This window comes from Halichoeres trimaculatus, unplaced genomic scaffold (assembly GCF_033239565.1).
Source record: "Halichoeres trimaculatus isolate MK-OKI-2021-1 unplaced genomic scaffold, fHalTri1.1 fHalTri1_scaffold_5, whole genome shotgun sequence".
NCBI lineage: Eukaryota > Metazoa > Chordata > Actinopteri > Labriformes > Labridae > Halichoeres > Halichoeres trimaculatus.
Genome location: NW_027437183.1, coordinates 5,184,190 through 5,328,368, shown reverse-complemented (window position 1 = coordinate 5,328,368; position 144,179 = coordinate 5,184,190). Strand labels below are relative to the sequence as shown.

At 40.4% G+C, this 144,179-nt stretch overlaps 1 protein-coding gene across 1 annotated transcript; it reads left to right on the top strand.

Annotated features, from left to right (window-relative positions):
• Positions 1-47,916: 47,916 nt before the first annotated feature.
• Positions 47,917-130,803, top strand: rtn4r (reticulon 4 receptor). Its single transcript, XM_074669335.1, has 2 exons — positions 47,917-48,529; positions 128,751-130,803. Exons 1-2 carry the CDS (start codon positions 48,508-48,510, stop codon positions 130,127-130,129), a joined length of 1,401 nt encoding a protein of 466 aa, XP_074525436.1. The 5' UTR covers positions 47,917-48,507; the 3' UTR covers positions 130,130-130,803.
• The last annotated feature ends 13,376 nt before the right edge of the window (positions 130,804-144,179 follow it).

The following is a 144,179-nucleotide window of genomic DNA, read 5'->3' as shown; positions in this document are numbered from 1 at the left end:
CATGAAGGAAACACATTCTGAGAAACCAGCTGACATCTCAGGCTGCTGCTCTTTCATAGTGAAGTATTTCAAAGATTGGCAGAAGAAGAGTGAAATGTTAAAAACATTCTTGGTGTCATCTAATTTAATGATCTTAATATTGATCTGAGAACATCATTTTTTTCTGTCTGAAAATGTTTTGCGCTCGCATGATTGAATAACTCTCCTCTATGGAAAGCCGTTCAAGCATGAAAGTGATATCAGTGATATCAACCATAGTTCACCTCAAACTAGTACTCATATTTAGAGTACATATACTCAATTTTGGTTAACTAGTACACGTGTAGACTTTATAAGTAAAGCAAAATGTGTCACTAGTAGAACTAGTAAAAGCAAAAAGTTTCACTAGTACAACCAGTGAACTGAAAAATGTTCACCGGCAAAACCAGTAGACTTAGGAGACTGTAGACTGTTTTAAGTCTACTATTACTACTAGTAGACTTGAAATTGATCACTGGTACTACTAGTAAGCCTAATTTGCTAATAAGTGGGTGGGAAAAGAACAAATTCAGGCTTCCCATTGGCTTTTGAAAATATGACAACCAATCAGGGTGCTGTATATGTTAATAATCCCTCCTACTTCATTTGCATCAGGTCTACTAGTACTACTAGTAAAGGTTTTTAGGTGCACTAGTGTGCAAGTAGACCTTGCTAGACTAGTAAAGCACAGTCATCTACTAGTAGACAATTTTGTGTTACAAGTATTACTAGTAAAGCTTTTAGTTTTTACTAGTAACGTTTCCTAAGTCTACTAGTACTAGTAGTGACATAAAATCTTCTACTTGGAGATAATTTTGCCTTATTAGTAAGGTCTACTCGCGCACTAGTATGGCAAAAACCCTTACTAGCTAATTAAAATCTTTGTTCACTTTTACCACTAGTCTACCTAAAATTTCTTACTAGTAGTACTAGTAGACTTTTTGTAGTCTACTAGTACTACTAGTAAAGCCAAAAGAGTCACTAGTAGTATAAATAGACCTAATGCAAAAGAAGTAGGAGGGATTATAAACAAATACAGCACCATGATTGGTTGCTGTATTTATAAAAGCCAATGGGAAGCCTGAATTGTTTCCCACCCCTTTATTAGCATGTAAGGCTTACTAGTAGTACTTGTAGACTTAAAACCTTATACAAATACTACTAGGGCACATTTTTTGTTCTACTAGTAGTACAAGTGACACTTTTTGCTTTACTATTAAAGTCTACACCCACTTCTCAGGCCTATGCACGTTTGGTTAACGTGGGCCATTAAGTCTAAAAAGACATTTTGTACTGAAAATAAGACAAAAACACTTGATAAGGTTTCATTTTTCCAGTGTCTTTTCCTAATTTCCTGTAGATACCAAAGTTAGGGCGTCGTGAGTCGTGGTGAAGCCAGCGCGGTGATGGCAGACACGCAGGTTCCCTCATGTGATTACCCTGGCAGTCATTATGATCCTGGCGAGAGTGAGAGTGAAAGCTCGGAGTGCAGGAGCAATGGAGATGAATGGGCTTGTGAATAGGGAAGTGGATTGGGGAGCAGAGGCTCCCTGTGTAGCTTGGTCTGCCATTTTCCCTCTCCATTCCTCAGCTCTCAGAGTTATTTGTCTCACAGTGAAATTAGTAATCGCGCCGCCATCCATCATTGGCTGACCTGCTATTGATCGCCGGTGCACCTTCTCTTTTCAACTAAATTATATTACAAAAAAAAAAAGAATAGCAAATGTCTGTGAGAGCTGTGCACTTTTTCCTGCCTCAGCAAAAGACTCTGGACTTTTCTTGTGTAACACTGCTGAGACATGTCAGGCTGTTCTATTCAAAGAGATTAGAGCTGTTGTTTGAAGGTGACAAGGATTAAACCAACACAGACTTTGAAGCAGGGGAATTTCAGCCGCTCGCCTCGTTATACAACAGTGACACCTCAGTGACAAATGCAGCGCGCCGTTCAATGTCCTGAACAATATACAGGATGCTGATACAAGCACGGGCTTGTAAATGATTCAGAGGTGAGCTACGTGCCCTTTTCAATGGGAAAACTTCGCTTTGTGGAGCTAAATATAAACTTTCAATTCTGTTGAAATGTGCTGCAGTGCACCAAAATCAGGTCAAGAGCAGCTTGTTTTTGTCTAGACTGTGTTTTTTTTTTTCCATTACACAGTCAATAACAAAGACAGGCCCGGCGCTCACGATTAGCCAGCCGCCGATCAATGATGCCCCATGACTACAAGCACACAGTACACAGAGGTCGCTTGTCACCGCAGATTCAGCCGCGTACAATGGCATGACTACAACAGGATTTGCTGCCACGAGTTAGATTATGAGCTTAGAGGCTCGCAGTCGGTTCATGATACAGACATGATAGAGACAGAGCATTCGAGGTTAACATGTGGGAGAGTTAAAGGCTGTCGCCGTGACATGGAGACAGAATCATTACAATACAGCTTTTAATTTCTGCAAGAGGATGAATTATGTGGATTTACTCTTCAATAAATAAGTCAAGGCGGATTAGAGTGGCTGTCAGGGAAACGGACGGAGAGGGTTAAAAGGAAACAGCTCCTGACATGTCGTCTCTATCGATTGGTGTGTGTGTGAAGTGACTACGTGGTGACAAGGTTCATGTTGTAAATCCAGTAGCAGCAGAGATACATGTTCCTCCACTGTCTCACATCTGACCAACAGGCTTCACTCACATTTCCAAATCCCTAATCCCTAACCCCAGAAGTGGGACACTTTAGTGGAATTCTCCACCATATAATCACAGTACAGCAAACTCTAATCCCACAGGCTCCATGTTCTTTCAAGTGTACTGCACATGTTGTGTAAAGCTGATGTTTGTCGCACAGCACAACTCATAAACCCTGATGAAAAGATGGTACACGCTCCCTCTGCCAGTTTTTTCCTCCCACCCTCCCTGACAGTCTGCGCTAGAAGAGACACATGAACTCACCTCCCCTCTCCATCCTTATCTCCATCCTTCCATCCCTCCTCACCTTCTAAACCCGATTTCCCTGCGGATTCTTTCACACACATTAGATAGCCTCTCAGTCATCCAGCGTTGTGTCTTCTTCAAATGTCTTTGCGCTCCGGACTTTGAACTGAGGATGCCCCAGGCACCCTGCAGAGACCTGAGAGGGCCTGCGGTCTGGCCTCCAATCTATCATATCTTGCCTGCAGCCATGACGAGACAGACTCCCTCCATCCAGCGCACCAACACACATCACAAGTATTGACCCCGTCAACAGGCCATTGAAGCCTGTGCTGCTCAGATTGCGCTCAGATTGAGTTTATGTGCGGAAGAGGAGATAATATGACACCACTTCAAACACGTGGGCTTTGGCCACATGGTGAATCTGAGGCAGTATTTATCAATCCTGGAACACAACAAGAGGCAGATGAAACTTCTGAGGAAAGCTTTTGAAGTTTGAAAGGTGAGGTGAGGTTTGCAGGTGGATTCTTTTCAGTTTGAGTAAACTTATTTCAGTAGGAAGCCTTAGTAAAGTTATGAGTTTGCTTGAGTCTGAAAAGCAATTCAGACCTCATTTTTGACTTGAAACAAGACATTTTCTTACTGACCCATTGAATGTGGCTCATATCAAGAATAACAACACAGTTTTTACTTAAAATAGGACAAAAAATACTTGATAACATTTAACTGTTTTTTGCAGTGTTGCACTACAATAACCACCTCTGCCCCTCCCACTCTGACCTGTTACCTGCTCACAGCCTTCCTGTTGCCTTTATGCAATTCTAGGTGTAACGGAAACAAGACTTGGGGCAGGCTTACACCAGACTTCAATCTCCTCTCAGTTTGATTCCATCAGAGTTTCTCTTTTGTGGTCACTTTCGCTGGTCCCAAGCTCAGGTAAAGGAGGAGGGTTGATATTTCAAATTAAAAAAAGAAAACATGGATCAACAGGAGGAAGTTCACTTGTTATAAAGATATAAACAATGTTTTTGACTCACTTTCTGTCGCTCATAAGATGTTAGTCCATGGTGATTACATGCAAATGGTCAATTATGTCTCATACAGCTTCTGGGGTGGCCAGTAGCTGGTTTCCTTTCGTAGGAGTTAGAGACACTACATCTGGCAGAAAAAAAAGTCTGTTCCATGTGTCTCAAAAGAACAACACTTATGTTATAGAACAGAACAGAATAGAATAGAATAGAATAGAATAGAATAGAATAGAATAGAATAGAATAGAATAGAGTTATCTGGTACCGACACATGACACTCTACCTGACATTACATTATTTAAAGGACTTATGGGTCATGAGCTCAGTATACTTTCAACTATATTCAAACATGTTACATGTTAATATGTATGAATGAACTGACCAATTAAAAAAAAAGTAAAAAATAAATAATGCGCAAAAAATCTTCAGTAAAATAAATCTTTATTTTCTGCGATAAGATTTTTTGAAAGACAGTGATATCTCCACTGATGAAGAGGACGCTTTGGTAGGAGAGAGCTCGTGGGTTTGAATTAGAGATATATTTTTATCTTGCTGTGGTGGGACTCAGGGTGGGAGCAAATTCTTAACGCTTTGTCACTGCTGTTGGAAACAAAATACTGCACCAAAGCTGTTTTTACAGAACCTGAAAGTGAAGCCTTTTAAAGTTGAGATTACATCATTTTATCACATCCACATGATTTTTTACTCTTAGTGTGTTGTTTCCTCCTGAAATTCAGAGTGAGAGCAGTGGTGCACTTTTTCCCTTCATTTTTTATCTCGATACTTAGATTTTTTTTATTATTATTTCCTCTCACTTTTCAAAGAACATGACTTTATGAAAAGATAACAGTGTCTCTACCTTCTCATGGACACTCATGAGCTTTAGCCAAGGATTTTTCCAGAGCTGCGTGTTCACTCATCCCTCTCAGCATGAAGTCTTTCCCATCAGAGAAAGAAAAAGGTGAGAAAGGAGAAAGGTGGTTTGGATCTTTTTTTACATTGTGTTACATGCCTCTACTCCTCTGGTTCAGCAATTTCCCTCTTCTCCCCTCACCACATAACTTCCAGAAAAAACTGGGACTTAATAAACCCTGGTTTGCTAATTTATTTTATTTATTTATTTATTTTTACAAATTGTTACTTAATTCCAACTCATTTGTGGGTTTTTTTCTCCTCACAAATTTCCAACTTTAGTCTAACAAATTCACCAACTAATTCTCACATAATTGTGGATATTTTCCTTTAATATATTTTTGACTTTTACTACAAAAAAATGTATCTTTATAATCTCAAAAATTTGCAACCTTAATCTCATAAATGTAAGACTTTTTTTCATACATATAATTTCATTTCTTAATAAATTTGAGTTTTTTCTCACAAATTTGTAATTTGGAAAGTAACGGTCCAAATACAAAAGATGCCTCTCCAGTCCATTTCTGCTCTGTCATGGCACCAGATCAGATACATTTGCATTTAAGACATTGTGTTGACTTAAGCTGGAGCCGCGCCATTGCAGTCCGTCTGCATGGCAGGTCCGACAGATCGCATTTGATACGCAGCCGTCCAATTTTTGAAGGATGCAGGAGCTGTGACGTGTGAATTTACTGTAGGTAAGCTCAAGTGCTACAGGATATAGTGCACCAAAACCACCCAAAAACACCCAGTGACTTTCAAAACAACACAAACTGTGTTGAAATCTGTTCATATTTGGCTTGACCAGTATGATGAAAGGACATAGTGAGCAGAGCCAGACCAGGAGTCAGCCCAACATAAATGATGAGAGACTTATCAATGGAGTAGGAAGCGTGGGAACTCCTCAGTCTGTGACTCCAGCTGTCTGTCAGTCATGCAGCTTGTCAGACTGAACACACAGCTGGTGTAAGGTGACGAATGCAGCCAACACGCAATGGAAGGGAGTTGGACTGAAAGACATATACGGTGTATTTATTTAGTAGAAATTTGTTTCACCAAAACCAAGCCCAAAAACTTAATCTAGGAAGGAAGTTTTAAAAATACACAAAAGCACACAGAACAACAGGCTGAATAGGTGTCTGGTATGTTAATGTGGCACATAGATAGTTATTGCGCTATGCAATAGCATTATACATACCTGATCAAAATCTTAAGACCAGTCGAAAAAATGCTAGAATTTACCTTTTGCACATTTGGATCTTAATGAGGTTTTAAGTAGAGCTACAATATGCAAAAGCAAGAAGGGGGAGAGTGACAAAAAGCACTTTAAACAACAAGTAAAATGAAATAAGCTGTTTATCAGCTGATCAAAAGTTTAAGACCAAACTTTACTAGTAATAACTAAAAAAATTACAAAAAACTCTCAAAACCAGAACAAAAGTTTTTCCCAGTAGGACTCAGTAATGAGTAGCTCCATCCGTTTTTGTTAATCACTTCAAAAACTGTTTTGGGCATGCTTGATGCCAGTCTTTCCAGGAAGCTTTTGGGAACTTTGCTCCAAGTGGTGAAGATGGCTTCATGAAGGGCATCAACTGTCTGGAACTGATGGCCATTTTTATGAACTTCCCTCGCCATCTGGCCCCAAATGTTCTCTATTGGATTTAAATCAGAAAAAAAAAACCAGCTGTTTCCACACAGACCAGGGCCCTCAGTCATGAAGGATGCCCACTGCAACATCTGCATGTAACCAGCCACCGTTTGACCACCCTGCACCACCTGAAGCTCCAGTGTTCACTGAATGAAAAAGCCCCAGATCATGATGGACCCCCCCTCCACTGTGCCGGGTAGAAAACATCTCAGGTGGGATCTCCTCGTCATGCCAGTAACATTGAAGCCATATGGACTGTCATGGTTAAATTTTTTTCTCATCAGAGAATAAAACTTTTTTCCACCTTTTAATGTCCCATGATGCTCCCTGGCAAAGTCTGAATGGGCAGTTTTGTGGCGTTGAAGGAGACAAGGTCTTTGAATTTGTTTTTTGTTTTTGAAACCCTTTTCCCACAGATGATGGTTATTGTGCTGCAGTCAGCACCAGTAAGGGCCTTAACCTGTGTCTTGACGGACAGCCAATCAGATCCTCCGGCTCAGCGCAGGTCTAATTTTTTGGGTCTACCACTTGACTTTTTTGTTCCATAATGCTCAGGAGCTTTCAGAAAATGTAGAATGACTGTCTTACTGCGTCCAACCTCAGCAGCAATGGCACGCTGCGATCCAACCACGTTCAAGAAGGGACAGCTTCTTGGCTTTAGCCATCAGGAGGGCATGACTGTGTGAATGCCTGACAAACAACCTATTTCAGTTTTTTCTTTTAATTACAAGTTCCAAATGTTTTTGGTCACACTCCCCTTTCTTGCTTTTGCACGCTGTAGCTCTACCTAAAACCTCATTAAAGTCCAAATGTGCAAAATGCATATTCTAGCAATTTTTCAACTGGTCTTAAGATTTTGATCAGGTCTTTACCAGTAAGCCTTTTTTACTCCTCACAAATTTTCTGGTTTATTTCCACAAATTGGGACTTAATGCGAATATTACTTTTCAATCCTGGCTCAGTTTTGTCTCTGATGGCCCTTGTATGAAGTTCTAGCTCACCCTGACATATTGTGGAAGTGTTATTAGGAGGCTGGCTGGAATAAAATCCGAGCTAAAGTCAGGGTGGACTGTTTGTGTTGACAAAATGTAGCCCACGTCAAGATCTCCTGGGAGTTTTTGTGAGTTTGGTGCTTACAGCCTGCACACAGCCTTGCTTAGGAAATAACAGACACGATTTTAAAAGGGGCTGATGTTGTTTTAGATAAGCACGATGCTCCTAAATGTTAAAAATCAAGTATAAATGTGTGAAAGAAAAGCCTTCAGGGGATTGAATCACTCCCTTTTTATAAACTTTGCCGTTGGCGTAAACCCAACTCCTCTGAGGGATGCCACGTTCGACCATTTCACTTTGGACTGTATAAAAATCTCCTCTTTCACCGCCTGAATACAAGTCTCCCCTAAACACACTCCATCCTTCCCTTTTTCCAAGAAGACGTCTCATAAATTAGTATCTGCATGTGTGATTTATTGAGCCCGAGGAGACTTCAGCTGAGGTGTAATGTAACAACCGGACAGTGAAGGCTTTATTTAGCTCTGAGATAATGGAAAACTATGCAGAGCAACAGACAGGAAAGCGCTGAAAGCTGGGGATTAAAATGCAAAAGAAGACAACGTTCTGGAGGTGAGAGGAGCCTATTGTGAACTCCAAAATCCAAGATGCTCATTTTTACAAAGCAAGCCAATAACTGATATTTTAGATGAAAGTGTAATTGCTGTTCCGATGATATTTATAGGTGTGAGAGTGTCACCTTGACATTTCACACCCCAATCTATCACTTCCTAATTAACGCGACGAACCAAATTTATGCCTCTGTGAAGGTTGGCCCGTCCTCATCACAAACTCCCACAACTCTGCGCCACTCTTCTCTTCATCCATTCTGCAGGCAGTTCTGGGCGTTTGAACATCAACTGCCCGTAAACCTTCCTGACAGGAGAATGAAGACATATTTCCCTCGTCTCTCCGTGTATCCCCAGTGATTGTCTGGGGGGATGAGAACATCATCAATAACGCAACGTTAGAAAGCCGGTGGCTGTCGCAGAGGCTACACAAACCTCCTGCTGACACCTCCACGGGACGCGGGGAAATTAAATCGAATCAAAAGGAATCACTTTAGCCCTGATGTTGGTGAACACACACACACTCTCACCCACACACACGTATAAATGTTGGATTAGAATATTCACACTTGGCAAGAAAACAGAAGAAAGCTCCTTCCTCTGAAGTATACAAACAGTTAATTTTAGTCTTTTTTAATCTTTATGGTTTTGATCCATGAAAACTGGAACCTTTCAAAACTATTTTATGCTACTGTACATTATCTATTTACATTTTGTTCCATTTTTCCCTATTTAATTGAATTCATGTTGCAATTCAAAACCTGGTATTAAGGTTTTCCTAAGTGTTTAAGTCTTCATTTCACTCTTAACAGTGGACACTGGACAGTTTCCTCAAAGAGTTGATTAAAACTTCTAAAAGTCTTAGATAATAAATAAATAATAAAAAGCGCTTTTCTAAGCACTAAAGGACACTTTACAGTTCACTAATTATAAGATTGCTGATCTAGGTCAACCCCTTATTCACACATTAAGTGTAAGTGTTGCGCCCTTAAAAACCACTCTAGTCAATCGTGCATCCGGATCTTAAATCTCTTCCTTGTTTATCAGAACTACGTCAATGGCACATGGCCAGAAGGCAACAGCAGGTCAGATCCAGTTGAATTCCAACGTTTTGGACAGGGAAGTTCATCTTGGAGGTGAAAAACTTCATAATTTCATACGATACGACACATTCTTTTTATAAGGACACCAACAGAAAGGAGAAGGCATGGACTGAAGGAGCTGAGGATTTGGGAGGACCAGGTGATCTTGACATGCAAGTTAATTACCATTCAAGTACGTTGTCATAGGTGGAATTCCTGCAGGGACATGTGGTTCTCCTGTGATCTTGTGATCTCAGAGCAAGACTAGACACACAGTGGCACAGCTAGCCTTGTGGTCTTGGTTGCACCTCATGAGTTTCATCCTTGAGTGGATGGCCTGGGTTCAAGTCCAACCTGTGGTCTGTTTCCTACATATCATTCCCCACTCTCGCCCTGTTTCCTTTTCTATCCACTATCTTATCTAATCTGATAAAAGGCAGAAAAAGCACCAAAAAATAAACCGCCCAAAAAATTAAATGCATAGTTGGGAAAATACTGTATCCTTGGTGTTGAATGGATGAATGGGCTGATGATCCACTGCAAAGGTTTGCCACCTCAACGAAAACAAATTAAAATGATTCTAAAACCCTGTTGACTCTAAACTGCCAGATTAGACACAAAATCATTTGTTGTCAACTGTTTAAAGCTTGCCACAAACATTGTCTTTGTAAACAAAACATCAGTTCATGAAGGTTTTTTTATTTTAAACAACCCTTCAAAGTTAGCCATACAAGAATAAATCAATCCAGACACACAGAACTGCTGGAATAAATGCACAGCTGGAAAAAAATATATATTATAGATGTTCTATGTCTGATAATCCCCCGCCAACATTTTCAGCTCATTACCTTAAGATAATTAAAAAATAAATAAATTTAAAAAACAAAAACAAAAAAAACCCTCTTCATCTGCTGTTTTTAAACAATTCCCCAAAATTTCAAAGACAGTCTGACAAATGGGTCTGGAGTCTGACCTGTACTCACCTGAATTCATTGCGCAGTGTAAAGTTTGTTGGAGGGGTTATGTTTTGGAGTTGTTTTTCAGTGTATGGGCTTGGCCCCCTTAGTTCCAGTGAAAGAAACTCTTAATGCCTCTGCACTGAGGACATTTTGGACAATTTCATTCTCCCAACTTTGTGGGAACAGTTTAGCATAGCCCCTTTCTTTTCCAAGGTGACTGCAAACCATTGCACAAAGCAAGGTCCATAAAGACATGGAAGAGGAACTTGACTGGTCTGTCCTGAGCTTCCTGACCTTAACCCGATAGAACACCTCCGGGATGAATTAGAGCAAAGACTGCAAGCCAGGCCTTGTGGTGCCTTTCATTCGTACTCAGAAGTTCCAAGTTCCAAAAGGGAATGCCCAACTGGAACACCCCCTGAGGTCGGAATTCCTTGGGAGTCCGAGCATCCACACCACCCCCGAGTTTACAAGCTCCTGTTGTATTCTGTTAATTGTAGAATTTCTGACAACTGTTTCTTGCAATAAATCAGCCGTATACATGGCATTATAGATACTAGACTTGGCAAATAGAATGGCTTTAAGTCGGAGATGACATTATTCCCACTCCAACTTCCCAGTTCCAAGTACAAATAGAACAGAGTATTATCATCCTATATCAGTGCCTGACCTCACAAGTGCATTTCTGGAAGACTAGTCAGAAATTCCCATGAACATACTCCTAACATACTTCCCAGAAGACTTGAAACTAGCATAGCTGCAAAGGGTGGGCCGTCTTTAACCCTATGGATTAAGAGCTGAACGTCATGTGCAGGTGTATTGATACTTTAGTCAAGCTCCTCCTCGCCCCGTCTTCATCATGGAAAAATATGTGCTAGACAAATATCATCATAATTTCCGTCAACACAATTCACATTGGACAGATATCTAGAACTGCCCTCTGATTTCTCAATCTTTTCCTCCATTTGTGTCCGACTGTACATTTACCTTTTTTTGAAGGCATTCGAGTCAATGCCGGCAAATTACGAGGAAAGAGAGAGGCAGCAATTGAAGGCTCAAACCATTAATTTCCCTGGAGAAAGCGTGCACTCTGCTCGGAGGGCCGGAGTGACCTTTTGCTGACAAGACTGGAGGGGGAGAGACAGGCACAGTGGACAAATGAGATATTAGAATACAGCAGGCGGAGAGGCTGGAGGGGCATTCAGACAGCTCGCTGTGGATGTATAACCACTGCAGGAAGGAAGGAAGGAAGGAATTAAAATATGTTGAATAGTTTCTTCGGGGATTTTTAATTCCATCAAGTGTCATTTCTTATTTATGATATGTTGATTTGTGATTGCGTTAGACGTACCTGTGCTGTTTTGCTTCATGTAGAAAGATGAACCTCTGAATAAACATCAGCTCTCCGACAAACTGCTTTTAGAGCTCCTCTGTCACTCAAAACACACCTGATTGAGAACATTGACGTCTCCGTAAAGTATCTTTTACTTAAATCAAAGAACAATTCAAAGTAGATTTTTATTGTTTGGAGTGTTGATGTCAATCACAGAGCCACTGAGCGCGCTCAGACACGTTTCCAGCTTTGAGAAGTACAGTTTAAAATAGATTGAGCAAATGCTTGCATTTTTCTTTTTTTGTTCATGCAGTATTTTTCTGGTGCTGAGAACAAGAGTTTGTGAGAACTCACTTAACATTCAACCCAGCGATGCTGACGGCTTGTCACTCAGCATAATGGAGATGTAGCGGGGGGGTTCAAGTTGTCAGCCTAAGCTGAACTTATCAGCTCTGATGGCGCTGTAATTTCAGATACAGTCTTTGCAGATACTGGAATTCAACTTCCCTGAGCGGAGGGAACAGGTTTCTGTTCATTTCTTAAGGCGACTGTCTCCTGCTCTTTGGGATATCACGATAGTTTTGTCACAGTCCTCATCAACTTTAGTTTAAACTCTTGCTCCTTACCTTCCCCTCACAGTCTGTGAAGGGATGAGCTTTTTAAAAATGCACGAGTGGATTAAGATAAAACAGAAGGAAAGTACAGAAGAGATAAAACAGAACCCAAAGGGGGTTTGAAAACTTCTCACCTCAGAATAAACAAAGACGCAGCAAAAAGAAGAGCATGGTGATAAATAAAGATATGGCTCCATCTGATTGCAAAAGTATTCAAAGTCTTGTATCTAAAACCCAACCCTGGACTTAGATTCATTACTTTGTGCTGTTTAAACGGACATGATCACAGCAGCAGGCTACAGGTCTGTTCCAAGTCTTTCCGTTTGCTCAGATGAAGCTCTCTGGTGAAATTTATGTGTATTGTTTGCTTTGAGACTGTACTTACCTGGCAGGGCTGAAGCCGAGGAAAGTAATAAAAGTAAGAGTCATGGAGGCATTGTGAAAGTTATAACTGACCTGTGAGTGTGCTGGCTCTGGAGCCGGTCTCAGAGCCTCTAAAGCAGAGCTGGAAAAGCACATTTCACTCAGACATTCAGACACAGGCTTCTACGCTTGGACAGGGGACGGAAATTTCATTCTTATTTTTCATTTTTTACCATTGTTTTCTTGTGTTTATGTCTTACATCCTGAGATTCTTGGACGTTATTGTGTCTTTGACGGAAACCTGACTCCAATGGGACGATCTTATCGTATCTTATACTTCTAGGCCCTGAGAGGACTTGATCTTGAAATAATCTCACTGTTATATAATTTGCCTGTTCATAATCCATGATTCAAAATGAGATTATCAGTGCCAACACTGAGTATTTCTTAGAATCTGTGGCTGTGTTAGATTTTCTGAGAGAACGGGAATCCATTTACGGCACATAGGCAGAAAGTGAGAAGCAAGATCCATCTTAGTCCTTTAAGGAAAGGATTTCTTGGATTATTTTCTAATAATGGTGGACACTGACACTAAACAGGAGAGTGATAGAGCATGAGCTAAAACATGGGTTCTGATTTTATCATTCAGTCAGATAGTTTGAGAACGACCCTAAAATTAGAACTCAGTGTGTGCAGGTTGGTGGAACTATGTCAGGTAGACTTAACTGTTCATAGGTGTGCCTCAAGGTTCGGTCCTAGGTCCCTTTGATTTATCATCTATATCAATAATACAGACAAGTGATTATATAATTAGGGCTTGAAGATTCTCCCACTTCTTTGGTCATACTCTTCTCAAGAATCACCTGAAGAGGGGCTATTTCTCAGTTCAGCATTTATTCTGATCACAAGTAAAGTTTACAGTGCTGGTCTCAAAGGAATGAGCCTCAAAATCTGGGAGCAATACAGTTTTAGAACAATCATTGGTACGCCTACCAAGAAGTTGAGTTAAACTAAACATTAGAGAGTAATTGGCCAAAAAACATGACTGACACAGCTGTCTCAACCCACTGTTGGTGTCAGTTTTCAGAGGGATGTGCTATCAAAGTGTACTTCTATCTGCCAGATAAACATACATCAACCCTGAACATAGCATGTGACTAGATTAAAATGCTAAATTATGTCAATTATTACAAAGAATATACAACAGGGTACATTTCATGCCCATGGGATATACTTATCAATTTTACTAAATATTAATTTCAAGCTATAGCCAATTTTTAGGCAGGTCACTTAGGTGATATTTCACTTTCATTTAATACAGAAAGTTAATAGGTTACATCATTTATTTAGCTAAAAATGCAAATCATGTTTTGGAATTTGAAGTTTTTGTGCTGTCTGATTTCTAACACTATAATACATGTTTGTGAATATAATTTTCAGGATTTCTTCAAAATAACCATTTAAACATGACAAAGCTGTTTTAAAAACCATTTTAATAATTTATATGGATAAAATTATTCATTTTGTGAGTCTGAGAAATCAGCATCAATGGTGTTATTCATTGAAAAAAAAAACTATACATCAGCAATGGTTTGCTCCAAAGTCACATGACTTAAATCAGCTGAGGTCCCATCCTTTTTGGTGGGAAACTTGAAGAAAGTGTGTCATGTTTCAGCTCTTCCTCTTCAATATTGCATCAGAATGATTGTCTGTACATGGGGCGCATTAACTGTTCATCAACTGTGTAGCCAGTATTTTCTGCTGTTCTTACTATAGATGTTATAAAGACCAAACTGTGAAGGAAATGAGCAGAGATATGAGCTGATGGAGGTCAAGTGGTTACATGTGATTTTTGTGCTATAGTTCTTTTAAATTTTGTCTAAACTGTAAAAAAAATAATGAGGGACATTTCTAGGGAGCGCAGTCTGACATAGAAATGTTGAATAACTCTAAATTAAGTATAATATGGATTGATGTTGAAAAAAATAGTCACAACTTTGGTCCATTTCATGGCTGACAAAATTATGCTCCAAAAATGTTTTGGTTCATAAATATTTAAAAATTCATTAGCGCTTATGCTTGCTAGCTAAAGAATTGAGGACACTCCAGGTGTATCATTTGCAATCAAAGAGAATATGAAACAAAAAAAGCATAGAAATATTTGGATATTTTTGGTTGAAAATAAAACTTGTGACATTGCAGAAGCTTATCGGAACAGTGCCACAGTGAATGCATGCCATAACCAAAGGTAAAGATGGTCAAATGAAATATTGGAGTGTGACCTTTTTTTTTTTTGGTGGCAACTTTTTTGTTGCCCAGGCAGTGTATTTTTAAGAGCCCTGGTTGCCACTTGTGGTTGACTGTCATCCATCATTGTGTGTCACCTACCCCATCCCCGGTATTTCAGACCACTTAAAAAATCAACAACAGAAATATTCAATACTTTCTGAATGGTCTTGTTTGATTCTGTAGCTTGTAAAGAGGCATCGATATTAATTTCATTCTGCTTTGTCGCTCACTGATATTCCTCTTCCATCGTGTGCGTATGAGTGTGATAAATTGATACTGATGGCCACTTTACACAGCATCAACTGTCATCAATGTGTGAATGTGATGTATAGAAAAAGCTATTTGAGTGACAGTGGACCAAAGAAAGTGCCATATAAGTACCACCCATTTCCCATTGCTCATATATGGAATGAATCAATTATGACTCATCCAAGTAAGATGAGTAAGTCTTGATGTTTTCTACCCTTACGTCATGTTCCCCTGGTGGTAGTAAGATCTCCAGCCTACTGGTATCCAAATGTGGGATTCCTGGAGAAGAAGCAAACCGAGTGAACTCCTCTTTGCTGATGATACACAGACACACCTCAGGGTAGAAACATGAAGCAGAGGATGTTGGCACGAAAGTTGGCTCTCACCTTTGACTCCTTCTCCTCTGCATCAACGCCCTCAACACTGTGTGTGGTCGATACATTCAGACCCAATTTAAGGCTTCTTCCTTTCATTTACTTCTTGGAAGAAGTTCATACAACTTCCATAGATGTTTCATGTAAACGCACCCATGTGAAGGCGTTTGTTCGTATGGTTAAACCACGCTGGGAATCCGAGAACTCAGAAAGAACAAATGTACTCTCCTGGTGCATCACTGCAGTCACAGAGAGGGGAGATTTAGGTTTTCTTCCATTTTTAGTCCAAAATACATTTTAACTTTTAGTTCTAAAAGTTTTCTCTTTAAATGCATTCATACAGCAGTTCAGAGATCAGGATCAAGGTTGTACCAAGTGTTTGAATTTGCAATATTTCACCATGTAACACTCTTTCTTTTGTAATATCTGAGTGTATTAAACTGGCCTGGACTGTCCCTGCTGATCTATAGAGTAGGAAAGGTTATCAAACACTAGTAAAAGGGTTGTTATAGACCAATGATCCTTACTTCAAGTCATGCACAAAAATATATATATATTTTTTTTCATTTTTTGGATACTTTGGCTCTATTTTTAAGCTCTGGCTTCAAACAAAAGTGCTATTGACACTCAGTGGGAAGACTGTGCTGCACTTTTACATACACCTGCAGTGACAGGGGCACATTAGACAGACAGAGGCATTGATTGTATTTTGACAGATCGGACATACAGTAGGGAAAATTATGAGGCTACACATTTTCGTCAAGCTATCCCTTCATGAAAAAACAAAACAAAAACAAAAAAAGTTTTTTCCAAGTTCTTACTCATCAGATTCAGAAAAAGAATCTGATAACCAAAATCACACTTGTAAATCGAATTAACAAACTTACACACCTTCCGGTCAATCTCGAGGAAATAGCCACTTTGAGGACCGCAATAAAGTTTTTGGATGCACAAACTTTGGTTATTTCACTCTGTAAATCCATATTTTTGGTTGTCTGACAGTTGTTAAACGTCTCTGCTGCTCTGATCATCATTATCCTTAAATTAGCATCATAACTCTGCCACAGCTGTCTGTTAACTGACCCTTGTTTTGGGGGCAGCAGTGGCCCAGCCCATAGGGTCTTTAGCCATCAAAGGGTATGGACCAAGATTGGGAATTGGGCTGATAGCTGGGGAGGTGTTGGCGTATATTCCCAAGCACTGTCTGAGGCACGGTAACGCCGAAGGACTGAAAATGTTGTAGTAAGTATGCCAGGCCTGCAGATGGTGCTATAACTGTCTTGTCCAGAGGCCGCTTTTAGGAGTTCTCCACCCGAGTAGAGTTGAGCCGATCATCTGGAGTATTGGGGAATACTAAGAGCAAAAGTGGAGCAACAGATGCACATTTTGTTAAAGACAGTCAGCAGATTCCGCAGATTCAGCAGCACAAACACAACATGGTAGTCTGTGACGATCATAACAATGGAACTGTTGGACTGTGTGACATTAGCGTTTCCACTGAAAACGCCGGCTTACTGTTTACACGGCAACAGTGTCAGCAGCATTTCAGAAAAATCCCACTCTAGAGGCCATTTTCAAAAGTTTGCGTTTTAGGCCTGCTGAAACGCCATTTCTACAACGCAACAAAACTTTTGCGTTTCACCCAAAACTGTTGTTGTGTAAACAGCCCCTGAGATTGCAGCATCATCCCTCTGTCCTCTTTAATCAGTGTATGTTTCTGTGCAAAGTGCTGTTTGTGCATGTGTGTGTGAGTATCATGGTTCTGTGTGTAAAAAGCTTAATTTCCCTCGAGGAGACTAATAAAGTATGTGTTTTGTGTAATCTTAACTTCTGGTCCACTTTTCTTTTGACAATCGCGGTGCCTCTCCATTTCTCATCTCCTGTCCATAGCTCCTGTGATTGACAGATCACCCCAGCCACCGTGATTACAGAAATGTTTATCAAAGTGCCTTTTCTCTGCGTATTAAAGATGCTATGAGGAAGATCTGTTTTAACTGGACTCCCTCGCCACCTTCTGGCCTGGAGTCTCACTTACACCATCGTAAAGATGTGACTTTTAGTGAGGTGTGTGTTTGAAATTAAATGGAGATCAGTTAAAACTATTTTTCTTTGTTCAAGACAACTTTTAACTGGATACAACGTGCCGAGGTAAGGTATTTATCAGTACAGTTACGTAGTGCTATGGTTTGAAATGTGACATCAAGCAAACATTGTAGTAGCCAACTTTATATAGTTTTATTGGCAGCCTGGTGCTCTAAGACATGTCTGTAATGTGTAACGTTAGTGAATCCAATCAGAACCAATGTAACCGCAGCAGAATAACTGCTGACTATGGGTTGGGATGGACATTAGGACAAACAGTTTAGCACTTTTAACCTTTAGCTCGTGCTCTATCACTCTCCTTTTTATCTTTCTTCTGATCTTCTGTCCTTGTTCTGTCTGACAGTTAGGCTCCAGTGTCCACCATCACTACAAAATTAATCACAGAAATTGTTTTTAGCAGACATACTGTCTTATAGTCTTTAGCTATTCTCTTCTGCACATCTAGGCAGGTTGTCTTCTGCTGTCTTTTTCATTTTCATTTTGAAAAGCTTGTTTAATAACTCTGAGTTGTGACCTGGTGAGAAAATCTTTACATTTTGCTGAGATTTCTTTTTAAGCCCTTCATCCAATGAGAACATCCACGCTGGGAAACAGACAATCTTTTACACTGACATCTTTGTCCTGCTCAATTACACACACACATTTACACCTGAGAACAGCCCACGGTAAACACTGTTTAATCTGCAGGCCACTGTGTAGCTCCACTATAGCAGTCAGGGGTCTTACTCAAGTGCACAACAATGATGATGATGATGACTAAATTACAGAAACAAGTGTTACTTGTAGATTACAGGCTCTCAAATATTTAATAGCAAGCAGCACAAATTGCTTTCACTGTCACCACCCAGATGTAGCCTACAGGTGAAAGAAACTGACGACCATCTATTTCAAGCACACACTGCGTAATACCTTCTCATCACTGTCCTGAACTATTCTGTCGCTCATTAGCCACAAATGTGCAAATGTGGGAGAGCTGTAGCCCATACGGAGGATGAAATACGACATTGTCAGATGAAGAATGCATATTTTTTTTAGAGGGTTGCTACTTGGCTGCACCCCTCTGCGTCCTTGAACTGGACACTGAACCGTGAACTGCTCCCAGCACTTGTTTTGGGGAAAACATGCACATGGCTGTGAACAAAAACAAAAAAATAAACTGTCAGACCAAATCAATGTAATGATAAAAACATTATGAGGTAACTGCTAGTGATGCTACTCTTTTGACCAACAGTATAATCCAGCACTCTGGTTATTGCACGGTTATGTTTTTTTTGTTTTAAATTGATTTCTTGATTATATAACCTTAGACTCTCCGGCCTAAGTGCCCTCACAGATATTTTCCAATGTCATATATTTTCAGTACACAGCACAGCAGTGTGCATTAGTGCACCATATCCACTGAACTGAAGTGGCTACTGTGTAATTTAGCCCAAGCAAGTGGGTGTTAGTCATTAGTCACTGCTGGGTTTGCTGTTGATTTTGCCTCTGTGTGGGAAGGGGATGTATATTATGAGATTACTGCGCTGATCCTCACATCCTCACAGTTATAATTAATGCAGGACTGCAGGTTGGCTGGAGGCTGGTTTGTTTTCACTCCATGCAAACTCACTAATGTATCCTTGAATAAGGTGCTTTGTGCAGCTTGTTCTTTGTCTGATGAGCTTTCTCAAGTTCTGTGATTTCATGTCTTGGAGGAAAGAAGTGGAAAGTTGTACACTGACAGAAGACTTATTGGTTATACAACACTGTCTGCATGCAAAGAAGATTTTTGTGTCAGGATTTAGATTCAGACTCATGTGGCGTGCATCACTCAAAATGGGTAGGGATGCATGTGCTAACAGCTTGCATTTAACCCTTTATCACTCAAGTCTTTTACAGGCCATGTGGCCATTTGGTTGTGATCTTTTTTAGGGTACCAATCTCCAGAAGAGCAAAGAAACAACAACACAGATAATTAATCACACTTATATGCTTCAAAAATTGCTTTACAAACTGTTTTCTTAACAACAATTAAACGATGACACATTTTAATATTTATCATTGCAGGGTGCATTTATCAAAAGCATCATTCCAGAGTTTAACTCTAATAATGGAGATACGTCTCCTTTTCATACCTTTTTAGCTTTTTGTACAGTAAATTTACAAACACCTCTGAAATTATATGGACTGTCTTGAATTGAAAAGAACCTTTGTATTGAGTCAGTGAGCATTTTCAATTTTGCTTTGGACGGAACTGATTATTGAATTTATGGTGGTTTTGAAGGTGGATCCCCACAATTCAGCACAGTAAGAGATATAGGGAACAATCAGTGAGTGGTAAATCTAATGCAAAGCCTTGGAATTCAATACATTTCTCAATTTATACATGATTGCAAGTGATTTTGAGATTTTCTCTTAAATGTACTCAAATAGTTGTTTCCATGTTAGCTTTTGGTCAATGACAACCCCAAGGAATTAAGTCTCAGAAACTCTTTAAATGTCAACATTGCAGATTTTTAATTTAGCATTACAATCACTGTCATTTAGACTCCCAGCTCCATTTCTGCACAAGACAAAAGCTGCTTTAAATTCTTACCAGAGCAAAACAAATTGGTATCATCTGCAAATATTACATATCTAAAAAATCTGTTACATTGCAGATGTCATAGATGTAAAGAATAAACAATATTGGACCAATCACTGATCCTTGTGGTACACCACATGTAATCTTTCTAAGTTTCAGGGACCATTTGAATTTTTCTCTTGCCCAAATAGCAGAAGAGTTACAGTAACGGAAACAGCTTGCATCACCTGTGATTAAAGCGCCATTGCACTTGGATTCCTGTGCAGCACCGTAATACCCCGAATATCAGCAAAAGCTTGTCTTCTCTTCTTTAAGACACCGTTTGACTTTTCTCGTTTGCCCAAGTGGTTGTGTAGTTACGGTAATTTGAAGAGCACCTGTAAAATGGAAGTGCTGGTACTTCAATTATCAAGCGTTTTTGTCTTTTTTTAGAAGAAAGTGTCTTTTTAGACCAGTCCAGTAAAGTGTCTTATTTCTAGTTATTCAAAGACAAAAATGAGAAAAAAAATCTGCCAATGGAACAAGAGGGAAATTACATGTACTTAAACATTATTTTTGTAAATTTTCTCGCAAATTTCCTTATTCCATCGGCAATATTTTTTTTGGGGAGCCAGGCTTCTCTTGCCTGTGAACAACTGCCACTGGATGGTTCACAGTTATAGGAAGAAGTACAGCTGAAAAAGTAGGTTCAAAAGAGCCACACAAAGTGCAGCACTCAGTGACAGCAGAGTTTATCAGAGGCTGAACTAAATGAGCTGACCAGCAACATCTGAGCCTCACTGAAAGGAAACCAGGTAATACCTGACATTAAAGGAACACTTTAAATTTGAAGCATTTGTATAAAACATTTTTTTCATTTAACAAAATGTTTAAAAGGATGCCTCATTTTTATTTTCCTAACAAGCAATATGCTCTTATCACCAAATTGCAAAATAATTTGGCACAATCATTTCTGCAATTTCTGCATTTTCTTTCACAGAGGAAAACTCACTGACTATTAACACAGTTTTTAAACATTCACAGAAATACAACCTGTATAATAACTTGGCAACTGCTCACAATTTACCTTAGACATCCCATTAAGTCTTCGATCTGGGTAAATGCTCTCATTCAGAAACTTTCTTTCAAGTAAAAAAGCAAAAATGTTTTCTGTATGAATCATGCAGATGACAACCAACACTCACTGGCCACTTTATTACACCTTGCTAGTACCGGGTTGGACCCCCTTTTGCCTTCAGAGCTGCCTTAATCCTTCGTGGCATAGACTCAACAAGGTACTGGAAACATTCCTCAGAGAGTTTGGTCCATATTGACATGATAGCATCACACAGTTGCTGCAGATTTGTCGTCTGAACATCCATGATGAGAATCTCCCGTTCCACCACATCCCAAAGGTGCTCTATTGGATTGAGATCTGGGGACTGTGGAGGACATTTGAGTACAGGGAACTCATTGTCATGTTGAAGAAAGCAGTCTGAGATGATTCCAGCTTTATGACATGGAGCGTTATCCTGCTGGAAGTAGCCATCAGAAGATGGGTACACTGTGCTCATAAAGGGATGGACATGGTCAGCAACAATACTCAGGTAGGCTGTGGACTTTAAACCATGCTCAGTTGGTACTAAGGGGCCCAAAGTGAGACAAGAAAATATCCCCCACACCATTACACCAGCAGCAGCAGCCTGAACCGTTGATACAAGGCAGGATGGATCCATGCTTTCATGTTGTTGACGCCAAATTCTGACCCTACCATCCGAATGTGGAGCAGAAATCCAGACTCATCAGACCAGGCAACGTTTTTCCAATCTTCTATTGTCCAGTTTTGGTGTTGCTGTGGGAACTGTAGCCTCAGTTTCCTGTTCTTAGCTGACAGGAGGGTCACCCGGTGTGGTCTTCTGCTGCTGTAGCCCATCTGCCTCAAGGTTGGACGTGTTGTGCGTTCAGAGATGTTCTTCTGCAGACCTCGGTTGTAACCAGAGGTTATTTGAGTTACTGTTGCCTTTCTATCAGCTCCAACCAGTCTGTCCATTCTCCTCTGACCTCTGGCATCAACAAGGCATTTTGTCCCACAGAACTGCTGCTCACTGGATATTTTCTCTTTTTGGGACCATTCTCTGTAAACCCTAGAGATGGTTGTGGGTTAAAATCCCAGTAGATCAGCAGTTTCTAAAATACTCAGCCCGTCTGGCACCAACAACCATGCCACGTTCAAAGTCCCTTACATCACCTTTCTTCCCCATTGATCAGAAATTTGCGTTAACGAGCAGTTGGACAGGTGTGCCTAATAAACTGGCCGGTGAGTGACACCTGTGTACAGAAATTCAAAGCGATGTGGACTCACCTGAGAAGAATCTCCGTTTGTTAACACGCCTTTCTCTTTGATGTCATGGAAATGTTGTTTACCGGCCTTATCAACTAACAAATTTTCTCCTCCTTGTGTTCAAAGCAGCCTTTTTGCATAGTATCAAACACCATGAAAAAGAGCGTCTACATTATTGTACATAAAAGGATGTATGCAATTAAGGGCGCTGCTGCATGTCAACTAAAGCAAACCAAAACAGGTCTTGGATTAGAAAAAGACACTGTGACATGCTGTGAGCAGCCAGCGTGTGACTGTTTGTGTGTGTTTTGCACATAAAAGTGCAACGAAAGCAGCAGCGTTGTGTCGTAAACAGACTCACTGTCTACTGTACGGCTCTTTGTTCAGCTGCTGAGAATCAGGCCAGAAATAACCTGTTTCATTATCGCAGTGTAATTGCAGTCGACAACATTGCAAGATTAATCAAAGTGTTTTTTTTTTTTCTTCTAAAAGCAGCTGGAATTGCCTCTGTCTCACTTAGAAGAGCACATCCAATCATGACATCACAGGCACATCACAGCAAATTAGACAGGGCGGCTTCCATCTAATGATATTTATCACTTGATGTGTAGATGTAGGGGCTTAATCACATTTTCCCTAATTGGTGTGAAACTAAGTGTTTATCCTTGAGCCGGGCTAACACATTTGTGTCCGCCGTCGTTGTAAGAGCAGCACGACTGGAAACTTATCTACACAGGACGTTCAATTACATCCTGACAAGAAGGGTGGTTTTACGAAAAACGTTTTTCTGCTGTAAGCCAATTAAGGGCTTTTGACGAAAACACTTCTTTCATTATTCATCATAAAGCGTGTCGGCCTTGTCAAGTAGTGCTGCTCTCACCCTGATCTAAGTGCTGTTAAACACAACACCATGGTGAATGGTGAAATGTGTCAGAAACACAGATACCAGCTCCGGGTGCAGCCACCAGCCCCCCTGCCAAGGATTTAGTCCTGTGAAGATGGCCTGCCAAGCTGACGGTAATTAAACTCCGCGTTTCCATTGATCTACTTCATCTCTTCCCCTCCCTCCCCCCTCTGCTTCCCTCATTCCTATTCTCATCCTAAGGAGGGTTCCTGAATAAATAATGCAGGTTTCCAAGTGCGGGTGTGTTAATTGGCCTGTCTTTATGAGCCCAAAGGGTTGCTGCTGACCTTTTGCAGATAGCCAGTAGCCCGGGGCCAGGCGCCTGCAGAGAGACAAAGTGGGAGTTGTTAGCCATGGGACTGTGTAAAGGCAGCAGCAAGGAGCTTATTCTCTGCTTTAGCCCTGAAGCTTACTGGTCCAGTTTTAATACCACCTACCTGGGATCATACCTTATCACTCAGGCTCAGTTTTTTTACATTTTTTTTTTTAAAGGAGACAGGTTTTAATTTTGTGAAAATGATCAAGGACATAATTGTTAGCAGTAACGGTAACACATGAATGCTGTGGTCAAACAATCTTTCCATCAGATGATCAGTGGTCAGTTTTCTTCAGCGGTACTTGCTCTGTAAACATCGGCAAACTCTGCTTCTGACCACGGAAAATGTTCTCCATTAGGGGGCGATACAGCGGAAATATGTCAGGATGTTTTTATGGCAGGATTGATATCTGAAGAAGCTCTTTCTGAATTCAGTTTGTCTTGTGATGAAGAGCAGTCATCCTCAAGTGGCCTGAGGATGACTGTTACAAAATAAGAAACAAAGACTCATAGGTTTTTTTGTACATATTTTTTATTGTCTGAATTTAAAGTCCATCCTATAAGATTTTTTTTTCTGGATATGTTTGATTACAGTGTTTTTTGTTTATTTATTTATTTATTTATTTTCACTAAACTTCTGGAATCAATTTCCATTTTTTTATTTTTCTTTATAACATCTTCCAAGGAGGTTGTGTTTGTGGGAGAGTTTGTCAGTGAACAACACAACTCAAAAACTAACAAACAGATCTTGATGAAATTTTCAGGAAATGTTCAAAATGGAATAAGGAAGAAGTGATTCAATTTTGGAGTTGATCCGGATCACCATCTGGATCTAGGACTTTTTTTTTAAAGGATTCATTATCATTGTGAGATAGGGCCGTTTTCACCATATGTGTATATAACTCCACCATAAATGGTCGGATTGCTTTGCAAAACAATACAAGACAAGGTCACCATAATTTCTGACAAATGTAAAAGTACGATCCAGATCCTGGTAATATTCTGGATACTAAGATCCAGAATATGAAATATGAAGTGGGTCATCCTAATTTTCAACACTGTCAGGTAACAAATTATTTTACAAACCTGCAACTAACACCAGCAGACAGTCTGCTGTAAGTATAACATTAAAGTAAGACTTTAGTGTCGGTGACAATTGCAATATGGTTGGAAATTAGATTGGAAATAACTCCAGACATTGAAAACTGCAAGTATTACAGAAATAAAATGTGTCAAAGCATTTATTCACAGGATATTTCATGACCTTTTATGGTTAAATAATAAATACATAAATGAAATTAAAATATGACAACAATGAAATGATTTAATTGTGACCTTACAAGGGACTTCAGATGAAAATTAGCTGTAAGCTAACTCTGGTACAATGCATCAAATTGAGACATGTTAAATAATGTACATGGTCCCTTTATAAGTAGATTAAATTAACAATACAATTTTGAGGCTTAGGTATTGAAGAGTTAAAATACCAACAGGGTGAGTCAAATCAAAACATGAAGCCTGGGTTGCAGGACAGTGCTGTGTGCTTTTTCTTGACCACTGCCTTTTCTTTAATTCTGTGCCCTGTTGAAAGATTTCGTAAATTGGAGATGAAAAGTGCTCGATTTATATAATTGTTATGTTCTTGAGTCCAACTGGAAATAGTAGCTTATGTTATTGCCACAGTGTCAACAGGCAGAGGTGGAATACTCCAGGTCTAATTTACTCAATTGAAACTACACTGTGTTGAATAGTCTTGAGATTTTAGATTAAGACCATGAAGGAGGATATCAAATGTTTTGCAGAGCAGAAATTCAACCAGGAAGTTGTGTCATATTCTGTCATTCAACCCCACCTTTGAGTTAAGCAGACCTCATTGCCTCTCTTGGTTCATAGAAGTTAAGAGCCTCTTTTGACTTCTCACACAGACTCTGATCCATAATTTACCCATGGTCAATAGTCGTGTTTTTGATTAATATAATAAATAATCAGATCATCATTTCATGCTGTGATGTGCTTGAAAGCTGCTTTAAATGAAGAGTATCCTCAGGGTTAGGCTGATTTAAATCAGCAAGAATTATGCACATATACTAATTTTCCATTTTGTCAAAACAGTATGAGTCAAAATGCTCCCAGAGATGCCCAACAGAGCCGCAAAACCCTCAATAAAGTATCAACCCAGCCTGGTGTCGGACTCTGCGGCGTTTGGGTTGAAGAGTAAAATCTCAGACTGTAGGACAGGTAAAGGGTGTCACAGGGCGACACGGGAGGCATCAATCAGACGTGAGTTTATCAGAAATCTTTTCAACACAAAGAGGAGGTGATGGACTTGTATCTGACCCTTGAGTCTGTTGTCCATACATCATCGCCCCTTTCACTAAAGTAGCACAATCCATGCCTGCGTCCATACATGCTCTTTCGCTGCCATTTATGAGTAATGTAATAGATTTAGTCCCATTCATTTCTGAGCAAGGCTGCCTTGTGTTCAGATGATAGAATACCGTGTTGACCTTGAGAGACGGTGGTGCCATGAATACAGAGTCATTAGCTCCCTTAAAGTGGATCGCTTCTTGGTCTTCAGCTTGACGTTTACGCCCACAGGAAAGACTGTTGCTCTTGTGAAATGCAAACTAGCGTCACAAAAATCTACTTGTCTTTAAACCAAATATTGGATTTGAAAAACTCAAACAGACCTTGGATTTTCTTTCATTTGGTTTCTCGGATGTCTAAGTCCTCAGGCGATGAACCACTTATGGTTTTCCATCAATTCCAGGCAGATGGGTCCTCCAAGGCTCAGGGCCACCCAGGTTCCTCTTCTGCTTTCTGCTCACGGCAACTTTGAAGACCTCTTGTACACGGCTGTGAGCTTTAAATCAAATAGTCTGCCTCATCTGTGATTCATTCAGAACATGTGAAACGCAGAGAGAAGATTTACAGTCTCTCCTGGTAGTCATTTATATTTATGTGCTCCTTTAAGAGGCTTTTAGAGAAGACTTCTCAAAGGCATGAACACTTGTGTGAACCAGCAGATTACTGATAACACTGGGGAACAATTTGAAACAAACAAAAAAAAAAAACAGTTGAGTTAGATTTTTATGCTGATAAAACTAAAATTGGTGTTCTGATTCCAAAATTGCAGTCAGTTTTTTTCTAGCACTTCAAGTTTTTTCTCCACAGCTTACCGTTCCAGATAAGCAAAATTCCACTGATTCACTGTAGTAAGACCAGAGGAGTCAAGTAAAAAAGTAAAAATACTTTAACTTAAGTAGAAATTTTGTGTATCTGTACTTAACTGAAGCAGTTATTTTATAGCTGGCTTTTTACTTCAATTTTTTACTTTTTCATACAAATATCTGTACTTTGTACTCTCTACATTTTAAAAACAACCTTGTTACTCTTGTTTCATTTTGGCTTGTTTTCATTCCTGCCTGTAATCAAAATTAAAAAAAAGAAAGAAAGAAAGAAAAAAGAACACACAAAAAAATACAAACCTACATTAATTACCAGATAAACTGCCCTATTGGCATTAAGAAGACCCAGTGCTGCGCTCTGCTGGCACAAAACAGGAAACAGCACACACTAAGTAAGGAAAAACATGACGATAATTCAGAGAATTATCCACAGTAACCTTAAGTTGCTTATACTGTGGTCTGGCTCTAAGTGGGAAATAAAATTCATTTTACTTACATGGGGGAAATACTGCAGGTGTTGTGATAGTGTCTAAATAAAGCAAACATTTTGGCTAGCCTGGATTAGTTTAAAATGATCTAGTCTGTGTCTAGTAAGACCCTACTGATCAACACCAGCTTTTACTTTTGTACTTTAAGTAGTTTTGAAACCAGTACTTTTACACTTTTACTTAAGCAATAAAGTAGAGTTGAACCTCTACAAAAGTCTTTTAAAACCCTACTGTCTATACTTCTATTTGAGTAATGAATGCAAATACTTTTGACTTCTCTGAGTAAGACAGGGGATGGGTATCAGGTTCTTTTATTCGTGGCTGATTCTTCAATGAACAGAGTTTTTTCATCCCAAGGTAGATTTTCAAGAAAAAAATGTAAATGTAAAATTGTAATTGTTAGGTTGAAGAAGCAATGAAAAAAGTAACTGCGTCTTGATGATATTTTGATACTTTTTCTATGTGTTGAAAATTTAAATGTGCAGGAATTTCACTGTTTTGGGCTTGTCCCCAATCCAGGTATTTTAACATCCCCTCTATAATAAAGCAATAAAAGCTAAATTCATTTAAATCTTCACTTTACATTTTGTCATTACAACTTTAAAAGACATTTTCAAATTCAAAAGTTTATATTTGTTTAATTTGCAATTAATTCATAGTTGAATTTTGCTGCCCCTTACACTTCAGTCATCACCAACATTTTATAGACTAATAATGTTTTAAAAAGAATTACTAGAATTACTAATACATTGTTGCATGCTAATCAGATGCTACAGAGGGACATCCAAGACATGATGCAGAAGCATGATTTTTTGATGCCCACCAAACAAGCTACTATTTGATTTTTTTTTAACTAATTAGTTGAAAATTTCACTTTATGTACATATATTTTTTGGACGTTGTGTGCTAGCTAGCTTGTTAGCTTAGCCAGTCAAGAACATAACCAACATTTTCTGCACTTAGTGAAATTTTTCATCACTATCACTCAGGTGACAAGCCCAAAACTGTGAAAATCTTGCACATTTGAATTTTCAACACACAGAAAAAGTATTAAGATATCATCACTGAAACACAGTTAATTTTTTCATAACTTCTTCAACCAAACCCTTAAAAATTTGTTTTTTTTTTCCTCTTGGAAATCTTCCCTGGGGACAGAAACACTCCATTAAATGAAGAACTACCCAGGTACCAACTGAGTGTCAATTCCTGCAAAATCAAACCGTACCATGTTTAGGTATCTGAATGCATCCTTGTAACTGTGAGGGAGTGGAAGAGTAGGTGATTTTCCATGCTGGACATGAACGCAACATTGCAAGGTTATATATTGAAGAATAAATATGTTAAACTGAAAAACTTTTTTGATTTTATGATTGAACAAGTAATATTTGTTACCACATAAACACACACAAAAGTACTAAAAATTGGCACCGTTGAGTACCAATAACAATTGCCAGGTACTGAGCATCGGTACCGTTTCAAATTTGTAAGTTCTATTTCATTTTATACTGTTTTTTCAGTTTTCGAAGCTTGTAACTATTCCAATCTCTGTGGGGTTTTTTTTTTTGTTTTTGTTTTTTTTCCTAAGTTTAAATTTAATTTGTTCCAAATCATGTCTTGACTCTGTTTTTAAAACTAAAACCACTCAGACAGCAAGGGTCATTCTGGAAAACCCTGTCACACTTAGAGTTCCAGCTTCACCTGTTTAAGAGAAGGTTGGTCTTTTATACACAAGACCAAATCACACAGATACATTAAATCATCCTAAACAGGTTGTAGGTGAGCCAGATGGAAATGATGCACCAGTGATATGCGCTGTCTCTGTATTTATTTATTTAGTGGTACTGTGCTATACTTGTTTTTTTAATGCTTTTTCACTGTGTTTGAGTCGTGTGAATGTATGTTTTAACTCCTGTTGCAAATAAAATCGCCTCTAGGGGACATTAAAGATTTAAAGATAGTGTTAGAAAAGCATTGCAGTCAGGCCTGTTTCTTTCATATTTTATTGTATGTCAGTATTTGAAGATTTTTATCAAACAAGCACATATCTGTTAAGTATTTATTCATTTTTTTTAAAAGAAAATGGGAACATTTAGTTCAAAAACTTGACGCAATAGAGAAAATTTGAGATCTGTTTTGGATTCTGCGCCCAAATATTAGTGAAAAACAGCTGTCAGACCTGACTTAACAAAAAGTGCATTCTCCAGTGTAAGCTCAGAGCGAGGAAAAACATAGACCAAGCGCAAAATTGAAAAATCTCACAACATCATTATTCCATCCTTAAATTCCAACATGCTATCAGGCCGTATCAACTGACTCTACCCCTGTGTAATACATGTGTACCACACATTACTGATGCCTTGGTGTGATAGCATCTGTACATCAGAGGGAGTGAGAAGATTTCATTATATGATTCCACATCACATCCTCTGTATCTGATCCAAGGATTGCATTTGGATTTTAATAATGGACTTCAATGCTGCATAGATCACAAACTGATAGAATAACTTCATGTAAGGTTAACAGAAAAGGAAAAACTTGGATGGATCTACTCGTGCTGGGATGAATTACTGCATCATTGCACTCCTTGTGGCTCTTTCCTCCCAGACTAATACAATGAGAGAAGAGAAAAACTAGACTAAGCTCATAATCCAATCAGATTCAGGACCACAATGAGATCCACCGTCACTCGGAGTGTGAACAATAGAGGACCTGAAATAGCCTGGAATTTCACAGCAAATCCCAGACTTTCCTCATAATTTGATCAGTGAGACTCAGGCAAACAGCAGGTGTGTTATGCAGGGAGTGTGACATGCAGTTAAAGCAGAAGCAGTGTCTCATTTGGCGTATTTTTTTAAAGGTTTCCAAAGTTTAAAGTAAAGAGAGGCAGTGGCTGCAGTGGAGATCACAGCAGACGAAGTGAAGCAAATTACCTAATTCCATTTAGAGACGGTGTGTAATCTGCTTTATCTACCGTGGAGATAGTATTAGATCCTTAAATAATCTTGAATGAAAAGGACTTAGGAAATGAAGACCCAATAAGGTATCACCTCAGTTATATGCTTGTCAGCTCACCTCGTAGACCTTTTCCTCTGACCTGCATCGACCTGGAATCCTCTTCTTTAATGTAAGACTTCACCGTTCTGGCTTGTTTCTTCGTTCAGAGTTAGTAAGGACAAATTGCTCGGGTGTCTGAATGCTTCAAAGTTACACTAAGCCTACGCAGAAGACTTGTGTTTGATCCTCAGGGTGGCTGAGTAGTTTGTTGTTAAAATGCAGCATCCTTCAATAAGAACCAATGGAGCTTTGTCCTTTATGAATAAATAATGTCGAGATTAAGAAACCCAGGAGTGACAAAGTGCTCAGAGAAAAGCAGAAAGGAAGGAGTGTAAAGGAGAACATTTGCAGAGCTGTTACAAAATGTTGCTTTATTATTACTGAAGGCAAACAGGGGCCCAAAAAGGATTACGGTACACCTACAGCTCCAGACCAAGAGTTCAGGTAAATGCAGATGAATTTAGGATTTCTGAATCACCTTAGAAGAATCTGTGTCTGCATCACCCGAGTTTGACGGCATGGTCACTCTGGCTATCTGTACCGTGCCCAAGCCTGACTGTGAGAGTACGGTACACTTCTTTGCTTTGGCACATTTCAGAGAGATGAGTCTTCCTTACTTATTTCTGAGTCCATAACATGTGTCTTGATACAACTCTAGCGTTCATTACCTGTATCTGAGAGATTAAGTCCCTGTTTCCTGTCTGGTCCCCCTTTCCCGAGTATAATTGTGATTTAAGGCCCTGTCTCTTGTGTAGAAGAGTTGGTTCATCATCATCTTGTATCTGGGTCCAAATCAGGTAGTCATTTCCCAATTTTTAGTCCGAAATTTGAGTCCAGATTATAAATTCTAAGTACCAGTCAAGGACTCTCCAACCAAGTCTTAGCAAAAGTTGAGTACTCATTACTTAATAAAAGTTCACAATACTTGTTTTTAAATCCGAGAGTCATGATTTTATGTGCCCCATTTCAAATCAAGACCTGTTATATGTGCCTGGTTCCAAGTCAAGACCTGATCATATGTGTCTAATTCTGAGTCAAAACCTGAGTCTGAGTCAAATCCCAATCAAACGTTTCTGATTTCAATCAGATCCTGATTACATGTGTCTGATTCTGAGTCATGACCTGATTCCGAGTCAAGACCTGATAATATTTAGTTGATTCTGAGCGTGATCCTGATCATCCATGTCTGATTCCAAGTCAAGACCTAATTCAGAGTCCAATCCTGATTATTTGGATCTTTCTTTAAGTAATGACCTGACTTTTAGTCAGGAGCTGATTATATGGGTCTGATTTTGAGTGAGATTCTGATCATTCATGTCTGATTCCCAGTCATTCTGGAATACAAGTCAAAACCTGATCAAATGTGTCTCAAATCAAGTCAGGACCTGATATAATGTGTCTGATTCCAGTCAGATCCTGATCATTTGGGTCTGATTCTGAGTCAAGACCAAGTCTTATTATCCTGTGTCATATTCAAAGTCAAGACCTGATTCTAAGCCAAGTCTTATTTCTCTTTGTCTGACTCCAAGTCAAGACCTGATGCCAAGCCAAGTCCTAATTTTCTGTCTCTGATTCCAATCAGATACTGATCATATGTGTCTGATTCTGAGTCAAGACCAAGTCCTATTATACTGTGTCTGATTTCAATCAGATCCTGATCTTATGCGTCTGATTCTGAGTCAAGACCTAATTCCGAGTCAAATCCTGATCAAATGTGTCTGATTTCAATCAGATCCTAATTATATGTGTCTGATTCTGAGTTAAATCCTGATTACTTGGGTCTGATCCCAAGTCAAGTCCTCTAATTTTGTGTCTTATTCCAAGTTGAGTCCTGATTATCTGTGTCTAAGGCCCAGGTGAGTCCTTGTTCTTTGAGCACAAGTTGAGTTTTCAGAACCTGAGATCAAGTTAAGTCCCTGTTATTTCTTTCTACATCCAAGTCAGTTTCCAGTTACCTGTGTTTAAGGCCACTCCAAGTCTCTTTTTCCTGAGTCCAAGTCTTTATTGTATCCATGTCCATCGAAGTCAGTACCATTATCAAAAGTCAGGGTCCAAATTGTTTCCCTGTCACCAGAGCCAATGATCTCCTCTTCAAAGCTTCTGTTCTTTAACTTGGCACTCATTAATTCTCTTCATTCTGTCTTAAAATTTTATCACTATTTCACACATCTTGTTCGTTCTCTTGTTACTGTTAGCAGGTCCTCCAATTTTGCCACTTTTCATTAGAGGAGCACAAAATCAGCACCTTAAAAACACAGCAGTTTGCATATCACAGCGTGTGATCAGACCTGTTTCCATCAAGTGTGAACTCTAAAAATACAGCTTATTAAAACCAATCTGGATATAAACTGTTGGGACTGTATCACACATATGACTTCTGTGCAATTTTCCCAGCACAATTATGCCTCCTCAGGAACAGACCAGCACTCATGGGAGCCTCACGGCCTTCGTCTGAAACCTCATATTTCCAACCCCATGGCAAAGTAAGAATAGCTGAATTATCAGTCTGTTGTTCAGCCTTCCAGCACGTTCCCATAAGGTGTAAAGAACCCCTTCAGCCTGCGGGAGCTGCGGGACTTTAACCCCCTTTTCTGATCTCATCAAAATGCCAACAGGTTTTCCCAAGTTGCTGGAAAACTTTGTGAACTTGTTTAAAATTCATTTCAGGAACAGAGATAATGGCTCACCAACCAAAAAGCACGCAGCGACTGTGAATCACTCTCCGGCATGCTGCTGGAGATTTGATTTTCATATTTAACTTGATTTAAATTAGCTGTTCTCTGTTTGAGTTAATGGATTTTTAAAGTTTGGAATTAAGGGTTTGTTTTAGATCCGTGGAAAAAGGAGATTTGAATAAATGTTCCCTCACTTTGATTTTTTTTGTTTTAAAGACTTTTTTATATAGAAGGCAGACAGGCACACTGAGGAGTAAAATCAGGGAGTTGCTGGAGATCATTTCTCAGTTTTTCTAAATTATGTTCGTATTTGTTTAGTCTGGATTTTTGTTTGAAACTCTTTCTTTTAAGTACAGAAAAAAAAAAGAGTCATGGCCGACGTCCGCTTTCTGTGCCCCCCATCACCCAGCAGACAACAACACCACATCAAACCCACATGAGACAGATGCACAAAGCCTGTGTTCATCCAAGCATCACTCTTTCCTCTCTGTCTCTCGATCCGTCTTCCTCTTTTTTCCCCCCCTCTTGAAAGAGATGAGAAAACCAAGGTCAGGCCACAGAGCACGTGAAGTTGCAGGAGAATAAATTTCCACATACTTGTCCTTTCCGACCCGCTGACAGACTCGAGGAATGTAGCCTTGTCAAGCCAGGTAATGCATCCGAGTGAAGACGTATGGCGTGTTTACATGGAGCTTTCAGTTACTGTCCACCTTCCTCTCCTCCTCGCATCCTTCTTCCCCTCTCACATCTGTATCGGAAGCGGCAGCTGCTTAATTCACGAGTCAGAAAGTCCACGATGTCAATGTTTGAGCGGAGGGGAATCTAATTAAACTGGCAAATGGAGGCAGAAGGGAGGGAGAAAGTGAGTGAATCAGCATAATTACAGCTTAATGCAAACAACTCCACATTGTCTTTATTCCAATGAGTTAATGAGGTTACAGAGTGGAAAAAAACAATTCCATCACTGCTATTGTCTTCCACAGGCCACCGAGGAAAATGAGCTGTCACCCGATCTTAATGGCGACAGGGTTTTCACCCAGGCCCGAATTAATATCTGACTCCCCGGCCTAATGAGGAGGAGCTGGGAGAGCAGAGCGGACTTTTTGTCCTGCGAGTAAGGAAGAGAAAGGACAGGAAAGAGGAAGGAATGGATGGTGCAGGAAGTAATGGAAGTTGAGAGGGGAACAATGCGATGATTGGATTCTGCCCCTGAAGGGTGATTTCAACTCAAAGGTTCCTCATCAGTGTGAGGTTGATAAAATTAACAATATTCTCTGTGTTTCATTTTGATAGTCAGATACAAACATAAGGGAAAACTGGGGCTTGAAATTAACACTCTCCAACCTGCTGAATGCAAGACCCCACTCCAGCCTACGTTAAAATTCCCCCGTCACAGGCGCAGCCATTGGCAGCAGTCGTGCAGCCAGAGTCTGCGCAGTAGAGACTGTGAGGGATTCTGGGAGAATCTGAGTAGAGCCGGGTGACAGAAATAATACTTTTCTTTTTTCTTTTGAGAGTCTAATCACTTCGTGACACTACCTCCTGACATATTTTACAATCCCTGAAAAAAAGTACGCAAGAACAACAGCTGTCAATAATCGTTAAACATGATGTAAAGCCTCATTTTTAACCTCTTATGACAAATGAAAACAAAACTTTTCGGAAAAAAAAGAGGGCTTGAATACAAGACAGTCAAATGATATCTTCAAATCACCAAAACAATCTGACGTGAGAAACATCTCTACGAGGTGTATTCATTTTTTAAAGTTTGACCACAACCCATCTGGAATGACTGGAGAGCTGGATTTCTTGACCTATACTGCAGCCAGCCACCAGGGGGAGCAGTTTTTGTGATGACCTCACTTCAAGCCAAGTAGGATGACGTCCATCCTTTTTTTTTACAGTTTATGGTTTCACTACTCTGTTCAGAACTAGTATGTAGTAGAGGTGTCCCAGTCCGATATTGATATCGGATATCGGTACGATATCAGCAAAAAAACAAGTATCGGTATCGTATCGGAATGCATCTAAAATCTCCGATATAGGCACTCTGATATAAGCAGTTTCTGTTACCCATTGGTTAATAATAAATTGGTCAGTTTTTCCTCATACCTACTGTTGCTGACCACTGTTCCTTGTTTGAATAATATCACTTAATCAAGCCTTTTCTAACATGACAGAAATACTACAAAATAAGTAATAAAAGTATACATGTTTAATGCTGAAATCGTATCGGATTAATATCGGCCAATGCTCAATGCTGCAGTATCGGTATCGTATCGGAAGTGAAAATGTAATATCGGGACATCCCTAGTATGTAGCTCTGATCAAAGGAATGCACGACACGAGGAGTACAGTGGAACAGTTGTGGGGAGACGTGTGTTGTTAACATGATCAGCAGAGAAGACAGAGTTACGGCTCATTTATTTATTTATTTATTTATTTATTTTATAAATACAAATCGATACAAAGAAAAAATAAAAGACCCCCAAAACTGAATGAAAAGGAGCAGAAAGAAGAAAACTCTTAATGTATCTGCCCCTGATTTACGGCAAACTAATGCCCAACGTTAAGGACGATACGGATACAGAGGGAGCCTTCTGTCCAGGCTCTTTTGTTCATTTCGTCTGTATTTCTGCATCTCTACATGAAGCTTATGAATATGGACCAAACAGAGCAGTACCACTGGAAACTGCGGGGGCAGCTTTTCTGTTACGACCCGATACAAAACTTTAGTGAAACACGAAGAAGAAATATCAATGAAGGAACTTTTGCGATGTATTTAACTGCCTCACCAACCACTGCCTGCTACAACACTGCCTCCATTTTTGTCATTTTTGCAAGCGGTATATTATTAATACCTCCTCCACAGTCGCTATGCTTGTTTTTGAGTTTCATCGTCATAAACTTTTGACTCTGGGCTGCTATTCTACAAATTAGACAGCAGCGACATTCAGTGGCTTTTAGAGACTTCTGGGACAGCCAATGATGACTTTCCTTACTGAGGAGCTGGCATGTTGAAACTAGCAATGTTTCACTCAGCTTTAATGATGTTTGAAATGGAAAACCGCCTCATTCTTTCAGTTTTTTCATGACTATACATGACACAATTGATTGAAAATAATGTTGATAGTGGATTATTAGGGTATTTGGTGATTTAGGGTGTTAAAAACAACAATGTACCCCAAACCAAACTGGAAATCATGACCACAAAGTGGGGATAAGAACCGAACCGTGGATTATGTTAACCCATCACTAACCTAAATTCGACATCTTACATTTCATCTCCACAACAGCATTGTAACAATGATACACCTTTTGTGCTCACACATTGAACCCCACAACGATGTATTACTGGTATCCCAGGGTGTGATTTCCACATTGGATTACAGCACGTTGTGGAAGTGTAAGAGGCACAGCTTGTGAACTCACGACAGGAGCCCCATGTGTACAAAGACATGACGCACACAGCCCCGGATACGCCTTGCCAGCTCCGACGTGTTGACACAATCTCATTTACATCTGTGACATATCTACTAATGACCTATAGTGTGACAGAATGCCATCTTGATTTGAGTGTGAATATTTACCATTAAAGACATGTCATACATTTATAGAAGATGACAATCTAGATAAGGCACGAGCCATAGTCAACTTTTAAATATAAAATTTTATTTATCAGGCAAAGTGTGACTGGTGAAAAGACAAAGTGGCTAGTAGCCCTGGGTATGACATTTAGTAAGTGTTTAATATTTAAAGATACAGTGAGTGTATTCAAAGGAACAGTATGCAGTATTTTAATGTACGGTGTGCAGTATGTAAAGATACAGGGTGTGATATTTAAAGGTGTAGTATGTGCATTTAAAGGAACATTAACTTTAGTATTTAAAGGTGCAGTGTGTGTGGTATTTCAATGTAAAGTGCATAGTGTTCCAAGATACAGTGTGTAGTGTTTAAAGGTACAGTTTGCTGCACTAAAAGGTTCAAGGTGTGGTATCTAGATGTGTTGTGTGTGGTAAATAAAGGAGAAGGCCAAAGCACTTAATGGTGCAGTTTGTGTTATTTAAAGGGACAGTTCAAAGTGTTTTAACTGATAGTGTGTAAAAAAAAAAGAATGTAGTATGATATATCGGGGTGTTTTGTTTGACAATATTAAAATCATGATTCTTTGTCAATTTTTCCCCCAAAATTCAAATTTTTCATTTCAGTTTTTGTTTATAATCTGGATTGGAAAGAAGTTACCACTTTTCTCCAGCAGAGGGGGAAATATTTCTCTCTAACTCACGTGATGTGCATTTTATGGGAAAATATGGCTCCTGATATAGTCATTAGACATTATCATCATTCAACTTTTTCACATGGTCTGGTGTTAAAAATGTAAACCAAAAATTGTAGATATGGACAAATCACAATTAAAATTGAATCACTATCCCAAAAATCGTGATAGAATCGAATTGCAAGAATAGCATATCGTCCTAGCCTTAATGTGTAGTGTCTAAAGGTACAGTGTGATGCGCTTAAAGCTGGAGAGTGTGGTATTTAAAAGGACGGTTCATATTGTTTAAAGATACAGTGCATGGTATTTAAAGATACTGTGTGCTGAACATAATAATAATAATAATAATAATAATAATAATAATAATAATAATAATAATAATAATTTTTAAAAATAAATGTATAGAGCCCTTAACATCCAAAGTTCTCAAAGTGGTACAGCTTCATAAAAAAAACTACCAAAAAATATAAATAAATAAATAAAAACAAAAAACCACAACCATAAATAAGAAATTAGAAAAGATAAAAGAGGCCAATTAAACATTAAAATAAATAAATAAATAATTTAAAAAAAAAACATTTAAAAACAGTTTTGTGTGACAGACAATCTTGAAAGCATCAGAGGTTGCTTAAAGCTTTGTTAAAAAGAAATGTCTTTAGCCCCTTTTTAAAACAGGAGGAGGAGGAGGTCTGAGTGGGTGGGTATAAGTTCTTTGAGGTAGTAGAGGGCATGTCCATGGATGCATGGGTGTGTGAGGAGGGAAACCTTATAGTCAATCCTGGCGGAAACAGGGAACCAGTGGAGTGATTGAAGCAATATGTGACTAAGAGATGTAGGGTGTGGTATTTAAAGGTGTAGTGTGTGTATTTCAAAGAACATAAGATTGGTTTTTGAAAGCGCATTGTGTAGCAGGCCAAAGCAATTAAAGGTGCCATGTGCAATAGTTAAAGGTTAGGGGTTAAAATGATCAAACTTTAATTTAATTTATATTGCACACTGCACCTTTAAATTCCACACACTAGACCTTTAAACCCGGTGGTTGAATTGCCAGAGCCAGAGGTAAGGGTTAAAGCCTGACCCCTAGCCCTTTTCCTATGACTCATCCCCCACTCTCTGTTCCCTGTCTTTACCCACTGTCCTTCCTCTTAATAAAACCACAGAGACCGTCAAAACCTTCTTAAAAAAGCAAAAGACATTTCCTCTGTTAATATATCCTCTGGTACACTCTGTTATTGCTGAACATTTTCATTAATGGTGGAGAAAAAGATAGAGTCAACATGACAGCATGATTTGGTGCGGCTCCTGATTGATGTTCTTAAATCCTGGATATGAGTTCGGTTAGTCCTCCAGAGTTGATTAAACCCACATCCCTGTTTCTATGGGATACTGCTGTGACCAATCAGAATCAGGTTCTTAACATTTAAATCAATTAAAGGTAATTTCATGTGTTTATTCAGCATTTTTCTACAATGTACTGTAAATTTGGGAGAATCTGTTTTGTTTTATTGCTCAAATAAAAAAAGAGTTCATGTTTCTTTAACAGACCTTTGATTCCCACAGTGATAAAAAGGCTCTGAGGCAGAATTCCTTTTTTATTCTGTACAAAAATATCAATAATTTAACCATGGACTTTATAAATAAAATACCACCCACTGCATTACTTCTCACTACAGCTCCCTGCCAGGGCATTATGGCTTTATTCTAACTGTGTTATACTATACCATTCCTTTTTGGACACAGATGGGTATAAAAACAGGATATTGGACCGCCACAAATATACTTTATAAGTTAACAACACATCAAAATAGATTTTACTCAACCATCCCACCACACTCCTGAGGATCCAAATGTGAGTCTCATCTCTAAACTGTGATGCTGAGCAGCTTACGCAATGTCCAGGATTTTTCAGCCAGCCCGCTTTAGGAAATGATGTGTTGCATCAGTTCGGGGAGAGACCCCTGCTGTGTAACGTGATTAAAAACAATGGATTTCGCATGGGCCCACATCTGTGATTGGTTCTGACAGTGTTTATGATGCTCTTCCTCCTCACAAATCCCTGATAAGTCCGTCCATCCAGCTTCGTACAGCTGTAGAACAGGAATGTGGCATCCCTACAGTCAAACTAAGCCTGAAAATTAGAAGCATCGCAATGTTAGATAACACACTGTACTTTTTTTTTTTTTTTTTTGCTGAATTATTACGTTGGGTAGGAAAAGGAAATTTGAGTTCAACATTTTTTTCAGGTACATGTAATCACATACACTCACCAGCCACTTTATTAGGTAGTACCAGGTCTGACCCCAAGGTGCTGGAAACCTTCCTCAGAGGTTTTGCTTCATTTCGACATGACAGCATCACACAGCTGCTGCAGGTTTGTCAGCTCGACATCTGTGATGAGAATCTCCTGTTCCAACATATCCCAACAGAGCTCTACTGGACTGAGATCTGGTGACTGTGGAGGCCACAGTGGACTCCTTGTCATGTTCAAGAAACCAGTTTGAGATAATTTGAGCTTTGTGCCAAGAAAATATCCCCCACACCATTACACCAGCAACAGCAGCCTGAACCGTTGATACAAGGCAGGATGGATCCATGCTTTCATGTTGTTGAGGCCAAATTCTGACCCTACCATCTGAATGTGGAGCAGAAATCCAGACTCATCAGACCAGGCAACGTTTTTCCAATCTTCTATTGTCCAGTTTTGGTGTTGCTGTGTGAATTGTAGCCTCAGTTTCCTGTTCTTAGCTGACAGGAGGGTCACCCGGTGTGGTCTTCTGCTGCTGTAGCCCATCTGCCTCAAGGTTGGACGTGTTGTGTGTTCAGAGATGCTCTTCTTCTCTGACTTCTGGAATCAACAAGACATCAACAAGACAGAGAGATGCTTGCGGTTGAGAATCCCAGTAGATCAGCAGTTTGTGAAATACTCAGACTGAAAACAATTTCTCACTCATTGACTTGCTACCATGTGATTGGCCAATTAAATATTTGCATTTACACGTAGTTAAAGATTCTATGAGGAGGATCTGTTTTAAGTGGACTGCCTCGCCACCTTCTGGACTGGAATCTCTACTCCACTCCTTTTTACTGTTCTAAGGATGTGACTTTAAACCAGGCGTGTGTTTGTTTTGGAACAAATTTTCTTTGTTCAAGTCAACTTTTTATTGGATATAACGCAACAAGTTAAGGTATTTATCAGTACAGTTACTTAGCACTTTTGTGTGAAACGTGACAACAAGCAAACGTAAGTTTGTACCGTATGTCTGTAGCCGGCTATATGTAGCGCTTATAGCAGCCTAATGTTATGGCGTGTCTGCAGGCTAACGTGACAACAAGCTAACTGTCAGTTCATGCAGTAGTTTAGTAGCTGTCCATTCCAAGCGGCAACCTCTGGTCTAAGAGTTTGAGACAGTGCTAAAATCTGCTGTTTCTTGAGTGTCTGCTTGAGGCTGGCTCCAGAAGTACTGGAAGTCACACCAAGCCATAAAAATCTGTTTTCAAAGAACATCGGATGTCGGAGAGACATGCAGATCAAGTCAGTATTGGGTCAGTTCGTCTAAGACCATATATAGACATCAAAACCACTTGCAAAATGGGTACATATTTCGACATCTAAATCTGAGCCCTGTAATGTCGTTCAGCATTTGGACGTCATTTGCAGACCAAATCTAGACATCGATTAGACGTTCAAAATGGATCCAAACATTCAGACATCATTAGTAGACCTTTTTGAGATATTAATCTGACCTCCATACGATGTATGAAAAAGACGTACTAAAAACTTTAATTCTGCACCTTCAAGAGACCTGATTTGGACGTCAAAAATTACATAAATATACGTCATTTCAACATCCCATTGCACAGTGGGTTACAGCCTCATTCAAAAAAATGTCTCCTGTCCGAGTCGCTAATTTTACTATCGACACACTGTAGGGGGGGGGTTGTAAGATCGCTATCTCGGCCAACCAGAGGCACTGCTCAGGTCATGTGACCGACAGGTGCTCTAGCTGTATGCAAAGCCCTTGCCACTTCCAATATGGCTGTGATAGCCGATCTGCTTCAAAAATCCATTTTAGAAATGGATGGGTGAAGTCGGGGAAACTATGTCCATGTTTTATACAGTCTATGGTCCATACGTAACTGTCAGTTTTTACAGTAGTTTAATAGCTGTTCATATGTAGCTCTGAGAGACGTATCCGTAATGTGCAAGGTTAGTAAATCCTGGTTATGTCCTGCCAGTCATCTACCAATTAGAGCTAACGTAACCTCACTCTTCATTTTATTGATAGACTCTCAAGTTTGAACAGACCACTGCAGAATAACTGCTGACTGTGGGTTGGAATGAACATTAGCACTAACAGTTTAGCCCCTGTGTTAGCCTTTAGCTTGGGCTATTTAGCTTATTTCAGCTTTCCTATCCTTTTTTTTGTCTGACAGTTAGGCTCCTGAAGAAAGAAATTGTTTTTATCAAAGAAAAACACAGATTTCTCTTCTCACTTCTAAACTTCTTTAGCCGGCGTGGTGTTGTCCTAGAGACCTGGATGTGCCATAAATCAATCCAGCCTTGCTTGACTTGATTGGGAAGCTATGATGAAGTTGTAAAGTAGCATTTAGAAATAACCTATATTGGTGCTGGTAATCCCAAACGCATTCCCTGAATGTGTTTGGATGCCTTTGTATCCTCTGCTGCATTTTATTCTCTACCACACTTTTGTGTTTATGTGCTTATGTTGCCCAAAGGAACAAAACACCAACTTCTTTGTTATATTCAGAGCAACAAGAGCAATAAAATTAGAATAAATACATCCAAAGAAAACTCCAGCTGTAAGTGTAAAATAAAAGAAGTATTGCTCTGTACCTCTTATAACCTCCTGAACACACACTGTGAATCTCAGCCAGCAGGGACCCCCCGCTCCAAGGATGAGCCATCTTTCTTTCTTTTATTAAACACTGAGATTTGATTTTTGTGCCTGTTATCAGATTCAAACTTTTTTTTAACCTCGTCACCCCATGCAGGCGGATTAAGGTGCAGGATTTGGAAAAAAAAAAGAAGGGTACAGCCCGGGGTTACAACTGTTCTATTCCAGCTCAGTGATGACCCACCAGTGAAGCAGAGAATGTGTTATGAAGGCAAACGCCTGCGTCTCATGCACCGCTCTGGACTATCTGCATGTATGAAGAGATGAGGAAAGTGAATGAAAACACGGCCACAAAGATTGTCAGCTCCTGCTTTGTTGACCTGTCCAACCTGTGACATACATTAAGACTCTAATCTGGAGTTGGTGAAAGGCTTTTATTCACAAACTGTAATTAACACTCGTCCTTTACTGTAGGTCCTGTGGCAGCGGGACACAACTAACTTTCCCATTACCAAAGAAAGTCATTTACACCCCTGTTCTCTTTTGATCCGTCAGACTTGTGATGAAAAGAATAATGGAGCCTCAGCCCAGGGATGCTCTGCCTTTGAGACTCGACAGCTTGACTCATTTCATTACTGTCATGAATTAAAGATCCCCAATCTCCTTTTTTTTTCTTCTCTCCATTGGCATGGCAATGATCTACCCTTAGTTAATTTACAGTCGCCCGTTGTGCAAGGCCTCCAGCCTCGAATCTCCCATGACAATTTACCTGTGTCCTTTTCACTTGCCGGTGCATATCATTGTGATATACTGTAATGGAATGAGTGGAGGACTCTGGAGTGAGTGGGCATGTTGTATAATGAGCTGAGGGAGGTATAGTAATCAGTAACAGTGCACCCTGTGCTTCCTGGCAAGAGGAGACATCTTCTCCGCTGAGCCAAATGAGAATTTTCCAGCTGGGGATACATTTAGTCGGGGTTATAGTCTGTGAATGTAATATTGTGACCATGCATGTATGCTGTGACTCAATTAAGATCCCTTTTATATGCAACCACAGACTGGAGAGAAGAAATATGCACAGCAACAGCAGTATTAATCCTGGGTTTGTGAACTCCCGTTGAATCTTGTTCATCTGGCTTCTTTGGCACCGTGGGTGACAACATTTGGGTGACAGAATGGATACAAAAGTAAAAACATCATGCTGTAATAAAGCAAGATTTCTTGAGAATATATAGGCTATACTTTGGTTTTGAAATGCACACCAAGTGAGATAACATTGGACATAGTTTTGTTAACAGTGCAGTCGCCCCCTGCTGGCCATTAGAAAGAGTGTAACTTTAAGGTACTCCTCCTTGACCTCATTGTCAGAAACAATGTTGTAACCCCATCGTGTTTCAAAGTGAGGCCGATGCAGAGATGAACAAGAATTGCAGTTCCCAAAGTGTCCACTTGAGGCTGTTTCCAAAAGCCCAGGAAGTTCCTTTAACACCAATGTTAAAGCACTACTTTTTTCTGGGGAATTCAACAGTTTCACATGAAATACAATAATTGGTCATTGAATTATTCCAGCAGACTGCACAGAGGCTGAATTCTCTTATAACTCTTCTGTTTTGATCTAAATTATACAAAACATAAAAACAGTCTCAGTGGAGGCCTCCATATTTGAAAGGCTCAACTCGACCGTACTTGTGTGCTGTTTTCAAAACCATTTACTGCATACTACTTGAGAGTGAAGTAGGTAGTATGTACTATGTACTGCATACTGCTTTTGAAGAAAATTTGTAGTGTGACTGTTCTGTTGGATCTGTTTTGTAGGATGCTAGGCAAGTTTTAAGTTTGAGAAAGTGGGAGGAAAGCTGAGCGCAAAACTGCTCCTGATTCATCAACTTGAGGTTTGAAACTAGTTTTCAAATGGACTTAAATGTTTGCCATCCTCTACAAAAAAGAAGGAAAACAGCATTAGCACTGTGAACTGTGGGAAACAGTATGCAAGGTAGACTTACAGAAGAGGATTAGGGCAATAGACAATTTAAAAAATATATATAATAATACATCCCAGTTTTTTATTTCTATATTTTTCCAAGAAAAAAAAGAGAGAATTCTGACTTTACTCTCAGAATTTTGACTCTTAAAAGTAGTTTAAAAAATAAAAAATTAAAAAACAAATATGATATTTTTTCCCCAGTGGCCCTAATCCTCGTCTGTATAGACTGGTCTATTAGGACTGAGAATTTTTCTGAAAAACCACAAGTAAGTAATCAGAACATACTGCTAGGACGGCAGGTAATATTGAAAACAGACTTTGTCTTTTTGGGTCATAAGAAATTGAACACCTTTAAGTTGTGTACAGCGTGACTGTAAATCATTGAGCTTTTTCAGACCAGGTAATAATTACATTTTTTTTATGTTTCTGCAAATGTTTCTGGATTTTAACATTAGTATTAATGTAGATTTCCAAGCTTTTAAACAAGCCCCTAGTGGACTCTTGAGGAACTGCATTTTTTTCTTTTTTTGCACATCCACATTGGCTTTATAAACATTGCTGCTAGTTTGTAATCATATTAAGGCTAATTTGTTAGCATAACTGGGGTGCAGATGATCTGACTTACTGAGAACTGCATTGTAGCTTCTTGCTGAGAGGCCAAAAGATGGTCCCAGCTCCTTCTTTTCAACTGTGCCCAGGTCATAGGCATTTCCAACTGGTAATAGGAGTTGTTACTGAGACTATGTCCATGTTTTCACAGTCTATCATCAAAATTTTTAAAGGTAAAGTTTTAGATAAGCACTCTATTTTGAAGTTTATCATCAATTTTAGGGATGGGCGAGTACCAGTATCAGGATCAGGTATTGGGCCAATACCAGCCTTATTTCAAGGTATCTGTAAAAAAAACTCTTACATCAAGCAAATCCTCCTTGCCAGTAGTTGGCACTACCTTGCTGCAGTTCGACACAACTGCAAATGAACGTACCGTCCCACTTTTTGTACTTCGGTTTATTTGATATATACATATATACATATATATATATATATATATATATACATATACATATATATATATATATATATATATATATGAATATATATATATATATATAAATATATATATATATATATATATATATATATATATATATATATATATATATATATATATATATATATATATTATATATATATATATATATATATATATTTATATATATATATATATATTCATATATATATATATATATATATATATATTTTTTTTTTTTTTTTTTTTTTTTTCAAATGATCTGTCACTGTTTATTGGAATTTTATGTATCAAAAGTACAAGTGGTCTTGGTATTCAGTACGGGTAAGTACTTGTACTGGTATCGGTCTCAAAAATAGTGGTATCCAACATCCCTAATCAATTGTTTTGCAATAATTAGCACAACAAATAATCAACTGGAGGTTACCTTAGAGTTTTGTGTTTGTCTTAAGAAAAATATGAAAAAAAATCCTTAAAGAAATACCAAACAGTGCATTTCTCTTCTACGACAAAATTGGACCACTTGTAAAGCCTTCTGCTGGCCATCTGAAATACTGCAGGTTTTAGGCTTTGCTTTTAAAAACAGAGAAACTACATCCATCTCTCATCTCTGCCTCTCATGTATGAATCTCATGTCTCAGATGTTTCTCTTTCACGCTGAGTTACCTACAACAAACAGTAAAACTGATTTATCAGGAAGCATGTAAACACGTCTCCAGAAAAATGTTTTGGCTTCAAATACACTCCTGGAAACATATATAATTCTGTACCAGCAGGAAGCATCTGTTACCTCCTTCCCTCCCTCATTAGAAGCGGTGATAACAGTCCATGATTATTATTTTTCTCTTGTGAAAAGCCTTAAACCCAGCTCGAGAAATGCCTCTTCCTCTGTTACACTACACTCCAGGGAGCACAGACACACAGCATACAAATGCCGGACAGGGTTATGCACACCCGCGTGTTTGCCTGCGCCCTCTGATGCATTCAGAAAAAGCAGGAGGCACACAGACGAGTGTGAGAGGTGACAGCATTTCCTGTTCTCTCGGGGTGACCTGGTTCTCAGCGGGTTGCTGTGGCGGCGGCGGCTTTGCGCTGAGTCTCCATCGGCCATCTGGCACCGCCGGTCTCTGCTGTGAGCAAATACCAGGCGAGTGGCTCAATGACATATTCTGATGGTGTGATTCAATATTGGTGGCGGTTGTAAGCTTGGGATTAGCCTGCTGCACATACATCCCTTTCACTAGGCTACACCACCCACCTGGCTGTGGTTTCACCTGCTCCCTGCGGTAATCACTTGGCTCTTTTTCCCTTCACTCGACATACTATAGTGTTAATATCGCAACCATTTGATCACGAGCCAGTGTCCCTGGAAATACACATCACTTATTTATTTTTTTTCCCTGCTACTGCTTTCAAATCAGATCCTGTAAAGCTTCCCGTATTTCGGCACGCATGGAAATATCCCAGATTGCCTTATAGGAAATGTTACACAGCACATTGTGCCAAAGCTTAAATCTGCTCAGTACAATCTGATTCCTTCCTCTCTCTGAGGAAATCTTCTCGCACAGATGAGGCCTCTCTGTCTCTGTCGCTGTCCGTGGTGCTGAACATCTATTTCCATGTTCGCCGGTAGGGGGCGTGTGCTACCTAAAGATAATAGCACTGCTGCTGTGCATACAATCCCCCCCTTTGACTTCCTGCAAACCAAGTAGAGCGGTTGACTAGTCTTCGGTCCCATCACTAGTGTCAGAGTGTGTGCATGCTGCTCAGTGCTCTAATCACTGTGGAAAAGCATCCATTATCACATCAAGTGCGTGGAAACAGCATGTGAAACGGGTGGATCTCTGCAAAGACGTGTGATGCCTGCAGGCACTCTGACATGAAGAGATGCTATGAAGGAGAAAATGTTTCACAATAACATTTATTGTAATAATTTTACTGTATAAAAAAGTGTTATAATAAGAGTTGAATCCTGGTGGATGAAATGCACTTTTTCCATCATCTGTTTTGCACATGTTAAAGGGAAACCTTGCACATGACGTGCCTGCTCTGTGCTAAGTTTGCGGGTTTAAAATGTTCCCCTGTCTGTCCGGTTAACCAAGCAGAACTGAAATCCCTGTCTTTTCCCTCCCAGTTCGGATTCTGACACTCCGCCTACGCCTTTCACAGCACCCTCAGTGTCCTGTCCCCCCCCCTGGGGAGGAGGAGCAGGTCCCACCAGCGGGGCCACGCAGCCTCCTTCGTCTGCCTTTTTTCTTTCTTTTTGGTGGGGGGGTGTTTCGTATGCATGTGCGTGCCTGGTCGTGTCCGATCCAAATAGATTCGCCTCACGTCACCTCGCTACCCACCCACTGGCACCCCTCCAACCCTCCACCCCCTGCACATAAAACATTCATTAGAGCGCAGCCCTGCGCTGCAAGAAATGTCCGTCTCAATAAGTCATTAAGACTCAGACTGACTCCTAAAAAAGTCCACCAGTTATGTAAAATAACCTACTTTCTGTCACATTTGTATGGATGTGTTGGATTTTCTATAAATAACTGAAGTGAAACCGGGCAGAAATACGTCAAATGATATAAAAACATCAAATCCTTTTTTTTATTCTGCTTTGATTTAAGGTGAACATCACACTTTTAAGAGGACTATTTCTTGCAGCGTGATATATACCCATAAAACATTAATCTCTGAAGGCTTTCTCTCCCTCTTGCGCTCTCTGCTCCGCCAAACGCACCTCGCTGCCCCGCCCTCCCGCTCCACCTCCCCGCGGTAAACGCACACTGATGCTCACCCAGCGCGGCCGCCATCCGTGCGCATCCACCACACTTTTCTCCGTCTTACTTGGGAAATACACAGCGGGACAGGTGATCGGACTGGATATGTGCTGCGGTTCCCCAAACATGGATCCAATACTGATTTTTCGCCTGAGTCGCTGATTCTTCTCCACTTGTGCGTTCACACTTTGAGCTCTTCTTTTTGCGCGTCCTATATTTTTTGGGGGGGAGGAGGTGTCGACTGGTGGTGGTGGTGTTGGTGGTGGTGGCGAGGCTGCTGATCCCAGTTTGGATGTTTATTGCTGACTATTTTTTGAATACCCCCTCGTCCAAATGACTGAGCTCGGGTGCAGCCGGAGACGTGGCTCCCCACTCGGGAAGACCTACGGCTAAAGTTTGCAGGGTGCTGGGTTTGCTTTAGGCTGTCCGTCTCTTGCCGTGCACTGGATTTGCAATTAGCCCCAAAATTGCAATAAACAGTGGATATCCTTTCTGTCTGCGCACACGCTGGGATTCATTCCACTTGGATTTAATACAGCGTCTGGATATCACCTCCGTTTAAACCATGAAGACCGTTATTATTGATGGTAAGTACCGATTAGACGATAGGACATGTTTGCAAAGTTTTCACATAGAGCAGACAGGAGGATCCTGCTGGGTCACTGCGCAGCGACTAAACCCACATCGATGGAGAGCAGACACATCCAAAGATAAATCACATGTCCTGATTGGAGTTAACTCTGCTGGCTCCTCTGGGTTTGCTTAAACTGGTGTGTGAGTGTCAGTATGCGCAGGAGCACCTCTAATCTGCACGGTAACACATTCTTATTGTGTTGTCAGAGCGGATCTGACAAGCAGCGTCAGTTTCAGTTATGGATATTGCGGCTGTAAACGACCTTGACTTAGTCGCTCTTAATTGAGTCGTAATTCAGAGCAGATTATGCGCGTGCCCCCCTTTTGTATGCTTGCTCGCGCGCGCGCGCGTGAGACTGTGGAGTGTCTGTGGCGGTCAATACGCTCCGCATGATATCGCAACTTAACCCGGGCATCCGATCAGCTCCGTCTGGACTCGGTGGGATGAGTTTTTGATGAAGTCTGCAGATGGTCCGCTTGGCGGCCCAATAATCCCGCGTTTACTCTCAAGCTCCTTGGCTTATAATTGGTGTTTTTGTAACAGCGTCCCACTCTGCCAAAAAACAGACAGGAAACTGGGCCTTAATGTAGCTCTCAACGCCTCGACTTGGAGCTTTTCTAACGATGACACGGATGCGCCTCCTTTCGTTTTTTTCCTACTTTGGCAGGAGAAATGCATAGGCAGAGTGTGTGTGCTGTGTAAGTGTGTGTCCTGATAGGTGGGAGGAGGAGGGGCTGAGAGGAGGAAGCACCTGGCATGTCAGCGCGCGCGCGCGTGTGTGTGTGTTCCTGCACGCCTGATTGCGCTCGTGCGTGTTTGGTGTAAATATGTTTAGAACGAGTGCTCACAGAACACGGCGCGTGATGTTTGATAAGCAGCAAACCAGCGCGAGATAAGTGCATGTAGCATCCAATTTGTTCCATCAGGAGCTCGTGGAAAAACCCTCATCTCCACCCTGCCCCACCCCTGGAACACACACACACACTTTCACTCTCTCTCTCTCACACACACACACACACACACACACACACACACTGAGTGATTATGCAACATGCTGAACTCTGTCTTCCTCACGTTGTTCATTACTTGGCTAAAACTGCAGGATTAGTGGAAGAAAGCCGCAGATTATTGTGGGCCTACAGAGAAACTTTGCATCTCACGACTAGAAAAATCAAAGAGGCTCGTCTACTCGTGCATTCTCTTTGATATGTCACCGGCTGATGCAAAATCAAGTGCACACCCTTCATTTGCACAGAATGGCTCCAGGTCCCTCAGACCCTTCAGGCAGGTTTTCATCATCCAGCTGCAGGTGTGATTTAGCACCAGAATCCTCTCACACACACACATACCTCTAAGTCTGGCTGCAATTATAATTGGTATCCATCCTTCGGGCTCCTGATGCGGCGGCCTGTCGCGACTTGTGTTTAAGGTGTCACAGTGAGGAGGGACTTTAATTTGCAATCTTTCTCACCCAGCCTGCACATGATCAAATGAATCTGTGGGGAAGCTATTGCTCGGGGAGGGGGTGATGTTGCTCCCTGTCTACTGCCAAGCAAAGCCAATAAAGCCCCAAATGAATGGATAAAACCATTAAAGTGGAACTGAACCACTAGACAATGAGGATGTGTGTGTTTTTTTTTAATTAGTCAACTTTGGTGTTGTTTTGGTGCTGCCATGCCAAAAAAACTCTGCCCTATTTTGGGAAAAAAATAGGCCACAGGATGCAGCATGCGAGGTGCTGAGATGATTGTTAAAGGGAAAGATGGCACATAAAGAATAACAATAGCTCATTTGCATAGCAGCATTAGGTGGGATCAAGCATCGTGCCATAAAGTGATAATGAGACGCGGCATCTCCTGCATCCTGAAAGGGAATGTGAAATTGATCCATCTTTGTGTTTTGTTCGGGAGTATATACGAGCACAGAGGGAGGGCTGTGAGGGATAATGTGTGTGTATGTGTGTGTGTGTGTGTGTTGTTTGAGGAGCAGAAAGAAAGACAGCAAGGAAGAAAGAAAGAACGCATTCCAAACTGAGGAGTGTGAAGGTTATGTAACTCTTCATGCCAAGCGTTTGTGCAACTTTCCGGATAATGTGTCTTTCATCACATGTCAGTGTGTTGACTGCATGGATTCTGCAGCAAAAAAAGGGTGGAGGGGTGGTGGAGTGGTGGGGTAGTATCGCTGCATTCCCCCTCCTCACTGTGACTTTCTCCTCCAGTTTGCTTTTCCTCTTAATTGGCACAAAAAAAGCAATAAAAGCAGCACTCTGTCCTGCAGGTGTTCACAGGGAAGCATGCAGGATTCCTAACTCCAGCTGCACGAAATGACCATAATACATCTGCAGCTGGGAAGGTTGTTGATCAATACGACTGAGTCATTGATTACTCTGCCAGGTGCTGAGATTTCTGGCTTTCATGTCTTGCTTTTTCACACTGACTTCCAAGGCCCTCCCCAGTCTCCCCGGTCTCATTTATTCACCTCCCTTTCCGTGACTTTAACAATTGAGGATGGTGCCGTGAGCAGGACCTTTCAGCTATGAAGACTAATAAGCCTCATTACCTGTGCCGGAGGCCTGAGCAGCTCCAAGAAGAAGAGGAGATAATAAGTTCTGCTAAATGTTGTTGCAGTTCTGTGTGCTCACCATTAGAGGCTGATAGAGAATTCAGAGTAGCTGTTGTTGCTTTGTGATGGAGGTGTGAGGGTCACGAGGACTCAAGAGCTTTTTAGAGTAGTTTATAGTGTGACCTACCTTGTAGCATGTCTTCAGTGAGGCTGCAGGTTCAGACATTGAGTTTCCCTAAATGCTGCACAAATAACCGCATTTCTACCTTTACTGAAACCTTAAAATTCATAAAAATTGCACCAAAGGAAAAAAAAAAGTGCATCTGTTTTTAATTATAGCTCAAACAAGCTGCAAGTGAGCTGAATTTTGTAGTTATCTGACATTGATTTAGCGTCGGCTGCAAAGTTAGCTAGCCAACTTGCTAAGAAAGTAGGCAAGTCGGAGAAAAAAAACTGACCCAGACTATCATCAACATGACTGCCATGAGTTTTGCAAGCCACCAAAAGTCACTGCATTGAAGCTTCAAAGCTATTGAACACAAATTGAATTTAAGCAGAAATTAGAAATACTCCAAAGATTTGCTTGTTTTATTTCAAAAACATTCAGATAAATTCATCAAAATCCTAAAAATAGCCATAATAAAAATGTTCTTTACAAACTGTAATGTAATGGCTGCACACCTCAAATGTTTTCATTTATTGCAAAACAATAATTTCAGGTTGTGTAACCTATTAGCATAATGTGGCCCTTGTGTTTCCTAAGGGTATTTAAAAATTGCGGAAGAGCTGGGATATTTCAAAGTCTGGTCTTAAAGGCATGGTGAGGAGCTTGAAGAGCTTACTAACTCATTCCCTCATAACTGTTAACTGCGTCTATAGAAGTAAATTGTGTTTTTCAGAGTGAATCAAAATCCTGCTCGTGAACTACTGTGGGTGAGAGCGGTCTGCTCTTTGGATGAGAGCTCAGCATGGATATGAGGAGAAGATGTGAGATGACAGAGACATAGCGAGACACTGCAAGTCAGAAAAGTTCAGGCAGCTCACGCTCCAACTGGGGATGTGTCACAGTAGTTCAAAAAGGAAAGAGTGGCGTGATCAAGAGAAAAGACAACAGAGATCATGGAGAGGATCAAAGGATGGAGCGCCCAAGATGAGAGCGATCAAAAAAGTTTGTTTTGTCAGTTTTTTTGGATCAAAAACAGGAAGAGAGTCCACTCTTCTTTGGTCATTTTGGTGTTCACATTGTTGTAGAATGAGTTCAAAAGGTATCAGTTTAAAGCTCCTGCCAGGAATTTTGATTCTGGTGCTCTTGGCGCCCCCTGTGGCGAAAGTAAAGATCACTCTTGATAATCTGTGGTTTATGGGTAATTTCTTTTGTCAATCTCTTCCTTTTTTTTTCCTGGTCGTCTTAAATGTCTAACAAGAAACTTGTGATGGATGGACTCTTCTTTACTACAGCCCGTTTGCTGTTGTAAGTCATGATAAGGCATCAATAGTAAATTCGAGCTGTTTTATTTGACACTCATAGATTCACCACAGGGGCTTCAATTCAGACCAAAACAAAACAGCAGTAATTGGATAGAAATTTGTCCTTTTCTGTTTTTCTTTCCTAATAATGGTTAAAGGATTTTTATTTCCTTGAGCTTCTGACCATAGGCTGTATAAAACATGGACGTAGTCCCCACAACGTCACCTTTCTGTTCCTGAAACCATTAAATGAAGCCAATCCGCAGATGCAGTCACATTGGTTTTGCGTGCGTTTCCTTTGGAACAGCTACAGGGCTCCCTTTAGTCACATGACTTGAGCTGTGTCTCTGATTGGACAATCAAACAATCCTAATTACTTCTAAACTGCTGAGCTTGAAAAAAAATTTACCCACCGTACAGTGTGTGCTGTTAGCGAAATCAACATTTTAGACCCAAGCGATTTTTTGGACCAGGCTGTAAATTTGATTTTAGTGCTGCAAAAGTCAGTTTTTTTTTTTATTGGCTTAATGTGTACATGACTTCCAGTCTTTCTGAAGACAGCCTCAAGTGGATTCTCAACAGCACTTTCACATAGGGTTCATTTCTCTAAACCGGATGCTGCCCCCTTGATTCTGACACCAAAAAAGTGGCCAAAAAAGGTGAAAGCTTCAATTTTATTGTAGGAGCTGTTTCATCCAAAGGGGGCACCAGAATCAACACAGAATGAGGGTTTATTCAGAACACAGAGTTCAATGTGTTGGAACTTAGCTTAAAAAGATAATCTTACATAATACAGCATGTTAAATTTTGTATCTTAGTTTGTTTTTTTAACACACAGTTTAGTCAAACATACTTTTTTAACCTTATTTGGGTTGATGATAATTGTCTCTTTTTTCCATTGGAGGAGGTTTGTATGATTAGTAATGGAGATGTTGATTAAAATTGAAAAACATGAGGTCTTGTTGTGTATAAAGGGCATGTTGTTGTCAAATTCTAAAATGCCAAATGACACAAAACTCTGAGCATGTTTAGACAAACCGCTCTTGACGTGTATCTTTCATGTAGCGCACTATAAGTCGGTGCTCATACATCAAGGGTTAGGGTTAGGAAACTGACTTAGACATACAAATATTTTGGATTCCTCTTACACATGCCATCTTGTGAGCCATTGTATTCATATTCCTTATCGATCGCTCGCCGTCTGAAAGGATGAAGCTGTCAATATTTTGTGCTACCAAGCCTCAGTAGTGTTCACGCCTCAGCTCCAGTGACAGACTGCAGCAGGCGATCTGAGAGTGGATCTGCGATGTTCGCTGCATCCTGATGAGCCCGCTCCTTCAGGGGCTTCTTTTAATTGGCCGCGCCCTTCAAGTAGCTTGGTGTTTGTTTATACAGCACATGCAAGCACACACACACACACACACACACACACACAGATTCCCAGTGATGCACAAACACACACATGGATGCTCTGGTCTGAGATATCCTTGGAACTATCCGCTCTAGGTTATCCCAGCCTAGCAGCTCTTCCCTGCTAATCAGCAGGACAGAGGGACTAAGTGGATAAACGAGCAGAATTCTATTTGTTTATTCAGAGGAAGCTAAGGGGCCAAAATCTACAGAATGCAACAGAAATGGAAGCCACTATTCCCTCAGATTACCAGTCCTTAATCCTCTCTGTGGGTTTTTATTCTTCTGTCAGAATATTTGGAAGGACAGTGATAAGAAAACCAGTGTTCAAGCTGGAGCCTTTTCCTTAAAAACACCAAAAAGAGGAAACACGTGTTGTCTGTTATCTTGAGGAGGGTGTAGGAGAACAGAGGGGACTGGATGAATTAGTGTTACGCAACTGTAGTGTTGTTAGGCGGGTGGAGTCTTAACAGGAGGATTTATTTATGTCTGTTTTTTTTTCCCCACAAAATCCACTCTGACACTGCATGATAATCCCCTAAAGGTGCCTTCATGAAGCGCTGTGTGTGACAGGGCAGATCAAAACCTCCATCGTCCCAAAGCATGCGAGCTGGGTTCACACTATGGAGTCATGGTCCAGGCCTGCCCCCCCCTGTAGCAGCACGTATTCATCTGCTGGTTCCTTTAACACGGCAACAACATTAAACTGCTTCAGCTCCTAGCATGCAAAAACAGAGCAGGCTAATTCAGCGGAGCACGATGTACATCTCACTCCACCGAGACGTGTCATCTTTCAATCTGAGGTTTCACAGTCGCCCTTGGAAGTGGCCCTGGCCACATTTCCATCTGTGCATCCATGAAAGTTGCATGCTTTTTTTTTTTTTTTCTAATTCCCCTCGCAGATGCAAAAGTGTGCACCGAGCTGGCTGAGTGTCTCTGACGCTGATTATACCACAATGGGGAGGCTGACCGATGGCCTAGTAAATTGTTAATTAGACGGAGCAGAAGCCGCTCTTAAATTAGACACATGAATGGAGCCGTTGTCAGCCTTATAAGTCAACCTTGCCCTGCTCCTCGTCTTGTAGGCTGCTGTGCCGCTCAGAAAGATAAAGTGGCTGACTGATTCCAGATGAGAGTACAGTCATTGATCAGGATGTAAGGAGGGTTGGTCCAACTTATCAACATGAAATAACACAGGTAGATCCTGTAGATATGTTTAGCTTTTAAATAAAACTTAAGTTTTCTTTATTCAAACAGTAATGTACGCATTTTTGGTCTAAGAGGTTTTTTTTTTTTTAAGTAGTGGATGAATCTCTTTACTGGAGGTAAAAAAGTGCCTTTTACTTATTTTCAAAATATGCAGTAATGCAAATGTCAAATCATTTCAAACCATTCCAGATAGATGCATGAAAATTTTGAATTAGGTGAGAGATAGTGTATTGGGAGCAGGGGATAATGCCAATTAGAATCCTGACAAGGTGAGTAAGACCCAAACTCATTGTAGAGGGGAATTGTCTTATTTTAGAGAGATTCCAGCTACCAATTTAAGACACAAACAAGTTGATACAAAGTAATGATTTTCAAAATAATATTTTATTTATGTTTTGAACCATGAAATTTTGTGTTTGGGGGCACAGATGGCCCAGTGGTCTAGGTCGCTCCCCATGAGGTTTGCCTACGAGTTGGGCATGGCAGCAGTTTCTACCCAGCTATGGGATATCAATTCTATTTTGACTCATCAGTTTTGATGATCTGAAACTGTGCAATTAAGAGCATTGCTGACTTGTCCGACAGGTGGTCATGCCAAAGGTCCATATATGCGCAACGTTACATACAGATACTAATAGAAACAGAGCCTTCTGTCCGTGCTCTGCGATTATTTTGTCCCTATTACTGCACATTTCCATGAAGCTTACAGATACAGACCAAAAGGAGCAGCACTACTGGAAACCATGGGGGCAATGTTGCTGTTACTACCCGATACAAAGCTTTAGTGAGACACGAAGAAGAAATAACAATGGCGAAACCTGTTTTTTTTAGTGTTGTTGTCATTATCTTTTGACTCTGGGCTGCCCCCCTGGTGGCAGTATTGGGTAACTGCAGTGCCAATGTAAAGGGTGCATGGAAGTAATGGAAGTATGTGGGCAGTGACAGATACATTTTTGTACTTAAAAGGAGGAGAAATGGGCCTTAACTGTTAGCAAAGAAGCTAAATATCTGCCTCATCTCTGCTGTTTAGCTTCAAGCTAGGTTGACTAAAATTTACAGCATTTCTGATATGGAAACTAAGCTAGCTAGAGAAGTCAAATGTTTCATTAAAAAGGTAGAAACTAACTTTCAGCAATATCCGGGGTATTATGGTAAGGCACAGGAACATCGTCCCTATCACAGGTAATAAGAGATGGAAGCTCATCTCAATACTGTAACTCTTCAAAAAAAAAAAAAGAAAAGAAAAGAAAAAACATGAAAAAAGAGAAGATGAGCCTTCTGGTCCCGCCTTTTTATGGACAAAAATCATATAATGATCATTAAAAAAAAAAAGAAAAAAAAACTTTGAGTACTTGAGGTGGCTGAGGAATATGCTTCGAAATGCTGCTACAGAAAAATGTGTGATGTCATAGAGACTACGAATATGTGTGTTATAGGGTCTTTAAAGTGCACACAAGAGCTTTGTGATGCCTGGATTGCAGGACAGGATTTCTCCTCACTTTAACTGTTTAGAGATGATCTAATAATAAATCCTGATACCTGCTAACTTTAAAGAACATACTACAGACCAATTCAATAAGAGGATCTGTTTGTCATATCAGACCCTACAACTGCAAAGTACCGCCATTTGTAGGTGTTGTTACATGCACTGTTTACCATAAATATGAATCAAATGTTCTCCACCTCCTTTCATGAAATGAATGTGAAGGTCTGGTTTATTTTTTAGACCTTAAATGTGTATCTTTTCAAAACTTTAATTATCAATTTCAGTCAAACTGAGTTACCTGAAAAAATATGTACAACAAAGTGTTTCTTCCATGGTGAAAAGCAGCATTAACACTTCTGAATCCTAGCTTCCACAGTCGGAAACATGAAGTGTTTGATCTTAGCCTTGACATTAAATTAGCGTCTCATCTCGCCTCTTTATTATGCCTTTTTGAATAGTGTCTGTATTTATGTGTTTATCAGAAAGACTCGCAGGTGAAAAGCAGACGGCTTGATGGAAGCTATGAGGCAGGTTCATCAATACTTGGCCAAAGTAAACATAGAGGGCATTTTGATATAATTCACACAACATTTTGTTGTCATACAACCTCATCTGAAGTTTGCTCTCAGTCAGGGTTGGCTGCTTCAGCCTTCACAGCAGGACTGTTAAAAGTCTGTCCAAATATTTAAGAGAATCTAAGGGTTTTTGTTTTTGTTCCAACGTGGATGGTTACATACTCTGTTATTTTTAGCTGTGTTGAACTCATTAGTGATGGTGACGTAAATTGGGCTCTTCAAACCCTCTCATCGTTCAGTGTGCCTGTTGTTGTGATCAGTCTGCAGACTTGACAGATGGAAGTCTGTGTTTTGATGCTGTGTCTTACTCAATCCTCAGCCCAAAAATGATGAGGTACTCAGGCCAACGGGGTCATCTTCCTCTACTGTATGCACTGAAGAATCCTTCCTCTCATCCTTCTTTATCTCCTTTAAAGGACATCTTCACAAGGACTCACTGACTTGCATAAAACCTGCATATATGTGTTTCTTCCCTGTGAAGGACGAATGCTGTACAGTGCGTTTAAAGTCTGCATATTTCAGCAGGCTTTCAAAGGGTCCTTCTGCGGCGTGGGGTGAAAGAAAAATGCACCTTGAGATGACAGAGTCAGGAGCACTCTTAATGACAGAGCAGGTGGCCCACTCAGACAGACAGGCTAGACCAACGGGATGGATCGAAGAGGGCTGGATGGGTTGATGGATGGATGGATGGGAAGGTGAGTAGATGGAGGGACTAGGTAGATGGATGGCTCTTTGGTCGATAGATAGATAGATAGATAGATAGATAGATAGATAGATAGATAGATAGATAGATAGATAGATAGATAGATGAGTTGCCTCTTTTTCCCTTTAAACACTCGCCTCTGCATGGTGAGGTTGTTATCAGTAGGATGCACTTGTGATGGATTGCCACCAAGCCATGATTAACTGACTCCTGTCATCTGCTCATCCTTCAAACATCACTTTGTGCTTCATTGTTTTAGATCCTTGAGCTTTAGATTTTTGCCTTAGCTTTTCAAATTAGAGCCAAAATAGATCCTACTCAAGAGGTCACACCTGCTAGCTTAAATCCTTAAAGTGGGCTTATTGTGGCTTTTTTTTTTGTCTTTATTCTTTAAAATAGAATAATAATCTTCTTTTTTATTTTAGCTGCATGTCTCTTTAAGGCTCCCTGCTAAACAAACCCCCTTCCCTCTGATTGGCCAGCCTTCTGGAGGCCTGTCAGAGCAGAGCTATAAGTAGACCTTGGTGTTTAAGGCCCACTCCTCCATCATGTCAGTAACTCTTTCACTGCCATTGACGTATATAGACGTCATTTCAATGCGGAACGTTGCCTGCTAAAGAAAAGAAAAAGGTAGAGAAAATCTTTTTTTCTGATGAAAAAAGAGAGTCTACTCTTTATTTTATAGTTTCTGTGTTAACAGAGTCATAGGACTCAATATTCTGTGGGTCTTGAAAGATAGGTCAAAATGCGCTAAAACGGCTAGCAGTGAATGAGTTAAGCTGTTAGAACAGGGGTGGCCAACCAGTCAGAGACTAAGAGCCACAAAAATTAACGAGATAAGAGCCACGTCACACAGGTGGTCTTACGAACACACTTCCTCTCACACATAAACAAAATGACATAAAATGAAAATGATTACTTTTTCAGTTATCCAAGCGAGATTTACTGTTTGGAAGTGTACTTTAATTCATACTTGGAGCCGTGTCAAAGACAAATTTCTGTTTTTATTGCAGAAGAGAGAAAGTTCTATCTATCTATCTATCTATCTATCTATCTATCTATCTATCTATCTATCTATCTATCTATCTATCTATCTATCTATCTGGATATTCATGAGCACATAAGTGATTGAGAGGAGCACATATAGAGAAGAGAAACTGAAACTTAAGTATCAATCTCATCACCCAAGTATTGATCAATACTGATCCCAACATTAGCATCAATATATCAGTATCTTAGAGAGATCAACACACCACTATTCCCAACGAAATATATTTCTATATATATTTTTTATATGAATGGATCGACCCCTGTGTTAGAAGATCCTTATGTGATGTCATCATCTTGTGACGATCCAGTCTGATAACAGAGTGTTTTGATCAATTTATCAGGGACTTCTAAAGCATATGAATATTTAGTAGTTTGACAATGGAGGATCTAAGCTGAGACACTGACAGAACATGGTGTAAACACTTCATACCATAGACATGGAGCTGGGTGCCTACAGCTAGGCTAAGCTAGTAGGGGCAAAGAGTCAGGGCAATCTGTGGTTGTAAAAGACACAAAAACTAAAACAATGCCTGCACACTTGCTGCATACAATTGCACAATACGCCTGACATGGTTGAAACAAGGAGACTGGGAAGAACCTTTTAGTCATAATAACTCTTTTTTTGTCTTTAATCAAATGTTCTGTACCAATAGCACATGTTTACTCACTGACAAAGTAAACTGTGTGAAAATCGGTTGAGAAATGAGCAAGTTATGATATATTTTCAGTGTACATGCAGTACCTTTAATGGGGACGTTGTTGGCTGAAGGTTCTGCCTTTGAGTACAAGAAGCATTTTTTTTTGTTTTGTTTTGTTTTGTTTTGTTTGATTTTTTCCCATGTAGAAAAATGTGTCCATAGCTAACCACAATTAATTGCTGCAACAATATACTTCAACCTTCATTCAATAATTAGAGGTAAATATTCATTAAGAGCTGAGTCTTAGACCTTCTGACTCATTCTACCCCTGAGGACAAAGAGGAGAAGGCTCAGATTAAAGGCCTAAGTGTCCCCTGATCAGATGAGTCTTCAGACATCTCTTAAAGTAGAAAGGGGCTCTGTGGATCGTATAGAGTTAGGTAATTCAGTCCACTATTTGGGAACAAGAAGAGTCTGGCTAGAGATTTGGAGCCACGCTGGGCTGGGAGCACCAGGCGTCTTTCACAAGCAGAGTGTAGTGGGCCAGAAGGAGTGCAGACCTGGATGAGGGACCCCAGGTAGGCAGGAGCTGTTCTTGCCAGTGTTTTGTAAGCCAGAAGAAGAGCTCTGAATTTGATTTGAGCTGCCACTGGAAGCCAGTGAAGAGAGATAGGGGGTGACATATATCTATGCTTCTAACAGCCAACCAACTTCCTTTAAGAAAGACATGCCCCCTGCTGGGCTTTAAAGAAGAATGCAAGTTAAAAGCTTGTTTGTCTTTACTTTTTTTAACATACTTTGGGGCTGATGCTGACAAATATTTGATCGTATGTCTTCAAAATCAAAATTTCACTGAAGCTAGCTTCGTAGTACATGTGAGCTGAATCCCCTGGAGGGACCTTGAGGTGATAAATGGACGGGTACTTTTCAGAAACCCACTGACAGATTGTGTCCTCCTGCAGCCACATTGCAACACATTCACAGTAGCAATGTGTCTCCCTGTGAGCACGCCGGGTTGTTCACAGCTGAAATATGTATGGGAAGCCCTTCAAAGGAAATAGGTCGTCACTTCTCGGCTCAGGGGAAATTGATCTGTAATAGATGTGAAAGCTCATTCCGGAGGTGCTAAACATATATAATATATACCTGCTCCGGTGGCTTTGCACAAAAGTCCCACAAATTTTACGTGGCAGATAGAACTTTCTTTCATACACAAATCAATGTCCTCAATGGCAGGTGGGAGTAAAAGGATTTGTTGAGAAGCAAATGCATAATCCTGCAACTTCTCCAGGAGCAAAGAAAGACTGTCTAAACACGCTGATACACACTTTACGAGCTGAATCGATGATGATCCCACTCGTCTGCTACAGTAAGGTTGCCCTTTAACCTCTGCTTCAGAGGAACAACACTATTGTTTATCTTCTTGTAATTGGAAAGAGCTGCCCTTGCAAAACATAATACAGTAAGAGAGCAAGGTAACTCACTCCCAGCTCAGAGAAGACTTCAGTATTCCAAGAAGTTGATGTGAATCTCGCTCATCTCTGGGGCCTGAAATAGGTCATTCTTATTAAAATGCAAATCTGACAAGCGCATTTCATTGGTGCTCTCTTTTTGTCCCTGTGGATTGTGTGTAGAATACTTACTCCCTCAATTCTTCACTGCCTTTCCTTCAACCTCACCTTCTTTTACTCTCCTCGCATTGTGCTGGTCATTCTTCTCCGTCTAATTCGATTACAGCCACGTTCACATCGTCGCTCATCTTTCCGTCTTCACTCTCAGGTGTAAATGCTGATTATCTCGTGTAGATATCAAGCCACGGCAAATTAAATGTGACCGCAGATAGTCTGCCAGGACGTCCATTATAATGATATCTGTAATCTGCCGGGCTCAGGGGAGGCAGAGGGAAAGGGAGGGGTGGGAAGATGGAGGGATGATGATGATGATGATGATGATGTGGGGTGGGGGGTGGGGGAGTCAGTAAGTATCCGGTTGCAGCAGCAGGAGAGTGGTTGACATGGATTTCCATGCACTGATGAGGTTCGTGAGGACTACTGGACCATATGTCAACCCTGGGTTTAAATCCCACGAACCAGAGAAGCAGCCAGGGCTGAAACATCAAAAGCCAAGGTCACGAAGGGTTGTGGACAGTATGTTGACTTAGGCTTGAGAAAATCAGCCGATCATGTTTGTGCTTTGACTGCAACTTTTGAGCTAACATTTGTATGTTGCTGTGTTTGCTTCACGCTCTTTTTAGAAAGTGTTTTCCAACATGATAATCCTTGTGGTCTCTGTCATGAGACAGTGGAGGATTATCTTCTTCTGATCAGCCATACTCTATTAATCAGTGACTGAGTGAACTGAATAACGGAGCCAAGACCATCTTGACCAAAACATAACAGCCAAATCACACCAGATCTGTGTCCCAACTTATGCCCGGTCACAGCACTGGATGCAATAGGTTTGATTCAAGTCACAGCATCAATCCACTAGAAATGGACTCATTTGGACTTTTTGGGGCAGATACTGATACCGAACATTTGTAGTCAAGGAGGCCAATAACCGATATTTGAAGTCGATATTAATTTGCAGTCAAAGTGCAAATATTGGTGTCAACATTTTGATGAATACAAACTCCAACACTTAACTTAATTCAGATACCTTCAAGCATGAATTTATTAAACGACCCCCAGGCTTAGCAGCATGTTTTATTTTGTATGTAGTATTTCATTCCCATTGCATAAAGCATCTATTTTTAACCTGTGCAGCTTTTCTTGACCAGTTGCATCATCAAGCAGCCAATGAAGTCTTTGCATTCCAGGTGACAAACATCAAAGTGTTAGGGGACCTTAAATATTGTCAAATATACAGTGCTAAACAAATATTTTAGACCACCTGTCATTGAAAAAAGAAAACCATCCAGCATCATGAAGCGCTTTAGTTTTAACTCTTCATGTCAGTAAATTCTCTGCCTCAACAGGCTGAGATACAACCCTGTCCAGATTATACCCAGGGTTAAACAACCCCAGGCTAGATACTCAGAACTAGGCCACTTCATACCCCCCAAGGCCCCATTATGCCAGTAGTGATGAGTTATCTGCATAATGAGTGTTTGTGAACTTTATGTTGAGTGGATAAAACATAAAAGAACTGCAACCACAAAAAAAATCCAACCATTGCAAAATTAAACACTTGAACATCAAAAGCCGGTAATACAGTTTGTCTTTTGTTCAAATCAAAGAAAGGTTTGAGCAGTCCTTAAAGTGATACTCCGGGATGGAACAAGTTGGGTCCTATCAAAAGGTTTAGGACAGAAATTACCCCTACAGCAGTGTTTTTGTGCAGCAGAAGCTCAGAGCGCACGCACCAAACACCCCCCCCCTGCTCCTCTGCTGGTTTCCTCTGCACTCAGACGGGGCCATATTTTACTTGACCAAAAACACAAATAAACGGACTCCCACCGAAAAAATCTGATATTTGTCTGCATTCACGCTTTATTCAAAGTGAATGGCAGGTCGACCTCGCTCACTCATCTTTACGTTGTTATTGCATAACTCGTCCTGGCAGACTACCTGCGTGGCTCTGCAGCAGAGGGAGCGCCGTTTTATGACACGATGAGAACTAGAGTCGTATTTAGCGGTGTTTTTGTGTGAAAGTAACGCACTGAAAATTCTCTAAATAAAGCGTGAATGCAGACCCATATCAGATTTTTTTCGGTGGGGGTTCATTTATTTGTGTTTTTGGTCAAGTAAAATATGTCCCCATCAGAATGCAGAGGAAACCAGCAGAGGAGCAGGGAGGGGGTGTTTGGTGCGAGCGCCCTGGGCTTCTGCTGCACAAAAACACTGCTGTAGGGGTAATTTCTGCCCTAAACCTTGTGATAGGACCCAACTTGTTCCATCCCGGAGTATCACTTTAAACTGTCAGTATTCACTTTTTACAAGTTTTGTGCAAAAAACTGGGATAATTTCAGATAAAACTGTCAGATGGACTTGTTTAACTCAAATTGTAGACAGAATGCACCTTTTTATGTAATTAGATTGAAAAATAAATCAAATGTTTTGTTTACTTTTTTCATATACAGTGATTATTTTTAATTGAATAAAATACTGGCCTTGTCTGTTTTAGACCCCTTGGGTATATTTTGAACCAGGACAGGTTATACATGAGGGTATAATAGGGTCTGGGCCAAAGTACACCCAGGTATTGTCTGGACTATTGACTGTATATAGAGTGGACACCGTGGCTTCGCCATTGACAATTGTATGGTTTTGAAGCCAAAATACTGTATACCGTATCACTTCATAACATGTTGCACTGTGTCATATCATTCAATTTGGGATCATCATTTGATTTTGTCCATTTGTTGGTATCGTATCAACAAATCACATACCACATTTGATATCCTGTCATTATTAACTGTATCAGTGAGTTTCCAACTGCACCAAGTCATATCATATTGTATTAAACCTAGTTGTATCATCCAGGGTTGTACCGTTCAGTGAACTATATGCAAGTGATTCAGCAATGAGATCTTGACCATTCAAATTGTCCTTTTCATTCCTCAAGGCCAACACTGGTGTCAAAAACTGCATCACGACAGGACGTACTGAGTCTGAGTCTTTGTTCACTGAGCCATTCTTTCTGCCTGGACTTGTAATGTAAATGACTCTACAAAAAATCCTCTGAGAAAGAGGAAGAGATGCTTTTTGGACTGAGAAAAGATTGCTACCTCTTCTGTCTGAGCTTCGACAGAGAGACAAATTAGGCAGAGTGGAGTTTGATTCATCTCAAAGTGTTTGGATGATTATATTAGGAGACTCTGCACAGGCTTAGAGAAACAGCGTTCAGATCCTGCACCGTAGCATTTGTACATGATTCACAACATATTAGAGCCCGCCACAGACCTGTGTTAAAAAAGTCCCACAAATCCCCTCTGACATTTTGGGAGAAATTGATCTGATGAGCAAAAAGATTGTACTGGGGATATGTCGCTGTCGCCGCTGCGTCAGCTCTGGCTCGCTTTCCAAAACCTCTAATCAGAAATAGTGCTTGTTTTCGCATGCCCGTCCGTGTTCCCAGCAAAGCCTATCATCACAGCAATTATTCCAGTGAGGGTGATGAGCACTGCCAACACTCCATCTCCGAGCTGTAAACAAATTATGCTGAGGGGTCTTGATGATGTCTGTGTGAAAAAGGGAAATAATCTGAAACCAATTCTGATGATCCCGCTGTGGCTCCACGGGGCCGCAGCCAGTGGCTCCTCATGGGGGCGACGCTCCGAGGACACCGGGTGTTGCAGCGGTGTCTTCCAGATGCAGGCTGGATCGCTGATGCATTTTTTTTTTCTTCTTTCCCCATGTCTATCCGAGCTTTATTTACCCATTTCATGTCCCTCATCAGAAGTGTAGACTCCGCTCCACTTGTTTGGATAATGAGTTTTGACAAATCCAGCTTTTTCTCCGCTTGCATAAATCAAAGCTTGAATTTTCCACCTGGCACTTTTCAGAAGTAATTGATGAGGAAACAATTTCAACCATATGCAGCTTTTAATATAATATAATTCAGCTTGATGTCATTAAGTCAGAGGAGGTTAATTTTACAGCCTGATTTGGTAATTAGTCAAACAACCAGTGGCTTGTGTTTTGATCCACTGCAGGCTGGAGCTCTTTTGTCTTGTGGAAAATTTGGCGGTTTTCAATAAATCTTTCAGTGGTTTCTTTTTTTTCGCCGTGGGTAATTGACAGGTTATGTTTTCTCCCCCTCCATCGCTCCCTTGGAAGGTATTAGCATATTGAGTTTCGAGCCTGACTGTGAAGCGATTCCCACCATGCCTTTAAAAGGCAGCGCATGAATAGGCGGCGCATTATACCGCAGAGAAATATGAGACAGGAGTGAGAGCTTCTTCTGCTTTTCCTCCGCTCGTACACACTTCAGTGGGGCGAACACACACACACACACACACAGAAACACACACACACACACTCAGCGGCTTCTTGCAGCCCCCCTGCTGCTTGCTGACTCACACAAGGTTTAGGAGGCGGACCATATTTTGAGAAGGGGTGAGTCGTACATGGACTGTTCCTATTTCCCACAGCTAACTTTTGGAGAAACAGTCGTGAAATAAGTACACCTTAACCTCCTCGCTTAAGACACCTGAGCCTCCCCGGTTCTTCCGTTGCTTACTCTGCTGTGACGATGAAATTAAGGCTGGAAACTCTGTTGAATCTGATCAGCGGTTCAGAATCACAGAGGGATACAGCTGCTTGACTGGAAACAGAAATCAAAATGCTGGGGCAGTTTTCCTTCAAAAGTCAATACCAGACTTTAGATTAACTGTCAACAACCCAATGTAGCAGAAAATATATTTTTGAGATGGCTAAAAAGTTACCTAATGCTGTGAGAACATTGATTTTCCAGGGTTTTCACCCTTATATCTCAACAAGAGTATTAAGTAAAAGAACTACACTCTGACTCTCATCTTAAGTTTTCTTTTACACATATTATTTCTCACTTAAATCTATTCATATACATCTTCAAAGCCACTATTTATATCATACAGGAAGGGATTTAAAACTGTCAACAGCTCCATTAACATGCAGATATGTGCGGATATGATGCTTAGAGAGCAAAGGTCACATGCCCATATGTTGTCATGAGTAATTCCTGGCATCAACGACAGGAATGACAGAAATGACAGAAAGAAAACATCATAAGGGGACAGGCAAGAAAAACAGAGTCAGATTTACACAGAAATCCAATGAAAGTTGGGAGATTTTAATGGTTTGTAAATAGTTTGAATCCTATATCAAACTAGAAGATGTTCACCACTCTCTGAGAGCCTGGGTGGGGAAGTAGTGTTGCAAAAAAATGCTAATAATTTAAAGATTTTGTCATCTACGGTACATACTATCCTTGACAGATTCTGAACTGAATGACCTAAGGAGGCACTGTGCTAAAAACAGACAGGACTCTGTAGTGGAAGTGACTGCATGGGGGTTCAAACTGCATCCAAAAACAGCTGTTTAAGAAGAAAACATTTGTAGACATGATCTAGAAATGCGAGAGCCTTCTCTGAGCCCAAGCCCATTTAAGGTGGACTAAGAAAAAGTGGAAAATCATCCCATAGTCAAAGATAGAGGTAGACAGAGTTAGAAAAACTGTATTCATTGGAATCCATCTGTTACCTTTGGTTTGCTGTGGATGTGAGAAGGACCACTGTTTCCTTTATATCCCTGTGATCATCTTTTGTCCACATTATTATGGGCTTATTATCTAAATAAACAGTTAAAGGCATTTTTTGAATTGGTGTGTCTGATACTTACAAGGTCCAACCTCTGTGATTCTCTCGCTATTGACGGGAAAGACCACCAGGCTTGGTATCAGCTCAAAATTCCAAAACCAGCACCGTCTAAAAGTAATGCTGGATTGACACTGTCTTCAGTGCCCTCAGGCAGCACTGCTTTAAAACAGACATAACTCTGTAGTGGAAATCACTGCATAAGCTTTCAAAAAAAAACAACATTATTTGTGGACACAGAGGAGAACAATACTTTATAAACATGATCCAGAAATGCAGAGATCGTTTTCTGACACTTTTGAGGACGGACTGAAAGGAAGTAGAAAACTGTCTTGTGGTCTGATTCATCAAAATCCGGCCCCCAGTTTAAGCATGCACACATGTATACCTGCAAAAATAGACTGGCAGCGTAACAGCCACTGGTAAAGACATGGTGCCATTGGTGGCACTGGCCAGAGACAGACCATAGTATGCGATTTGCAAATGCATTGATTGGCTTACGTGGCAGCATCATAGTGTGCGATGCTAATGGATGAATCTAATTAAACAATACATAGTGCAGATGAATTGCATGTATTACAACTAACATCTCATTCCCCAGACGTAATCCCTCTGGAGTAAAGAGCATGGGGCAAATAATTTATTATAAAAAATATTTAAAAAAATAATATTTTTTATAAAAGTTAAGTACAAAAACGTTGCTTCTGGCAAGTTGGTGTCTTTCATGTCATAACATCATGCTACAATTGAGCTTAAAGTTGTCCCCACAATGGAATCATGTCAAAATACTGATGTGACGTCTGACCCAAATTAACAATTCACAAATAAGCTGGACTGAAATACACTGTCTCCTTTTAAATAAAGAAATCCCTCAAACACAATGAATGACGTGTAGGAATAACATGATAGAATATTGTGCTGTTTCAGCATTACATCCTTTTTTATTTTGATAAGCACTTTGCATTTGTATGAATGGTACTATAGAATCGATGTCTGATTTCTTTGATTTTCCCTTCTTAGTTTAATTCCTGCAGTCTACCCTGCGGAGGTAGATAACTCCGGGCTACGAGAACCGGTACCTCTCACAAAGCGTGCCATCAGGTAGATGCAGTGGGTCAGATCGGTACCTGAACAACCTCTCGCGTCTCTATGCTCGTCGTGCAAGTTGTGCGCCTCTGTCTTTTGGGTTTGGAAGCAAGGACAGAAGCTTATTGGCCAGTGGGAGGGGCATTTTAGAGGATCAGACTCAAACCCCAACTTACTCTGCTCAGGAGCAGGTTAGCCATTCAGAGTAAGTCACCGTGGTGATCTATTCCAAAAAGAAATGAACCAGCTTTGTGCTATCGATAAACCAGAGTTAACCCTGAAGTTACCTCACTAAGACATTAATCCTGCTTCATGATATAGGCCCCGGGCCTACGATTGAAAAACATTTGGCACATCATGAGACAAAATTCTGGATAAAGCAGACCCTGTGCTATATCCCTATATCAGGAAAGAATGGGAAAGCATTTCTCATGTCTCATTGGTTCCCACATGTTTACAAAGAAGAGGTTAAGTAAAATAATGGTGAACTTGCCCAGCTGCTGTGAACCAGGGTTGCACTGTGATAATCACCAAAGCATCCGACTTCACAGACTGGGTAAGTGTTGTTTCCTGTTTTCAAGGTTGGTTTGATTAAAACTATATCCACTTTGCTTCAATTGTTCTTTAAGTAAATGTTTGTATAAACAGAGGAGCAGGGTGAGGTAACCATGAAGCATATAATTGGATGCATGCCTTTAAATAGAAGCAACCTGACTTGAATACAATCACCTTTTTTTTTATTTTTTTTACAAGTGGCACACATGGAGGGAAACTGCCTCTACCTGAATTCAGTGAAGGTGGAAGGAGTGAATTTGAAAAGCAACATGACCTTTCCAGAACAATGGCTCTTTTTATGCTCAGGAAACACTGAGTATCAGAAGAAAAAGGATCCCGACTAATAATCAAAATTTTATCGGTCTAACAATACAGCCCTAGTTTTAATGTTGTGCACATGCAAGAGCAAGTTTGGAAGATTTCTGCAGTTTTGTTCCCGAGCTTTTTCAGGTACAGAGACGTCTTTCAGCTTCCAGCAGGCTCTCCTCTTCCACATGCACCATAAAGAAGTCTTATATAATAACACTTTAGTCTTTTAAGGTCTCTTTTCAGCTGGTAGCAAAACTTCACTGTTTGAAAACACTCAGCTAAATAGGTCAAGACATGCCTTCAGAAATCCAAGAGGTCACTTGTGGTATCACAGGATTTCCCATCAATGGATCCTCTCTGCACGCAGCGTCCTATTAGAGACCTTTAATTTCAAAAGCTATAGCACCGTGCATTAGAAACCATAAACAGCAATTAGCTTCCTGCAGCGTGATAGAGCCCTCTACCTCACCACCAGCCGGCCGGGGCAAGGCATTACTCAGCAAATTGAAGCGTGGAGACTGGAAACTTTACTGCAGATGAGCGGATGAAAGGAGATATGGTTTACTGACATGGGCTTTATGGGCCTCTCTTCCTCAAAGAAGCATCATTTCCTGATTCTGAAGGGTTTTTATGGGCTTTGGTGTTTATTGGGGAAACAGTGTCGACCAAAGCCCCAATAATCATGATGTGTTTTCGTTGGCAGGATCATTTCCCACATCTTTCACTCCTCAAAGGCTGTAAATACAAGCTCTGAGTGCAGCTATTGTTATTTCTCTCCATTTTGCTGTGCCCATATTCTTTGTCTCTTTCCTCCCATCTCAAGGATGTGTTTACTTTATTATGACAGGGAGATGTCATGAAAAGTTCCTTCTGCTCCACTGACAATAGGCCTTCTTTGTCTGCTCCAGTGGAAACTTATTCCACATTATGTAACCGACATTGAAACAGCTCCTCTTTGAGGATTCCTCTGTCAATACAGCAGCGCTCTAATTACGTCCTTTCATATCAGAGCACTGAGCGAGCACGGCCTGATATACTTCTGGAGTATGTGATACCTGCTTTATTACTGAATGGGCTCATCCAGCCCGCCCTCTGCCACCCTCCTGCAAACTATCCTCCTGTGCACCACCTTCTCGACGAGATAGAGTCGGAGCAAAGCATATTGGGACTGTATTACAGTATCGACTCCTCATCCACTTAACAGGAGAATCAGCTCCGTTTACGACTAATTAAAGCCATTAAAGGGGGCACCCGCTAATGCATTTCTGCACTGATAACAGAAACACGGGCGGCAGTGGCAGCCGGGCTCATTTTACCGGCAGGTCAAGATGAGTGTAATTAACTGGATATTAAAGTCACAGCGTGACGCGTTCGTCAGCTCTTAGTCGAGACATGATGGAGGCTGGGGTGCAAAGTCCTGATATGGGTGTCATTGAAACTCTGGAGGATTACTCCTCACACTTCAGACTTTCTTGTTTCTCGTTGAGCTCTCCTTGGGGACTTGCAGGCTAGAAATCAAGTCTGTAATGGAAGTAGAATGAGAGACTTAGGCAAACACTGGCTTTTTATTAAAGATGAAACGACATATTTTAAAACTCCATAACCATGTAAGGGATAATAGAGTGAGCAGGTTGCTACAGCAGATTAAACTGGGGTCTTGTGTCAATCTGAAATGATTCTTAAATGCTAAATCCACCTGCTTACTTTACATTACCCTTCTTTTTTACCCTCAAACTGAATGAAAAAAATACACAAGTTGACACAAAATATTGGTTTGAGGATAGTTCTATTGATTAGAAAGCTAGCATTGAAGCTATGTCATGGAACATTTTTACAATTAGCATAATCTGTCTCAAGGCTCCTGAAAGGATATTTAACTGTCCTGGAGTTACAGCCCAGGCCTGGCTTTGTGGTATACTGAGCAGTCCAAGTTCATTACCAGTCTGAGGCTCTTTTCCCCAATGATGAATCACTACACTCTCTCCCAATGTCCAGCACTGTTCTATTCTTACATAAATGAAGTTGTTAAAGCCCTCCAAGAAATTACTTGAAATGAAAATAAATAAATAAATAAATAGGGTTGCACAATATTATCTGCATGTTTTTGGTATTGGCCGATATTGGCTTAAAAATAAATGATCAGATATTGCCTCACACGCCAATTTCCACCGATATAAAAAACTGATTAAGTAATGAGCTGAAGCTGCATTTTTTTTTTTTTTGCACTTTTTGTGATTTGGTTTGCACAGTTCAGATTGAGCAGTCCCATATTTGGCTCCTGTTTTAGGTTAAACTTGAATTCAAGCAGCAGTCTGTAAGCTTCATGTATCTGAGTAAAACATTTTATTCAATTTGGGCTTTAACTGCTATAAAGTTGCACTTCTCATATGTTACCTGTGAACACAGGTTACCTTTACTGACTGTCAATAGTAAAATTTGCCAAATTCGCCCTGGTTGTGGGTAGTACTATGGTTTTCTTAGAAGGAGCGTCATTCGGCTTTCAAGTAGGATTTATCTTTTGGAATTTTTTGCACAAGAAATGACTATTAATCAACAAATGTGATAAGAGCTCCATAATACAATATGCTACTTCCAATACAGAAGAGAGTTGATAATCTCTGCAACCATATACGCAGAAAAAAATAGCGGTTTTGGTATTGGCTAAATGAGCTGTTTAATATCGGCATACCAGATGATTGCAAAAAATCCAATATCGTGCATCCCTAAAAGAAAAGAATGTGACTTTATTGGATGGCAACAGTGAAAGAGACTTCTAGAATGTTGGAGGAAGTTCTTAAAGGGACAAAAAATGAAACCTTTCAGACAGAGGCTGGATTTCGAAGATGCCACTCTGAGATAAGGAAATAAATTTTTTTGGCTGTAAAGCTACAAAGCTAACAAAGGGGTGATATAACCGTCAAAACTTGCCCTCTTTTTCCTTAAAGGTTTAATTTATGGCTAAGCCTTTTCTCAACCAACCAGCCCTGCCAAGACATGTTCTGTTTGTTTGCTTTTCTCTGTCTTCGCTGATTTAGTTACCACTAGCTATTTCAGTTAGCTTCTTTTTGTATCTTTAAACTTACCTCTCTGTTTCTGTGCTGTTTGCCACATGACTCCCTCTTTTCCTTGCTTCTTGGGAATTTGTGAGGGTTGACATTTTTCCTTATTATTTTGTTTGTAAAATGTATTTATTCTGTATAAGAGTTATTCTTTGTTTAATTACATTAATTTGCTTCAGTAAGTAGGGACAGGTTCATGTAAGCTTTAGCTTCCTCCTGTCCCTTCTCAAACATTGAAGGTATGTTTACATATTCATGCATTTATTTATTCAGTTTTTTCTTTTTTCTTTTATTGGTTGTTGCTCTTGTTGGGTGTGGGTATTTGGATTGGTGTGCCATTGCTGCTCTTAGGCAACAAATTGTGCAGTCTGTTTTTCTACCTGCAATCTGCAAATAATTGAGATAAACAAATAAATCAAATCAAGTTTTGATCAAAAGATCTTAAATTTTGTGCTTTTTTTAAGATATTGTTATATTGAGTTTATATGCTAACATGCTTACATTAGCAATTTAGCACACTGCCTCATGTTCTTCCTGAACCTTGTTATAGACAGTGGGGTTGCTAACAGACAACAACTAGCATTGACATTTAGCTACTTCCTGTTTTGGCTAAGGATAGGAAAAGCCTTTCTGATGTAAAATAGGCTAACGGTAATGTAAGCTAATTATTGCCCTCAGCTGGTAGCCTGTAACTGGTTGATGCTCGCATTGGCTGGTTTTACTTCTCAAGCTGTTACAGATGATCAAGTATCTATTTATCACACTTCCTTTGGTTGCTGATGTTAGTAATTAGTCAGTCTCCCTCTATTTATGCCGTTTGTCACACAGGAATAGACTCCAACAGTTTTTTAGTCGTTGAGTACTTGGACGTGGCTTCAAAGGAAAGTAGCTGCTGTGTGAATATGATTTAAAAAAATATCATCTGGTTTAATTTATTAATAGAACAATGATAATTCAAACACAATGTATAAACACAAACCTGCAGCAGGTAAAGGTTTGGGTAAACAGTCGATGCAGGTGCTTGAGGGAGAGATGAAAAGCCTACTTCCAAAGGTATTACAGCCACATATGCTGCTTTCACACACTCTCATTTGTATTGCAGTATTTGCTGAAACTCTGCCTCACTTTGGAGCTATTCTCAAGAGTGACTCTTGGGGAAAATAACAGGTTACATCATCTGAATTTACATAAAATTGTGCGCCGATTAGCTGAGTTTTGTAGCATAATGTGCAAAGTTGTTTCTGCTTTACAACATTTTCATTATGTGCGGTTCTAATGGAGGATTATGCAGGTTTAATGCATGAAGGACTTGCATAATGGCTGCGGCTGCACACACGTACTTGTTATTACCGTGCAGACATTATTCCAAAAACAGTGGTTGGCAACAGCCAGAGAGTGAGGAGTGTTTTAAAGCCTACTTCATGTACAGACTTTCTATCATGCCAACCAAAGAGGAGGATAATCTATACCCAGTGGTGGAAAGTGATATTGCTCAAGTGCTGGACTGAAGCACAGTTTTGAGGCACTTGAGTTGAGTATTACTGTTTTGTGCTACTTTTGCATGCATTTTAAAGGATAATATTTATTCATTTCAGTTTCAGCTGTTTGCAGATCATGGATCATGCAAACTTGAAACAAAAGATGATGCACCAATAGTTAAAATTTTTTTGAACTCCATCCTGATGCAAATGAGATTATCAGGGTCCTTGGCCTGAGGAAGAGGGCACCTTCAAGCAGAGCTAGAGGGTGCCCTCAGATGATTATGTGCGCCCAAAATTTGCCTGTGATACCGAACATAACCCCCAACATCCCATTATAGGCTCTCTAGCACCAGAAAAGCACTCAAAAACACACTAAAACGGCTCTAACAGGGGCTAGGAATGTCATAGAGAGATAAAACCAATGCCAAAATGTTCATCTCAATGAGACACACAACAAAAATGGAGGTGTTTTATACCTATCAAGCACAGGAAGCCGGAAATTTCCTTTTCAAAATAATAGTTTGCCACATTTTTGCCCTTTTTGCCAAAACTATCTTCTCTAAATCCACAAGTGGTATCAGCTTGAAATGTGCTCACATGACAGACTAGACCCTGCTCTACAAAAGTTATTCGGGAAGTTGTTATTTTGGACCCTGTTTTCAAATGGCGAGCCCTCAAAGTCATTGACCGCCCTCAGCTCCTTCCATGTAAACAGATGGGAAAACACGTTTCAGGTCCTGCAGGTGCTGCATTTGGGCCTCTAGACAAAAAAGTAAAAGTCGTACAGCTTTAAAAATGACATGAACAGATTCCTGACAAAATTTCCAACATAACATCATATTTTTTACACAGAATAGGTTAAGATTATGGCCTATGTGACAAGTTGTTTGTAAACTTTTCTGAATTTGAATTATCCCTCTGGGCTGTTGCAGTTGTGATGATGTCACGCACTGGAGTTCAATGCAGCTGGTCATGTGACTCAGCAGAGAAAATAATACATAGTATCAACTGTTATAGCACTAAGAGGGCCAGAAAGGGATGAGACCCTGATCATGTTGGTGAAATCAGCATGAGGGACTAGCGAGAGCGTCAAAACTCATCCAACACATGCTCTCTAGCGCCACCTAGGCACTCAAAAACATACAAAAATGGCTCTAACGGGTGCTAGGAATGTCGTAGAGAGATCAAACCAACGCCAAAATGTTTGTCTCATTGAAACACACAAAAAAAGGTACGAGGCAGAGGGGAGCCCAGAGGACCTGTATAACGCTGCTTGCAGCTTTAATTTATTGTAGGGCTTTAACCTGAACTGCTGTATTTTTTGCATAACTTTTTTGCAACTTTTACCACGAGTTCTGATCTGAATGTGTCTCCCACGCCTGTCTGTATCTTCAAAAATCCTGCCAGACAGTCTGTGCCTCTCTGCAGGGGAGAGTGTTAGAATAAGCAGAAATGACACAGATAAATATGCAGGGTCCAGATGTAGATTAAAAACACAAAACAAAGCCTGTTTTCTCCGCCATAAGGAGCAAGATGAAAGCAGCAGGGTTTAAGAGTTCCTCCACCTAAGGTAAGCTGTTGCTAAGCTGAGTCTGCAGTTATCTCTCATCCACTGCGCTGAATACAGGAAGAGGGGAAAGGGAAGGGAAAATAAGAGCTCGGCATTCTGTTGCCAGATTGACTCCATCTTCAAAGAGATATTAACATAGCGCCAGTTTCCCTTTTATCTTCCTTTAATTTCAAGGATGCCAGCCCAAATTAAAATGCAATGCAGCTGGAATGAAGCTAAAATGTTGGAGACACAAAGGAAGAAGAGAAGGAAGGAAGGAAGGAAGGAAACGAAAAATAAGACATGCATCAAGAAGAAAGAAAACATCTTGGATCATATTTTCTCTCAGAAAAAGCATCCTGTTCCTGCTCGAGCGTTATCGCTAATGTCCCAGCAGTCTGAATATTAGAAAACCAACAGACTAATCAGAGGGACTCCGACAGAAGAGATGATATCTTGGAAGCAAACAAGTTAGTCGCAGGTTTAGTAATTCAATCACAGAACAGTCAGGTCCATTAACATTCAGCTTCAATCAGATTAGATCTGCGTGAAATTTGAGCGATGCTGAATGGGTCTCTGAGAGCTGGATTCTTGTTTCCATACTGATGCAGTGGAGTTATTTTATGACTGGTAAACCTATCAACGCTCTAATAACACTGAATATCAATATTTGCCAGGACTGGTTTGTTTGTGAATTCCCCTGTGATGGTGCCATTTCACTGTTGGGCTCCACAAACAGTCTAAGTGATGCTTTGATGATTGCTCTGATGATTGCTCTTACATCTCTGCAGCAGAAATCCCAAACCTGCAGCCATTCACCAAACATTTTGTTAAAAATGAGCAGCAAGGCTGCCACTAAATGTGGTGTGGAAATTAAGGAGTTAGCCAAGTGCTACAGTAAGAATACCAAACAAGACTTTTAAATTACGACTATTTAATGCAACACTGGCTTCCTGAAAAAATAGCCTACCTTATTTCTGACGCCTCTTGGGGACACATCAACTCTTTTGTGAACACAGCCTCGCCTGAGTTGTGATCTCAGATGAGAAATCTCATCCCGCGGCCTTTTAACAGTCACACATGTTGCTCACTTTGAATCTTCGCCATAGAAAATGTCAACAAAGGCTGCGTCTGCGGCCTGCTGTTCCTTTATGACACCTACCCTGCAGCAGTGCTTACTACATTAAAAAAACCATATGACTTCCCTGTGGCCTTGTTTGCCTGTGTGGGTCACATAAAAGGCTGCAAATTAATTTTAGTCTGTTTCATATCCAGATTAAAAAAAAAATGCTCCTCACGGGAGCCTTGAGCTATTTTTTTTTTCTATTTTCTTTTTTTATGATTTTCTTGTTGAGTGTTAGCACCAACATACCAAGACAAATTCCTCGTATGTGCAAATGTACTTGGCAAAACATCTTGATTCTGTTTCTGAAATGCTGTGAAGTAGAGAGGGGCTGTCTTATAATCAGGGTACAAGCATTGACGCATGCCTATAGTTGTCTAGGGTCGCTACATGACCGCAACAGCAGGGACGCAGTGACTGGAGATGAAAAAAGGGTCAAAAGTTGGGAAAATTAACAGACAACTGAGGCAAAGTCAAGATGCTTATTTAACATTATTATGGTCAATGTAGCAGTAATGTTAAACGACTTTCAGGCAGACAAAAGCTCTAGACATAAAAAAAAATCCTTGAAAACTTGAATATCATTAAAGATAAAAATATTTTTCCCTCTGCAAAACCTTTGCCCACATTTCCCACCACATCGTGATTTTGTTTTTCCTTTCAAGGAGATATATGTATTTCTTTGATGTAAATGTTGAGCTACTTTGTTTCTGTAATGAACCTGTGCTACTAGCACAAAAATTGCAGTTAGTGGACACAGGCCCTTAATCGTATGACTGTTTCTCACCCAAAAGGGAAAAACTTCAACTTATGTGCCACCAAAATTATCATACTCTCATCTTTGGGCCAAAGAAGATAAGTTTAGAGTAAGATCACGTTGGAACTTGAGTAAAAACCTCGCCTCGTTTCATTCACCACAGCTCCATTTATATTTCATCAACCTTGTGTTCCTCTCAAAGTTTCCCTCTTGCTGCGTGTGTGCCGCAAAACTTGTAGTAAATTTCATCCATGTCCCCTCAGCAGGGGCACACTTCCCCCCTTCTCCTCTCTGAGGACCCAGCTGGCAGCACAATGTAAGAGATCGAGTGTCACATCACTTCCTGAGCTTTCTCAGAGAAAGATTCTAGCTCCCGCTTCCCCCCATGCGACACTGCTGTCATCCACATCGCATGTTTAAGATAAAACAGGGAGTAAGGGATGTTGGAGACAGTGTAGCGGGGCTGGCGATGGCACGGAAGATCAGACTGCAGTAGAGAACTCCGGGAACTGAGAAAGAAGGAGAAGAGGTGAGGCACGCATACTAATGGCGCCCTCTGGATTCCTGTATCTCTTTCACTTCCTGGCATAGAGTTCCTCAGTTAAACTTCTCTATCTTCATGTAATGAGGCCTCCTACACAATGCTCTTTTATCCCATAGACGTCCCCCACTGAAGCACCTTTCTCTGCCATCGATTTGTCATCCTTATTTCCTCCGACTCCCTTTACCTCAGTGTCAACCCGACAGAGGTTCCTGCACTGCACAGAAGTCATTTACCTGTGTTATATTGTGGGTAATAACTGACAAAGCATATTGACTTGGCTAATTGACTCAGAAATGATGGGTAGTTGGGAGATAAATGGCGGGATGTCTGTGGTGTATTTGTGTCATTAGCTGCATACTGTACCTCGGTGCATACCTGAGGAGGCGCTCAAATGGCTCATCTGCCCGAGAAGAGGCGATGCAAACGGATGAAAATGACGGATGGCGCAGGTCTCTCAGGATGCAGGGGGATGCTGCAGGAACGAGGGCGGATTTTCAGAGTCCCATATGGTCGTGCATACTCACGGTCATATGGTGAGAGTCCATGCAGGTCTGGCAATCGCTGCACGGAGTCAGATGGGTCGAAGATAATGAGCAGGAATTAAAAACAGCATGTTAGGAAAAAATCTAGGGATGAGAAATGGAGGCGCCATTGGGTGCATATACTGGAGAAATCTTATCCAGTCTTATTTTCAGTAGAAAATGTCTTTTTAGACTTAATTTGAGCCTCATTCACTTGACCAGTCTGGAAAAAAAAATCTTATTTCAAGTTGTTTAAAGAAAAAAAGGAGGTCTGAATTGCTGTAGCAGGTTTAAGAAATCTGCCAATGGAACAAGAGAAAGGTGATGTGTATTAAAACATGAATCAAGTTCAAAGCAAATGTTTGCGCAGTTTTTTCTTTTTCCATTGGTAGATTATTTTTTACTTCTTATAGCAATTCAGACCTCATTTTTGTTTGCACACCAAACATAAAATACTGGTTTTCAGGAAAAAGAACAGAATACTGTGATGTATAAATTTGGACTCTGAATAATATGATCTCAAAATGATGACTTTTTAAGCTCTAATACCAATACTTATATCTGTGCTTCGTTATTAGCTGATACTGATACCGATATGATCTGACACTGACATTAATTAGGGACACTATTGTATTTCATCCGTTTCTCTGAGCTCAAATTTCACCCCTTAAACGTGCTCAAAAACTCAACCCCCAATATCTCATAATTTGCTCTCTAGCACTACCTAGGAACTCAAAAATTCACTTAAGTGGCTTTAACAACAACTAGAAATGTTATTTATACATCAAACCAAAGTCAAAATGTTTGTCTCATTGAGACGTACAAAAAAGGTAGGGGGCACCACTGCCCTGGCAGTTTGCCTGTCAAATTACATTTTTTGCCCTTTTTCAAAACTTAACTCCTCCGAAACCATAAGTTGTATTGTCTTGAAATTCTCTGATATGACAGACTAGACCCTGCTTTAAAAAAATTCTTATGGAAGTTGCTGTTTCGGACACGATTCTCGAATTGCAAGCCCTCAAAGTCCCCAAAGAAGCCCTCTCAACTCCCTCCATCAAAATACATGAACTTATTAAATCCAGCTTGCAAGCTGCCGCTTTTGGGCCTCTGGACAAAAAAGTAAATGTCCTACAGTATTTAAAATGACATGGATGGATTCAAGACAAAATTCCCTACAAGAATATCTTATTTTGACACAGATTTGAGTAAAATTGTGGCCTCTATGAGGAGTTGTTTGGAACATTTCTAACACTTTTATTCCTCAGTGCAGCAGTTGTGTGATGATGTCACACACTGATTAGAAGCTCAGTGCAGCTGGTCATGTGACTTACTCAAGGAGGGAAAATGTTATGTTTTTCAAAAACCTTGAAACCTTGACAGATGACTTAAAAAGGGCATGACAGACGGGCGTGAAGGGACCGGCGAGAGCGCAAGGAACCGTCCAATGCTGCTTGCAACTTTAATTTAATATTCTCTTTACTTAAAACGAGGGATGTGAATTGATGTTTTGAAAACTTGAGGCTTCACAAAGGTAAACCAAGCTGGGATAAAAATATTAGGGATGGGCAAGTGCAGGTATCGATATTAGTTTTCAGGCTGATAGCAGCCGATACTCAAGGCAAAACAATCCCAAGTTGAGTAAGAACTCCTCACCAGTAGTTGGCATTACACTACAATGGTTTGACACCACTGTAAATCAGGGACAGAGCCAGGATTTCAATTTTGGGTGGACTTTAATTTACAAAAGTTAGTAGATAACTATCTCATAATGTTTTAGTGCACCAGACTGCAATGGCTTTTAATGGTATCGGCCAAAGAGTAGCGCTCTTATAATGCACCAATGGGCTGCGCCGCCACCTCAACTTTCCATGTATTATAGGCTGTAAGGGTAGTAACATCAACCACAGTTAAATCAAAGACAAAGGTCTAGAGTTGTTCCCAAAATTATTTTCCAGTCTTACCGGTATAACAAGAGGCTGAATAATTCATAACTTTCTTTTCTTTACTAACAGGCTTAAAGATTGCCAAACAGACAGGGCGTCTAACCGTAACAAAATAAGTGTAAATAGAGATGATTGTATAATATTCCCCCTAAAAACTGATTAAAAAAAAAAATAAAGAGAGAAACAAAAAATGTTATTTTTCGAAGAAAAGTTTAGGGTGGGCCTGGGACCGCTGGGCCCACCCATGACGCCGCCCCTGCTGCAAAAGTGAATCAGGTCCTGTTCAGACAATACGAATAAACCAGGGTTTTGGTCTGAAAAAAAAGTGGTATCGAAACATCCCTAAAAATATATTTAAACTGACTGTTTTATCATTTTACGAGATGATAAATGTGTAAATGTGAGCCCAGGAGACTCTCAGTAAAATGCTGTCATTGTTTTTGTCTCACATGTCGCCGATCAACCATTCAAATATGTCACAAACAAGCAGACATAGTGCCAGCATGACAGCAAAAACAGAGCTCTGTATCAGAAATGGCTCTGGCTTGTTTGTTCATCCTTCCTGTGGGCAGTAAAAAGCAGTATCCCTACATACCAGGGCGGTTATTAAAAGCACAATCATCAAGCGTCACTGCGAGACAAAGCACAAATGTTTTGAGCTATCATACCCACTCAAATCCACACACAGAAAATAATGAGCCAGGAGCCAAATATTATTAACCCAGCCGCAGTCATTCATTCACAGCCCGGCAACAGGCTAACCAATACTGAGACAATTTCAGCTCAGATTTAAAATGGCAGTGCGAGCTCAAGCTCTCTTCAGTTACTGAACAACAGAACAGCATGAGTGGGAAATACAGGGGGAAGAATAAGCAGGTGTTAAAGCTGCTTAATCTTAATGTGTTGAGTTTGCATCCTGACAAAAGCTCTTTATGTATTTTGTATTAAATACTTACCTTATTTTCCCCAGAACAAGAAAAGAACCTTAATTTTATGCTTACTGTTTCATTAAGAGAGTGCACCTCTGTGCATGATAAGCTTATGGAAGTGAGCTGAATTATAGGGTTTTAAAGAACCATGTTTAAAAATTCAATAACTTTCTTGCAGTTAAAGAAATTTAAAAGGATTTGTTTTCATACAATAGCCAACAACTTCATCAGGATCTTCCAAAATGCAATCTTTGAGGATGTAGTTATCCATAATCCTAATTTCACATGGCACCTAGCCAAACGGGTGACACGCTTCTACAGAGCTAACACCAGTCAGCAAGGTGATGCTAATGCTAGCTCTGCAAACAAAGAGACAGTCCATCCAAACGGCCAAGACTTGATTTTAAACTGCTTTTGGCGTCACAATCTGAGAACCACGAAGAACTAACAAGGCTAAAAGAAAGGTGTGTTGCTAAAAAAGCTCTTCCCATTTTAGCGGATGGGTTTGCTGCTTTTGGGGAGCTAGTTAGTAATTAGGTTACTTTGTAATAGTAGGAATTTTTAGATGAAGCTAATTGCTAATTTTTGGATGTGTGCTGGACACAGAACATTGACTTCATACAGATGATGTGAGTGCTAAGCTACTTTGAAATGTGTTTATTGAAATGATCCCTTACTGGGCCTTTTTGAATTTTAATTGAAGAGCCCTGTTCATAGAGAATTGTGGGGGCTGGAGTCCTACCCTGAGGTGGGGTGGGGATATAAAGTGATAACACTCTGTGTTCCTACTAGGTGTGTGCAGATTTTATACGCGTGTGTTGGAGAAATCCCTGAATGTGTCCGTAAACTGATAAAATGCTCCGTTTGAATAGTAGCACGTGATTTTCACCAGACTTGCTGAAATGATGAGGTCAGTATGTTTGGATTTTCTTACTGGTTCATGACACAATATAGCAGGGGTGGGCAACTCATTTTTACAAGGGGCCATATGAGAAACATGAATTGTGTCAGAGGGCCGCAACAATAATGTGAACTTCATTCTGCTCAATACTAACTTTTTCCCGTCATAAAATGCACTTATATTTGATTCGCTGCTTCTGGTGACTGTAAGAACAAGAATATTCTAAAAGTATGTGAAACTGTGTTGCTGGTCAAGTAGGAAAATACTCCTATAGAGGTAATAAACAGTAAAAACAAAAAAAAAATAGCATCAGTGTTTCTTTTTATTTTTAGCATGTTAGTCTCCACAAATACTTAAAAACTGTATAACAGCTGCATGCAAATAAATTACTTGGAATCGCTTCATTTTACCTCTGTAGTGAGAAAGATCTAGTCAGCCCAGCACAGTTGAACTGCATGCGCAGCTTTTGTTTTTTATCTTTATTCTAGTTTATAATTGACCTCATGTGGGCCAGACAGGGACGCCCAAAGGGCCGAATGTGGCCCGGGTGGCGTATTTTGCCCATGTCTGAAATAGAGGGTGTGGGCCTCAAATTCCAAGGTCTGCCCATAGTTTTGCCTCCGACAGAGCGCTGGCCAATCAGAGTGAAGAGGGTTTGTGAAGCCTTAAAGAGACAGCAACTAAAACACAGTTTTAAAGCCGTGTTTCCACCAAGCAAACCAGTTTGGTTCGTCTCGGTTCGGCGCACATTTTGTGGTGTTTCCACTGACTTATCCCGAGACAGATCCCCAAATAACCGAGACGAGCTGTCCTACTTTTTGGGACCCTTTTGTATGGGGGCCAGACCGAACCGATCCGCTTTGGGAAGATGGAGCTACAACACTGCAGACCGCTGATTGGTTGAAAGACTCGTCACTTACCATGCTACAGTGGCTGCATTTCTCCTGGCAGCACACAGTCCTCTCTGAAACAAAACTTGATTGCACTTTGTATCAAAGAGCCACATGAAAATCACAGAAGGGATGAATGAAAATCGGTTGAGCAATCTACAGTTATTTTAAAGTCCATGCTCCATTGTTGTTATTGCTATGAGTGATCGAGCAGGCCTGTCCCAAGATGGCCGCCATTGTGACGATGTTGCTTCCCAATGACTCACAGCATGCACGAGTCATCTAGTGTCTGTATATATCTATGGCTTTCACACTGGCATGGTTCTGAATCTGGAATTGGTTCTATTTTGGATTCTCAAAACCTTGGTACCAGCAAACCGGGCTGCATTCATACCAGTTAAAGCAGAATTAAAGTGGGAGGGCGTTACCTCCAATTGGAACCTTTTTTTTTTTTTTTTTTTTTTTTTTTTTTGCCAGCTGTGAACTTTTTTTTCAGATTCTAAACCATTTTTTCTGGTCTGAACACACCAGCTGGTTCATAATCAGGTTTGGGATCTAGAGCTGGCTAGGGGTTGTGCCCGTGTGAAATCTCTCTGAAAAAAATATGGATTTTTTTTTTTTTTGTTGAATATCTTGTAAAGGTAGTACAGGGGCACCAGAGGGACAAATTCAAGCTAAAATAAAAGTGCAATACCCCTCAAATTTTAAACTACAGAAGGAGGTTGGTGCACCTGGAGAAAAGCCCATGAAGACTCAGGAAGAACTTTGAAATTCCAAAAAAAGAGGCTTGGGGGTATGAAACTCCAAACCTTCAGACCACAGGGCGAGAGTGCTAATAATACATGATGTATTCCCCCAAACTACTTTTTTCTGCTGCAAATCCTTTCACTTTTTGAAAATTTGAAGAATAAAAATAACTCTCTGTCATATAAATATCAGATAGCGATGTCAGAACCCAGTTCTATAAGACAAAGTAGGCCAGAAGTCAGCACGGGACTTCTTTCTAAACACATCCTCGCTCACAACACTCTGCCACGACGCAGGTTCCAGGATTTCCCGGCAATATGAGAGCAGAGTGTTTCTAAGTAGCTCAAAGACACATGTTCAGATTTCAGATGACATCCGTAGTCAACAGGTGCCAGAACAGAACATCTGCTGCTGCTGTGACTCGCCTGCTCTGAAGTCGCCCTGGGGAGCCTGATGCCAGAGCCGGTTTCGGTTCATCACGCGCCCCGTTTTGCATTTCTGCAAAGTTTGTTATGGCAGATATGAGACGAGAATATGAAGACAGTAGAAGAAGTTACACGAGGAGGAGTTGGAGTTTAATATCCCGGTTTTTGTTCAGGGATGTCTTTTCTGATAGTATAGGCATGATACCTTCAGGAAAATCCTTCTGACTTAAGAGCAAGGGGTAAAAAAATCGAAGATGTCCTTCTGGGACTCAGAAAGTGTACAGTTCTCAATCAACACGGCTGTGAAAAACCCAAAAAGTTCTTGAGGGTATCACGACCTCTTGACCTCGCTCCAAATAAGCGAGATGGAAAAAGTCTCCAGCTTGCTCCTTTGGTGCTTATTTAAGGAGCCGGCAGTCTGCGCTCTCTATTTTATCTGAGCCACAGAGCAGCTATTGGAGTCCACATGATTGATGTGCTCTCATCTCTCCGGCTGTCACGCTCGCCTGATGAGCAGATACTTTATCGACTCTGTTTTTGGGGAGTGTGTGCAAACCCCGCTTCTCACAGGAGAGTCTGAGCTGTTTTAGGGAATAAACTCCAAAAGTTGACCTCGGCCCTGATCTTCAAAGTGTCGATTTGAGCAGAAGGTCCCATCAGATAAGTCCTCCTTGTAGGATATTAGTCTGGAGGAGAGGGCAGAAACCAACAGACTGTAAGTGCTCAGTGCCAGATCCTATTGACGGGGCAGGAAATACTGGGCTTTGAATAATGGCATTAGCTAAGGTGACAACAGTCCATTGATGTTTCCTTTTGATCTGGAGTCTTCTTTCACCCCGGCCTGTTGGCTCCATTCTCCTGCCAATAATGTCTCTCTAGTTGGCTTTCCTCGCAATCCTCCAAGCCTCTCAAAGGCAAAGAATCCCTTTGCGTTTGAACACGTATGGAAAAGCCGAACTACTTCAAACACAAACAGGCTGGGTTGTGCGTTTGAAAATACAAGCAGATTTCCTCCCGTTGTTTGCTTATCCCCGCTTTGTGCTGTGATATTCAGTTTAGAGGGGGGAAAAATTAAAAACTGTAATCCACAAAGGCTTCCCTTCCTCGGAATAAGATGATGGCTTTGCATTTCCACTCCTAAGCTCTGCCCAGCAGTATCAGAGGGCAGCCTTCACAGAGGAGATTGTACAAGCCCTGTGTAATAGGCTACTCCTCCTCTTATAAAGGGCAGCTGCTTATCTGGTCCATGTAGAATCCTTTGGTCAGACTGATCCGGTGTAGAGACATCAGATCATAACCTTCGTGTCCAGGTCTGTGTCCGTATGAAACCTCTGGCAGGGGAACAAATTCTCAAGTGCGGGGAAATCATTACTTTCTTTTGTGAGCAACATGTGCTTTTCTTTTTCTTTTCCTCCCTGTTGTTTCATACTAGTGTTGTCACGATACCAAAATTATGATTCCATATGATACCTGCCTAAAAAATTTCGATACCGATACTGAATTGATGCCATGGCAAAACCGAGAACATCAGAAAATGAATGGAATAAGCAGCTTGAGGGGATTCAGTTTAAAATTTCAATAGCTTTCTCATTTTTAATTTTTTTGATACTATATCACCTCTCATGTGTCCTGGACATCCTCTCACAACTTCCACAGCCCTATGTTTGTGTATGAAAGGTCATAAAAAAAAACCCCCACTGAGACCATAATCAGGGGCCAGTTGCTATAAATGTGCTTTTTTTCAACTTGGAATTTCAGCAGCTTAGTTTTGTTTTTCCCTTTTTAAAGGTCCCATATTCTGCTCCTTTTCTGCAGTTTAATATGGATCATTGATTTCTTCATGAAATGGTAGTAACATGTTCTGGTCCAAAAAGCCAATAAATCAAGCACAGCAGCATTGTTTCCAGGCTCTCATAGCCCCTCTGTTCAGAACACTCTGATTTAGTGGGCGTGGCCTTCATATGTAAATGACCCACCACTGATACCGGCCCGCTCTTCAGCGACACTGAGAGCGGCGCCACGAGCTCCGAGTGCACAATGTTTAGAAAACAGCGAAGCTCGTTTACCGTAACATTACAGGCTAAAACAACAGGCTGACCGCAGCTAAAGTTAGCATCCTGAAGCTAACACAGAGACAGGAGGGACACTGAGGAAAAGCTCTTACATCTGCTCCACTGCACACAGCATTTAAAATACTCACATTTCCAGAGTCCCAGGTTTGTTGGTGGATGGTTGGTAATGCGCCTGGATTCAGGACCAGTCTATTGGCTAGCCCTCTGTTGGACTGTCCAAAGTTGGAAAAGCAGTCGGCCGTGAAGTGACTAGCACACACATGCACAGTTTTACTGAGTGTAGCGGGCACATTTCCTTGATAAATGAACTCTAGCCACTTGGTCTTGTCTTCTTCCGAGATGGAAAGCTTGTGCATGGAACCATTTGGCTGTTTATAGCCAAAAACAGAGCAGTGATGGCTCTTCAACTTCGGCATTCCCCCCCCAACTGCTGAGGAGATTTCATGAATCTTTCATGAATGCAACACTTTAGTTTCTCCTGTAAGTTTCTATCATAGTTAAAGTTACAAAACTACTCGTCACTTATTTTAACTTCGTCAACACACACCTCGGTGACTCGGGGCTGCATCTTCACATGTGTTTATGACGCTGATTTTTTGTCGTATCAACTACAAGCAGTGGTAAAACTAGTTTGTGAAGTAACTGACAGTCGTTTGACTTTTGTGTTTTGGCACGTGGTATGAATCTGTTTCTCTTGCTCTCTAAGGAGGTGAGGATGCTGAACAGCGAGGCGCTTCATCATGTTTGTAGTGTTTCCTCCGTGTGTGTCAGTAGTAAGCTTTACAGACAGGCTTTGAAACATGTATTAGCTCACGAAGCCGCCCCAAATGTTGGCTTCGAAGTAAAAAGTAAAGTAATGCCAAATTTCGCTCTGTGCACCGACTTTTTCAACAAGCTGCGACCAGTTCACAGCAGCGCTGGAACTTGAAGCCGTGTCTGTAAATCTGTCTGTACGTTTACATGCAGCTTAAGAAATCAAAGGTGGTCGTGGCAAAGACAACCAATTTGTTCTGCAACAGGAAGCAGAATTGCCTCGATAATAGGTGCAAGTATCAAGGTTGTTAAATCATAACGAGACGAGACAAGTTGGAAAGTTAGACAGAAGTAGAAATCGGTTTGCATCTTTGATTGGAATGTACTAATTTATTTCTTTACATCAATTCCTGCCACCTTGGCCCTCTTTTCTACTGTTTCCATGGTCGTCTGCAGCGTTTGCGCTTTGATTCTGCTTCTCTACCAGACTGCTTTTTGTTCCTATTCAGTTTTGAAAAGAGAATTTTAATGAATGGAATTGTGATTGTAGAATCAGTAAACCAAAAATAAGGAGCTTGTTTTCACACAGACTGTTGTTGCATGTAGGCGTTTCTGCCCCAACCAAGAATTGGCCCTCAACAAGCAAATGTTTTGACTGGAAGCCAGCATCGTAAACAGTCAGGGCTTTCCAGTCTTACGACTCTGAGTCTGAGTCTGAGAGTAGAAACATGGAGCCCTTCATACAGGCCTCAGAGTGTCTGAATGGAAAATGAAGCTCTGAATGTGAACGTGGAACGAGGTGTGTGCACTGGTCCAGTGCGGAGGTGATAATTGCTCTAATTGATTATTTTATCAACACAAAACGATTTCCTGGAGTCATCTAAATGTCAAACATTTTCAGCTTTAAATTCCTTAAATGTCAGGGTTTATTCCTCTCTCGTTTCCTCAGCTTGGGCTCCTGAATTAAAATGGGCTGTCAGGCCGATCACAAGGTTGGTGGTTCAATCCCTGGCACTCTGTGTCCACAAGTGTGAAAGTCACTGAACCTCATTTTCTCCAGATGGTTAGGCTAATGCTTTGCAAGGAAGCACACTTGAATTGGTGTGAGAAAGTGTAAATGGGTGAATGAGCAACAATTTGTGAAGGCCTTTAGGGAAAAGAGCCAGATAGAGGACGCTGCAAAAACCGTTCAGGACCTGGATATTGGTTGTTGAGGTTTGGATTGTTGGTGGAAGGAAACAAGTAATCTCATGGGGCCAGTTGTTCAAAAAATTTAATCTGGATCAAAATTATCTGGATTTGGAAACCCCATGTCTTGCTACCCAGGATCAGGTAATATGTCTCAGTTTTATGCCACATTTTCAAAGCAACATTGGATTGGATCACCCTGATCTAGATACACAGTTTTCAAGATTAACAAATCTGGATTACCAGAACAAAAGTTAGAGGAGCCAACATGTGGTCAACTGTAGGTGATTTTTTTTTTTTTTTTTGGAGCGGTAACAAAAATAACAAGCATTCACTTCCATTTTTACTTTTTTTATGACCCCTTATCTGAGCTTCAACAAATAAATAGCAAATATGCATTAAAAAAATAAATATAAAGTGGGTATTTTGAAAAATTCTGAAATGTAAAAAAAAAGGCTTAATGTCCAGAAGTTGGCAAAATTATTTTTTAATGTTCTGGGATCTGTAAAGGAGAGTCCAGAATTTTTAAGCTTTGCTTTTAGAAGGTGGATCTGAAGTTTTTCTCTGGTTTGCTAAGTGATCAATGCTCATCATTGCAGAAACAGAGGCATGAGTGGAAAAGTTCTAATGAATGGCTTGACAGTGTGAGTGAAATGATTTCAACGGACACAGTAAGATCTGTCGCCGAGTGTTTTCTGTGGCACATGGTGACTTGTCAGATGTCCAACAGCATACAGCTAGAGAGCAATAATACTGCAATAACAGGACAAACAAATGTCACTCTCAATTTTTCATACGTGGAGCATCACCGGTACAGGAATCTTATCAATAACTCACAAAATATGATACATTTGGAAAAGCCAATCCTACAGTGTTTTACTGAATATATTTCCTCAGATTGGTTATTTCTTACCAATACATCAAGAATACAGACATTTCATTTGTACAACATGAAAAAAGTTCAATACAATTTTGATAACCAGTATCATCAAAAGGAGAGACAGGACAGAATACATTTTGAAAAAAATATTTTAAAATTCTTACATATTGACATGAAACTGTGACTAATATATTACTACAACTGCTGCCCCCCTCTACTGTTGGAAGTAGAGCCCCCCCCCCCAATAAGGGCATCCCTGCCTCAAAGGTGCCCTATGTGGGCGTGTCACAAACCAAACCAGCCAACAATGGTGACACTGCATACGAAAAATGAGAGACCAACTCCAAAATAATAATACAAATTAAATACAGCACATCACATTCAGACACTGGTAAACTGAGTTTTCAGTTCTCAAACACAGCTGGATGATGGGGGCTCATTCTGATTGGCTGGCAAGGGTTTTATGTCTGAAAAACACTGCCAAATATGGCTCTGAAAGTAAACCTCTCCCTGACATGTCTGGAATTAAGGGGTCCTTTAAGTGTATAAATGGTGAGCTGTTTGCTTACGAAGAAGTCATTGCATCATATTCTCTGACTATTCATGACGTACTGAAACCATAAGACCATCCAGTGTCTGCCAAACATCACTAGCAATAACCGGGCGATGTCCCTGAGACTTATCCATGCTTTACATCCTCAATGACTCACAGGATGTAGAGTTAGCATTATAGAGTTAGCATTTGTTGACCTACTGTCAGAAAGAATTCTTCTCAATTTATGCTTTTAGCACATTTCAATCCCATAACTCTTGTAGCTACATATGCCAGCAAAAAGTCCTCACTAACACGACTTTTGATAAAGAATGGAAAAGAATGAAACATTTTCAGTGAAATGTCACTGTATCATTAGCTTAGCCCATCCCGCCATGGTTTTAAATGGTTTTGAGGGTTGATAATAGCTCCAGCTTTGTAAAACTGCTCTCTAGCAAATTCCTGATGAGGCATTTCTCACCATTACTGTCATCTTTATTCCACTGACTGACCCCAAAGGTTTTGGTTTGTCAAACCAGAAATAGTTCTCATTAAAAGTTCTGAGCAAGAAACATTTCAAGACAAGTTTTATACCCAGCGCTTTCAACTGAGGGATGACATTTAGACAAATAAAACCCCCGCCACATCACGGCTCGGCTTTTACTGTTACAAGCGGCTGTTTTTGTGTACAAACAGGCTATCGATTGAGATTTTGTCCTCTTATCTGCTCGTATAATTGCCTAACTAGAGAATAAATCCTTTCTTGACAAGGGGTTGATGATGGGAATTTACCTTGATCAGGGCTTTTGACACATAGCGCTGATTTGTTAAAAACATCATTGAAAGCATCTGCAGTCACTTTGCTGTGATTTCTTTTTTTTTATTATTCTCCCAACGGCTACTGGGATTAGAGCTGTCAAACCGCAGTGCTTAGCTCTAAACAAAGAGATACAACAGACAAAACCATTGGAGAACATCTCTCTGGTGTACAGTGGGGACAGAAGGGCAACTTTTCTCATGAATATGCCAGTTCACACTCACAGACAGATGTAGCCGGGGCAGCTGGGAAAGGTTAACAAAACCAGAAATGAACGGCACACTGTGGACATTTCTAAGCTCTGACGATCATCATGTGTGCTCTCTCTATCAAATCTTCAAAGCTTCCTCGAGTTGGACTACTTCCCTTTTATTTCACGCCTGTCACACTTGAGTGATACTTCACAAAAGCCTCATTCAGTTCATTTTCAATGAAGTACTATATGCTGAACGTAAATAACGCTTCAGATTTTCATTTGCCTCGTGCTACGTTTCCAGTGTTGAATCATTGCACTTTATTAAATCAAATCAGCTGCTGGCAATATACAAAATGGAGAGTTTCCAGAGCTGAGCGGAAGAAGAAGAAGGTCTATTTAATGGATCACATTCTTTTTTATCTTTTCAAATAATGAATCTTTCTATTAATGTAGAGCTTCCTTTGATGTTGATCCACAGGCTTCTACACCATTAGCCATGAAGCCTTCTCCTTCTCATTGTGCTCTGTAGCTCCTCTCCTCTGTAGGGCATGCCTTTTTTATGGCCTTTGATGGAAAGCTGCTTTATTATTTATCAATATGCTTGTACACCCCGTCGCAGGAAATATTCATGGGCTTGATTCTCCTTTTCACGTCTCTAACTTTATGTGTTTATGTTCCCGAGCATCTGTCTCTGAACATTGTGTTCTGTGTGATGTCTTCTTGTGTACATTGCAGTAATTGATTCCTGTGAACTTGTGAAGTATCCTAACTTTAAATCAGGGGTGTCCAAACTTTTAATTTAATGAGGGACTTATCTGATTTTGTAAAATTGATCTTTTGTGGATTTCTGTTTCATCATTACAGTCTGATGACATCGACCCCCACTTGTCTCTTAGGTGTTTATTCAAAATTTTTCAACTGCAAACAACATTTTTAGCCCAAAATATTTGGATTTCTTCGTTCTTATGCTCCCATTTTTGTCTTTTCTGCACTATTTCACAACTGTAATCTAGTCTTGTGTCCTATAAGTTTTTTGGAACCCCCACATTTTCACATCCTGATAAATCCATTTATTTAAAGACGTCATCTGTAAGAGTTGTTGCCTTTTTTGCAGAATGTACCCAGCGTTAGCTTCATACAGGTAGACTATGCACAGTCCAAAGTTTAGATAGACTTTGTTTTGGTTTGAGACCTTGACAGAATATGTAAATGTGCACATAATTTAGGACATGATTCATTTCAGTGACATAAATAATACTTTGTAATATTAAAGCTGGAGGCTGTTTGGAAATGGACCCTGGGCTGGACTTTGGACACAGTAACCACATGGTTATTGATGTTGATGTATTAACTGATTGCAGGCAGAGGGGGTGGATTTGAAAAACTGGATTCTGGATAAGTTGTATTGTTAAAAAAAAAAAAAAAAAAAAAGCCAACTCCCCACACTTTCCTTACATCACCTGTCCAGAAACAAGCCCTGCAATCAGAGCTACCTTGACTCAGCTCGATTTTATGTCCTCTGATCTAGAGCTGAAAGAGATTCCGTAATGAATTAATACAACACTGGTCTTTAAAGTTAACCCTCTTAATGTGTAGGCTGAACCTGATTCTGATCCAATATTTGAGTCCCATGACCAATTTCGAATTGGCGCCAAATCAAGTTTGGTAACTGTGATGATGCTGGTGGTAGGTAGGTTTAGAGAGCTAGCAGTAGGGCCAAACAATTAATTGAATTGAAACTGACGATGTAACAGAATGCAATTTTGAAATCATAAATACTGCAAAAAAAAAAAAAAAATCAATTTGTACTTGTTTTTCGTAAAACCAGCAAAAGTCAATATGCTGGTTATTTTGGCAACAAAAAAAATGAAAATAAAAATATAAAACCAAACTGTGAGCTACAGAGATCCATCCAGCAGAATGATTGTGGCTGGCAGAGGTATACCCCTTGTTCACTTTATACTGTGTTATTTGTTACTCTCACTGACAACTGGAGGTCAGTAATTTATTTTTTTCTCTCTTTCTTTCTTTCTTTTTTTTTTTTTTTTAATCAAAAGTGCAGAAAATAATTATTTATATGTTGAGGGTATCCTTTGTCATGTTAGTCACACTATAGAATGATTTCATGATTTATTGCTTGTGTTCAGTGAATAATGCAGAAGACCCCCCCCCCCCCCAAAAAAAAAAAAAAAAAAAAAAAATCAATATAAATCAATCAATCAATCAATCAATAAATAAATAAATAAATAAATAACAACAATAATAATAATAATAATAATAATAATAATAATAATAATAATAATAATAAGCAAGGTCTCAACGGTGCTATGTTCGTTAAGCATAGCTGAACTAAAACAAAGGCGTGACACCTTCACTAACTCGTAACGACTACTGGCATCTCTGGGCATAAAAACTTTTGTGTCACAGAAACAAAAAAAAAGGTGCTACCACCTAGTGTTGCTATGTGGTAATGCCATAGTAAGACCACTTTGAGACTCAGATTGTAACATAGCTCTGTTAGCTTTGCAGCGTACTTGCAAAGCAAGTGGTATTAAATAGTGACTATTAAACAGTGTTTTAGCTTGAAATGCTAATCTCTCATATATATTTCGGGTCAAAAAGTATCCATCGGCATTAACAGCAAGTTAATGTAGTGCCTATATTTCAACTTCTGGATTAAGGGTCAGAAAACTTAAATCTTTCAGATGCAGATTGTTATGACTTAAGAAAACAAGTTCAGGCAGGCTTCTCAAGCTGCTTCTCTGCCTTCATCATTCTCACAATCATCTTACAAACATTTCTCATCTCTTTCAGCTGCAAGCTTGCTCCAGCATCACCCCAGAATCTGACTATACTACGAGGCTTTAAGATATTCTCTCATCTCTCCTCAATTTCCTGGATGTAAAATAAATCAGCAGGGAGCGCTGAGATTGAAACCGGGGCACTAAACAGGAACAATGTTCTGCTTCTGCTGCGATAAAGTTTCAAACGGCACAGTGTGAGCTGTCTGAGTGAAATATGTTGAGATGAGTATTGCTGTCTTAAAAAAAAAAGTCTGTATGAGGCAAAGAGTGCACTCTACAGAAGGAAGATGGTGGGAAATTAGAGAAATGTTGAAGCAAAATCCATTAAAGTGGGTTATATCAGCCTGTGTGGGGGCTTACAGACGTGATGGAGGTAAGATGGAGGATGCTCCTCTCTTCTGTGTTGTTCCTCTGCCAACAGGGACGGTGATGAACACTAGGGGGCAAGCTTAAGCCTTCCTCACCTATCTATAATATATTTAGGCAATTAGATCTGCTCTCTCCTCCTCCTCTCTGTGACACTTCACACTGTGTGTGTGTGTGCATCAACACAGGAATGTGACAGCCTGTGGACTCATATATTTGTTTGGGTGTGGGTCTCTGAGTGCCGAGCCGCCCACATTCATCTTAATCCAGAAATAACGCTCATTGGGCTATTTAGCATCCTGATTGAGGTGAGTTGTTTGGATTTGTGACGTCCTGGATTATAAATGGACTGCATCTCTGCAATCACTCCTTCTTTTTCTGTCTACCCATGTAACACACACACACACACACTCTTCAGTCTGTGCTGCAGCTTGTTAATGATACACCAGCCTCTGTTGTTTTTAAACTCCATGTTAAGGTTGTTTTCGTTGCACTGCAGCTAAATCTCAATCTCTTTCTCCCTTGCTCCTCCGCTATCAAGACTCTCCTCCTCTCCTTTGCAGTGTCGGCCTCAATTTGCATCATTCCTCGCCGCGCTGGTGTCAGGCAGGGCCTCGCGATCAAATCCGAGCAGCTGACGACTGCTTTCATCCCACATTTAGCCGCCTTGTGTCTGTGTAGCTGCCTCTCTGTTACCCACAATTCATTGCTGGTTCAGGAGTGGTGCCTGCCCTGTGTCTGCTGGTCTGTCCGCTGCCGCTGCGTCGGTTGGTCTGTCTCGTCTGTTGTTTGTTGCTGGGGATGGGCGAACAGATGGTGTGCTACGTTTCCCCCTGCAGAGTGTGAGTGCTACAAAGTGCAGCATCATGCAAGATGGGTTTCACTGCAGAAACAGCTTCCACAGACGATCTCTAACACCGCCGAGTCGTATTATCCCTAATAAAAAAACATTTTTTAAAGCACATGAACTACTGATGCGTTTTCTTTTGACCCTGTGTGGAACAGCTTTCACCATTCTTGGAAATGTTTATCCTCGTATTACTTCCTCTTTCTGCTAAATATTTAATCAAGGATCCTCATAATGCCTCGCTCAAAGTTTCCATACAAATTAAAGCTGCAACATTTGAACAGACCGTCCTTGACTGTTTTCAGAGCATAACTGGTGAATTATTAAGCGTTTCATTAGGGGACCTCTTTGTGCTTTCGCTCCCAGTCGTTTGACAGTTCCTGCTGAGCGTATCAGCTTCAGCAAAACTCCCAAGGCTGTGGTGCTGTAGTTAGAAATATATTAACGGAAACCAACGTCAGTTGGCACATGTAGGCAGGACTTCCCTCCCCAGGAGGATGTAAGTATGGACAGTAACTCTCTGGAGGCTACACATGCTAAATATTAACAAGGTGGATGAATTCATTTCACATGAAAGGCTTTAATTTAATTTCCTCTCCTCTAATATCACCATTCATGGTAGAGACAGAAGTGGAAAGAGTACTTAAAATTTGCACTCGGTGCAAACCTCCACCAAGCATATTGTGATTGTCACCAACACTTAAGTCCTACTTTAATGTTATACTCCCTTTCAGCAGACCCTCTGGTTTGTTGTCAGTTACAGGTTGTACGATAATTTGTTACCTGACAGTAGCTGTGTTTCCATTACACTTTTTCTCAAAATAAAAGCTCTCCAACCCGCTCACAGCCGTCCTGCCAGAGTCCGTTTGTGTGGCAGTGGACACGTACAAGGAGGCGAGGGAGGTGCGTTGTTATGGCAACGTGACGTTTTTGCTAAAAAGGTGTTTCCATTGCACATTTGCAAGAAATTTCAAAATCAAAACTTCTAAGAAAACATCACCTCATGAGAGCGTAAAAAGTTTTTATCAAAAAATTGAGAAGTTTTTCCTAAATGTGACATTTACATTTTTATTGGGATTTTTACGTTTTGTGCAATTCTAGGTGTAATGGAAACACAGCTAGTGTTGAAAATTATGAAGACCCAGTACATATTTCATATTCCAGGTCTTGGTATCCAGAATGTTGCTTTACATTATTATATAAAATCACAAGTGTAAACAAATTTTGGATCACTGAAAAAAAAGAAAAAAAAAAAAGAAAGATCAATCGTTGCCGATTTTACTTAATTTTGAGGTGATCGGCCCATCCATACATATGAAACTGATCTTATATACCCCCAGAAAGGTCTGACAGCCAGCCCTTGTTGCTTTTTGCTCTGAGACCTAAAACTCAGGACACTTTATTGGTTGTTTAAGTTTAAACATAAAGATTTTATTGTTCCACAGGTATTGTTCAATGATTTTCAATAGAATAAGATTGTAACATTGAAGGTATATGCTGTCAGTTATAAAAAAAAATAAGAAGTAAAATTGAGGAAAAATGTGATCGGTGCACCCCTACTTATTTCTGCATACATTCTGTGATCTGTATCTGTAAAAAAAAAAAAAAAAAAAAAAGTATTGATCATGCATGCACACATGTGCACATGCAGCGTTTCTGCTAGAAAAAGAAATATTGCCAGTGTTGCAAAAAAAAATCCAGTCATAATTTATGACCCCATCACCATTTGCATGATGCTCCAATGGCGTGGGTTTGAGAGTTTGACAGCAAGGTACAATAACAATGCTGGTAACAATACTTCATGAACTATCCAAGACACAAATGCCTAAAGATAGATCGACTGATTGATTTATACAGAGAAGTAGACGTTGATTTCCACATGTAACTTATTCCAAAATGCAGGCTTAATGACAGCTTATTTAACTTCTCAGAAAATGATGGAAAGCAATTAGGTTGATCTTTAATTCACACAAAGTGTAAGCGCAGCCAATTCACACTGGATGTGTCTCAAGAGTGCGGCACAGTGCAGCGCCCATAGCAGCTGGATACCCAAGATCACAAGATCACATGTTCCTGCAGGAATCCCACCTATGACAACCTACGTTCATGGTGATTGACTAGCATGTTAAGCTCACCTGGCCCTCCCAAAACTTCAGCTCCTTCAGTCCATGCCTTCTTCTTCTTCTTCATGCCTTTCTGTTGGTGTCCATATAGAAAGAATGTTTTGTTTCGTGTAGAATTACAAAGTTTTTCACCTCAAAGATGAACTTTCCTCGTCCAAAAGCTCGGATTTTATCTGGATCTGACCTGCTGATGACTTCTAGCCATGTGCCAGAGGCGTAGTTTTGATAGACAAGGAAGAGATTTACGATTGCAAGCCAGAAAATGGTGCTTTGTTTTGAAATGACTGCATCGGCTGATCATTTTTGTGTCGGATTTCCAGCACAGTCGTTGGTGATTGCGGTGCTGGTGGACCACAGCCTGTGCTGTGTGAATGCAATGACTGACAAGAGTGGTCTCTAAGTATGGCGGAGTGCACATTGCATGTGTGAATTGGGGTTACTGATGCAACTGGAGTCTGTTGCCTTTTCCCCCTCTGTACGTGAAAAGCTCCTCCAGGTACGGCCACAGGCACTCGTCAAGTATCCACTTGGGCACCTGTTTTCCTTCCCTTACATCACAGATACACAGATACAGATCGTGGGTAGAAGCGACCGAAGGGTGGCTCTCCCTTAGAGATAGGGTGAGAAGCTCGGCTATCCGGGAGGAGCTCGGAGTCGAGCCGGTGCTCCTCCGTGTTGAGAGGAGCCAGATGAGGTGGCTCGGGCATCTGACCAGGATGCCTCCCGGACGCCACCCAGTGAGGTGTTCAGGGCACGTCCCACCGGGAGGAGACCCCGGGGCAGACCCAGGACACGCTGGGGAGACTACATCTCTCAGCTGGCCTGGGAACACCTCGGGATCCCCCGAGAAGAGCTGGACGAAGTAGCCAGGGCGAGAGAAGTCTGGGCTTCCCTGCTTAGGCTGCTGCCCCCCGCATGGATGGACATCATTGGTGTGGTAACTTGAGTATTTGTAGTTTCTTTTGTCCACCCCTGGGTAGAGATTGGTGAATTTGGAAACAAGTTTTCATGCCGTGCCAGACTGTGCCAGTCGTAGCAGAAGTGCATCTTTCCCTGCTAATGAATGAGTTGTGTTTGGACCAAAGCCAGGCACTCAGAGGCTCAGATTAAAACTCGGCTCTTGCTAATCATAACAAAAGCCACGGGATTAGTCATTGGAGATAGAGTCAAGGTCCTTGCCCACACGGTTAATTGAGCTCTTATCTTGGCCCTGCCGGTAATGCCATTAATCATAAACAGCTTGTCATGTTCAGGAGAAAGTGTGGACGCTTCGGAAAGTGCACAGAGCTTTGTTTTCGGAGTGGGTGTCGTGGGAAGATTAGTCCGTCGGGGTGTTCTGGACTCCTCTGAAAGGTGATACAAAGGTGATTTGTTGCCTTTTTATGATCACATTTGTGCTGGATTCATTGCAGCACAAGCCTCTTTTCTTGCTTTCTGCCGGCTGCTGAGACTAATGATAATCTGCGGGAGCATGATTTGTTGCTCAGAGCAGACGCAGAGCCTCAATTTTCTTGTTTACTCTTCTTTACCGGAGGCGGTTTACCATAGATATAGCCAACAAAAGTGGAAGAGCAAACATTATGTATTGTTAACCACTTCAGTTGCTGCACAGCTTTCCCTCCAATGCTCTGTAGGAGTTCACTGGATTTTTCACACCTGGGAAACTACCTGCTCCTGTTTTCTCTGCCTCTGAGCTGTTTCCCTGTTATGAAAAATGTGAGTTTAACCACACACTGTTGTCTGGTGACCTATTGATTGAGCAGATTTTCCCCAGGAGACGCTGAAACCATCAGCTTTTGTGCTCCAGTTTTAAATCACACATAACTTTAATTGCCGGCACATGATGAGGTCTACGAGAGTGCTCTAAAGCATGAGCACTCACATCAGCGTGTGCTTGTAAATTAGCATGACAGTTGCAGGTTGCTGCAGTAGGAGTAAGAAGAAGGAGGCGGCAGCAGAGACAAGGTTACGAGCTCAGCAGATTGATTGAAATCCCCGATGGCAGGTGATGGCTGCTCAGGTGATGCTGCAAAATGCTGGAGCGCCTCAAAGCAGAGAGGAGACGGAGAGACTTTGGTGGTTTTATTATGAGAGGAGGATCAGGAGGGTTTGTACTGAGCTGTCGGTTTCTTTCTTGTTTCCTGTCAGGGATGCATGTCACACGCAGCCCAGAAAACAAATATACATGACGTGAGGAGGCACACGTACAAACCCACGAGCTACAGCACAGCATCCCATGGACAGATGAGTGAATGGTCTGCCATGTATGCACACAGAGGCAATGAATCAAAGATACCCAATGAGAGAAGAAGAGCTTAACACCAGCCAAGGAAAATGTTTTCCACTAGGGGGCGATATGTAGAAAATATATCAGGATTTCATCAGGATAGTTTTTCACATTCAGATGATTCTGACCTCAAACAACATTTTTTTAGACTCAAATATTTCTTATCCATCCTGCACTTTTTTTCTGCACAATTTCATAACTTTAATCTATTCTTGTGTTGCTGCAGTAGCATGCACAGGCTTTTTGAAGGCCAGGACCATAGACTGTATATAGAGTGGACAGTGTGGCCCCGCCACTTATCATTGTACGGTTTTGAAGCCAAAATACCGCCGTCTCAGGCGCCATTATTGTAGCAGTTTGGAGCCAGAGTCTGCGCAGTAAAGACTGTGAGGGATTCTGGGAGAATCTGAGTGGAGCTTGGTGACAAAAATAAAAATATTTTTTTTCTTTGGAGAGTCTAATCACTTCTTGACTCTACCTCCCGACATATTTTACAGTCCCCGAAAAAAATACACGAGAACGGCAGCTGTCAATCATCGCTAAACGTTACATAAAGCCTAGTTTTTAACATCCTATGACTAATGAAAACGAAACTCTTCAGAAAAAAGAGGACTTGGATACAAGACAGCCAAATAATATCTTCAAATCACCACAACAATCGGACGTGAGAAACATTTCTACGAGGTGTATTAATTTTTTAAAGTTTGACCACAGCCCATCTGGAATGGCTGGAAAGCCGTATTTATACCTATACTGCAGCCAGTCACCAGGGGGAGCAGTTTTTGTGGAGATCTCACTTTGAGCTGAGCAAGCGGACTTCCATATTTTTACAGTCTATGGACAGGATGAGTGAAAATGAATAAACGGCACAAACAGCACGTGTTGTCACCTAAGAGTTTAGTTTAGTGTGCTCTGCCAACAACTCAACCACGAAGGGGCACAATTTACCCCCACATAAAACGATGTCAGAAAGACTTTACTTTATGCTACACAGTCCATAGGTCTGATGAGTTTCTCCTCCGTACAGACCTGTGATGACGATGAAGCTGTTCTGGGAAGTCTTGCCCTCTCTTGATTGTGATTGGTCAAGTTCAGTTCAGTTCAGTTCAGTTTGGTGCAGGGTTCAGAGACAAGTAAAAGCCATTAGGGGTGGGACAAAAACAATCAATTCACATAAGCTTTGAGATGTTTTTTTTTCTTTTTTTTTACTATTTTTTGTTCCAAATTTAAATCCTTTTTTTAGTCTATAAACTGTGTTGGAAAAAAGTGATAGTTTTTATCCAGCAGAGGGCGAAACATTTGTGCTTTACTGTCTAGTAATGTTATGTCAGATCCCCTGGATAAATCCTACAAACTGTGTCACACGTGATGTTGTTTTTCTTAAAGGAAAATATGGCTCCTGAAGATATCACTATCATCATTCAACTTTTTCTCGTGGTCTGGTGTTGAAAAAAAGAAAACTAAAAATCATAAAATTTAAAGATATTGAAGAACAATTGCAGATGAAATTGAATCAGCATCTCATAAGTTGGAGCAGAATGGAATCTGGAGAAAAGAGTATTGTCCCAACCCTAAAAGACCAAAGTGCTTTAAAACACTTCAGTCATTTAGTGAGCCCTACAAAAGCTGCTAGTGGATACAGGTGCTTAGTGTTGATCATCAAAACAGGCAAAAGTCAGAATTCTGGATGTTTACAGCCATAAAAATGTCATTAAGAGTTACTATTTCTACCCCTAATTTAGGGTGACCATATTTTGATTTCCAAAAAAGATGACAACGGCACAAATTCAGACAGGCTTCTTATATTCTTAATATTTTCACTGCCCCGTGGTTACTCCCGTCTGTGGAAACACCACGGTACTGGATTTTTTTGAGTGCTTCATGAGTGACTTCAACAGAATGGGGGGCTTTTACACCTAGAGATGGGTACCGAATCAGGTACTTCAAAAGGTACCGACCGAATTCTGTCAAAAGTACCGAGTACCGATTCATGAAATGATGAAAATCAAAAGGTGCCACGTTTAGGTACCTGAACACATCCTTGTGACTGTGAGGAAGTGAAAGAATAGTCGATTTTCCATGATGGACATGAACACAGCTTTGCAAGGGTATATACTGAAGGATATATATGTTAAATTGAAAAAAATATATATAATATTGTTAAAGAAATTGAATTTTTTTACCACATAACTACAAAAAAGTACAGAAAATTTGTACCGTTGAGCACTGGTACCGATTGCCAGGTACCGGGCATTGGTGCCAGCACTCCTAAACTTTTTAGCAACGTCAGAGTCAGGAAATGTCTTTTTAGCAAGGCACTGGTGCAATCCATGGACCTGTAGCTGTTGTGGTGTTTTACAGTATGAAATGCCAAACATGCCCTGTCATGTCTTGTTTTTCGGTGTCCATGTGAGCTTTGAGATCTCCAGCACCTTTATTGGACACTGAGACATATGTGCCAGCTTTGCACACGGTTCACTCCGCCTCCCACTTGTCCCGATCGGGATGGTATGTCGGAAATTTTTTTTTGCAGTTCATCTGTGAAGCTGCACTTACGCTTAGGCATCTTCCGTGCAATACAGCTCCGCTGTCTAAACAGCCCCGTCTTCTCCGCTCTCCGTCTATGTCTCTCTCTCTCGCCTTCTCTCTGATCTTCTCACTCTCTATGCGTGTGTGTGCACGCGCAGAGCAGACCTGCCCACAAGGCAGCCTCTCGGTAAGTGATGCGCATCATCGTATTGTTTGCAAGCGCCGGTCAATTTACGGACGTGCGTAATGGTCCTATGAAAATCAGTGAACACCTGACATTTTCGTGAATTTATTAAACCCGCCCGGACACCCCGGACAGGACGTAAAAAGTGGACATGTCCGGGTAAAAGAGGACGCTTGGTCACCCTTCCCTAATTCATTTTTTAATTTGTTGTTTACCATGTTACTATATATGTGGTTATTTTCCCAACAGCTTTGGCATAAACACACCATAAACAGTAACACATCCCAAACATCACCCAGCCCACCCATCCCAGACGGCATTGCACATGGAGCAAAAGTATTGGCAGACAGGGGTGCCTAGCTCCTTACATCAGTTAAATTAAAAAATCATAAACCAAATAGAAGAAACAAAAGCAAAACCAAAACAACAACCCTCCAAAGTATTATTTTTTACTCTAGTGGAGTGCAACCTAGAATGATGTGTAAAACAGATCTCCTTTTAATAAGTTGAAACATTAAATCAGTTGTTAAAAGTCAACTGATTCAGAGTTTTGTATCCACTCCTGCATTTCAAAAAAGAATTCATAACCTCATGTCTTTCCTCTGCTGACTGACTCCTGAAACTGAACGACTTGAGTAAATGTGAGTAAAAAAAAAGAACTTTCACTTTTCAGTAATACCACTAATGTTACCTTCTCTCCCAACAAACAAATAGCCTAAGTGTTATAGTCTGGAAAAACACTATTAGCAGTAATCTGAAGCTACACATACATGGTGTTTTGTTGCATTTTGCGGAGCATTAAGTCGTAATCGGCTGCACATGGAGGACCAAAAGTACCATTAAAAGCGCGGTAATGCGTTTGTATTATTCAGACATATCAGGCCCATTAGCACAGGCACCAGGAATGGCATTCATATTACAAGCCACCAGGAGCTTACAAGATGGAGCTCCAGGGAGAAAGGAACAGCTGAAGGATGCAGTTTAAAAATACCAGATTGTTTTTCTCCAGGGCTGGAATGACTCATTACCCAGGCAGCAAGGCAGGAAGTCTTGTCAGTTGGGTCGTCCCACAGTACAGCGGCACGCAAATTGCGCCAGCACATCACTTACAGAGCCGGAGTCGCTCAGGGAGTGTGAGAAGAGCCGTATACACACACGCAGGAACAGAACTTCCCATGAAGGATCCAGGGAGGTGATGCATGCAGATTGTAGGAGACTTTTGTTTTCAGGGTGGTGGCTGGGTAGGTGGAAGGAAGTCTCTGGTGGCTGCCATGTGCTGACATGTTTATCCCTCCCTCTCATCTCGTGCCTCGCTTGTTAAGGAGCGAGGGGTTCTGGGAGATAGCCTGACCAACCCATCGCTCAAATCCTGCTGCTCCGCCGTGACGACTTACCACTATTGGATCTTTCCTCGGGTCTTATCTGATGGCTGCGCCGCCGTGAGGTGTTGTGAAAGTGATGCTCACACGTCACCGACTCTCCTCCTATCTCACAGGATGCAGCCTCAAGGAGGAGTGAGGGAGATGTTGAAGGGGTTAGAGGGCATATTGAGGGCAGACGGCCATGGCACTCAGCCTTGGATCATCCGTCACCTGGGAGATAAAGAGTAGGAGTGATGACTTCCCAGCTTGAGCTGAGCTTTGGGCCAGCGCGCGACCTTTCCAGTAAGAAAGGTGACTGATCCGTGGAGGGCTCTGATGTAAAGAAGTGCCCTTATCAGGCCAACAGGGAGGTAGAGGAGGAGATAGCAGGGGGACATGTGAAGAAATTTAACCGATTCAGGGCTTGGCTGGACGGGGATGATCTGAAATGTCGTCCTGTCTTCATCCTCACATTTTCTGCCCTCCTTCCTTTCCTGCCTCTTCCTTCTTATCTGAGCTCCTCTGCAGAGAAATCCATTTTCCTGCAGCAGGCCTCTTTGTCTGCTCGGGGTGCGGCGGTACTGAGGCGGCTGGTAAATAATGCACAAGTCTTCCACAATTCTCCGGAAGGAGGGAGCACTCACTATAAGACCCTTTCTGAAGTTGGCTTATTAAACCAACCAGGCTGCTGTGGTCTGGAGTTTTTTTTCTTTTTTTTTTTAAAGGGGGCAAGGTGAGGTAAAAGTGAAAGAGTCCCAAAAGAAAATATTGTCTGTAAAGGCCCATTTCCCCACTCCTTTACCCACTGAAGCTAAAAGAAGGAACCAAATGGGAGTTGCAGGCTGCTCCTAACATCGCTAAGTGTGTCTCCGCTTTGATGCACTGCAGAGCTTCCTCTTTGGCAAAAGACAAGATTGCTGACCTGCTTCTGGAAACTCAGACAGCACTCCGCCTTATTAGTCTTGTCCTATGACATTAACAACAGAGCTCATTGACTGGATTCAAATCTTCCACTGATGGAAGATGATTGTGTAACTTCAGAGGATGCAACTTGTAGGTGTAGTGAGGTTGAGACCAAAACCTATGTCAACTTACGAAGCTGGAGGGAAAACCTAGAAAGTTAGGGTAAGAGATCAAAGTTAGGAACAGGTTGTGAATTTTTTAGCCTTTTACACCAGTACTTGGACAAGAAGCTTATGGGGAAGGATTGAAAACTGCAGTACCTTGAGTGTCCACTAGGGTTTGATTTTAACAGCAAAATCAAATTTATTTACAACAGCACACACTGCACAGCAATGGCGGCAAGTGTTGTTCACTGACAGCAGCAGAATGTTTCTTTTCTTGGCCTCCAGACTTTGTGTTAGAAGCTTTGTCTTTTAACCAATTTTTAGTGTAGAATTTTTTATTTATTTATTTATTTTATTTATTTTTTTGAGCGTTTTATCACCATTTTCTTTTGAGCCAACTTTATGTTTTAAGTCTGTCTTTGTTGGTTTGGGGACCAGATCATTATTTTGGGGTATTTTCCTCTTTCCTTTTTTTTTTTTGGTATTAGAAACCTGCTCACTTAGACAAGTGAATAACAAATAAATATAAAAAGTAAAGGTCATAATATGCCATGAGCTTATTAGACTCATTTATCAAAGTCTAGATAATTGTGATGCTAGAGCCATCTAATCCGATTTACATGCTCTCCTGTCGACAGGAGCATGTAAAACAGAACTTGTGTTCATGCAGCACAGCATGCTTTAATTCGAGGCTGCCCTAAACGTGACTCTCACAACACATTGCATGACCACAAACGTCGTAAATTTTAGATGCTAACGTGACTATCTCATGTTCTTCCTCCTGATATTAAAATGTTTTTATTTTGCAACAATCACCTGAAACAATAACAACAAAAAAAGGGGAGAATGTGCAAGCCTCAGCTTTATCAACACAAACTATCCACCCTCATCGTGCTGCAGCCAGCCTCTGGTGGAATCTGGAAGAACTGCACTTTTTAGCACCTCTGCATCAGCTTCATTGGTTGCCACTTTGTCCCACCCATAGACAGTTTAAAAAAAAAAGAAAAAAAAAAAAAAAGGTCATTTCATTCTGCTCAGAGTGAGGTTGCCACAAAAACTGCTCCCCCTGGTGTCTGGCTCCAGTATGGTTCAAGAACTCTGTCTCCCCATTCATTCTAATGGAGCTGTGGTCAAACTTGGGAAAACTACACCTCGTAGAAATGTTGCTCACATAAGTTTGCTGTGGTCATATGAAGATTTTATTGGGACGCGTTGTGTTCAAGTTCAAGTCCTCTTTTTTAATCTAAAAAGTTTCTTTTTTCTTTAGTTATTAGACATCAAAATTAAGGTTTTATCTGTTGTTTCTCGAGTGTCTGCTTGAGGCTGGCCCCGAAAGTCACAAACATACCAAGACAAAAAAAATAAATAAACAGCCTGGTTCAAAATATTAAGATCCCAAGTTTGCCCAATCAGAGGCACAGCTCAGCTCACGTGACTGATGGGCACCCTGTCGCTGTTAATGGGAGACTCTAAGCAAGCACAACTTCCAGTATGGCCATGCCAGGTGATTTGCATCAAAAATCTGTTTCAGAAACAGGCAGGCCCGTCCATTTATTATCAAGTCAGTGGTTTTTTACATCACGTTCTTTCTTGAGTAGAAAGAGACCTTAAGAAGGAGAGTGTGGAAAGGAAGAAATAAAACTTTTTTTGGTTACCTGGCTCCTCTCTGAGTCTCTACTGTGCAGACTCTGGTTGCAATATGGCGCCACCTCAGAGAGGGTAGTTTGGCCTCAAAGCGTACAGTGGTTATCAGGGAACCATGCTGTCCATTCTACAAAAAGTTTATGATCCCACTGAACTGCTAGGATGATGCCTGAGTACGATTCTTAATCAGTTCCCTACGGTCTGATATTATCTATCTCCATCACTTTCACTTTCACCAAATTGAATATCTGACATACTCAGTGTTCAATAAGTAGAATAAATCAGTCAAAAGGCAAGGGACAAGTTAAGCAAACACTGAGTATTTGAAACAGCAGCTTTTATTCTTCCTCCTGTGTCTGGAAGCTACCTTCTGTTGAGTCACCGCGTATTTCCTCTGATTGGCTCCTGGTGATAGCAGATAGAGATTCTGACTAATCTGTCACACAATACATTTCATTTCTTTCCTCAGCGACACATTTATTTCACTTGTTAGCATGGTTGAAAGCACATTGTGTTTTTATGGAGAGTAATTTGTTTTCCTGTATCTGAAGCCAAGGGCCGTGACGAAGCTTTGTTGTCTGACGCCTTTGGGAAGACAAAAACTAAAAACCTCGACATAAAGGTGCTGAGGCTGAGCCTGGAGCCTGAAGCGACAAACCAGACGATCACCAAAATGCTTCTTTAAGCTGCTTTATGTCTGATCAGGTCCAGTGTAAGGAAATAAATGTGAATGTGTTTTGTTTTCCTCTTGTTTTCACCCACTTCTCTGCAACTCTGCTCCCATGGAGTTTCATTTTTAGCCAAAATTCAGCGATGCTTGTCATTTCTCTGTAAAAGCAGAACAGAAAATAAAGCCCGTCCAGTGCGCCTGAAGGTTCTTACTCTGTTCCGCGCTTTAATACGTACAGTAAATAGTGTTTGAGTCAACAGAGGAGGCTGGATCCGTCTCATAGCTGCAGTTTTCACATGCTTGGGGTTAAAGTGGAAGGTCTCGGATAGAGAATGAATCAGATGTACGCGGAGGCAGATGGAAGTTATGAGATCCTATACCTCACTTGCGTCAAAACATCCCACAGAGCGTCCACAAATATTTACCAGATTCTTGATAGCTTTTCGTTGCGCAACAAACCCAAACATATTTCTTTGGCAGCACTATTTTAGAAAGAGAACCCCTACGAAAAATGAAGAAAAACACAACGAGATGGGAGGAAAACAGCGCTCTTGTTACAGGGCAGAACAGCAGAAGTAGGCCTCGTTTTATTGGCTCTGATACATTCGCTTGCAGGAGCTGACTCTGAAGATGAAAGGAAGGGAGAGGTTTGTCTTTTCCAGGTCAACATGCCTCCAGGGCTGCCTACACATCCAAAATAGATGGATCTACAAGAAAGTTAGCCAGAATTAGTTAACGCTTGCACAATGATCTACCTAATTTCTTACATTTATGTGAGCCTTTTTATGTTCTGCTAGTCTCAGGACGTCCCTCTTCCTCAGGCGGCTTCCTACAGACGCTTGTGGGCACACTGCGTCTCTGTTTTCCTTCCTCTGTGTTTGTGATGAGTCATGCACCAGCAGGAGAAAGAAATTAGAGTCGTTGTGTGAGATATCAGAGAACTAATAGCTACCTCATGAGATGGTTTAGAAGAGCATGTGTCGTGTGGCGTGACATAGAGAGCATGTAAACATCATCCACACAACCACGAAGCAGTCAGTCACGTAGAGTATAAACAGGGCCCCACCCGCCCACCCCCGCGTCCCAGTTATCCGCCTCATTCATCTTCATCCTCTCGAGATCTCATCGACCTCCCTCCTTTAGACGACACTCCAGTCGCTCTCTGTCATTCACATGTCATTAAAAGGCCCCGCGCTCCTGGCAGACGCGGGCCGTACATCCCGCGTGGTTTTCCTCTCATGTCTGCCACATGAGTCAGTGTGAACCAAAGCGAACACAAATAACAGCCTGACGAGCACGATGCCGTGCGACCTGACATGTTGATCCGTCTCTCATCGACGTGGTAAAAATAACTCTTCAACCAGCTTGTTTTGGTGATTTAAAGGATACCTTTTTTTTTTTGTTTTCTGTATCAGCGTTTCCTCCAAGGACCAGGCACAGATGGCCGGCTCCAGTGTGAAATACCCAAAATAAGAGTTCAAACAATAAGAGTTCAAAATGTGCAGTTACATAATTTTTAAAATTACGCCATTGTAGACTAGTCACAGAGAGCTCCTTACTAGAACCTTCTCTGAGAAGAAATGGCATAAATCAGAAAATCGTGATCTGACCCTCATACCTTTATTAATCCTCATTACCCCTTACATCACGTCAGGGCCGGCCCTAGCTCAGCAGGTGCCCTAGGCGAAAGACAAAAACGTGCCACCCCCTGCCCTCCGTCCTCCGCCCTCCGCATACAATAAAATGTAAATTCATAATAAATTGTGAAGATAAACATATGTACATTCTTTATTACTTCAATGCGCACTAAAACTTTACAAACAGAACTTTTGTGAAAATGAAAACAATACAAAATCTTAAAACTTTTCAAAACAGTGCAATTAGCAAAAAATGCACATCATTGGAATATTTAGAACCATAATAAAAATAAATAACACTTCCAAGTTTAGTGCAAAAGTCCCTGGAGGGAAAAAGTGCAATTCCAAAAAACCTCTCTCTCTATTACAACATGGTAACATCCCACTTCTTGTCATTAAAATGATCAACAAAACAATACAACCAAGGCAAACCGGACCGGAAAGAGAACTCAACTACCCATGAGCGCTAGCGCGTGCATACTGCCGTAAAGGTACAGATCTGCCGGTCGCGTGCATTTGTTTTGTAGGCGAAGCACAAGCCAGAACTTCACTCAAAAGTATTTGTCTGTCTTCAGCGGCTGTTTGCAGGATGAATAGCGACGAGGTAATTTATTAAATTTTGACTAAATGACGATGTTTAAATCTCTAAGTTCAACTGGTTTTATTACCGTGAAGTCGCCTCTGCGCTCGTTCTGTTGAAGCGATGAAGTGAATAAAAGTAAAGACAACCACGAGCTGGCGATATCACACACTTGAAATAAGTCTAAACAAAACTACATACTGGTACTTTCTCAAGAATACTGTAGACGGATGGTAAACAATCACCATGTACTTACAAGTCCAGCTATAAAAGGGAAAAGTCGGCATCTGTCAGACATCCCTCCTCGTCTTTTATTTCACGCCAGCAAATAAACACCGAACCAATGTTTATTTGCACCCACTAGGCGGCTGCCTAGGCCGCCTTTGCTAAGGGCCGGCCCTGCATCACGTGTCAAACTCAAGGCCCGTGGGCCAAATGTGGCCTGCCGTGCCATTTTATGTGACCCCCAAGTACTTAAAAGGTCTGACTGTCTTAAAATAAATAAGTCAAAACATTGCATTGACCATAAACTACATTTCCCATAATACCTACCAATTATGTTACCCTCTGCCATTTTATTAGAGCTATCAATGCCTTACGATGAAGTTTTGGCAAACAGCAAACTCCCTCAGTCTGCCCCAGCCAATATGGCGATTTTGTAAATACTGCCATGCTGCAAAAACCGCCCCCTGGCTCTACCCCCTCCGCCCCTCTGATAGAACCGACCAATCAGAGCACAAAGGGCTGTGACGTTGCGAGGTTACTGGAGGTCATTCTCCAAACGGAGCGTTTCAACGAGATCTTCAGAATGGCCTAAAATGAGGATATTGAGAACGCTATTGTGGGAATGAAGGAACTAAATGACTTGTACTGAGGGCAGAAATGCTTTACAGGCATCCTAGTCTGGCATAGTGAACAGGAGAAAATAGCATGATATGTCCCCTTAAAAAATCTTATTTGAATTGGTGTGTATGTGGTTTATGGTTTTTCTGCAGCCAGCCTCTGGTGGCCGCTTGGTGAACTGCAGGTTTTACCGCTTTGGCCTAGCAGGACAAACGTTTTCACGACTCATCAGATAACCTGCCCTCAAAGCTAGCTCCTGTTTATTCTTGTCCCTATAATGCTTCATGAAGCAGTGGATGATGTGAGCAGAGCGTTGAATGTGATGGAATTTGTGGTATCTGTGTCGCCCAACAAGAACTTGTATCTACTCACATCTTTACACAGACTTTATGAATAATTCACCAATGTTTTTTTTTTCTTTTTTTGTGGGGTTTGTTGCTTTTGTGTTTTTTCCTCAAGCTTTTTGATCAATGCCCTCACCTGTCTAATAAATGTTTATGAAATAATAAAATACCTTTCAGCCCCATTGATTAACCAACCTTAGAGAGTTTTTTTTTGTTCTGTCTGTGGAGTTGATCCAGTATAATACAGTCATCTATTTCTTTTTTCTATTTCCTTTTTCTTTTTCTTTTGCTTTGTTAAAAGAGAAGACTAAATTTGTCGACCAACCCAAACAATACACTGAAAGATGCTAAAGCAAACCCATGGGTTGGATCGATGAACTGATTCTTGAATCAATCCATCGTTCTCATGAAATGATTGATACCGGCTCGTGTAAATCCCTGGTCGACTTTAAAGGTGGCAGCTCATCCTTTCTACTTTCATAAGGACCCAGCGTCCTCTGGTCTCATTGATATCTTCTGTCTTAATTCAATGTCAGGAATAATTTGCATACTTATTCACGTGTGTCAATATTTGGGTTGTGAATGAAAGGGTATGCTCGTATCCTCTGATCTATGTGTATCCATATATGTGTGTGTGTTCTGGGCGTTAGTTCATCATCTCCACTTCAGCGACGATGAGTTCAGTGATGTTTGCTCTTCTTTGAAGCCTCTCCGGCTGGTGGGGTTGCCTGCTCTCCGTCAGTCGGAGGTGATTGCACATGACACATCTGCAGCGAGTCTGCATAGTCAGCTGGCCAATTCAGCAGAGTGCGATATAGCGAAACTGGAGATGACTGAGGAAGGTTAGATGACACATTATGGCTGTAAAAAGGGTGTCAATAATGGTTTGTCTTGTGAAGCAATCTCTGGCTCATTTTCGACATTTCTCGCCTCAGGCAGCGGTTCAATCACTGCTTTTTTCACATGAATGAGAAATCTGCCTCTCAAAGTACCCCCCTGTGCTTTACAGAACATTCACCTATGCACAACCTTGAAATGACTAATGTGTGCGCTCACAGTTGTTTCTATCCTGAGCACAAGGGCTGTGCAAGGTTAAGTCGAGCGTCCGTGTGAAGAACAAAAGCAGCGAAGGTGTTCGCAATTTACAAACCCTTCCTGCTCCTCCCTGCAGCTACACTTTCCTCCACTGCAATCCTCCCAACCAACTAAATAGATTACTCCCAGAATGACTTTGGTTTAGTCCAGACCGGTCAAAGATTAAGTGCTTGTTTGATGTATTTTTCTCCCCAATTGTAACTCACACAAACACAACACTTCATCCAGGGCTAGTTTCTCTTTCACGAAGCACAACAAGTGCCAGTGGAGGAGGGCTGCTGCCAAACAACAGGAATTTTGTGGTAATGAAGCTGTCAGAGAGATGTGGAGTGTGTTAGCTTTGCACTCGCTTCTCTTCCAGAACAGAATGGAGCATTCTTTGAGAGCTCTATTTCTCGATTAGCAAACACAGGCTGCTCGAAATTTGCTACCACACATTACAGCCCGTTCAGCTCCCACCACCTCGATGTGTTTTCTCATCTCCTCGTGTCCAAATACTCCAGGGTGCCTGTGGGTGCTGTCACTGCTCTTTTCCCAATATTTACAGGGCTTGTTATCCTCTTAGGATGATACCACAGTGATTCATTAGTCCCCCTTTTGCTTTTATGTAAGCACAGAGCATTAACCGCGAAGGCCTACGATCCTCAATGATTTCAAATTGTTGACACCAGAGCCCCCAAACTGCATGAGACACCAGTTTTGGGAGTGATGAGTCATGTTTGTGTGGAGCACTCGAAATGTGAGGACCCCTTTTTAAAATGTAATAGTTCCAAGTCATCATTTAGTCAGCTGGGAACGCAGGCGCATGACGCATATTCCACAATATTTCACGGTAATTCATACCTCCATTTAGACCAGTAATTACAGCTCAGAATATGAAGAGTTTGGAAATTGAAAAATGGAAAAAGATGGAGAAAAAAGCTGGCTGTGAGCTCACTCCCTGACTGGGTAAAACACAGACGCACTTTCATTGACGTCACCCACCGTTTTCCAGAGAGTTGCATCATATTGCAAAAACTATTGTGTAACTTTTGGCCTCACTATGATAAAAATGGAACCAGACGGAAGAATCTCTCCATGCAAAATAAGTTCTAGATGTAAGAAACAACATGTTTGTGTGTGCTGCAAATCTGACATTTCACCATTAGGCCTGCTCCAAGTGGACACTTGAGGAACTGCAGGTTTGTTTTTTTTTTTTGTTGTTCTGTTTAAACTTATTATTTTGTTTATACATTTGCTTCAATTTTATACAAAACACCAGGACTCTCAAGTGTTTGTGTTTGTGGAGGAAACTGTTTCCAGTTGCATTCATTATACTTAAAATATAAACAAACAAAAAAAAAAGGAAACACAAAAAGGTTGAATTTTAAATAAAACCATGCAGTCAGAAAGTTTTCGATCTGTTTTTTACATTTCTTTGTTTGAGACCCTGGAGGTGACAAAGGCAAGGCAAGCTTATTTAAATAGCACATTTCAGCTAGGTAATTTAAAGCACTTTACTGAGATAGGAATCAGCAAAACATTAAAAGAAAACATATCAAAAGAAAACAATTTAAATGAAATAAATAAATAAAATCATAAAAAATAAATATATGAATAAATAAATACATAAATAAATAAATAAATAAATAAATAAATAAATAAATAAAATCATAACAATAATAAATAAAATCATAAAAATAAAAAAATAAAAAACATATATAAATAAATAAAAACAGATTTTAAAAAATAATCTTAAAGTTGCTGTGCAGATTTTTGTACTTTTAAAAAAAAATGATGTGTTAAAATGCTCAAACAAAAAAGCAGCTGTAAAAAGGTGGGAGCTGAGACTTTAAGCAGATTTCATATCCTCTGGTAGTTTGATCCAGATATTTGGAGCATAGAACATGTTTGGTCCTGACTCTGGAGACAGAAAGCAGACCTGATCCAGATGACCTGAGGTGACCTGAGGTTGATGGTTCATACTGGATTAGAAGAGCATTGACAAACCCAAGATTACCACAGTGGAGACAGTTTCAGGCAGGAAACAAAATATTGGATGTTTGATTTTTTTTGTTTCGTTTTGTTTTGTTAATTTTCTTGGTTATTGGATTGACATATTACTTAACCCGCATGTCAAGGGGTCACAGGTCTCTGGCACTTCTAGTTTTTTGTGTTTTGAGGCTAAAATATTTGGGATCTCTTGGGCCAGTGTGAAGATCCTGTCATTACACAAACCGGACCATTAGCGATAATGTACTGTTATAGAGCAGCCCATTTTGCTGCAGCATTAGCTGCATAAAAAAATGACCAGTTAACAAATTGCACCATTAAGACAGAACGTCATATGTTCGGGGAACGGCTTAGAAAACCCATAGCTAATTAATTCTAACTGCTTATGCATGTTTCCACATAAATAACGATTAAAATGAATTGAAATGATTAAACGATTAAAATGTTGTCTCCTAAATCTGAATTTGCTGTTTATGTAATCATCATACCTTTCAAAAGGGTCGATTTCATGCCTACATATCCATTCTCCTTGCATATTTCCTCTTTAACAGGAGCACATAAGCAAGAGGTTCGCCATCTTTAAACAGCTGAACAGGTCATGTAATCCTGCTGTTAGAGCCTGTATCGGTGGGGTCTATAGCCATTGAAGGTAATGCTCTGTTGAGGCGTTAACGTGGCTCATGCTAACTGCTAGCTGATTTCATCATTAGTGCAAATGGTCTGTTTTCATCACTAATGGCTGGACGTCCATTCTGTTTTTTTTCTTGCTTACATCACACACTGACTACATGGCAACCAAATAGGAGGACCTTCAGATTTTGTTTTGTGGGCATTTTTCTGGGCTCAAATTTCTGATGCCTTCCCTGGGTCGAGTTGTTTTGATCATGTGCAAGGTGAAATGAAACTGACGGTTTCACTTTCAACAGAGGTTTTTTAACTTGGCTATGAGTTTAGACCCAGTTTAACTGTAAAGACTCATAAGTTCAGAGTTCATGTTTGACCACGAGAGATTTTTTGAGATTTTAGGTTTTCAGAGTTTGCACTCTGGTTGTTGTGGAACAGAATCTCTTAGTGTGCGGTGAACAAAACTGTTGGATATATCATCGTTGGTCATCATGTGTGGGGTGTCTTACATTTTTCAGGATCAGTTCAGGTTCTTAAAAATCTTTCATCGTGAGCCAGGTTTTGGGAGTTCGATCACGCATCCTGCAGAGGCTGCAGTCTCAGAAGTGGGCGGCCTATTGCTGCATGTCTGAACTGTCCTGTCTCTTTGCACATTCATGATTAATTTTTCTTTTGCAAACTGCACATTGCTTTGACATCTTATTCAGTGCACTGTTCTAATTTAAATATGTTTATATTTTATTATTATTATTATTATTATTATTTTTATTTTATTTTTTTTCCTACACCTTAAGCTCTATTTTTTTTCTATTTTTGTAAAACTTAGTTTTTTTTTTATTTGTTTTGTTTTTTTAATAATAATTGTAAGGTGATTGAAACCGAAGTCCTGTTTCTTTAAATCTTGGAGATACTTGGGAAATAATGCCTATTCTGGTTCTTAATCTGATATTTAAAAAAAAAAAAAAAAATCCAATTTTTTTGTGTCAGATACAGGGGCTACTTTGAAAAACTAGTGGGCAAACTCATGTCTGCTTATTTTAAGGTTTTGGCTGATTCTGAAAACAGTGCTTTAACCATTTAATGTACCTGTTTTTTAAAAGGCTAATAGCAGTTTACTTGGAGGGAATAATGCCAAAAATATTTTCCTTTACTTGTCTCCTGTACCTCTAACGTCTCCACTAATTTCCTTTGAAGAGGCCCGTCCTTCCTGAGGAAGAGCCATCTTTGGCAGACTACCTCTGCTTTAATGACACACAGTTTAGGGCTGAGCTTAGAGTTCACTTGCGGTGCTTTGTTTTGATCCTTGAAATTAAAGAAGTCTCTGCTGATATGCTGTTTCCTCAGTTTTTCTGTCTCTCTACGCAGGTTCGACTCTCACACAAATCCTCTTTGTACTGGGGGCTGCTGACACACCGCTACTCCTTTAAACAAAACAAAAAAAACGGATGCTTTCTAAAATGTTGTTAACACCTGCGCTAAAGTCTGCCTAAGAGCTAAGCAACATCAAGACACATGGGGCATGTTCTGAGCTCCCCTCATTTATTTTCTCTCCAGCCATGTGTAGATAAGATAAAGCCTTACACACTCTGTTAAGCAAAAATGCTTGGCTGCTCTGTTGGCAGCCTGTACCGTAGAAGGAGAAAAAAAAAGACCCAAAGTAGGGCATTCTGAATTTTTTCATCCCTCTGTGGCTTCAGGAGTGCATCTGGACACCCCACACACTCACGCTCTGCGGACGCCTGCATTATTTTCAGCTTACACCGCTTGAATTATGCATTTTACATGGTTTCACATGTGGAAATCGTCCATGTCTGTGACATGTGGAGGAGGGCACGGAGCTGGATTGGAGCAATTCTCCAAAACCTCATGGGTGGACTCGACTCCTTCTGTGGAGCATTTCACAGTGAGCTGCAGCAGCACTGAGGGCCTTTTTGGTTTGCTGCCAACTATACAATAGAGTTGTGAGGAATGTGCCATTTCTGCCCCCTTATCCCGCGGCACTGCGCCACCACACCACAATTAATCCACTGTAGTGGCATTTAAGCATATCTAACTCTATTCCAGCTGTCTTTAAGTGCAACTTAGAGGAAAAAGCACGGCCGTTTTAGCAACTAGGCTGATTGATAGTTGCAGCAGTGCAGCCCATTTATACAACAAGAGGTGTAAATGTGCCCATGCTTTGCTTAAAGGGACACTTTGCCAATTGTAAATGACAGAATTTAACAGTCACAAAGCTTGCTGAATGCCGTGGAAGAACAGCTTGTTGACTAATTCTTTGTGCGGCTCTTCGGGAGATTTGTTCAGTCTGAGCAAAATGAGTTTGTGTTTTTCTACCTTGGATGGAATCTGCAAATTTGTATTGAAAACAGCCTTTCCTAACAAACCGTTTGGTTTGAAGGACTCAGGCTTTTACAAGGCAGGAAGGGCGAATAAAGGATGCTTATCGATTTGCAGTCATAGATGTGGGATCAATCGTTTCTTGAGTTTGACCCAGGGACTAAAAGTCAGAATAACCCAGCCTCACGCTGCATCGATTGTGAACGCGCTCCTTAAATGTCTCCCTCATTCCCTCAAAGAACATTTCAATAAAACGTATTACACCCAATCAATTGTCTTTTTAGATAATAAATGCCAAAAAATTGTAAAATACTTCTTGAAAAGTTGGACTCTCCAAAGAACCAAAATCATTAACAGTATGAAAATGAAAAACTTTAACTACTCAGACGGACTTAGTCTCAGTGTTGACTTATTCTGATTAAAGCCACAGTAGGGGGTTTTAGTTGGTAATGAAACACTCTGAAGTTAACAGTGATGAGTCTTTGTTATAAATAAAAGCAAACTAGACCCGAAGCAACATAATTAATGATCACAGAAGAGGCCACATTTTTACATTTTCACAGCTGAGTTTCACAGTGAGTGAATGGAAAACATCACCCATATAATTAACTGATTAACAATGTTTTGTGTATTTTCAGTTTTCTGTTTATACTCATGAGGCCGAATCTGTAAATTAACATAGCATCACACAACACTGAGGGAGTTATTGTTATTATAAGGCTTTGAAATATGAGATATTTTTAGAAACACAAAAGCTGTTATTGCTGTTTTTTTCTGTTGTGGAGACACAGCAGCAGGAAAAAACTATGACAGCTGTACCATTCAATCAGGATTTGCCTCAAATAACCAGCCAATCTCTGACTCTGCTTCAATTTGCATCCAAGTGGCAACCTCCAGTCTTGAAGAATGGGTCATCCACTTTGGGTTGTCAACAAAAGCACTAAAAGCCTCACACAGGCTCTAAAACAGCTTCATTTAACCTTTTACCTACTGAGGCTAAAATTAGTCCTGAAATGTTTTGTTATTATGGCTGTAAAATGGCCTAAAAACACTCAATGTCTTAGTGTTGTGGCCCTTTTTTAACTTGAATTTGTACCATCTGGTAAGTGATGATTACACATGGTATGGGAGTATTAGCAGTTTTGTTGAAAAATAAATAAATAATAATAATAATAATAATAATAATAATAATAATAATAATAATTATTATATATATATATATATATATATATATATATATATATATATATATATATATATATATATATATATATATATATATATATATATATTTTATTTATTTTTTTCCCCCGTTGTTTTGCTTTGGAGGGCTGGAAAGTACAAATTCTTAGGTTTCTACAGTTGTGTGAATTTTTCTGATCGAGTAAACAAAAAAAAAAAAAAAAAGGAAAAAAATCAATGAATTGGGATTGATTGTTTTGGCAATGTCAAAATCAGGACTCTTTGTGAAAAATCTTTTTGTTTTCTTCTTTTTTAAAGTCAAATTCTTCATTTCAGTCTTTGTTTATAAACTGGATTGGAAAAAAACTACCACTATTCTCCAGCAGAGGGTGTCATGTTTCTTTTTGACTCACGTGATGTGTATTTTGTGAGAAAATATGGTTCCTGATATAGTCTGTAGACATTATTATCATCATTTAACTTTTTCACATGGTCTGGTGTTAAAAAAGCAAACTAAAAGATTGCAAATATTGAAGAATCACAATTTAAATCAAATCAGCAACCCCAAAATCGTAATAGAATAGAATTGTGAGAATAGCATATCGTACCAGCCCTAATAACGCTGCAGCCAAGGATAATACAGCACCAGAGTAGGTAAAGGGTCACATCAGAAATAAACAGTTTTACAGCTTGATTTGCTGACAGTTTGAATAAACTGGTCACAGCTGATTTGACTCAGAAGTTGTAAGACACTAGATGTAAGGGACGAAAGATAAAATAAGATAATCCCTTCTTTAATCCCATATTAGCAGATATTTGCAGCATTTAACCATAGGAAAAAATAATAAGTGCAGAACAATAACATGGTGGCAAGGTATTGGACCAGTCATACTAACAAGTTGGCCCACTTGAAGGCCTGCTTTAACTCCACCTTTTTGCTCTTGTTAGGTGGATGAAAGCAAGGCTGAGTCAGCATTTGAATATGGCGAGTACCACTGGAGGGATTAAAACCTGTGCTTCAGAAATCTGTGACATCACAGAGACATGTTTCAGCTCTCATGTGACATCTCTCTTCATTCGTGTCGCTTTGTGATGCTGAAAGTACAACAGCTCTAAAGAAAAAATCAGTTGATCAGGTGGCAGATACAACACAGATGATAGCCTGTTAACATGGGGTGCACACTTTGACCAATGGCCAATGGTGTCCCAAGCTCAATATCTCCAGAGTTACATTGTCGGCTACTGTTTCTCCTCTATGTCACTGACCTGGTACACAACACCACTAGATGTATGTAATATGATTCATGTTCAATCTGTTTAAATAGTAGCCAGTCCCAAGGGAGAGCTCTTAACATTTTGGCTTCACTTGGGGCAGGTGTTGTCCTGTTCATGTTTTAAACTTTACACTATGGGCTCTAATTTCGTAGACCAGGCGCATGCGCAGGTGCACCTGCCCTGCGCCGGCCGTGCGGACAGGGTGTGACCGGCGCACTTTGCAAGTTTCTTGCAGTGCCAAGAGAGGCGCACTCAAGGTGCAGAGAGGCGCAGAGGAGCGCCAAGGAGCATGAAGTATATGCAAATGTATATGCTGGTTCAGACGGTTACATTAAATAGTGATTGCTGTGATTGATTATTGTATTAAAATGTGCCTGACACTCTGGAAACCTGCCTCTGAGGCTTTGTTGAAATGTGTGCACATGTGCGCCTGTCACCAAATTACAGCTGCGCTCCACTTTGCTCCAAGAATAAACCAGGTTGGAACTGGCGAGCTTTCAGCACACTTTCTGAACTGTTTTTGGCATGAAATTGTCTCTGCGCCTACATGAATCTGCCAACACCTCCCCCACACCCATCTCTGCACAGAGGGTCTACCAAATTGTCAAATTGTCACGAAATTAACACTGCGTGGGGTGCGCCAGGCTTGCGCCCCCTGCGCTGAGCCCTATATGTTTTAGACTTCTGATTTTTCACTTCTCCTCTATCTTCCGTCAGAAACATATATGTTTCCTGTCATGGTATCTGGTATCAATGAAGAGAATTAAATTAATTTCTTGACAGCATTTACTACCACTGTACATACAGCTGCTACAGTTTGTAAATGTTGAGCGTATCACAGTCCCTGGTGATCTCCCGCTGAGAGGAGATCCATGCAGCTGCGAGGTCAGTGCATCACTCAGGGGTCGATGGTAATTTGATGGCAGTCGGTGAAAGGGAGAACTCTTCACTTCCACTTTATCTTCCATTTGCTCACCGGCTGAGCGGGGGGATTCGATCCGACGGCCCTCTGATTGCAAGCCCATCCTCTCGCTCTCAGCCTTCCTCCTTTTGTTCACGCTAGTTTGACACAACAACCCATCTGCCTGCATGTGTCACGCCCAAGCAGAAGTATTTATTCCACGCATACGGCGATTCTTACGTCTGTGTGCACTCGCATATGCTCACACACATGCTTAAAGATCCATATAGACCTACTTTTCCCACACGCTCCCTGTCGTCTGGTTCTCCTTCCCCTGCTCCTCTCAGTTATTCATGAGCCATCTGTTTGGGCGAGTGTTGTGTCAGATGTGTGTCAAACAGGACCTCATCTGTCCTCCCTGATAAAAACCAGGCGACTCCAGCTCCCCTCTCTGCTCCATCATCTCCCAATCCACCTCTCCAATATGATGATCAGAGAATCTGGTGCATTTATGTCGAGAGAAAGAGAAAGATTATGTGTTTGCACAATGCAGGAAATTTATTTTTCAACAACTTAATGAAGGATTTTCAGTCCTCGGAATAACATCAAAGTGAGACGCCAATGAGAAGCAGAATTAGACTGCATCAAGGTTGAAAAAAGTTCTGCAACGTACCAGAAAAGACTCCAACTTGACCTAGAAGTTGTAATAATTGTGTTGAAAACTGAGCAAAAGAAGAAAAGCATCTCTTTTCATTCCACGTTTTCAGTGACGGGGTAAATATAGCGGCCATAAAAGAGCCAATGTGGCCTTCTGATCACAACCCCGTTCCATATGAATGTGCCCTAAACCAACCAATCCCTCCACAATTCAGTGATGCTCTTGAAAGTGAAGAGCATTTCCTCACTATAATAAGACCTTTTCACAGGCTTATGAGGGAGGGAGAGGTTCAAAGCAATTTCAAATGGAATATTCTCCTGGTCAGCCATGGCAGCGTCACTGTAGGCTGCTCTGTAATTCTCGTCTTTGCAAGAGGTAGCAAGTTATCTTCAGCTGCGCTGGAGTTCAAAGAGGAGCAGTGTTAGAAGAGAAAGTTCAAGTACAAAAAAAAAAAAAAAGAAATCACGAAGCGATCATATTCATCAAAAGTAGCCTTGGCTTGCACCGTCAGGAAAAAGCTGTTTTGTAAATGAAGAAAGCCAAGATGAAGCTGATCAAACTTAGTGTTATATCATACTGTTTAAAAAGTGCATCACGATTAAAAAGCTTCAAGCTGAGGAAATCAATTAGTTTTTATTAAAGAGCTCATTAAAACCAGCATGTAATGGAAATGAGTGAAAACAAGAACAAAGAAAACACAGTCACGATGCTCATCCTTTAAAAGCTGAGGATAAATCTGAATATGTTAAATTGTATTCATAATCATAATAATTACAAAATAATATTGATAAAATAAAATGAATTATCATTATCACTTTTTATTATCATTATTATTATCATTATTATTATTATTATTATTATTATTATTATTATTATTATTATGCTTTTATTATAAATGTTATTATTATTATTATTATTGTTATTATTATTATTATTATTAATAATAATAATAATAATAATAATAATAATAATAATAATAATAATAATAATAATAATAATATTGTTATTATTATTATTATTATTATTATTATTATTATTATTATTATTATTATTATTATTATTGAATTAAATTGATAATTACATTAAATTATAAAAATAATTAATTAGATAATTTATTGATTTAGCGTGAACAAAAGCTGAAGTCACTACCTCATTTGTCATCATATAACTACAATATAACAATTATCTCTATGTCATCAATGCACCGGAATATGGCAGCTATTTTGCACCGTATTTTGTGCAATGTCATTCCTCTCCTCTTGTACCTTATTGTTATTACTTACTGTATCATACTTGGTATTCTATTCTGCACCTTACCTTTATTATTTTATTTTATATGTATGTATGTTTGTGTATATATATATATATATATATATATATATATATATATATATATATATATATTCTGGCCAGCTTCACCTCGCCTCACCTAGAGAAAAAAAACAGCCTGTATAAGCCAATCACATTTGAGCAAAGCTCATTGTTTAATGGTTAATGAAGCATTAAAAAAAAAAACTTAAGGGAGACCAGATCAGAAAAATTGTAATCCAAAAAAAAAAAAAACACCCACACTTGTTGCTAGCAAGTCAGAGACTGAACAGATACGGGGGTGTTGAGTGTCTCCAGTAAAATAATAGTAAAGTATCAGTCATTTGAAAATAACAGTTTAACACTGAATCAAATCCATTATTTGTTGTTCTGGCTTCCTCAATTATGTAAAGTACCTCTGAACTACAGCGCCAAAAGTACGCATTAATTTATAAATGCAAATGTCATTTCTCTCTATCCAATCTAAAAGTCATTGAATAGATAAAAAAATTCCTCAATGCCAATCACATGCCCCATTAAATCATTAAACCTTAATACAAATGAAGCTAAACCACAGCTGAAAGGTAATTAAGCTAGGCTACACAGCCAGCATGACCACATGTCATACTCGCTTCTGTGTGGAAATTAGACTGAAAACCAGACGGGAGAGCAGAAGGAAGCCGAACAGTTAGTTATTGATGGTGGGCTGAAGGGAGAAAAGAGAACAGAAAATTATCATTTTAACTCAGACTGGTGGCTCGTACTAGTTCTCACTCCCTTCTATGTTTCTTCATTTCCCTGTAAAAAGACATAAAGAGTCAAAAATACGACCTGTAAAGATCTTTTGAGTCTTGTTTTGCGCCCCCTGTGGACAAAGTGAAATTGTGCCTGAAAATGTGCAATTACTGTTTTTTTTTCTTTCTTTTTTTCTTTTTTTTTAAAGAAAACCCAATCAAATCACCCTGCTTTCTTGTAACAGATAAATACTCCTTATCAAGAGCTTTTTCTGTAGAAAATTTGCAAAAAGGTATCAGCAATGTGCATACCTACCCTCCACCACTGGGTTCAGACATTCAAAACAGCTTTTTAAAAATAGCTACTCATCTTTGGAAAACTGTATTTGTTTTTTTTTTAGTGGCAAAGAACTATTAAACTTAATGACAGTGTGTTTCATAACCAGGTAAAAAAAATCCCCACAGGAGCTTTAAATCAAGCTCTAGGGACCGCATTGTGACTCCAAAGGGGTAAGTACAGTCTGACTTACATTGCACCAGACTAACGTCTAATTTATGAAAAAACAAAAATATGATAATTCAATGAAAATAAAAATCATAAAGAATACACATTATCTACACTACACATTATATTTGATGTCTTTTTATTCACTGCACTATTTAACTTAAATATCCTTATTATTATTATTTTTAAGAAAATTAAGATTATTTTAAAATTCTTTAAACCCACTTTTTTGTGTAATTTTTATTGTTTGTTAATCTATTTTTGAAAAGAGAGAGAAAATAAAATTTTAAAAAAATGTAGGCAAATTTCTTTCAAAGATGTGATGGCCAAGATCCAGGCATTGCAAATCTGGTTCTAACTATACTGTTTCTTTATAATTGCTCTAACTTGTTGGACACTTTCCATACATACATACATACATACATACATACATACATACATACATACATACATAAATAAATAAGGGAAAAAAGTAAATACAATAAATAAAAAAGTAAATAAAATAAATAAATAAACAGATAAAAATAAATAAAAAGGGAATACAATAAATAAATAGATAAACAGATAAAATAATAATAATGATAATAATAATAATAATAATAATAATAATAATAATAATAATAATAGTAATAATAATAATAATAATAATAATAATAATAATAATAATAATAATAATAATAATAAATTGATTTAAATAATAATAATAAAAAATAATAATAATTTAAAAATAGGTGAGTTTTGAGGACTGTTTTAAAGTGTCCTGGTGGGGGCGCTGCAGTTTTCAGGAGGTACAGAGCTCCAGAGAGTAGATTGCCACACTGAGGGCTCTGTCACTGGAAGTCCACAGCCTAGTATGGGGTAATAAGCAAAGACCCAGATTGGAAGCCTTTAGGTCCCAGTATGATGTGTACTGGCAATGATGGGCTCGGACGACCTTTTAGTCCCTCAGCAAAGTAGTTCCTGGGACCAGAAGTTGTAATATTTTTGACATTTTTGGCAGTGCCACAAGACTTTCAAAGATGCATTGCACCCCTGAAAATTCCTTGACTTTATCTGCATGTGTGAACATGAACAATGGGAGTTTTCACCTCGACAGACTTTTTTTCTTCAAGTCCCAAGTCCAGGTATCTATGACATCAACCATTTGCTTCTGATACAAGGTTTTGTAACTCATTGTCGACAGGGGTCGTATTGAAAATGTTAAACTCAACCTTTTCTTTGTCGGGACTGGTGTATCTCCGCCATCTAAAGCAGATGGAGGCAGACATTAACTAGTTTTTCAACTGAAAAAAAATGAGCCTGTTGACTGATGTCTTTCAGCAGGATAGTAAAAAAACACAGTTCCTCAAAAAGTTTATAGTTCCTGGGGAAAGTTCCTGTGGTTGAAAAGCACCTTTACATATTTTGACCACAAAGAAAATTTCATCTTGTTTAATTTGATCTCTAAGATGAATGTGTGACCAACAAGTTCCCTAAAATATCAGGGCCATGAAGTCCTGACATTATGCAGAAAATGTCAGGTCTTCATGTGTGAAAAGGTCTAAAGTCGCCTGTGTGCGTAACAAAAGGAGAAAACCAATCATTTTCAGGGGTCAGAGTTTCATCAAGGAGGAATGTAATCTTTGTTTCTTTGTAGACTCTTCGGACGAACTGTGAGTGAACTGTGAGTTTGTGAGTCATTGCTGCGCCAAGTGATTGCCCTTTATTACCCGCAGCTCGCAAAGTCGTTTATAGCTGCCTCGGCTCTGCTCAAATTGGGCCACATACAACTGTCATATCCTATACACTTACTCTAAGTTATTCCTTTCAGAGGGTCATAAAAACAATTTAGGTATGCATGGTCGGATTCACACAAGATACACGACCTAAGAGAGGAGGGGATCATGACTATATTAAATGCAGGCCCTCCTCTGAGGAACACAATAATGTATGATTTCAGAAAAGAGGCCAGGAGGTTCCTCTGGAGAGTGACTGTGATTCATCGCTGACAGAGACATCACTTCCACTCGGGGCCGAGGGGATAACGCTGTCATGTTAGCCTTCCCTGCCCAATCCCCGGCCCTTCAAAGTAAAGCCACCGTGATGAATCTGAGTTCCTCTGAACACCGTCCTGACATGCCCTCTGTCTTCACTGCGGGTTTCCAATTCTAGGAAGACCTTAAATACGTGTCGTACTTATACAACAAGACAAACTGGGAGTTTGCTTTTCCTGCTCCAAACGTGCCAGGGACCCATGCAAATGAGCGAGGAGCCTGGCGAAGGGATGTGCTCATAGAATAAGTAAACAAAGCTGTCTGGGCCCACTCATGCCTCGCTCCTGTGGGCATCTCTCTGTGTTACTGCTGAATGTTGTGTCCTCTAGCTGCAGCGAGAGATCTGATAGCACTATTTTTGGGCTGAATTTGCAGTGTGATGATATCATTTATCTCCATTGCTGGCTTCACATGCCCCAGCTTGTTCTGCTTTCAGTATTTTTTGTTTTTCTTTTTTTTTTCTATGGGATAAATTGCTCCTGGAGTCCATGCTAATAGAGTTCTTGAGTTGTTAAGGACAGAGAAAGAAGGTTTCATTGTATGACTGCCAGATTGTCGTGCTTGGAGGTGTGTAAAAAGATCTTATCCTCACCTTTAGGATACAAAAAGAGACGCGTAAGCTCTGTTTCCACCAAGCACAGCCAACTGTGCCTTTATTAAAAGACGGTGTGAAAGCAAGATGCCGATAGCACTACATAATAGTGTGACGGCATCGCAGCGCGACACAGTGCACCATACATTTAAATCCATTAAAGAAGAAAGATGTGACACAGTTAACAAAGAGTAACAATGGAAGACATCCAGTAATTCATGTGGCCCTTTGCTTAAAAAACCCCGCGAGGTTATGTATTGTTCTTTATTACAGTTTCTGCACAGGAAGTGACAATTCTTTCAACTAATCAACGAACTTCAGTGTTTTTAGCTTCACCTTGAGGTTGGATTAGTATGTCTGGTGCATAGACTGTTAAAAGAAATGGGCATAATCTTGCTCAGCTTGAAGTGAGGTCACCACAAAAACTGCTCCCCCTGGTGGCTGGCACAGTATAGGACAAAAATCCATCTCTCAAGTCATTCCAGATGGGCTGTGGTCAAACTTTAAAAAAATAATACACCTCATACAAATGTTTCTCACGTTCCGTTGTTGTGGTGATTTGAAGATATCATTTGGCTGCTTTGTATTCAAGTCCTCTTTTTTTCTGAAAAGTTTCATTTTTGTTAGTTAAATGGGGTAAAAAAAACAAGGCTTTATGTCATAATTAATGATGATTGACAGCTGACGTTCTTGTTTATTTTTTTCGGGGATCGTAAAATATGCCTGGAGGCAACGCCAAAGTGAGCTCAGGCTCTCAAAAGAAAAAAAATATTATTATTTTTGTCACCCAGCCAATGGCTAGACCTATGATGGGGGTGTTTTGGCTTTAAACTGTGCAATGGCAATGGTCTGGCACACCACACTGCAAACAAAACTGAAATCTTATCAAGAGCTTTTGTCTTATTTTGAGTAAAAATTGTCTTATTACACCTAATATGAGCCACATTCAACTTATCACTCCAGAAAAATGTTTTGTTTCAAGTTGTTAAAAGATAAAAAATGAGGTCAAATTTGCTTGTATCAAGTTAAAAGAAAAAAAAGAAAGAAAAAAATCGCTTCAACTAGAATAATTTCTTAATACAAGTAATATTTCTCTTGTTTCATTGACAGATTTCTTTTTAACTTGTTACAAGCAAATTTGGCCCCATTTTGTCTTTAAATGACTTGAAACAAGACATTTATCTGGACTGGTCAGGTGAATGTGGCTCATATTAAGTCTAAAAAGACATGTTATACTGAAAATAAGACAAAAACACTTGATAAGATTTCAGTTTTTTGGAGTGTACCAAAAAGTGGGACGGTATGGGCAGGGTCAGATTAATGCACAGGCTCACCTAGGCTGAAGCCTAGGGGCCCCACATATGCAGGGGCCCAAGGCCCAAGGAATAAAAGTTCTGTATTCAATTTAATTATTTTACTTATTTCTATTTTATCAATTATTTTTTGATAAAGAAAAAATGTATCACTTATTTTTTTATATTGACTGTTCGTCAATTTGCTGTTATTTATGCATAATGCTTATGTATTTTTTCTTTTAATTGAAATTTAAAAAATATGTTATATGTAATAATAATGTTTTTATGTTGACAGTGTTTACTGCCAATTTACTGCAAACAAAAATAAATATTTATACTGTTTTCAAGAGGTCTGTCGTTTACACAATGCGGCAAGTCACCCGTTGGGCTAGAGCTGGTTGCTTATCTCTATCACGAGATCTGGCAGCATTACCTGGAGTGTGTACCTGTGGGAATAGCCTAGGGGCCCATGACTACCTTAATCCTCCTTTGGGTACAGGTCAGTAATTTGGGGATCTATCTCGGTTTTAAAGGAAGTGCCACAAAATGCGTGATGTACTGAGAGAAACCAAACTGAGCTTATCAGTAGAAATGGGGCTTTGGAGGCCGATGTCCAATTCCAAATTGAGTGCACGTCCTCTGCAGCATCACATGACTGAAGAGAATTTGTTTTGGCATACAACAGAATATAGTTCAAGCAAAGAAAGCTGTAACACAGATAAAAGAAATTGTGGCTTTAAGGTCTGTCAAGGTCCCTTTGTGAAGTGAAGTGCTTGTCTTGAAGAAAAGGATGGGACAGACTTAACTGAAAGCTGAAGAGGCTACAGTGTCAGCCAGGTGGAAACAAAGAGGCTTGTCTGGTCCTAAACTGAGTGAAGATAGCTGCTGTTGTATAATATAGCTCTCAGAGAAGAGGCTGTGGAACAGGAAGGCAGTGCTCTGAGCCTTGTTTTGACACGGCAGATATAGGGAAGATTAAGTGTTGAAACCAAAGCTGGCTGAAGACGATAAGAAATGGATTTTTCTTTCAACCACAACCTTGATATTTTGAGATATTAAAGTTTGTGTTGACAACATCGCTGGGCACAAACAGACGCATATTTTTGTGTAATCTTTATTTTCAAAGAGGATAGAAATAAGAGGACATGAGACGCACAGTGGCTGATCGATAGCGTCAAAACAACACACAAGCCTCTGAAGAGGAAGGTGAGAGGTCTAACAGAGGTTACGCAAAAGTGTGATAATAACAGAGTGAAAGATACAAAGATGTGAAGGAGGCGTGCCCAACAGATTCATGTTTGCATCGCATGGTAATGCAATCAGCCTGGAGCAGGTTTTGAAGATGCAAAAGTAATTGGGACGATGTTGATGGCATTGTGGAGCTGATGGTGTCATTCAGCAGATGCTAACAGAGACGAGACGTATCACGCCGAGAGAAGGAGAAACCAGGCTTTGACGCGCAACGCGTGGGTGGAAATAGCCTGTTAATGAACAGACAGCAGAAGGGGGGAAAAAAAATATAGACGGCGGAAGAGATACACGAAGCGTGCAAGCGATAAAATATTGCTATTGTTAGGCAGTAGTGAGGGGAAAAAGTGCTGCGATGCAGAAAGAGAGGGAAGTCTTGACAGCTTTCCGGTGGCAGTCTGACGGCTGAGCGGGGAGATTGGAAGGAAAGTGCAGCAGAGGGCTGCTGTCAGGCCACACCAGAGCTCCGTTTAACAAGGTCCAGAGATGAGCTGCACCACAACACATTGCAGGGGAATGAGATGAGGGAGAGTGGGGATGGAGGGAGGGCTGAGTAAGGCTCATGCATTTTTCCAAAGCCTCGCTACCTGTCATGCTCGCGGGCCTCAGAGTCCACACGCGTGCATGGGAGCAGAGATTGGAAATCCTCAGAAAGGCGGGAGGACGAACTCAGAGATTTGGGGAAGCAGCTGCCATTACAAGACATCAGAGCGACACTTTGAATCCGTTATCTCCACGCCCCAATAGATGCACTTCATCCCTACCTCAGCTGTACATGCATCCGTGTAATGTCAGAACAGATCATCACATGTGGTTATCCTGCCCATTTGACTCACGGTGCAGGATGCTGATCTGAACCATGAAGAGGACGGGCAGAAATAATTAATGAAAGCAAATGCGGACTATGTCTGATTTTAAACATGGATGCCTTTAGGGCAAACACATACAAGCTTTTTTACAAGTCTCCCTCTGAGCACTACCACACCTCTAGTATATCTCATCTTCATGCTGCATGCTGAAAGAAATGCTTCAGTCAAGCCTGTGCAGTGGAAACTCTAGTGGGGCCTCTATAAACCTCTTTCCATCTTGGCTGCAGGCATCAATCTTCCAGCCTGGCATGAAAGCTTATCTCCCAGCGTCAGGCTAAATGTCAACCTCAGGAATGCTGCAACACCATTAGTTATGTCCGCCCTATTAGAGGCAAGCTAATTCCACATAAAAGCCACCCACCCAATTTTAAATGAGGACTCTCCACAGCTGTTTTGGACTTCCTGTCAGTAGAGACAGCGGGGAGAGGATATGTCCCAGGATGTAAATAACATCACAGCTTAAGAGGAATACCTACTGTAGGGATGTTTCTGGAAATGACTCCAAATGTAAGAAAACTGTGTTGTTGCCACCAAGCTGTGACATCCACTAACCCACTGATGTCCCTTTTCTCCTTTGTCTCCATAGGGGGGCGACTCCTCTTCCTGGTGATGTGGCTGAACCTTGTGCCTCAAACTGACAGCTGCCCTGCCAAGTGTGTGTGCTACAGTGAGCCCAGGCCCACTGTGGCCTGCCAACAACAAGGACTGTTCTCAATTCCTACTGAGATCCCCGTGCGGAGCCAGAGGATATTCCTCCAGAGCAACAAGCTAACAGTGGTGAGATCCACCAGCTTCAGCTCCTGCCACAACCTCACCGTCCTCTGGCTCTACTCCAACAACATCAGCTACATTGAAGCCGGGGCTTTTTACGGCTTGGAAAAACTGGAGGAACTGGACATTGGAGACAACAGTAATTTGCGCACCATTAGCCCTACAGCCTTCCGGGGCCTAACAAAGCTGCATACCCTTCACCTGCACAGGTGTGGCCTGTCAGAGCTCCCTGTTGGAGTTTTCCGAGGAATGTTTTCCCTTCAGTACCTTTACCTGCAGGACAATAACATTCTAACCCTGCATGATGACACTTTTCTGGACCTCGCCAACCTCACCTATCTCTACCTGCACAACAACAAGATCAAGATAGTCACAGACAACATGTTCCGAGGCTTAATCAATCTGGACCGGCTGCTTCTACACCAGAACCGTGTAATCTTTGTCCAACCAAGAGCTTTTAGTGACCTGGGTAAGCTGAAATCCCTCTTCTTGTTCTTCAACAACCTTACTGTGCTGTCGGGAGAGACCATGGACCCCCTGGTGACTCTGCAGTATTTGCGGTTAAACGGGAACCAATGGATCTGTGACTGCCGGGCGAGGACCTTGTGGGATTGGTTCAAACGGTTCAAGGGTTCCAGCTCTGAGCTGGAGTGCAATGTTCCTGATTTCCTGGCAGGAAAGGACCTGAAACGGCTGAAGAGTGAAGACCTGGAGGGGTGTGTGGAAACACCTCAAATCCAGACCAATCTTTTCAGCAAGGCCCAGGCCGGGAAGTTCCCTTCTACTGAGAATCCCCTTCCGGACACGATTCCCAGGTGCTGCCTTGGAGACAACGACAAGTCCTCCATACTGTCTGGAAAGAGCCGCCAAATCACTAACAACCCACTTAAGGAAAAAGAGAACATGTCTAAGACTAAGTTCAAGGAGCCGGAGCGAACGAAAAATGAGACCCAAAACAAGCAGAACGATGGACCACTGGGAACCTTGTCCAACACATTGGACAAGTCTTTGGAAAACCTAAACCCAGATCTTACAGACAATATGGAATCATCCACAGCGTCAAACAAAAAGAAAAAGAAGTGTTCCAAAAAGCCCAAATCAGACGCCCACTGCATCAAAGGCCAGGGTACCACCTTGCAAGCGCTGCGCTCTCTTGTCATTCCCATGATCTGGATATCTCTAGCCATGTCTTAGGACTCCTGATCTCACTCGTAACACAGAACTCAAGATTGTTGATGCTCATGACAATGAAAACAGAAGATGCAGTGACATCTACAACAGACAGTGACTGAAAAGCGAGGAGTCATGTTGACCCCACATGGGCGAGGGTAAGCAATGACGAGGACGTTAGAGTACATTTAACAAAATGGATGCCTTTACAGAACACTACAGATCTAATGTATATAACAAATCGGTGCCCAAAATTGTTTGTTCTCTATGTACTTAACTGTACCGTGTCTAAGCTACACTTTGGAGACTCCTCCCTTTTTTTCCCCTCTCAAAAGCTTTTACTGCTTAGACGGTCGACTGGAAGGATTCAAAAAAGAAACAAAGAAAAAAAACAGAGACAGAGAGCACACTAAGAATGTTGGGTACGTTTAATGAAAATAAACGATCTCCCCCCCATTATTTATTCGAAGTGATGCATTTGTTGGGTAATGTTATGTTTTTTTATGTTTATAACAACAGATGTTTTACCTCCCCCCAATTTTAGTTCTATTTTCATGACAGAGAGGGATTATGGGTAGCATTTACCAAAAGAATGCTGTTGATTTGTTCATGGAGATTGCAATGGAACCATAGATATGCATTTTATTTTACTTGTGTACAAGTATGAATATATTATGAATAAAAGTTCTTCTTTCTTAGAGTTTGGAAATTGTGTGGTACTTTCCAGTGAAAGATCAGTCCTAAATTTAAAGATTATTTTTCCTTTTACAGCAACAAGATATTGGTAGTGAGGTTATTGTTTCTTCTCACGTTGGTGTTTGAACAATATGGTATCCTACAATCCTAATTGTCCACCAAAAAGTTGTGGAGCTGTATAAATTGTTAATGAGAACATAATATAATGGTTTTCAAATCATTCAAACCCCATTTTATGTTGAGAATGAGGCAAAAAATCCTTAACAGATGTTGAAACAGAAAGGTTTTATTCATCAGTAAAAAAAAAACAAAACAAAACAAAAAAAAACCTAATTTTTAAATATGGTGCCTTTAATTTGTTTCAAAAAAAGTTGGGTCAGGGGTTTACCGTTGTAAAAAAACACTTCCTGAACAACTTTTTGTCAATGTTTGGGCCCTGAGAAGAGCAGTTTCTGGACCTGATATGTTGTTGTTTTTCTTGCCGGATAGAATTCCAGCAGCAAAAAATTAAAGGTCTCCTTTGCAGACAAACAAACATATAAAATAATTAAATAAATAAATAAATAAATAAATAAATAAATAAATAAAATTAAATAAATTAATTAAAATAAATAAATAATAAAATAAATAAATAATAAAATAAGATAAATTAACACAGACATATGCAAGATTTGGTGTCTGTTCGGGAGCATATGTTGATGTTTTGTTCTGAATAAATGGCGCCAGATGCATCAGCTACTTAAGTAAAGTGTGCATCCCCACACAATGAGAGATGCATACTTACTTACTTGAAACCTGTACTGATAACAATCCAGGTGGTCTCTATCCTCACATGGGGCTGGGGATGTATTGTCCATGATTTCCAAAAAGAATGTCAAATTTTGATTTGTTAGATTATAGGACAGTTTTACACTTTGCCTCAGTCTGTTTTTAGCCCAAGAGAAGTTGCATACATTTCTGTATTGTACTTTAATCTGGTTTTCTCTTGTATGGTACAGTTTGATCCTACATTTGTGCATGCTGTGATAAAATGTGTTCATGCAAAATGGTTACTGCATGCACTGACTTCCACTACAGAGTCACATCAGTTTCACACAGTTAGCTGAGATTTTAGGCTCCTGGTCATAGCTGAAATATCATGGAATATACAGACAAATAAAGGGGTGAACTCACTTTCCTATCCACGGCCTGATGAGGATCTGAATGATGATACTTCCTGGGGACCATGTGACAAGTGGAATATTCAGAGTATTTCAGAGGAGGTAATGTGTTGGGGGTAACAACACTGAGTCAAAACTCAGAGACATGACTCAAGTGTGAGTTTAAACTTTTTTTCTCTTTTTTTTTTTAGAATAAAAAAGAGCATTACAAATCTAAAATATTAAATTTTCTAAAGAATTTAAATTATTATAATTCATGGCTAACTTTAATTTCTAGTGTTGAAGGTAGTTTGAATTAATCTTTAAAATTATTTTTATTTAATATGCAATCATGTCATAGTGCAGGGCGCTTTTGCTTTAACAAAAAATGCATTACATTACAGTTAATTCTGGGGGAGCAAATAGCAGTGATTTGGTGGAATGGCCCTTTAATAACATTGTGTAATGTAGACCATGAAATCCCCCAAATTCTTTGCAATTTAACACTTACTGCTTTTTAAACTTGAAAAAATGATCTGCAAACCATTAAAATCTCTTGTGTCCACATTTCATTTAGATGCTGAATAAAATAAACTTGACTCCACCGCCCCAAGTAATGATGGGATTTTTAGGCGTTCTACTTGAATATGGTTACAGAAAAAAAGATGCAAAAATAGTAAAAACAAAATTAGTCAGGACAATTATTTGGGGTCTTCTTTTCGTTGCTTGCAGCTCCTGATGTTTTTTGTGCTCCACTGCTGGTGTACCATTTAACGAGCAACAGAAAAGCTACAATAAAGGAGGTTATTAAATAATACTAAACAGATTTGAATGTACAAAATGTATTTGACTTCAGTGATAGCAGTAACTCATTATGTCTCACTAACAGTACTTGGAGGCAGACAGCAGTCTTCCTCCCTAACAGATGGTGGGCCCACTGTGGTGTGCTCATTGTTTTCAGGATTGTTAGGAGAGGGATGGCCGACTGTTTCCTCAAATCTGGTCTAATCCCAAACCTCAGGCGTCCTCATTTTGCTTTTGTTTGTTTTCTCCTCAGCCTCTTCAGGACGCTGTCATCTCAGCGCTCGGCTCTCCTTTCAAGAGCTGCATGAGCTCTTTGCAGCCTAGAAATGAAAGAGGACGTAAACATGAATTTTCTTTACACTGATGTACGGGCTCTGAACTTTTTCCCCTCCACTTTCAAGTGACTCCTAGTTTCACTTTGATCATACACTGGTCAAGGAACCAAGAATAACTTGTACTAAAATTAAACTACTACGCCTCCGTTTGATCTTTATTAGTTGCAACTTCTGATCTTGGCGCAGTCTCTAGAGGCTTTCTAAAATTAAAAATAAAAAAAATCACCACTTATTCCATAATATGCATTTTAAACAAGGTCAACACCATTCATCCATGATGCAGTTTATTTGCAAGTCTTAAGTGACTTCTGCACATGCGGTATTATGGTGTTGAAAGAAATGCCCCCGGCAATTGAAGAAAACTCAGCATACCATTAGACCTAGTTATGTATATTACAAACGCTGCCACATTTCTTATCATTCTGAGTGAATTATTAAACAGTGTATGGAAATGCTGAGGGAATATTCAAAAAGTGACTCCTCACATCACAACCTTGAGAGCAGAAGAGGCCCTAAAGGCACCATATTAACTACTGCTTTCCTTTCCTGGCATGAAAAATACAGTAGAAAACATTTGAATATAAAATCAGTGAAGCCTCAAAATGTCAGCTTATTGCACAGATCTGCAGGGGCAAGCTGCCTCTAGTGGGTCCACGCTGATGTGTCCACAGGCCAGGAGAAGGTTGCGACTTGTATTCTGTGCTGAGTTTATACATATCCCGTCAACAACCCTCAATTTCTCTCCCACAAAGTAAAAGGATTAGAAGGCTAGGTCTGAACAAATCCCTGGAGCTTTTCACTGTTGGCGATTAACCCTGGAGAGTAAGAGGACTGAAGGAGACCTGAGATGATATTGATCTTGAGTAGGAATCAACAGTAAAAAAAATCAACAAGGCCTCTCAGACAGAGTTCTCCCGGTCTTCGATGCTGATACTGTAGCAGCTGCAGGCTGAGAGTGAGCCAGATTGGTGTCGACGCGGGGAAACCACCTGCTCAGGCAGCCATCAGGAAAGCACTCGATACCTGAGTCTCATTCACAAAGTCAAATGATGGTTGTGTGCATAAGGGCCAGTGACTCCTCTGTGCTGCAACTACACCTACTGTAACATGGGAAAAAGTTAAAAAAAAAAAAAAAGCTGGTTTGAATTAAAAAAAAAATTACAACTGTGTTGATGATTTACAAATTTTAAATGCTTTCTTTTAGAATAGAATAGAATATTCTTTACTGATCCCCCTTGGGGGAAATTTTTTTGCCACAGCAGCTCACAAAAAAAGTGCAGTAATGCAATACAATATAAATACAATAATGATAACAGAATATAAGAATACAAATTTGAAGAAATATAACGAATACGAGAAGTAGAAAAGAAGAAAGACAAATATTACTATTTACATATTTATACAGGAGTGAGGTATATATACAAGATTGGTACTGGAGAATGAAAATGAAAAGCTCTTGACAATGAAAATTTACAGTGAGTACTGGAATGAAGCCTGAATTTTAAGCCTGACAACACCAGAACAAAAAGCTCTTAACTGCAGCTCTATTATGTAATTTTGCTTATTTTAACTAATCTAACCAAACTACCATTCTCAGTGTAAATCCAGTCTCTTTCAATATTTTTTAGCACTTTATTTTGAAATTAGAGGAACTGATTTAGTTCAGGCAGTAAAAAAGGCACACCATGTACAGACAGTATTATCCTTGGGGTAAACCCCCAGCATGATTTGGAGAAGACATGTCCTCTTTAAGGTACTGACATTTCCATTCTCTTAAGCTGACCTTTCAAAATAAAAGCAAAAAGTCACTCCTTCAAAAAACAAAGAACTGAAAAGTGACTTTGAGGATGCACTTTTGTTCATTTTTTCTAGTTCTCTGGTCCAACTGAAAATTATTGTCTGGGGCATCAACACAGCAGGGAACTGTGGATAATGTGGTGTAGACTGCAGCCCCAGTGGTCTTAATCCTTGGCTGGTAGAGCACTCTTTGAGCTGTAAATGTCTCATTGAAAATATATTGAACTGAGCGAAAGCTGATTGGCTTGTCTCTACAGCTTGAAATGATTAACTAAATTTTGTGGTTTCTGATCTTGTTGCTCTAATAACATTTGAATAAAATAATAATAATAATAATTATAATTATAATAATTATAATAATAATAATAATAAATAAATTTATTTATGAATTTATTTATTTAAAAAAATAATATATGTTTATCTTTTAACAGAACATTAAAGGGTTCAAAATTAAATAGTCTTCATGTCCCTTGCATTTAAAAAAGTTAAAGTTAAGGGGTTTAAATGAGTCGAACTTAAAGGGTTAAAAAGTCCCACTCAGGGTCTACTATTTACCAACAGACTCTCAGAAAACCACAAAACAATTGTGAAAGTTCCATCCAGAACAGAGTAAGCAACAAAGAAAAAAAGCAGAAACTGGAGGAACAATTTTGAACAACTTTAGCTCCTTTTCTTTTTCATCTGGGCAGGGTTTTCAACAAAAACTCAATAAAACTCAAATAAATTAAGAATTAAAAACAGAAGAATAACAGATTTTGAATATTTAGATAAGTTTCCCAGTTTAGACCCTTAAACCAGGAACTTTGGAACATCTGCTCCAAATTAGTAGTTTGTTGTTAAGCTGTATTTTGTCTCATTTGAATACAGCATGCCGTTGGTTTAACAGTACTTCAGGGCCGACCCAGGTCATCAGCTTTTTGGACTCTCACCTCTGAGCACAGGGCACATAATTTTACTTCCAAACCAAACTAAACCGATATCTTCTTTTTTTTTTTTTTTGTATGCTTGTTTGACCTTGGTTACTCGTACTTTTCCCAATACAAGATCAGAACCTTCAGCTAGTTTCTGTTTCCTGCCTGAAAACAAACATCAGGAAGTCAAAAGGTGTGTCAAACATTCTTTTTTTGATCATGAGTTATATTTGTTGTTTTTAATTCTGAAATATTGCTGAAAATGTTTTTCATCCAGCTCTTCTGACGCTTCTGCAAACACCCACTAGCAAGACTCGACGCATCCCCCGTCCTGGATTATTACTCATCAAGGCACCTCTTCTTCTCTAGATCACTGCAAAGTGTCTTGACTTCAAGAGCTCACTTTTAAATGGGCCTGATCATCACAAGACGTCCATGTTGGCAAACACAGAGCCTGTGGATTTGAGTCTCTGAAAGAGAGCCTCACGCTGTGAAGAAGCTTGAATCCCCGCTAGCACGAATAACACTCGGAACATTTGGCAAGATGTGAGGATCCGCCCTCACCGGTACATCATGTCTCATTCACACATTAGGGTGTATATTTACCCTCCACATTCACACCTACTTCATAATTAGATTTTATGCTTTCTCTCTAGCTCCCTCTTATCTGTTTGTTTGCTCTCAGATTAATAGTTTATGTGCAACACTCTGAGGATCTTCCATTGGGGTTTCCTTTAATTGTATTTTTCATTTTGGTAATACTTTCACAGCACTAGGTGGGAGGTTATAATTGAATATGCAAATCATACATACAGGTACATATTTCATGAGTACATTTCACATGCAGATTTAGCCAGCGGCAAAGAGATCCCTGTGTGACTTTTCTCTCTATGTGGAAAAAACAGAAACATTTCACACACTGTATGCGCCATAAAATAAAGAACAAACATAATGTTTCAGCAAGCTGACACTCACATCAGCTCCAGATAAAGGCTGCGGCTGGCTCCAGTGCCGGGTGCTGAAAGGGCACTCACGAGAGTAGGAGCTCACGTGGGTTCACATTCTTGTCTGGACTTGCGCGAGAGCTTTATTCCTGGAATGTTTATTATTTTTAATAACGTTATTTTTTCCTTTTCTTGAATTATCCTTATAATAGTATGGGATGTGTCATATAAAATGGGATGACTTTCCACTTCAAGGATAAGTCTCTCATCGTCCCTTGTTGTCAAAATGCAACCTCCTGTCACCGGGTGTGATGTAATGTTTACATTTACTACTAGCACGACTGTGCTGTCAAAGAAGAGTCAAGTTACATTTGTGTGTACACTGATTTTATTTTGAAAAACAACAGATCTTCATGCCACCCGGCAATTCACTTCCTGCATGCCCATCATATTTCATTCAGCTTGACGCAGACCCTCTCCGGTGTCCAGAAAAGATAGACTTCTTGGGGATTCTTTCCGTAGTGCCATACAGGTCCTGCAACCGGACTCGCACCGCCCAGGGCTAATGTGAGCCTACAACAGTGATTTTAATGATACATATTACATGCGGAAGCCGCACCGGACCCGCACCGGGTTCAATGTGAGCCTGGGGTAACTGACCAGATCTCAGAAGGTGGAGCTACAACACAGCAGACCGTTAATTGGTCAAAAGAGCCGTTATTTACAGTGCAACAGTGGCTGCCGTATTTCTCCTCGCGGCACAAAGTCTCCTTCAATGAAAAGCTTGATTGCACTTCATATTAAAGTGCCACATGGAAATCACAAAGAGGACGAGAAGCTGGATGTCTTCCATCGTTGCTCTTTGTTAAGCCTACTGTGTCGTGTTTTTCTTCTTCACTGGAATTATTGGTGGGGTACACTGTCACGCTGCTACGGCGTCACGCTATTATGTTACTGATGCAGCTATCAGCATCCAGCTTATATGCCACCTACCACGAGGGGGCATGGCTGGCTGTGGAAACTCACACAGGAGCAAGCTTAACCGAGCCAACCTGTACCAAACCCTACTGATCTAAACCAGACTGTTTGGTGGAAACATTACTAATGATTGGCTTCACTTTGTAATAATATACTCTGCAGTATTTTGCAGTGATAGAATTAGCCTAAATTTATACTTTCCTAGTTATTCATTTAATAAACTTTGAGAAAATGTTACCTCCAAGGCAGTGGCATGCACAGAGGGGGCAACTTGCTCTGGAGTGACCTCCCAGGAGCCAACACGTGTGTGAAAGTGCGCTCCTGGTCGGAAAAACACTCCTAACTGCCCTCTTGGGTATTTAGAATATGATTTACTGTCCCCTTGGGTGGTTAAAACACACATGGTATGTTCTTTTTTTCCTTTTTCTTCACCCCTGCCCTTTAAAAAGTCTATACACGCCTCTGCACCAAGGCATTCTTTGCTTTGAGGTTTTTTTTTCTGTTGTTGCCTGTTATGAAGTGATAAACATGTCGCGATCATACCAGAGTAGATGTCATGGCTCAAAACTTAAGTGGTCGGGAGTATTTGGAAAAAAAAATAGCTGATTTTACTGGTGCCAGAGATCCCAGTTTGTTAATATGCTTTCCCAATGATAAAGCACACTGAGGGGCTGTTTACAAGACAATGGTTTTGAGGTAAAAACGTAAAAATTTTGTTGCACTTGGGCCTCTTGTTTACTCGGAAAAGCGTTCTAGCTGATCTAAGCTGCAAACTTTTGAAAACAGCCTTCAAAGTGGGATTTTTCTGAAACTATCTACATTAAGTCAAGTGAGTTTTGATAAAACAAGAAATGAATTGATTAAAATAAATGAATGAATAAAAATCGGAATATTTCCACAAATTTAAATTTTCTATTTATTTAGGATAGCCCCTTGGGATAAAGCATATTGTTTTCAAGGGGGCCTCAATGCAAGACATTTATTTCAAAACAACAGTTACAATACACGCAATGCACAACAGAAATTTTAAATCATACAAGACAGACAAAGACTACACACAGATCTTCTTTAAATACACCCCAACATGACACCTGTCCCAACACAAGCACCCAAGCACAATTATAATGAAGAAACAAGTAAATGCCAAGAACATTACAAAAATAATATAACTAAAACAGTACTGTCAAAAAGCATCAACATAATACTGCCACAATAAATAAATACACGAAAAAAAAATAAAACAATAAATTCCCCAAAAACAACAAAACAATCCCATCAGAAGCAAGAACAACCAATTCATCCAAGCCATAGAAAGTTTCTGGAAATTTACTGGAAATATTTGGGCAACCCTACTCCTTTCAAGTGTCAACAAATCCAACTGCAGTAACATAAAGCACGATCACAGGCTGAGTATCCTCCGTGCTAACAGGCTAAAGATAAAACTGGATTTCTGTGATTGCATTTCACCTTCTTGTACCAAACACCCAGGCTTACTCAGCTTCTCCTCAGTCAAGCTCTATTCGAGGTCTGAAAAAAGGTCTTACTGCACATGGAGGTCCTCCCTGGATCACTGTCCTCTCAGGTGTTCTGGCCAGCGTTTGGAAAGACCATACATCATGGACACGATCCCTCACCGCCCTCTGCAAAGGGGACGGAGTGAGTTGTGTAAGTTCAGCTTTTCAGGGTTCAGTTCAGGGAGGTATATAAATACAAACGTTCCTTTTCATTTCTGGATTTCAAAGTTCATAAGTGTTTCATGCCGCCAACACACACACACACACGCATACACACACCATGGGATTCTTCCAATTTTCTTCCAGCTGGCTGCCCAAGGAGACTAAAAACCCATCAGCCCTGGCCTCTTTACAAGCCCCCGAAGTTGTGGGCAGAGGCTGTGAGGTCTGACAGCAGTGGCACGCTGGGGCCACAGCTCCATTTAACTGAGCCTGGAACAGGATGACCTGAGCCTGCAGGCTCCTGCTGGATGTCAGGAACTTTCTCATCAAACTCAAACTCTCCCCATGGTCGAGGGGTGTTTCTTTGTCTCAGTGAAGCCTCAGCCCTCCTCTTGCAGTGATGAAGGGAGATGAAGTGAATTTACGGGCCCTTCATCTACAGAGGGAATGTGTTTGCAGCATGGATTGACATCTTGGCAGGAAATCAAAACATTTGGAGGATGTGGTCCAAATTCTGGAAAAGGAAAGTGATCCTGGCCTGGAAAAAAAGTCGCCTAAAATTGCAAGTCTGTACTCTGCTGCTAATGTTCACATGATCTGGTTTCTAAAGTAAGTGTTTTGGGCCTTTTTTTTTTATATCAAAATGGGCAGGTCAGTGGATGGAGCAAGAAGGGGTGAGCGTGGGAAGAGACAAGCAGGAGAAGTCAGACTCCAGTACCCCACATAGAGCTGCTTTAAATGTTTCTATCTAAACAGAAAAAAAAAACCTCAAGGCAACTTAGCTTCTCTTAATAGGTCCAAATTTCCTCCCTTCTACAACCAAAGACTTTCACCTCTCCTTTCAAAACTCCACCCTTTCAACCTCTTTCCACCGCCATAACCTTGAAATCATCTTTGACACTGGGTGCGTCTCAATGCATTAACTTTGTGCCTCCTCCGTCCTATCTCCTGACCGGAAGTACTTTCTTAGTCGCTATGTTGAAGACGGTCCCAAAGTGATTACTGTGCTCAGAGAAGAGAGGAGAGAGGATGGAGGAGACTGATTGGAGGAGCTATGATCGTGGAAACACGGGAGCTGGCTATGCCGATGTCTTTTCACTGACAGATGCCCCCATATGGAATATCACTCTCTGATTGGATGCTGCAGCGGCTCAGACTTCTCCACATGAAACTTCACAAACACAAAGGAGTTAAATGAGAAAAAAGACGAGCTGAGGACAGGCACAGGGGATTGTTCAGAAACTGACAGATGATCCAGAGGTGATCAGCTGATGCCGTCATCAATGAAACACATCGCTTCACGTGATGCTCCGGAGGAGAGGATGTCCCATTGCTCTAAAAATGAATCTGCTCCATCCTCTCTCCTCTCTTCATTTCCTTACGTCTTCTAAGACGCAAGTGGAGGAAGGAAGGATGGAACTTTGGAGCTTTGAGACACACCCACTAAGCTCACCTTCCCCCATCACATTAAGGCAGTCACAAAAGCAGCTTTCTTCCATTTGAATAACATAACCTGCCCTAACCCCTTTCGTTTCTGCAGTTGAAACCTTCATCTACACCTTCATCACAGCATGCATCAGTTACTGTAATATAGCATCCTTTTTGGCACAACCACCAACCTTCTCAATAAACTTTGGTATATGCATAACTCTGTTGTCTGCCTCCTCACTCAAACCAGTTTCCGTGAGCACATCACCCCAATTCTTCAAAACCTCCACTGGCTCCCTATCCCAATATCGCATCAAATTCAAAATCCTCCTACTGACCCTTAAAGCACTCCACAACCAGGCCCAGGATTCAAGAAGAATGGCAATGGCTGTTGAAACACCTCACGCAAGTTATTTGATTTTACTTGTTTCCACATGCAAACGTACCGTTATATTTTGCTAAAAGCTATAAAAGAAATGATCCGAATTATTAGCCAAAGTACAAGCTAATAAGCAGAAGAGACTCTACACGTGAGCATTGTGAAAGCTCCCGTGTAAGCAAAAGTAATCTGCTCGTATGGATGCTAGACTTTGGCGTGCGCTACTTAGCAGACGTGCGCATGGATCTCATATGTGCTTGCGCAAATCTCATATTGGCACTGAAATGTCATATTTGAATTCTATATGTGCGCTCAAACTTTGGCAGTATAATGCCGCCATAGCTCTATAAACAAAATGTTTTATTACTTTTATAATGGACTGCTTGTCACTTAAGAAGCCTCCTTCATTGTTGCCATGCTACAAAGTCATGTTTCTCTAAAGACAACTAGAAATATATTATGCCCCTATGTTTTGAACCCTGAAGTCTGACCTGAGAAGTTTGGTAGGGGACAAAAAAGTCTCAACACCTGGTGTCCGAGCATTACGTTTCAGTTTGGTAAGTGTTTTAAATGAGAGTCTCCAATCTGTGATGTCACAAATTGAGCAGGGCTGTGAGGTCTCAGCTCAGACTTGCCAAATGTGACTTGTGCTCATCTCTGAGATGAGGAAAGTTGGACTAACTACCACTTTCCAGCTGACTGAGTGAAACCATTTGGCTGACTGTGAGTGTAAAACATCAAACAGAGAGGAAGCAGCTCGAGCTAATGTAAGCTTTCCTCCATTATGAGCTCAAAATGTCATTTCCACATAGCACAACTCAGCTGCTGGAGCTCAAAAAAGCAAATATTAAACGCATAAATAAAACATTATGAAATAATCATACTAATAGAGAAATGTGGTTAAAAATTAACCAATACATTTAAGTCAATTAATTATTTACTCTCTGCTCAAATGTTATTTCTGTATTATTCTCAGTGTGAAGAGAAGGGCAGAACACTGTAGTATCTATCTCTTTAATTATTCAACTTAGCTTGAGCTAGCTGTCTGCTGCTGCTGCTGCTAACAGGCTGCTGGCATGTGGCTGGCTGAAGAGCAGGAGCCGAGGGATCCCGACAGAACATTTATAAAACGTGTTGTGGTCAAAGTTTCTGCCAAAAAGCCACCAGGAGACAACAACACACCATTTGGAACCAATCTCCTACTCAGAGTGATGGTGCTTCTGCCCCGCACCAGGCAGCTGGAGCGAGGAGAGCCTGAGCATCTGATCAATCTGTCTGATGGGACGGCTCCTCCAACAACAAGTCATCCAAATGGTAGAAAATACATCATCTCTAATTGCCTTTCAGAGCAGCACATATCCAATTCAAACACTGGCCTCACTCAGAAAAAAGAGCTCAATCATTCGGCAGTTAGACAGATGAAGAGAGCGCTCACTCTCACTGCAGCACTCACTACAGCTATACGAGCTTTAAATATGACCAGAGACTGGGCAGGGGACGCTGGATTTAACACCAGGCAGACTAGAATCTGGGTACTATCATGTCTTCATGGACTATGTTTAACCTGATATCAGTGGTTGTTTGTGTGTTAGCCCTGGGATGACCTCTTGACCTGCCTCCACCTTATGCCCAGTTACAGCCCAAATAGGGACCTGGCCCCAGCATCTGTGAAAGGGAAAAGTGTTAAAGATAAGGGATGACTAATTAAGCGCTGCAAAGTGTTAGCCCTGTGGCCTCCTAGCAAGAAAGTTCCCGGTTCAAACCCTTGGCTTAGCAGGTGCCTCCTTTTCTGGATGAGTTTTAAAGGATAAGTTCGGTTTATACAGCTTTTACATTGTTTATAGAATGAAGTAGAACAAAAATACTCACCCAGAAGGCTTTCCTGAGCCAAGCAGTGCTTCGGGAGATATTTAGATCCAAAAACGTGCAGCAGATGTCCGTATAATGGGATCCATCAGGGCATAGACAGCGCCGCTCCTAAAACTGCATTAATCGTCCAAAAACGCATGTTTTTCACCAATATTCCATCATAGTCCGCTCCGGGTTAGTCTTCTGCTGCCTGGGTTGACTGGGTTGCCAGAAAGGAATATTCCACCCCTGTGAAACCGATTAAATTTCTATTCGGATTGGCACTTTTCTTTCAGAATGAGGTGTATACAAAGGTTAAATTCTTTCTGTTTCAGCAAATAAACTGAATTGAAGCAGAATATTTGGGTCCATGTATACGTGTCTAGTGCCTTGGGAGGACATCTTGGGAGAAACCCATACTTGGAAAGACCAGGTAAAAGCACCTGATTGTAGAACAGGACTGGGGGGCGAAATGTATGCCCCTCAAAGTTGGCTGCAGAGGATTTGTGGGGCACTCACTCCAAAAAGCTCTCGGTGAATCAGGAATTAAGGGGAAAGCAAGAAGCAGAGCCATCAAGAATACTTTAAGTAGCCGAGAACGCCTCGAGATGATCCAGAGAGGAGAACCATGATGGGAAGCAAGTGCCCCCTAAACAGGCCGTGGTCTAATCAGCCAAGGCTGGGTCACCTGGGCCAGGGTGTCTGATGCTACAATACCCAAAACACCTAAGGACCCTGAGTTACATCACTGATGATGTGTTCAGGTACATCATGTTTTTGAAAACAAGACCATTTTTTTTAAATTCAGTTTTTCTCTGAAGTTTTTTCTATTTTGTCTTGTGTGGCTTTATTTACAATCTAATTAATTATCACATTTGAATGTAAGTTTATTTTAACCCCTTGATGCCTGTTGTCATAAATTTGCAAAATGTGAAAATGAATCCTCACAGTCTAAGTTTTTTTCACCAGACTTTGACGAAAAACGTGTTGCTCTGCAGGTTATGAGGTCATGGGAGGAGCCCCGGAGAAAAAGAGCTGTAGCTATTTATTCCTAATGATCGTATCTAGATTTCCTGTTGCTGTTTACCCATGTTAACTTTCTTCAAAGGATGTGAGCCTAAAAGGAGGGGGAAAAAACC

Bases quoted from the DNA above. Each gene is read 5' to 3' on its own strand.
- rtn4r (XM_074669335.1), top strand. From the start codon at position 48,508: ATGAAGACCGTTATTATTGATG. The intron at 48,530-128,750 runs GTAAGTACCGAT...TTGTCTCCATAG, and splicing joins GAAGACCGTTATTATTGATG to GGGGGCGACTCCTCTTCCTG.